Below are 116,327 nucleotides of genomic sequence, written 5' to 3' on the forward strand. Positions count from 1 at the left end.
TCTTTACCTTCACCACACAAACATTTTTTAGTCTCTCCCATCTAACATCCCCCCCTCATCCCCTTGTCTCTCCAACCACCGCTCTTCCCTGTTGCTGGACACTGTTAAATTGGGACTGGGGGCAGACACTTCAGACCTTTTAGACCCAGGTCAGTGCACACCTCCTCAGGCTAGCACACCTCAGCTTTGTGTATCATCAGCGGTAAAAGAGGCATTAGAGTTAGGGAAGGGGGAGAGAGGAAGGTTTTGGGCAGCAGTAGGGAAAGGGTTCCATTGTTTTGCTGCTGAATTTCCTTAAGTCCCCCTTACACTTGCCTAATTATTTTTAATATATATAAATGGTTTCAGAACTCTGTGCAATTGGGATTTTGTGTCAGGGGCTGTTGGATTCACATAAGCACAAGGGGCATACTACGGTAAGACATATACCAGCCCCTGAGCTCAGTGCTGAGAAGGGAGGGGGGGATTGGTACAACTGTTAGCAGTGTCAGGAATTTCACACTTTCAGCATGACCTGTCTCGGATCCTCCTCTTTCCCTCTCATCCCCACCAGTTTTCTGTGGGGGTTCCTCAGGGCTTTGTTCTTGTCCTCTCTCTCTCTCTATAGAGCTTCTGGGGATAATCTCATTGGCAAACACAAATTCAACTATCATTGGTATGCAGATGATTGACAGGGCTACTTCTCTACTCCAAACCTATCTTCTTCTGTCCAAACTAAACATTGAGCCTGTCTCGGCTATCTCTTTGTGGATGTCCAGACTTTAATTCAAGTACAACGTGTCTGACACAGAGCTCAATCTCCCATTCATACGTATCTCCTTCCTGTTACCTCCTTTCTCCATCACAGCGGACAATACCACCAGGCAGGATGTGCTCAGGCCTGTAACCTGGGTCATCTTTGACTTGCACCTCTTGCTAGGACTTCACATCCAGACTGTCTAAATCTTGCAGATTCTTTTTGTATAAGATCTAAGATACAGCCTTTCCTATGCTCCCAAACAGCTAAAACTCCCATCCAGGCTTTCATTATCTTGCATCTCAATTACTTGCATAAATGATTACACATGATAAATGAGGGAGAGTGGCTGAGAGCTGCACCCAGCACCATAATGCCAAACAGTAAGCCTTGGTCATGTAGGATACCTGTCTCCTCCCTCCAAGGAGGAGCTAGGTACACTACCCCCATCTGTAGGGAGAAGCACCTGAACTACTTTGAATATTTTTGGTAGGTTGGGGTTGTGTAGCATTTTTTCTGGCTTTGTGAATGTCACCATAAACAAGCATACTTTCTAAACCTAAAAATAATCTGAAATAGGAGTAGAATTTGTGTAGGAATAAAACCTTTAAATAGGTCACAGTTACATAAAGGACTGTATAGAATAAACATTGTGAAGAAAAGGACACATTTACAAACAGTGAGTATATTTTATTCTTTACAAAACTGTACAGACTCAATAAATGGTTAAAATATCTAGTGCATTTAAAACCCTTGGTACAACTCATTAAGATTTGGTTAGCTACTATTTAATAAATATACACCATATTCTTTTGCTTGAAATGCTGCACTAATGAAGACTGAGCCACACGCAGCAATCTCAAGCTAACAATTTATTTTATCGTCAACATGTTCAGAAGTGAGCTATAACTGAAGGAGGCCAGGAAAATGTAGGGTGAGAAAGCAGCTACAGAGTGTGCTAATACGACTGGTCTCCCCAAAAGTTACAGGAATGTCTAAAGAATTGATGTGCACTTTTGTGTCCCTAAACTGAACTTTACATATTAGCGTTTAGAGCAACAGTCCAAACGTGATAGTGCCTGTGAAAAGAGCATATTTAAATAAATTTCTCATTTAGAAAAAAAATATGTTCAGGTGATAAAGGTAGAGGTTTAGATCATCCCATTTTAAATCTTACCTTTCATACCGCCAGAATATTAAGAGTTATACCAAGGTCTCACCTACAAATTTATTTCCATTCAGATATAAAATAGATTTTAACCTCAGGTAACTGGTCTGAAGTCTTTCAAATAGAAAATACAATATAAAAAAATAAACACAATATACAAGACTACCAGAAGTTAGATGTTACTAAATAATTCAGAAATAAATGCAGATATAGAAGTGTTATTTACAAAATCTTGCCTAAATCTGTTTGGTCCCAACTAGAACTACAGTAAACATTTTCTCACCATTTAAGATAAACATACTGGCCTGGCAACTGTAAATAAAATGCATGGAATAAAATGATGTATACAATATGCACATTATGTACTTTAATTTCTTTAGTTAAGCATTTTTTACTCAATTTTCTCCTAATTTATTACTGTGATTAGTTAGAGGCTTATAGTTTTAGGTTTTTACAAAAATCTTGCATCAGGCAAGTTATTTGGCAACTCTTTTGAAGATCAAGAGTGAAACTACTGCCTACTCCAATGAAGCAGTCTTCTCATGGAAAAAACAGTTTCTTTGTGTGGAAATTGTGGCAATGGCTCATTACTCAAGCACCTCTTTCTACCTAATACATGGATTAAGTCTCCTTCATGGAAAGTGCACCTTTAGGGCAGCAATCAGAGGAAGGGACTATAAAGTGGTCCTGATACGTGCACAGACAGACTAAAAGGTTTTGAACACACTTGAAGTAGATAGAAGCACCAAAAGAACCCACATTTGGATTGTGGAAAGCAATACTATCACAGCAGAAATACACAGTTTGCATTTTTAAATACTCATAAAGATTTAATATACAAATGTCTCTGAATATACAATAAAAACTAAAGAATATGGTAAAATCAAAGTACCATATAGACCCATCTGTACAAGGCACTATTGGTATCAAATATTTTAAGGGAAGTCAGCTGCCAGACTGTAAACAGTTTGTTTGGGTATTTCAAGATGAATCCCTTCAAGATAATGCAGGAACCTGACAAAAAAAATCAGAGTAAACAGAAGAGGATTGATAATGTTCATTTTCAAAAATTGGGCAATGATTTTGAATGCAGCAGATTTAAGAGACAAACACTTCATGTATTCATTTGATGAAGTTACTTGATAAACGTTTCTAGAGTTTAATAAACACTATCTCATGCTGAAATGTAGCAAAGATTAGGATAAACCTAAACCTACCTTCTTTTTGTCTTCCCTTGTTCTTTAAGTTTCTCTGACCTACAAATGCTCCGGAGGGTGGGCAGGTATTCAATTATGCCAGCTTGCCTGTTAACCAGGTTTAAAGAAGTTCTAGTGGAAAATACAGTTTTGATGATTTCCAGCCTCTTCTGTGATTTTCCCTGAATGCTGAAAAGAAGTAGAATAAACTGTCATTGTTTCTTGTTTAAGAACAAAGATGGCAATATAACTCCATGAGGATGAAAACACTGCCATAAAACCCCACAGAAAGTGTAACTATCCAAAAATGCCCCATCTAATGCACACACTAGGAATATCACACAGTACTACATCATTTATGACTCCAAGAATCTTAGGATCAAAATCGGACTTGTAGGCTTTGTGTAGACCCCCAAAAAACCACAGCCAGAGGAGGGAACACAAGTCAGAATCTGTCTCCTCTGCTGATTCTCCAAATTCAGCTGTGAAAATAAGTTTTGGTGGAGGTTTTTATAGGTGTGGTCCTCATGTGTATGTGTAGCACATACATAAAAAAAAAAAAATGGTGTACTCCAGAACATCTGGCCTTGGCAGCAAAGTGCCGTGTGCTGGGACTAACCAGAATACTAGCTTCATGCTGCATCACGCTATAATTTGTTATGTCACAATGTGTGCCCATTTTAGGCCTTTGAGTCATTTTGATACCATCTAAATACATCTCAACTGTAAAAATATGTTGACCTCAGTCAGGCAGAGTGACTTGTTTTAAAACAATTTGGAATGGCAGCTAAAAGATTTCTTTCTCCATTCATCTATTTTTACAGCAATTAGATATGGTAAAGAATACTTAACTAATAGAAGTTGGTAAAACAGGAGATTACTCTGTTTTAGACTAAAATCAGACCTTTATATTAATAATTGCTAACATTAACAACAATTTGCTATAATGCCATATGCAAAGTTGTTCTTCTCTTGATTTTAAAGACATACTACTACAAAAATGTCTACATTTGACCTAGTTTTAATGTTCTCAGACCCCAGTCTTGCAAAAGCGATGCATGTCATTCAGACTCTCAATTACACTATTCACATGAGTAAAGTTATTCACGTGCATAAGAACTTGCAGGATTAGCCCTGCAGGCAGCATCAGTTTGCCTACTCCACTTCATTCTCTAAAACGTGGCCTTTTCCAGGCAAAAACATTTAATTTCTATAGCAGACTAGAATAGTGCTAACACTCATGAGCAAGCCTACTATAGCCAGTTGATTTAAAATGATGGAGGACTTTAAAAAAAACAAACAAAACCCAAAACCTCAATTACTATAAGAAAAAATATTTTTAAAAATTAAAAATACCTTGCCAGTGTCTCTTCTGAAGCGTATAGAAATTAACAAGACCATACTGTGCCATCTGTTTTTAAGCACAAGTGAAACAGTACAGATACTAGTGGGATGAAGGGAGGTGAATCCTTCCCTTCCACAACTGATATTTGTCCTGCATTGCAGAGTGTGGTAGGGAGGTTTTAGTCTTACCTTAGATCAGCTGATTGACCAAAGTATACATCATTTCTGTCTTTTGAAATATGCAGAGTAATTTCCTCAATTTGATCTCTTCCTAGTGTTTTACAGGGGTTCAAGGAGGTTTCCATGTTTTGTGAAATACTAACAGAGCACTTATTAAAACTGAGTGCTTCTACAACTGCCTTTAGTTCACTACAGCTTTGGGAACTCCACCAATCAGTATTTTCTGTACTAAACTCATCAGAAAGACCATTTTTAATCTTGCCACTTGTCCAATTAAACCCATCGTTTTTACAAAACTCTTTTGGTTTCCTTACATTAGTGTTTAGGCAGCAATCTAAGAAAGACATGTTCTCCATAAATTCGGTTAGTGAATTTAGACAATGAGAAGCAAGAGCAGAGCTTTTTTTCTTTGCTGGGATTTTAGTGTTCAATTGTTCTTTTTTATTCATCGTAAATTTTAATCCATCTTTGTTTTCTTCCAAGCATGAGTCAGCAACGTCTGATGGCAAAGTTATAAATCCAGCAGAGTAGTTCAATTCAGTATCAAATAAATCACTATCATTCAATAAAGCAATCTTTCTCTGGTGCTTCATCCTTTTAGACTTTTTGACAGGGGTAGATTTTTCAGAGTAATCATTATGAAGAGGTATGTCATTTGAAGAATTTGCTGTAATCTTTTTAAATGAAGGATTAGAATTTTGTGTTGGCTCTGGAAGTACGTGAACTGGTAAAGGCAGAATAAATTCAAGGTTACTATATATAAAATCCACTCTCTTCATTTGGAACTCTGTGAGCAGCTGAATCAGTTTACTCCATTCATCTGTTGTTGTGATTTTATGCTGTAAAAACAATGTAAACAAAACAAAAATGTATTTACCATCAATGTTTTAATCAATGAAATATGAAGTACACTGTTATTACAACAAAGCTGCCTATTCACATACACCTCAGTAGTCATCAGCCAAGGATTGTGTATTATTGACTTTAATGAGGATTTCCCAATTTGGGTTTTATTTAATTCCTGATGCAGACTTTATAAAGATTGTGGCTAAACATTTTTGTAAGATAATGGTGTTTACTATAAATGCTACAGAAAATTATCAGAACATATAATGAGGTACAGCAAACCCACACATCATGTTTCAGATAAGATTCATTCAGAATATTAGCTACCAGACCTAATCATGAAGATACCTTAAGAAATGAAAACAAATCTTCTGAAGGCAAAAAGATGTTCTTAAGGCCAAGCAAAGTCTCTATGAAGCCAGCATCACATTTTGGAAGCTCCAAATCAGTTTGAGGAAGATCATTCTTGGAACCAGTGTTTTCAGTGCAAGTTATCTGATCCGTTCCTTCTATCTCCCCGCCTCCTACTACACAAAAGATCATAGATTTTACTTAAAGTAAACACAAGTTGTGCATGAAAATTCAATGCTTAATTTATCTCCATTTTGTCTCAGCACATTCTTTGCATGCTACAAAAAAAATCATATTCAAAATATCAGTAAGAAGTCAAGATAAGAATATTAGTGACTTTCCAATTACTACTGTTCCTTTACCCATGTTTGTTCACTCTCCCACTCACAAAGTTCTCCCTTCCCTTCTTCCGCCTTTGCTACCTCTCCCTTGTAAGCAATCAACTCAATCTCTGCCTCCTGCTCCTTCTATCCCCCTCTAGGGTACGTCTACATGGAATTAGACACCCAAGGCTGGCCTGTGCCAGCTGACTTGTGCTGCCAGCTCGGGCTAAGGGGCTGTTTAACTGCGATGTAGATGTTTGAGCTGGGACCCTCCCACGTCTCAAGTCCTAGAGCCCAAAGGGCTACAATGCAACTAAGTAGCCCCTTAGCCTAAGCCAGCTGCCATGGGCCAGCCATGAGATTTTAATTGCAGTGCAGACACACCCAGAGTCTTTTCCTCATCTGCCGAAAATCTTCCTTTTGGGACAGGTTCTGCCTTTTCCCCTTCTCCATCTCCCAGTTTGTTTTCTTATCCATACTTCCCACTGTCCCCACCCCATCCTGCCCCTCTCCTTCTTCTTTCCTTCTCTCATTCTATAGTTCCGCTTTGCATCTCCAAGAGCACAAGAGGCACTCTTGTGTTGAGCTAATTGCAGCCTGAGATGCCTGTAATTATAGCTGCCTAATTTCCCATGCTGGGGGGAACTGGGTTGGTTCTCTGCTCTGCCCATTCTTGTTGCTCATAAGAAGAATGAGAAGGGATCATAACCATGAAAAGCCTTAATCTCAGACACAATGGTGAGGAGCAATAAACAAATGCAATAAATGCAGAAGTCAAAACTTCCAGTCCCTTAATTATTGTAAATATAGTGTGAGAAATAAGAGACTGAAGTAAAATTGTTAATTTTCTGTCAGAAGTCTAGACAATCATCACCTAATTCAAAGGTATTTAACTGTTCCATAAAAACCAAAAGATTCTTCAACTTAGAATGTATCTTAATTTAAGATGTTATATTATGGCTGTTCTTTAAAATTAGATCAACTTACCATGAAGTGCTAAACTTTTTTCTTTCAAGCATCCACCTCCACTCCTAACCCAAAATTGTAGGTAAAGAATACTTTGTCTGATATCACAGTTATTTGTGGTTAACAAAGTGGCAAAGTCTTTTAAATCCGTTCGTAAATTCTCAGCCAAACAGAGCACTTGTAGATAACTAGCAACATTTGCCTAGAATAAAACATGAGGAAAAAACCATTAAAAGACAACACACTTACCCATTCAGACCTGGCAAGTCACACTAGAAGAAAATTACTTTTATATACTGTAACATGCCAAGAAATTACTTCCTATCTAATATTATCTCTAGTGAAGAAGACTAAAATGACTGGTAGACAGAATGGTGATTCCCCAAACCCAATTCTAATTCCTACTGTGTGTACACAGGAGTCATCACCGTACTGGACTTCACAGCAAATGTGAAGGTAAATCCTTCTGTCTGGGTTCTCCAAACCTTAACTGTGGCCTCTTTCATGACCATGGAGGGCATCAGGATCAGCAATATTTACAGAGCAATATTTGCCCTAAAGGATTTTCTTTCTTTTAACTCTTATCAGCAGGTGGCCTACGAGATTTAAAATCCAAAGACTGGAAAGTGAAGGGAAGAGAACAAAAATATTTTATTTTTCAAAATTAGCTTCCTTTAAGTTTGATTTTAAATTTTTATTGAAGTTTTTTAAAAAAATGTTTTTAATTTACATTTGGCCTTAACTAAAGCTATTTACCAATATACAATATCATCATATTGGGCTATTTCTTTCATATAAATACGGGTTCTTTCAGCGACTGATACTAATTTTGGCAAAATCAAGTCTTTAAAGGGGAACTTCTACATATATAAAATCTTCTGCACCTTGTATGAAATTGTTTACTTTAGTCTGAAAATAAATCCTTGTGCAGAAGTGAAAAGTAATCCATTTTCTGTAGTAATATACTGGATTACATATAATTTTTTAAACCTACAAATTGAAAAGTTACAAACTCAAATCTGAGGTTTTCAATTATGCTAATTAAATCTTAAGCTACAAAATATTAACATTCTGTGTTCCAAAAACAAAAAGACTTACCGAAGAGGGTGTTTTAAAGTTGATTTCTTCAAAGTAACCATCAAACATTAAACTAAAAGTTGGATCTACATGAAAGATACAAAATTAAGCCTTGTGAAACTTTATCTTCAGAACTATTTTTCTCCTTATTTCTTAAAGTACCATCAAGAGAACAACAATGTATTTACCGTAATATTCAAATATATCCTTTGTAAAATACCACAGATTTAATATAAAAATACAGCTACTGTTTAGACAGAAAACACCAGATTCATTAACTCTGCCTTATTGTGTTGCATCCTACTCTCTGACCCTGATCCCATAAGTAGATTTATCCAGGTGGACCCTTACATCTGTAAAGTCCCATTACTGAAACAAGCATTACGCACCATTTGTAGTAAGAATTACAGGCCTCTTTGCAGTGGCCATGAATGTCTTTATTGCACTTAGAAATCCAGCATCTTCATCAAATATTACATCAACCTACAGAAAGTACAAATCAAGTATAAAATGTTTAGTAACAGTTTCATAATTATGGAAAGTCATGTAGTTTATTTTAACTTTAATAATTCAGCTTTTCCTGTTAATATAATTATGCAGTGAAGCGAAGGAAATATAGTTGCTACAAATAAAACCCCCTAGTTAATACCTAGACCTTTTAGGACAAAGTCTTATATGTTCAAGTTTGGGAATATTTTATAGCATAGTAGTAATGATGTCATTATTAAGGGAAAAATAACACTAACTTTCTCTAAATTACATTTTGGGCTGTCATTTCCAACACTTATTCTATACTAAAATGCATTTGTATTTGGGGTGAAGGGGCAGAGGTGGAGGAAGTGTCATATAAGCCATCCATCTATTTATGTTCAAGAGAGAAAAAAATCTTTTCAGTGCCTGCTTAGAAATGTTTTAAACATTATCTGGTACTTGGATAATTTAAAAAATTTAAAACTTCACACATGGCATCTATATGCAGTTCTAAATAAGAAACTAATAGCTCTGACTGAATTACAGAAATTTAGTTTAGAACAGCCTGGCAAAATTTTATTTGTCAACTTGCTTACTCTAACCTTTTGATGGGTGAGTAAATATATAAGTAGGGTTTCTTCACTCTTAATCATCATGGTACAAAATAAGTAGATTTTTTTTATCTGGGATAATTTTTGCAAGTCTGGTTTATAAATTCCTACATGGGTGAAATGACTTCTAGTTGAATTAGTTTAAAGGTTGATAATAATCCTTATACTTAAATAAATATGACTGGAATATTTGTTTTTCACATCTGTAACATATTTAAGTTTTACCTCTTCAAAGAGTATCAGAGATGTTGCATTTTTTCTGTTGGATTCCTCTCCTTCCACTTCCTTGTTTGTTGACTTAGTTTGAATATCCATTTTTTCTTTAGATGAATTCTGAATATTTGCTGCATAGAGACAAAGAATGAGCCATATGTTTAACGTAAAGTTAAAAGATGATTCAAGCAGTTTAATAAGCAACTGCACAATGCATTAGTTCACTAGCAACGCCCTGTATGTATGACGTGGAAAAAAAAACTGCATCAACTTAAATACTTCAAACACACTTATTTTCTTTTCTGATGTCTCTATATGATAATGATTGGCACAGTTTCCTGGGGATTACTGACTATTTGGGAAATGCTGACTGCTCAAGGTGCATTATACTAAGACTATGTCTACACACATCTTATGTCGGCATAATTTATGTTGCTTCGGGGGGTGAATAAATCACCCACCTGAGCAACATAAGTTACACCAACATAAGCGCCGGTATGGATGGCGCTATGTCACTGGGATAGCTTCTCCCACTGACAGAACTACTCCAGCTCCCACGAGCAGAAGAAGCTAAACCAATGGGAGAGTTGCACCATTATAATCTCTCTAAATGTAAACATGCCCTAAGTGTTTGCAGTAACTGGGCCTTTCCAGGGAAAGGACCCTCTCTTACTATATTTTCATACAGCACCTAACAAAGGGGGTCCCAATTTTGGTTGGGGCCTCTAGGAACTACGGTAATACAAATAATAGTGTATTTTCTAGCGCTTTCTCTAGTCCTCAGTATTTTGCGTAATCTATTTCTATACATGCTAGCCTATAATCAGGATGCCAGAAGGCCTGCAAACAGTTAAGTTATAGATATGCATTTGTTATCATTAGCAGTAAGATTTTGTCATCGTTATTTTTAAGTAAAAAATCATGGACAGGTTGTGGGCAATAAAGAAAAATTCCAGAAGCCCACAACCTGTCTGTGACTTTAGAAATAATGGGGGTGCACGCCTGAACGGGGTATGACCAAAACCTGAGGGGTGGGGATTAGACTTGGTGCAGAAGCAGAAAATGTCACAAAGTCATGGAATCTGTGAGTTCTGTGACATAATCTTATCCTTATTTATCACTCTGTTGCACTACATTGTCTCTGAAGATGTTTGCACAGAATGATTAATAAATTCCAGGGAGAGAAGTGATCATTGTGATCCTCTCATCTGACCTCCTGTGTAACACAGGCCATACAATTTCCCTCAACTAATTCCTTTTGAACTATAGCATCTCTTAAAATTGATATGTTTTTCCAATCGCAAACAGAGTAACCCCATTATAAAGAGTAATACCTACCTTTGGGTTTTTTTTGAGATTTTACTGTTTCTTCATTACTCTCAGGCTTAGAAGCTATTTTGAAATAATTTGCTAACGTTTTAGGGGGTAAACTTCGTTTTAATCCTGTTGCTTTGGGCGAAAGTGGAGGTTTCCTTGGTGAAATCGCTTTCCTGGGAGAATTTATTTTTTCTGAAAGACAAAGTTACAGTAGCCTTCAACTTAAAATATATTTTCAAACACTTTTCAGGTAAATTGACAACTGGGTTTAGTTCAACTATTTTGTATATAGTACAAGATAGTCTACCGTAAGCAGCAAAACAGAGTTACTTTTCTCCTTGTTTTTGTTAATTCACCTATGGCTAACAACCCATACAAGCACTGCAGCACTTCTACAATGCAGAAATAATTATTGGGGATAATCAAATTAAAAATTACTATAAAAACAGTGTAATTCAGTAAATAGGGTGAGGGTTTTTGCCTGAACCAATGAAACAAAAGCACCGAGAGTCTGACAAAATTGAATTTAACCACATTTTATATGAATGTCTTTTAGCTTCCTTCTGCTGGCCTCCCAAAGGAAAAGGTAAGATAAATGCCAAACTTACTCGGGGACTTAGTGCTGCTACAACTGTTAAAGAAGCAAGGTTTATGTGCATTTACACCTTGTTTGTCCACTTGATGAGACTGAGTAGCCTCCTTCAGCTGAGATAGGATCTGTCTACCACTTCGCTGGCAAGAGGCATTAACTTCAAATATCTGCAAGAATAATGTATGAAAAGGGAATTCAGCTGCCCTTAATTCAAAAAGTTATTTTTATACTACTAGGTACAAATTAGAGAAGCAGCCTAAAAACAAACCTTAAAACCAAGCTCCTGAGCACAAGCATACACTGCAGCAGTCTTTCCCACCCCTGATGGGCCAGTAATCAGCACAGTATTGCAGAGAGTATTCTCTTCCTCACGGTCAGATTTGTCATCTTTAAAATCCATGCTGTCCAAAGAATCTACACAATTATTTCAACCAAAGGAAATAATTTGAATAATCATTTTAACCATTATCAATTCTAGCCATTTCACATAAGAGGAAATACGACAACGTAAACATAGAATACTTTCCATATTTAGAAAAACAGTCATTTTAAATATTTTTCAAACATACAGATTGTATATCTTTTAAAATCAATATTTTGCAAAATGTGGAAAAAATTCCAGCACCTTGCTGCCTGTCTGTGTCATCTTTTTCACTCTTCTGATTTCTTTTTTCTTCCCAATCAGCTCTTTTTTTCCATTCTTTCAGCCAACTATGGAAAAAAACCCAGGAGAGAGATTAAGTATTATTCAAACTGACCCAAGTTCAGATGGAATAGCTCAGAACTCTTTTCAAGGATTCCTTCTCCACACTCCATTTATCCTAGCTAATTGTAGAAACAATTACATTCATTTTTTTCCTGGAGGAATTTGAAATAAACCACAGAGAATAGAGAGACTGGTCAAACCAATCAATTAGTAGTTTATTATTCTATTGTAAATGGCTTTTAGTAAAATAGTTAATGTGTGTCTGTTAGGGTTTTGTTGAGTTCACAATTTGAATTATTCACTCCCCAGAAACATTCCATTTTACTTTAAGGCACAATTGATGCTATTACTAATACTGACAAACTGCCATGATTACAGAGGATGGTCTAAATATTAGATAAACATGCACTTTAAAGGTAAGTTCTCTTCACAAAGATTGCTGCTAGTCACGGTGACGTTGAGTCAGGGATACCTATCCAGGGGTATGATGAAGATCAATTCACTTTACTATAGGTCTCCAAAACCCCTGTCGGATAACATCTTTCAGTCCCCACCAATGTGGGCTGAAATTAGTTACCATTTGGCTGAAATACAGAGCCTTTCATTTCTATCATAAACGAAAAGCTCTGGTACAGCACAGACGGTTGAGACCAAAATCATTACCATAAAACAACTCTTTGATGGCCTCTGAGACATGAATTGTGGTGGACGTTTCTCATTAGAGACAAGTTCTGGGAAACAGTAGTGATAGATGTGACATAGAAACCGCCCTCCCCCAAAAAATTAGGTGTCCCTATCAGAAGAGCCACCACAATAACTAGCACTCATCTTGGCAGTCTCAAAAGAAGAGCAAAAAGGAGTGGATGATTATGAGGACTAAATTATCCTCCATCCTGAAAATAATCTCCATTTTACAATGTATCTATCAGATTGAGGCATATGTGTAGGAAAGCATGGGAGAGCGCTGACTCCTGTTCCACACTCTGTGCCTATTGTGTATAAATAAGAGATTCCAGTTCCCACTGCTGTCAATCTGACAAAATCAAGTTTACTGAAATACTAGCAAGCCTGAATATTGGAAACATTTCACTCCATCGCCTCCATATTCACTCCACTTCAATTGAGTGTCCATTGTGCTTGCATTTAGTGCCACAAGGCTCCAATCCAGATTGAGACTCCAAGACACTACCATAAAATAACTTATGGAGAGCAGATCATTTTATATCCATTGGCATTAAACTTGTTTCCACAATAATGCAAAAATCCTATTGCAGCACAATACCAAACACTGCAGACCTTAGATTCCAAGTATTGTGATGCTCAGAGTTATTTTGTTAAGTCAAGTCAACAGACTCACAGAAATGTAAGGCTGGAAGAGACTTCTGCAAGTCATCTAGTCCAGCAACCTGCACCCAGCCAGGACCAAGTATACCTAGACCACCCCAACAGGCGTCTGTCTAACTTGTTCTTAAATCTCCAATGACAGGGATTCCACAACCTCCATTGGAAGACTATTCCAGTGCTTAACTATCCTTAGAGTTAGAATCTTTTCCCAATATCAAACCTAAAATCTCCCTTGCTGCAGGTTAAGCCCATTGCTTCTTGTCCTACCTTCAGTAGACATGGAGAACAATTGATCCCTATCCTTTTTATAACAGCCCTTCACATACTTGAAGACTAATTATTAGGTCCCCCCTCAGTCATCTTTTCTCAAGACTAAACAGACCCAGTTTCTTTAACCTATCCTTGTAGATCAGGTTTTCTAACCCTTTTATCATTTTTATTGCTTTCCTCGGGACTTCCTCCAAGTTGTTCACTTCTTCAGTGGTGCCCAGAACTGAACACAGTACTCCAGCTGAGGCCTCACCATTGCTAAGGACAATTACCTACCATGTCTTACATACAATGCTCCTGTTAATATACATACAAAAGAATGATATTAGCCTTTTTTGCAACTACATCACTTTGTCGACTCAGGGCTTACCTTCATGTACAGCGCTGCAGCTTCACCGCTGTAGCATTTAGTGAAGACACTACTATGCTGACAGGAGAGCTTCTCCCGTTGGCGTAGTTAATCCACCTTCCTGAAAAGCGGTAGCTATGTCAACTGGAGAAGCTCTCCTGTCAAGATAGCACTGTCTATATGGGGGATTAGGTCAATAGAACTATGTCGCTCAGGGGCGTGGATTTTTCACACCCCTGAGTGATGTAGTTATACCGGTATAGGTCTATTGTAGATCCAGCCTCATTCAATTTGTGATAAACTAAACCTCCCAGATCCTTTTCAAAAGTACTTCTGCCTGCCTAGTTATTCCCCATTTTGCAGTTGTGCATTTGACTTTTTCTGCTTAAGTACAGTACTTTGCTTGTCTGTATTAAATTTCATCTTGTTGATTTCAGACCAATTCTGTTTTTTTAAGGTCATTTTGAATTCTAATTATGTACTCCAAAGTGCTTGCAACCTGTCCCCCTTTTATATTATCTGCAAATTTTATAAGCATACTTTCTACTCCATTATTTAAGTCTTTAATGAAAATATTGAATTGTACTGGACCCAGGACAAACCCTTGTGGGACCTCCCCAGATACATCCTCCCTTTTTGACAGTGAACCATTGATAACTACTCTGAGTTTGGCCTTTCAACCAGTTCTGCATCCACCTTATAATAATTTAGTATAGGCCACAGTTCCCTGGCTTGGTTATGAGAATGCCATGTGGGAATATGTCAAAAATCCTTATTAAAAATCAAGGATACATTTACAATAGGATACATTTTCTCATTCTGACCTGTGTAACTTTTTTATTTCTGTTGAGTTCCCTATAAGTTCACTGGAGTCCTGAGGTTGATATTTTTCTGTCCAGAGCACATCTTCCTTTTCACCACCTATAGCAAAGAAAATAGAAATTGTCCATTTTAAACATTTCTACATCTAGAAAAACGGAGCAAGCTGAGTTCAATCTTATGATTATTTTATAGCAGGCTTTTTGGAGAAGCACTGGAATCAAGAGAATAAGAAGGGGAAAAGAGAAACTCACACAACAAAAGAGCAAAGACAGTTCTCAACAAGTGCTTACAGCCAAATGCTGAGTAAGTGGGCTGTGTGCAGGGGACTACATGAAAGTTGGAGGTAGAGGCAAAGAAAAAGAAAGAACAGAATTCACCCTGCTGGAGAATAATGCACACAAACACATCCACGTTTATGACAGCCTCTATGCATAGATTCATAAAGTTCAGACCAGATGATCTAATGTCCTTTCTGGCTCCAACTTCCACCATATCAGAGACCATTAAATTTCACAGAGTTACCCCTATATTGGGCCTAATAATTTGTGTGTGTATATATACACATATATATACACACATATATGGGGTTAAGCAGGATTTTTTTTTTAAAGTTATTTAAAAAAAAAAAAAAATCTGTATTTCACAGAATTTTTTAAATTTAAAATCAGCTATTTTATCTGCTATTTCTTTACTTTTTTCCCATTTTATATAGTCTTAAATTGCTAGTGGTGCTACATATTTTGCTTCTTTGCTTAGTTTCCTAGTTGTCAGTAGAATTTCAGATTTTACATAAAGTTTTTTTTCTACAAAAGTTGCACATTTAAAATGCTCATTTACAGCGAAAAAGACACGTCTAGGACCTCATTAACATCCTTGCTGTGGGAACAGCACAAACACACACAAAATTGATAAGCAAATAGCCTCCGCTACACTTGCAACTGACACCACCTGCTTGATGTACTGAACTTCCACATGCCAAGACAACCCCTCCATCAGGATCTGCAATTAAGTTAGCGGGACTATTCATCTGAGTAAAGTTACAAACCTATCTAAAGGATGAGGGCCTTAATTTTCAACAGTTTGGTTTCTGACTATAGCAGTTTTGTAAAATTCAAGTAAGATGCCACTACGGTGATACTAGGATATTTGTAAAAAAAACCCAACAAACAGCATTTATAATTTCGTTCATTACAAATTTTAATCTAACATTGCAATAGTACAAATTTTCAAATTAGTTTTACAAAGTTGCAACCTGATCAAAGTCAATATTTAACAAAAAAAAGTAATTTAAATCATGATTTATATTGCCTAGATTTTAATTGCATAATTTTGGGGTTAAAGCATTATCTCCTAAGTGGCTTATCCACTTCACCACATTCCCGACTCTCCTACATGCTCCCTCTGTGGATCTGCCAGAGACCATTTGGATCTGTGGGGATTCCATGAGCCCCATCTAGGTCCATTCACTTAATAATATGAAAGCATTTTCTAATAACTTAAGTAGCAAATGTAAAAAGTTACCAGAGACAGGGTTTAATTTTGATCCAAATTCAGTGTCTTCTATTGTTTTAACATCAGATTCCTGGGGTTTGTTTGCTTCCATATGGGTTACTTTTTCCGTGTCTGTTTGCTTTATGCAGGATACTTGGGTAGCTCTGCGCTTGGAAGTTTTGGATTTTAGTTCAGTCTCTGCATTATTAATTTGTTTTCTTCTTTTTGATTTGTGGTCTTCAATTTTTTTTCTTTTCCTCTTGGTTTCTTTCTGATTTTCAGAACTTATTTGATTTAATTCAGAATTTGTAGTTTCATGTTGTTTCATGCATTCTAAACAGCAAAGAATAAAATGCATTACATAATTTCAAAACTTCAAATCATATAATTAACATAACAGTACATTTCTCACTGTTTTCTGGAATTATAGAAATACTTTAGTCATAATGACCAAGATTATTGAAATTTTATTCAGATCATGATGTTTCTATTTATATATTTTAAAAAACATTTACATTATCCTGAAATTTACTTGTTTCTACATTATCAATTGTTTTAGTTATATACATTACTAACCTTGTTTTTTATTTTCGAAAAATAGGTGTTCAGTTTGCTTTTTCAGACACTGGTTAAAAACTTTTCTCACGGGAAACTGTGAGTTAAAAGATCGGATCTCATCCAACAAATACTTCCTTAGTATTTCAGAAAACACTGGTCTCTGTCCAGACAACTGCAATATATAAAATAAATAGCCATTCAAAATACCCAAAAGCTTTACACCAAATAAACCTACATGAAAAATTTCACTATTAAAAGAGAATTGTTTAACTAGTTTATTAAGCACAATGACCACTATAAAGTATCTGGAACTACATACTCTTTGACATGCTATAACAAGGAGCAAGCTACATTAACCAACTTTGAGTTAAATAAATTAATCATGGGCTGATGCCTTGATTAAGGCCACAATTTTTTTTTTTAAAACAAAAGTCCTGAAAACATAAAAAAAATGTTGATTGACCCTTAGTTATCATAGCAATAAAAGACTAAAAATACTAACCACAACTGAAAAACTGTTGCCACTGGGTTTTGAATTTATAACTGAGAATTCACCAAGTGAAAGAGTGAGTTTTGTGACATCAGTGACTTCATTGTTTAGTTCTCTTAGCTTGGTTAGAAGAGGACATGATGGTGATGTCAATCTCCACATCACACAACCTATTTAAGAATGGAAACATGGTTAAGAAAAAAGTATTTAATCCACAGATTAAGCCTCCTAGACCAAGTGAGAAGTAACTGCACTGCAACCCCAACCTGGCTATACTTCAAGCCTATTTAATTTACATTGCAACATCTTCACGTCCCTATCAACTTCACCTTCCCACCAGCTAAGCAATTCTGCACACTCTCCCATATATTCCCTCCTCCCACATAGTGATCCTGGGCTCTCACCACTCCTATTAATAAATTCTGGGCTCCTTTAGTTCTCTGCAAGGTTGTCACTCCTCCAGTCCTATCCCCTCCAGGAGGGACTCAGTCATACTCCCTTCCTCTTCGAGACAAGCAGCAGCTGCTCCAGCTTTGGTTCCTCTCTCTCATCTTCTTAAAAAGAAAGCATAGAGCACAATCCCTCATCTCTTGAGGAAAGAGCAACCAGCTCAGGGGTTGCTTTTCCTCCAAGCTTCTTTCAGTGTTAGAGAAGTAAGCCGCACCTGGGCTGCTCTGATTCTTCTTATCCCATTCCCTTTTGGGAAAGTCAGCTGTTTCCATGCCCTGGCTGGCCAAAGCAAGATTTTTACTCTCTTGTAAATAAGTATTTTTTTCAAGCCCTATTTTATTATGTATTATATCTTTTAAATATGCTATTTATCTACTTATGAATTTATATGGCCCCATATTACTGAAGTATCTGAGCTCTGTTTTAAAATTTGTACTTGACAAGACTTCTTTTTACGCCAATAAACATATTTGGTTTTGTTATCACAACACAAAGAAAACGTAAGACCTGTCAATTATTCCATCATAGTTGTAGTAAAAAGCTTTGTCTTTGAGCCTTTAATTTTCAACATAGATCTCCTAAAGGCTCTCAGACAAAAAACAAAAGCAAAACTTACGGTCATCCCTCTGCTGTACATGGACAACTGCCTGAAAACAGCAACTTGCCACAGAGTATGCTTCCAATACTGCTGCTTTCTTTGCAATGTGTCTTTTTAGAGACTCTGGCAAACCACTCATCAAAAATTCACGTTTTGCTTTGAATTGTTCATCGTCTTGAGAATTTTCAGATGTATCTTGGCTTTAAATAAAATAAGTGACAATGAAAAGCATTCAAGCTACCAAGCATGCAGAGTTCACAACAGTGTATAACATGGATTAAGTTTACTTACTCCTAACGGCAATTTGACTCATTCCAGACTGACAGATATGCAATAATCCTGGATAAACCTTACTGAATTAAGTTAAACCTTACTACATTAAGTTTAATATCTGTGAGGTCCATTGCATTACAAATGAAATTCTTTGTGTTATTTTGAAAGTGCACATAACTTTTCTAGAAGAAGGGGGATATTCTAACATAATTCTTCCAGTTATCAGCCCTTTGAAGCTTCATCTTGGGGAGGGCACTTATTGTCTGGCTGTTTACCTATTCCTGGTCTCTTCAAAGGGTCACCATGGATTCTCTTGAGACCAACAACAAAGAAAGGACATAGGGATAAATAACTTGGTGATGAACTGACTCAGGGCTTTTGTTCTGATCCAGCTAAAAGGACAGGACCGCTGATCCATGGAGGTCCCCAATACTTAGAGAAGGGTTGGAAAGACTTTGGTGTACTGAGGCCTCATAAGACTGGGTGCTTGTTCTGAGCTAAAGCTGTGATGAACACGAAACACAAGAAAACCCTAAGTGGGGTTTTGAAGGACTACTTCTCCCTTGTTTTTATGAGGGGTTGAACTCTGGTAAGCTTGCATCTAGGTTCTTTATTCTTTTTAATATATATTCTCTGCCGTGCTTTTACCTTAAGAACAAGATAGGCTTGCTTAGTGAGAACTGTATGGTAATTTACAGCTGTGGGCAATTATACTGTTGTTAGTCTTGGAAAAGAAGGCAAAAAGAAGCCTGCTTAAACAGAAAGCTGTTCAGCCTGGAATACCTCTATCAGAAGGAGAGAGCTATGCATGTCTCCTCCCAAGACAGGCACATGTGCCTCCTCCCAAGAGAGAAAGCGGACAAGGGAGCCAAAACTCTGAGTGGGTGTCATTGCTGGACCGCTGAGGGGAAAATATAGGTATATCTGCTCTGCACAGTAACAGATAATTTACAAATTACAATCTCTACAAGCACTAAGGTTTAGTAGGAGTAGCAAACTTCAAAATGGAATGTACACTCATCTTCCTGGATCCTATATTTCTAAGGTTAAGAAGTTTCATATTATAGTCATTATTAACTAACTGCAGGCTTTGATTTTGAGCAACATAAAAGGACTCAATAACAGTACAAAAATCAACCTGTAGCATTAATTTAACATACCAATTGATTTTCAAACCCAAAACATTTTTAGTGCACTTTGATGTGTACCTTGAATTTTATAGAACATGACAGGATCACAAAGAAACCTGGATATTTCAATATGACCACGAAAGAATTAAATAAATTTCTCATAAATAGTATAGTGATCTCCACAATTTGTACTGGACTGACCTGCTTTCATCAAAAATTACGATTGGTTCATCTGCAATGTTTTGAGCTTTTCTGCCCAGGAATGAAGGCGGGACTGTCACTTTTCCTTTAAAAAGAAAGCAGATCTGGATTAACATGAACATCCAAATAATTGCTACAGTTATGTTTTCATCCTAATTTCAGCTCCCTATTAGATATTTTGTGTTATGTATAGCGATAGTCCTAAAATCTAATATACTTTTCCTCATAAAAGACTTATTCTGTAATTTAATTCCCTTAAAGTTTTCTCGCTCTAGAGACACTATAAACTTAAAAACTTCTGTCTAAAAATATTTTATTAAGTATCGTTAAATATTTTTCTCTGGTTTCGCTTTTACCTTCTGAGTCAAACAGTACTTTGTACATAGTCAGCTTCTTCTTTGGTACAAGCATATAAAACGCGTGATTACAAAACCACATAAATTAGCAGGAGGACTAAGAGGAATGGTGGAGTACCAGAAACTACTTTAATTTCTTTAAATTAGAGATTTCCAAATTGTCCTATTCTATTTAAAGGATACTGTCAAGAAGGCCCAGACAAATAGATTCCTTGTTGTTAATTAAGGTAGAATAAGAACAATATTATATATTGGTGTAGCACACAAATCAAAAGTCAAAGTAGGTTGTGGTGGTCGAGATTGGCACTTTATACACTGAAATAAAAATGAAATGTGTTTATTTAAATCCAATTACCGTGTGAGCTCTTAGTAACCTTCATATTTCTAGATTTTCTCCCCAATACATCATTTAAACTTCGAAGTTTCTTTTGCTTCTTCTCCACACTCTGTGTAGAACTAGTGGTACTACTTAGGCTTGAATCTAAAATTATCACTGAATCCTGGACAGGACACAAAAAGAAAATTAAAAAAAATGAAATACAACCTCCTCCCCCAAATTATTCCTTTTAGGGTTTCCAATTGTGAACACAACCAATTAGTGATAGGTATTGACGGAGCTGATAGTTTTGCAACGGTGTTTCTAATTTATGTAATAGCTCTATTTGTGTTACCTACAAAAGATTATATGGAGTAAGTTACAGAAAAAAATCTGCCCAGGCAGCAAGTACAAGTGAGCTTTTTTCCTACAAAAAGGATTTAAGGAACACTGAGAAAGTTAGTGTGATTTTAGAACTTTTAAAAAAATTGTCCATGAGATGTCATTCTGCTTAGGAACAGTTACGCTTGTAGGTCATATATTTTTGGTCTGCCCCACCCCTTTTGGTTGTAACTACTAGGGACATTAAAGAAACCAAGATCCTGAATCTTCTGGGTCAACTTGACCAGTTTCCTATTGATAAAATTGACATTTTTACTTAAACTAAAAACCTCAATCAGAACACTATAGTAAGCTATGTCCATTACCTGTTAGAGTCTGATTCCACAGCCCAAGTGGTTGTAGGAATAATCTCTTCAGACCCAACTCATTCATACTAGTTAATAGTGTAAAACCAAAACTATGCCGCCACCATGTCACATGATCCCATAACAGAAATTTATACATGGGGCAAAAAACAAACAAAATTGCTTAAATGAGATTATTTAAGCTTAGAAAGCAATATGGATTTTATAAGTACTCAAAATTTGCAAACTTACTTCATTTTCTTGTAATTTTTTCTTTTCAGCAAGAGCTTGCTGTCGAGAAGAGCATCTTATAGGTGTTGGGGTGTCTTCATTAGTCTTTGATCTATTATGTTGTATGGCCTTTGCTTTTTCAATCAACTTTTTAGCTTTCGATATATTTTTAGAAGTACAGCTCATCTATCAACAAAGTACAGAATAACCTAAACGCTTGACCATTATAGCCCTATATTCTACATTTAAATAAAAATCAGTCTACATAAGTTACACAATCCTTAAAACACATGTAGCATGCACTTTAAAAGGAAATAAAATGGGTTGTGGGAATCACTGTTTCTCCTTCAGGGAATTCTTATTTGGCATCATCCTACATGAACTCACTAACAGGAGAGTCATAGATTCCAAGGCCAGAAGGGACCACTGTCACCATCTAATCTGACCTTCTGTATAATACAGGCCATAGCATGTCCCAAAAATAGAGACTATTGGCTAACCAGTGATCATCATCAGGACCATAACTCTTATAAGTCTACTACTACCACTGGATACCACTTTCACAAAGATACTGCTTAAGTTATCAGTTCAGAAGGGAAGGAAGTGCCATTACAATTTAAAAAAAAATCAATAGAGAAAATTAAGTGTGGAGCAGCAGCAGACAGTATGGAGCAGACAAGATATAAACATTCAATTAAAAATAATTTACGGCCTATGAAAGGTGCCTAACTGACAGCCCTACAAAGAGATTTTGTCATTTATTCAAGGAACAAACAAGTAGGTTTTAGGCAGTGATAATCTATGCTTTCTTGTACTGCCCCTAATATGATCAACCGTGTTCTGGAGGCACTTCAGTCTCCATGAATAATTTTTGCTCCTGCTGCTGAAACTGCCAACTAGAATGCCAGGTAGTGCAAAGTCTAAGATGGCTTGTTTCTGCCATATAACTTTACAACAATGTCACTCTGATAAAGATTTGAGGTACGCTGTGGAAAGCAGCTTCGCACCTATTGAAACATGTTCAAGACCTAAGGTCTGCATCATCACACAATTGTATTCTGGCTATCTATCCACTTGAAATCAGACTGAGTCCACCATGCTGGAGGCATAAACCTATGAGCCAGAAGTAGAGATGAAAGAAGCCGGGAAATTCCATCAGTGAGGTCTGGTTGGTAACAAAATGCCCTTTGCCTATTAGGAGCAAGGGTGCTGAGTTTTTGCCAGGATGCTGTCCCTTGACCCTGATCGGAGACTCTGTATTTTGTATCAGCCTCTGGTCAGAACATGCCTTATAATTTAAGCTCCACTCCCTTCCTCAGGGCAGCTAGAGATGGAGCTTTCTGGCTCTTCACATCCCTGCAGTCTCCTGAGTGATGTCCGTCAGAGAGAGATGTCAACAACTCTATCCTTCTCCCCAGACTCTAGTATTTGGATCTTTTTCTCTAATTAAGAATTCCATTGCATCCTTCAGCTGCTGCTTCTGACTTTCCCAAGCTACAGCAGAAAACTGACAGGATTTTTGATAGTTTTACTGTTGCCCACAGTATCATCAGTGAAACAGAGAAGTCCCATTCACTCGGGGACCATCTTCACTACTGCGCTAAATCGACACTGCTGCCATTGATGCAGCAGGATCAATTTAGCAGGTCTGAGGATGATGAACTAAGTCGATGGGAGAGCACTCTGCTGTCGACATTTGTAATCCATCTCAACAAGAGGCAGAAGCTATTGTGACAGGAGAGTATCTCTCATCAACATAGTATAGTGTGGATACTGCTGCAAGTCGATCTAAGATACATTGACTTAAGTTACGTCACTTACGTAACTGAACTAGCGTAACTTAGATCAACTTAGCACAGTAGTGAAGACGTACCTTCAGCTACATCTTGATAAAGCTAATGCCACTCGACCCATCTTCCTGCAGACAGACATTACATCTGATTACACTCATCTTCCAAATATGTTTTATTTTTATTTTTTAAAATTTTAACTTAAGTTCTGTAATAATTCATGACATAGGTCCCCAATTTACCAGTGCACCTGAGATAAGTAGATTTTTTCAAGTCTGAGTTGATTAACATTATACTATACACAATTGGAAACAAGAAGGTGCTACACTGATTTAGTTTAATATTCAACAAGTGACTTCTGAAACACAAAAACTAAAAAACATGTAACAGTCTTGGTTATTTAAGCTACCTTTATATTTCTTGGAGTAAATTCTTCATTTTCCATTGCTTCAGCTTTGTCAGATTTTTTAGATGCACTAATTCGAGTAAACCTCATTCTAAACAAGGAAAAACATTATACAATTATTTTTTTTAAAAAAAAGAAGCCTCAGTCTCCACCTTAAGATTCATTAGAATTTAAGACTAATTGCTGTCAACAGATGCAAAAATCTTAACGAATAAAGGAGCAAAATGTATTTTTCCTTCAAGTACAGACATACATCCAAATGATACTAATCTTCATGTCAGAGACAGAGAATATATTTCTGAGTGTGTCAAATTACTGTAGTTCATTTATTTTTAAAGCTCTCAGACACAGAATAGGAACTTTTTCTTCTCTACCCCATTCCACTGATTTAAAAACAAAATCTGAAAAGACTTCAGAATTTTGACTTGGATAAAGATAGGAGGGAATTCTTAGCTGTTTGCTGATACTTAATCCTGCATACCATTTTCTACGCTTCTACTGTAATCTTCTTTCCAACAGATTAGCAGAAATTAGGACATCTTCCCATATCCAAAATTGCAAAAATCCTCCAGAATGTAACAATATTCTTTCATCCATGGAAAAACTGAATCTCCAGTCTTGGACTAAGGACCCGATGCTGCCAAGTTCCAGGCATATATAGCAGCTGCAGCATAGAGCTCTACAAGTTCTAAGACCAGTCAATCAGTTCTTCCATGTTGCTGTTCAACTCTTGCAGGAAACCTAGGAATGCTTCTCAATTCACTTACCATCTCTTGCCTTTAATGCTGCAATTTAATAAATAAGCAACCATTCTAGTAGATAAAAATTATTTACCGAAGCAATATACCAGATATTCTAAAAATGCAAACTTTTACCTTATTGGGCTCTTTGCATCAAAAGGTACTGTAATCACCTCAGCCTTATACATGTTTCTTTTCCTCAAGAATCTATTGCTTGATTTTGGCGTGGAAGCCTGTAGAGGACTATCACCTAGTGCGTTTTCAGAAATAGTATTACTAAGCCTAGTTTTCTCAGGTGTAATGTTTTTAAAAGTTTCAATTTTCTTTTGCCTTAGGCTCCTCCTTAATTCATTCTGTTTTCGATGTGATAGGATTCCTATGTTATCTAAGGCGTTTTCCTTAATATGAGCAGCCCCAGTATTTTCGTTATTTTCACTATTATTTGGAACATTTGTTTCTTCAGTCTCCAAAACCTTCTTTCCTTTCTTTTTAAGCATATTAGTTCTCTGCTTAGTAGTACTACTTTTTTCAGTACTACAATGTGAATGTTTGTCAATAAAATCTTTTAGTATTTCACATTCATGTATTTTATTTGAGGCTGCTTCACCTTCTTCCATTCTCTCATTTTGTTTTGAAGGTTTTTCACTGACTTCCTTCAGTTTTCCAGGTATCTTTTTAACTCCACTTTTTACTATATCAGATGTTGGTTGTCTAAAAGCTTTCATAAACTGGTGTCTTTCTGCTACAGTACATTTTGGCTTCACAGCTTCAGGACCTACAGCTTCTAGTACAGCTAACTCCAATTCTTCCTCCTCTATAACTACATTCGATTTTCTTTTTTGAGTCATTTGTTCAGTCTGTTCAATCTCTAAAACAGATGGACTGCTTTCTCTTTCTATTTCAAACCCTTTTTGCTTCAAAAAGATAGAAGCTATTTTCCTAGAAACCTTTTGCTCCTTTAGTAGAGAAGGAGATTTTGGGGGAATGGGATGAATCTGTGCAAGCACAGTTACTGTCCTAAGCGGTAGTTGCTGAGACTCCTCGCCATTTTCAGGATCACTGGTACTACTACTTTTGTCCACTTCAGTAGCTATCACAAAATTGTTTAGTGTTGGCATGCTGGTTTCTGGAATTTGATCCACTTTATTTTCTTCTTGACTTTTCAAAAAGTCCTCAAATGACACTGTGACTGTACTATCATTTAATTGTGATGTCTTATCCACATTAACTTCAAGGCTTGAATTACTTACAGTACTCTTACTTTCAATTATTTTAGTAGGTGTGATTTGTTTTTTATCTTTTTGTTCCTTTTCATTCAGCTGGTTTTCGGAGGAGAAACTTTCAGACAAATCAGTATCATCTTTGTGCTTCCTCTTCCTTGATTTTTTTAGGTAATTTTTTGATCCAGTTTTCTTAGCATCTTTTCTACAGATGATAGTGTTTGAAGAGTTTTTGCTGTGTTGATTATCTGCTGCTAATTCTTCTACATATTTTTGGCCAAGTAAAGCAGAAGCACTGCTAGCAATAAAACTAGTATTTAAACACTGTTCTTTTGGTTTCATCGTGTCTGTACTGTCATTGCTATTAATTTTTATCACACATTCATTCTTGGGTGTTTTAATATCTTTTAAATTACTATTTAAATTAACTCTCTTCCCTCTCCTTTTCAGCTTTGAAAAAGATTTAGAAGAAGGTCTCAAAGGTGATTTGCAATCTTTGCCATCATCAACACACAGCTGGTAAGACTGGTTTACTTTATTTTCTCCAATTCCAATGGGTAAAGTGGTCTTCTCATTTGTAGAAGTCTTTTTAAAATAATCCAATATGTTGTTAGATTTTGGTGGTGACAAAACTTTATCCACTGATCTTGCTAATGGTGCAAAATATTTTGTAATGGTTTTCATAGGGGGATCTTCCTCTCTTTGCTTCTTGCATGGCTACAAGTAAGAAAAAGTCGCCATTAAATATTAACAATGAGTTACTCAGACTAATGAGGTATGTAAGTTGATAACACTAAATAGCACTTTGCCAAACTACTTGAGAGAATAAAAGAAAAAATCAAGTCTTTCTCTAAGGAAAACTTTGATGCATTTCAACATTAGTATTCTCTTTCCAACAGATGTTTCAACTTTATATAAGGCTATCCAACAACTTTGGTAGGGAATTTAAAGCCCCTATCCTGAAATACACTCCGCACAGTAGATACCCACACCTCTGCACTGCCACAATGACTTCAGTTTGGCTTTGTACAGAAGTCTGACTGCAGAAAGCTAATTACATGATAAGGGCCTAAAACAGCTCTGAAAGGATCCTGGACTACAGCACCTAGTCCAACCTGATATTGATTGGGGCTTAAAGGGAGTACTGAAATGCAAATATTAATATTAAATATATCTCAAGGAAAAGAAAAACTACACATCCTAAATTTCTTCAAGAAACAGAAAATCTGTTACATCTTTCTCCTATATGAGCAGTACCACTTATTTGTCATACTACCAATGAAGCAGCTTCACAATGTACAAATTATGTTGTAATAATTTACTATGCTTCTTGCACCTAATTTATTAATCAATCTAAAAAGAATCTGAAATATCATGATGTTGTGAAGCAATAACTTTGCAATGGAGGACAAAGGTGGCTATGAATTTGATAGCAAGGGCTGATCTACACACAGTTTTTGTACTACTTAACTATATTGGTTGAAAACAAGTATAATTAAAGCGGTACAACCCCTTAGACTGGATGCAGTTGTATTGGTATAAAGGTCCTTACCCCAGTACAAATCATTACCATAAAATATGGGGAATAAGCTATACTAGAATAAGGAACCATCTTTATACTGGTATAGCTGTTTCTATAGTAGGGGTTGTACAAATTAACTAGTTCAGTAAAAATCAACCAATCACACCCCTAACCAAAATAGCTAAAATCAGTAGCGTGTAGACCAGGCCTTAAACATCAACAACAGACTACACTACACTCTTTGTTGTAGGAGATAAATTGAGCAGACTCCTTTCTAAGCCTTCAAAGAATCTACAAACATTATGAAAATAAAGACTCAGCCATAACTTTGGCAGCATTAGTGAGGTATAAATGTTATGACAGTTACCATTGGGATATTAGGTTGGTGCGAAGCAACAGGGCATTTTCATGTTGAGTCTTCATGTCTTAGCTCAGTAACAGTCATCATTTAGAGATGTTTTATACACAGTAAAAAAACCCAGCAACACCCCCCTCCATGAACCACAGTACCTATTTATGCAGCACCACCATGACCCATATATCCCACAGAACCTGGACATCTGTAAACTGCAGTATCATACCACGGGAAACCCACACTGCCGCATGCTAGAACTGCCCCACACACATCAGACGAGAAAACCAAGATATCACATTATCAGTCTTACCAAAGTGCCCAGGGGCCCCAGTCAGGGACCAGGAGCCGGGGGGGGAGGGGGACTAGGTGCTGTACGCACAATAAGACCGTCCCTGCCCCATCACCTCACTGCCTTGTCCCAACACACGACCCCGCATCAGCCCCCAGGCTGGGGCGCCACAGTCCCTGTCCCAGAAGGCCCCACCTCCCAGCACCGCACCAGTGGGACCGGCACCAGGACCCCCGCCCGCACAGCGCTCTCACCCAGCCCCGCACTGCAACGCCAGGACCCTGCCCCATAGCCCTCCCCCCGCAAGGGCCATGACCCCCCCTCCCCCTTCCCCTTCCACAGCCGGGCTCCCGCTCCCGAGCCCTCCCGCTCCCCCGGCACGGAGCCCCGTGGGGGTGGGGGGAGGGAGCGGGTGTCTCACCGGGGCGTCACTGTCCTTCCCCGGGTCAGAAGCCGCCGCCGCCATGGTCACTCTCCCCACCATCCCCCCCGCGGCAGGGGGGAAGCAGGATCCCTCAGTCTCGGGGAGACCCCGGCCCCCGAGCCATGGAGCAAGCGCGCCCGGCCCGGCAGGCCGGAGCCGCCTCACAGGAATTAACGCGCGACGGACGGAAGCACCAGATCCCAGCACCAGCAAAAGCGCGCGCGGGACAGTTCGGACTCTCGGAGGCGGAGCCCAGCGCGATAGGGGGCGGGGCCAGTAGGCCCACGTGACCCTCAGGCGGGCCTACACATCAAGCCTTTCCAGTCTCACGTGATCCCGGCCCGGCTCGGGCGGCCCCATGAACTCGCCTGTCTAAGGTCACCTGATTTCAGCGCCAACTGATCACGCCCCCCTCCTGTCGCGAGGGTCACGTGGTCTCGCGGCCAAGCTTGGGGCTTGTCGCTGTCAGTTGGATTTTCGCGCCGCTCGCCCGGCAATGAGAAGGAGTGGTGTGGGGCGCGTATAGCGTCATGACGTCAAATGGGAGGCCGTACAGGTCAAATCTCTTGCAAATGCAGACGCTTCAACTGGGCGGGGCGAGACTCTCGGTCTCACAAAGCGGATGGTCACAACTGGAGGATTCCCTTTAGCAGGCCCTCTTGTTGTGCCCCTGGTGCCTCCTGGGCCTGAAATCGCCGTGGGGGGCGGGGTGTCTGCCTGTACACCGTCAGAGCGAGCTGGCCCTCTAAGAAGAGTGGGGGTCAGCCTCACCCGTGCCAGGTGTGGGGGAAAGTAAGGAAGGATGTAAGGGTCACATAGCAGAAGGTGAGAAAGGACTGTCTGGCGTCTAAGAGGGTAGAAGCTAAGCCCAAGAGACGGGCTAAAGGCTGTTGAAGAAGAGGTCTGCCTGGCAAGACTCTTGGGCAGTGGGTGTGCCTGCTGCCTTCCCAAAATCATGTTGCATTCAAACAAAAAAGAATGTAAAAATATGCTTTGAGTCTTTTGATTAGCGGGGGGCTCTGAAGCATTGCTGCCCCTGTACCTAGTGCAATAAAGCTTCAATCCTCATCAGTGCTTTTGGGCACTTGCAATTTAAGAGTGTGATTGTGCAAAGACTTATGTGTTTGCTTAACTTATTGCACTGTGAGACTTCAGTGAACTGCTCATGATGCGTTCAAATCAAGCATGTGTAAGTCTTTGTAAGTGTGGGGCCTAAATAAATAATATACACTGTGTGTGTGAGGGAGAGAGAGAGACAGAGAAGAGGCAGCATGGGATAGTGGGTAATGCACTGGACTGAGGCTAGGTTTATACTACAGACTTAGGTCAACATAAGGCTGTCAGCACCCAGCAGTGGGGCTCCATGTGGAGCTGACTGCCAGGGTTGTCAGTGCCTGGCAGCAGGGCTTTCAGCTGAGGGCTCTGCGTGGAGCTGACAGCCTGAGCTGTCAGCACCTACACTGCCCCACTTAAGTCAGTGCAAGTGCTGCTGGTGAGGCCATGCACCACTGGCAGAAGAAGAGTATTGTGGACATGCAAAACCACAGTCATTGTGGCAGTGGCTGTACATCAACCTAACATAGGTCGTCTTAATTGTATAGTGTAGACAAGGCCTGAGACTCAGGAGATCTGATTCTGTTCCCTATTCTGCTACTAACCTGCTGTGTGATGATGGGCAAGTCATTTCACCTGTCTGTGCCTCACTTTCTCTCTCACCCTTTGTTTGCCTAGTCTTTTTAGAGTGCCATCTCATTAGGGCAAGGTCTGCTTCTTATGTATTTGTACAGTGCCAAGCATAATGGGAGCTATTATAATATAATATGAGAGGGCCTGGCTCAGTATAGATGTAGGGGGTCTACCCAGATGGGGCCATACTTGCATGAGAAAAAAATTACTTGCCCCCTCATGATTGAACAAGTTGATTTTTTCAAGGCCAGATACATCTTCAGTGGTATTTATCTTCACAACAGCCCTGTGAGGAAAAAACACTCTCATTTTCTAGTTGGAGAACTGGGGCACAGAGCGGCTGAATCCCAGATCTGCAAAGGTATTTAAGCTCCAAGTTTCCATTGAGACGTTAAGTGACTTGCCCAAGGCCATGCAGGACATATAACCTTATTCCCCCAAGCCCCTGGCTAGCACCCTAACTCCAGACAATCCTTTCTTCTGTGATACAGTGTGACTTTTTAATTTGAAATTAGAAATAGTTTCCTTTTAATGCAATGACCGCATTTTCATTGCTATAATGAATTATTAGTAGACTAGCGTGTAGATGTGTGCTGTAAGATGGTAATTAATTGTATTGTTTATATAATCAATGTAGTTGTCTAGTGCAAGGTAAATATAATTGTGTGTGTACTTTCAGTGATGGGCATGAACATCGATATCCTGCAATGCTGACTGGGGATTTTGGTGCCAGTGCTGGCTTGTGTGCCAATTCTATGTACATGTGTGGGGGTATCAATAAAGTTTTTTTCCTTGATTCAAAAAAAAAAAAAAACCCTAACTGCTGCCCCGCCTCCTGTAGCTCTCATTACCCGGATGTGGGTCGCTTCCGGGTCTGAGGCCAGCCCGGGCGGCTGTTGCCAGGAGCAGCGCGGGCCCCGTAGCCGGGGCGGGGAGTGGGATGGATCCGGAGGCTGAGGCGCAGCTGCTGCTGCTGGAGGCTCGGGAGAGCATCGAGGCGGCGAGGAGCTACCGGCGGGAGCTGCAGCAGAGGCTGCGGGGGCTGCAGCAGGCGCGCCAGCAGGTGGGGAGCGTTGAGCGTGCAGGCGGGGGGCGGGCCGTGAGGTGAGGGGAGCTGGGCACGGAGCTGGGCGGGTGGGTGCCGGCCAGGTCGGTGGTGCTGGCGGGGGAGGGGGACAGGGTGAGCCAGGGTGACTGGGTGCAGGCTATGGCAAGGCGGGAACAACCCAGCCAGCCCCTTTCCTGAGACAGACTCGGATTACGTGGAGCCCACGGTTCCATCTAAAACAATCAGTCTCTGGCCCTTTGGGCAGGGGTGGGGACGCCTCTTCCGGACATGACCTGCGTGTCACTGGTGCAGGTAAGTTGCCTTTCTGGCAGACCGAGCAGCTCTGAGACGAGAACTTCTGTCCTGCCCGCTCCAAGCATCACAAAGTCAAGAGTCCACTCCCCCTGCCCGGCTCAGTCGCACTCCGAGATCATGAGATTGATTAAAAAGAAAACCCCCAAGTTTTACAACCTGCTGCTGTGGGGGCTTTTAGAGTTCACATTTCCAATTTTGCCTCTGTGACCCTGAAAGCTGGAAATCCGCTTTTAAGAAAAAACCCAAAGCGAAGATTCTCATATTATCACCTGACTCCATGCTCAGGGATTCAAACCCAGGTACCCATTATCTGATTTAACATTTCACTGACGACATGCCCTGAATGTCTTTGCTTTTTGTAGACCTGAGACACAACCTTGGTGTTAGTTCATCTTGTGGAGTGATCTTTCATATATTTTAATTCTTACAGAATTTTTCTGTTGTGATCAGATAATTTCCTTGAAACGAATCCCATCGCCATAGAAATCTATTGGCTAGTGCCCTGCTGTTCTGAACAAGTGGGAGATTAATGTTCATTAATCACAGTGATTTTCAAAGTTCTTGTTATTGCAAACTGCTAAAGGTAATGAGCCTTTCATAGATGACTCTAGTCCAAACTTTGCCATCCCAGCAGCAATGGTAGTGTTGCTTAGTAACATGAAATATAATGGGACAGATGAAAGTAAATTTGTATTAGCATGGTGAGTATAACTGCTCAGTTACTTTGGTGGGTGTGACTGCTTAGTTACCTTCACCTCTTTTTGTGCTGTTTTCTTCTTCTCCCTGGGTACAGCACTTTGCATTCATTAGCACTGAATCTCTTCTTGTTCCTATGACTTCCGTTGATCTCTTTGCTGTATGGTTCTGTGCTTGTGTGCATTTGTTTCTGTTCTCCTGGACCCACTTCCCAACTTTGGGGGTCATTTGCTGAGTTGACCACAACAGAGTTTGGCATGTGGGGACAAGAGACTCTGGAAATCTCAAGAGGCCTAGACTGGCTACAGCTAGCAGGAAATGTTTGCTCAATGGACCACTTAGCATTGCAGTATCAACTTCCATTTTAGGACCATTTTACTGCAGTATTCAAATCCATTCTCAAGCCTCTGTATTTTTACATTCCAGCATTTTCCTCCTCTCTTCTGTTTGCACAACCCTAGCTCTAGCATTGAGATTCTGATACTGATTGAGTTTGTATACACATCTAAAACAGTGATGGGCTTAGGGGAATAACCATTCTCTTCTGTTGTCCTCCACCCCCACCCCATATGTACACTGCCAAACACTTCCTTTTTTCTGAAATACTAAAATAACAAGTGAGGGGAAGCCAAGCTGTGAGGCAGCTGCAGAAGCTCATGAATATTACTTGAGAGGAAATTTACTTTACCTAACCAAAGAGCTTCCTGTGTTTGGTTATCAGTACTTCTAAAGATCTAGAAAGTACATCTAGGGGTTGGCTTATATTGCAGCATTTCCTTGTGTGTGTAAATTATAAAAGCACTTCATAGGGGAGTGTTTTAATTCTGACTTTTAGCTTGTGATTAATTTTTCATGTATTCAAATGTTTCCTTCCTAAAAAAAATCAGATGCAGTGAGTTCCTAATAGACTTAGTAAACCTTTTTTAACAACTTTTTTGTAATAAAGATTCTAAGGATACCTACAAAATCAAAATGGCTATGGTGGCACATTCACTATTCACCATGACTCCTAATAAAAGAACAAGAGAAACATTAGCGGAATTCAAAGGAGATCTGTTCAGAGCCAATTTAAAAACAAAGCAAAATCCTCTTTCCCACAATGTGCAGTTGGCCCATGGAACTCCTTTCAGTGCCCTAAGATTGAGGCAAAAAGCTTAGCAGGGTTCAAACAAATGATTGGTCACTTATATGAATAACAAGATTATTCAGAATTGTAATAGTAAATAAAAAAAGAAAAGTTTTGGAAGGGATTCAAATCCTCATGCTTCTGCAGTTAAGCCTCTAAATATAGGAGGAAAGGAGAGAATTTTCACTAGGGACAGTATTTCATAACCACTGAATGCAGGGTTTCTTACTGTCTTCTGGAGCATCTGGTACTGGCCATAACAGGATACATGTCTGATCTGATTTGAGACTATGTGACAGTCTTCATGTAATTTAGGAATTGCCTGTTAAATTAGTGTCTCAAACACACAGAATAAACATTGTAACCATTCTCTTTCCACTCTGTGAAGCTGAATTGTTATAGGTTTGTCCAAATACTGGCTGATCATGTTCATGACAGGCCTGATCCAAAGCACGCTGAAGTCAGTGAAGTCTTTCCACCAACTTCAGTAGGCTTTGGATAAGGCTTTCAGTACTTTAATATTTCAGCATATAATGTGGGGAGCTAACAATGAAGATCTTTGATGTGCTAAAATACTCACAATTATATCTCTGTTCTAATATTGTGTGCTGCAGTGCCATTCTCATTACTAAAGTGAGTCCGCTGTGTGGGAAGGACCAGCTGCACAAGAAGTGGGTATTTCATTGTCTTAGTGCTCTGGATGGATGGGAAATGCCACACTGCTAGTTAATGTATTAATGACATGACAGGTCCTGGACAATTGCATAAGTCACTTTCAAGACACTCTCTCTCTCTCTAACTTTCAGTACAGAGCCATAATATCTATTAACTTAAATAGTTAACAAAGTTTCTCTCCCGTGTTTATAGAATATAGTAGAGGGAGGATTGTCCAGTGGGTAGGGCACTGACCAAGAACTTGAGATGTGGGTTCAAGTCTCTGCTCTACTACAAACTTCCTTCTGAGCCTCAGTTCCTCATCTGTACAGTGGGGATAATGGTACTTTTCTATCTCCCTAGGGTGTTGTGAGGATAAATACCTTTCAAGATAGGTGCGCTCAGATACTACAGTAACAAGGGCCATATTTGGATATTCTAATAGTCCTAGAATAAATTGATTTATGTAATGTGTTCTGGTTTGATTTGAATTGGTTAAATTTTCAATCTCTCATTTGCATTTGGCTATTTTGGTTATAGCATACATGGCTTAGCTCCTAGTTGGTCTAAGGCATCCTGTTGTCCACATGATTTGTGTGACCCTGTTACTAAAGGCTTATCATTCTTAAGTGTGTCTTTAGTTTGTGTATGGGGGAGATAATTGTTATAAAGGACACTCTCCTCTTTTCCAGTTTCCTCATTATTTATAATCCTTTTCTAGAAAATTACAAGTCTTGCTTTGCTGTCCTCTCTTGTCTTTCCGTTTGGGTAGCCTCACTTCCTCTTTTCTCCCCTGCTTTGTACCCTTAATAAAATGAGTATTCTAAAATGACAGCATCCTGGCAGGTTTGTTAATTGTCTGAGAGCCTTCGTAAAAGTTGGCCTAGCACATAGCTTTCCACCAGCAAATGCAGGCACTGTGATTCGCAATGATAAAAGCTATGTTTCTTTTCAGCTGTTTACCCTGAATCCTTCTCTTTTCTGTTGTCTTGAGTCAGATCAGAGAGAGTGCAGCTCTGACAAGGGACGTACTTGAGCAGCATTTTAATGATTTAAAAGGGACCCTGAGGAAGCTGCTGGATGAGCGACTGGTATCGTTGCTGCAGGAAGTGGATGTCATAGAACAAGAGAGCATCAAGCCATTGGATGAATGCCAGAAACTAATAGAACAAGGAGTCAGTACAGCTGATGACCTGCTCCAGGAAGGTAGGGGGCTATTTAAAATATACTTATATCCTATAAGTCTTCTCTTAAATATTAGTGTAGATCGTAGTACATATGACAAACAGCATCTTTTGACTGAAATGGACTTCTACTAAACCTACACTAGTAAAGATTTAAAGAGCTTTTTGCAGAATTAGTGGTTGGGTGGACGGAAACAAATCAGTGTTTGCTCATGAGGCTCCATTTTTTAGCATTTCAGCATATAATCCAAGGTTGAAGTATAAATGGGCTGAAGTATGGAATGTCAAAAGGGGGGAGTACCTACTTTCAGAGGTATATATTACTACGAAGTTACCTTCCAGGCCACCAAAATAGAAGCAAGGGATTGTGTTTGGCTTCTTAAAAATAAATGTCTCAGATGCTCTAATAAATAAATAAATACATTTAAAAAAAAAATCTGTTTTGTTTTTAGTACTCTTAAATTGGCAGCTTAGTTTAACCTTAAGTGGCACTTCAGTGGTTCATAGGTCTTATGTTAGTCTTTTGCATAGGGGTGAATTTCACCCAATGTGGTCTAATTGCTTTTGGTCTAGGAAAAAATAATTTTGGGTTTGAATTTATTTTATATTGGAAAATGAGTCCCTGCCAAAATACAGTGAATGTTTGTTCCAGTGTTGGGACTGGAAGGAAGTTATTTTGAGTCTGTGGAGTAAAAACATGCTGTCCAGAAGTTCAAGGATTATATTGCCTATCATTGACCTTTCCCTCCCTCACATCCCATTTTATCTGAAAGGAAAGTCAGGCTTTTCTCCAGAAGATTTGTGATTGGAATAGAAAACAATAGAAGTGTGGAAATGTACCATTAAGCGTGAACTATTCCATATCATTTCCAAATATCTAGTCACAAAGGAATGTAGCTATTGACTGTTTCCCTGCTCTGGAGAACCACTCTTTAGTATGTTTCAGCCATGGCTGTGCTGGTTATTTCCTTGCATTGTTCTTGTCTGTCTGTTTCAACTTTAACTTTCTTCCACCCTGCTCTCTGGTGTGCACCAAAGTCCTGTATGCACTCAAGTGGTTGTAATTAAGTAGCAATTTGTCATTTTCCAAATAGTTTCACCTACTCCTGTGAAGCTGATATTAACACCATCTCCAGAAGAGGTGACATAACTTGCCTAAGTCTAATAAGATCTTGTATCAAAGCTTCTCTATTTCTACCACAGCTGCCTATGTGGACAGTGGCACTAAGAGTTTTGCTATACCTTAGCTCTATTCTGAACTAGAGGGGCCACCTCTGAGCAAGAAGGGAATTCACTATTCATGCACATTAAATCTTTTGCTGCCAAACATGGTGTGCATTTTTTTCTTTTTTTTTTTTTTAAATGTTGGCAACTGTCCACTTGGAACTGGACTGAGCTCACATATCTCCCACAGATCACCGCACAGTCATCAAATGATACATTTGGGAAGATTCCAAGCTGGATTTAAGCAGAAGTCTCTGCAGATCTTCCTGTAACTTCACAGGGTTTCCATGTAAATATAGTGGATTAGAAATGATGTGTTTGAAAAGATTTCTATTTATCTATCCCTACCCAGCACTGCACAGAATATCACCAAATGTTACATTTGAAAAAAAATAATTGTTACATTAATAATGATGAGCAGGGCCTGATTCTATGCACTGTTGAGCTTCTTATAATTTCTTTGCCAGTTTTAGCTTTTTGAGGTTCTGATCAATAAAGATGCTCTGCACATTCTGAGATGATGATTCCATTTTAAAGTAGTCAGACAGCTGGAGCCAGAGGATTAGGAGCCATGATTCTAGGCATCTGGTACTGGCTCTGTTATTGTGTGAAGCCTCGGGCAAATCACCTAACTCTCTCATGGGAGTTCCTACAAAGCTCTTTGAGATCATCAACAGCAGATAATTCTGTGATGTGAAGAATGGTTTTTCTTGGGCAATTTTCACACCAGGAACATTTTTTACTCTTTCATTCCAGGAGAGAGTGTCATACATGGGGTCGTGGGAGAACCGAATGAAAAACTCTGCAGCTTTACAAAAAAGGCTTTGCACATTCAGCTAGATAGGTAAGAGACATTGATCTGTGGTGGAGGTGGGAATTGAGAATTCAGCATGGATCATGAATGATATGTCTCTTCACAGGTTTTTTTCCCCTATTAAGGCAATAGAATTAAGGGCTTTTCTTTCAAAGGTTTATTTCGGGCTTTGCTGTGACAGGGGTTGGCCTTGATAATTCAAGTATTGTTCGTTCCTCAGCTGGTCCCTCTTGAAATATGGACTGTCTGTTTGCAATTGTTTTCCTCAATCCCAGTGAAACAGAAGAGATTACTGAGACACAGACAACATCATTAGGCCTAAAATATTAACTACTTCCCAAGTCTTTTAAGTCTGAAATCTGGAATTCCTTTAATGTTCTAATTTTTAAAACCAGTCCCTTGAAGTATAGAGTTAAAAAAAAAAAAAAATCAAACCCACATGTCTTTTAGGTCTATGACTGAAATAGAATTGTATACAAGCTGTTCCCTTACATGGTAGCAATTTTTCTTTCCTTAGCTTGCCAGAAGTGCCCTCACTGGTTGATGTGCCTTGTTTATCTGCCCAGCTGGATGACTGTCTTCTTACTATAGTGAAAAATCAAATCTTCAACCATGGGACTGTAGCATCTCGACCTCCGGTACAGATAGAAGAACTTACTGAGAAGCCTGGAGGTATCCTAGTCAGATGGTGTAAGGTGGGTAAAATCTTTTGAATGAATGTAGCTCAGACTCTCTTTTAGACCCCGTCTCAGAAAAAGAAGGTATTCTTTCTTAAAAGAAACTGAATGTTACTTTGGCTCTGTATTTCTCCATCAAGGGAATCATCTGCTTCTGACGTGTGATTTAAAATTTTCCAGAAGAATTGTATGTTTATGGTTTGATCCAGATGCAAGATACCCACGTGCACATAATGGTAGATTTTGAGACACGTGTGTGTGTATGGAGGAAGACTTTCACTTGAGAATCCAGCCCATAGTCTGAGGCTGGGCTACCTGTTTGCTGCTTGGAAGTACCTGCTGTCTCCCAGCATCTGCCAATTAGTGCAGTAGGCCTGTCTACAATCTGTTGTGTGGAAAAGCAAGCAGAGGTAGCTGGGAGAAAAAAAGCCCACCCTTGTCCCTTTTTGGGCCAAACTATTGTCCCCAGTAAATGCCAAACTGTCAGAAATGGAAGAGGCAGGAGGTTACGCCCCTAACCCTACTCTCCCAAAAACTCCAAAACAGCTTAAATCACTTCCCCCTAAACAGATGATTGATACAGAAATATTAATTCTGTGACACTATCATCTAAACACAATTGCACAAATAGGCCCTAGCGTTATGTATTTGTCAGAAGCACAGATTGACACAGAAATAAACTGTTTGTAAAATCCATACTTGGCGGTGATATTTATTACAGTGGATAACTGTGGTTAAGGACTCGTGCTAGGTGCTGTACAAACAATGGCAAAACTTTCATTGATTTCAGTGAGGCCAGGATTTCACTCAGAGGGAGAAATTGTCCCTACCCCATTAAACTATGCACCCTTAAATATTTGGGTACTCTGGTAGGTACAGTGCATGAGAATAAAGATTAAAGAACCTCAATTTTGTATCAGACACTTGGCTAATTGATTTCTTCAGTATTCAGAAGGCATTCCTCTTTTATTCCATAAATCTAAGCTGTGGTTGTTAAAACCATACATATTTAAGTTGCTGTTGGATGGCTCTCTTTCTTGCCATTCCTCTCGAAGTATGAAAGACAAATGTTGCCAACTTGCAGTGGCACTGTGATACATTGTAGTTCAAAGAAATCCAGGGAAGAAATGGTTAGGATCCCTTATTAAAGGAATAAATGTCTGTTTAGGTGGATGATGACTTTATACCACAAGACTACAGGCTTCAGTATCGCAAGAGTACTGCCAATCACTTTGAAGATGTGTATGTTGGCTCAGAGATGGAATTCATAGTACTACATATCGACCCCAATGTTGATTACCAGTTCAGAGTCTGTGCCCGAGGTGACGGACGGCAGGAATGGAGTCCATGGAGTATTCCTCAAACTGGCCGTTCTACATTAGTTCCTCATGGTATGAACTTCTTTGTGGTTAATCATCTGAAGCTTGTAGTGTGTATGCAAAACCCGTAGCGTGCAGTTGATTTTGTAGAGCCATTTGCAGTCTGAAGACAATGGAGTTTCCTGTCTTGGAATATATGGAATTAAATGTGTATCTAAATAATACATGGTAATTAGATACGTACCCTTCTGTTGTTGGAATCTTTGCTTAATTTTAACTGCAACGAGTTCTGTAGCACACATGGTAGCTATTAGCCTTATGCTTGGGCTGGAGCAATGCCTGCACTTGGAAAATGCCAGTGTGAAATTCTGTTCTGTGTTTCATGAAGAATTTCCCTTTTGTTTTGGTTGTATTGAGAAATGGAGCGTTAACTATTGTTTTGGCTTTCCTAAAGGATTTCTGGTTTCTGTAATAGCCTGGAGCTTTGCTTTTCTTGAGGGAGGAGGGTTAGGCTTCCATTGAGAAATGAGCTCCTATCCCATTGTGATATTATTTAGACAGGTAGTTGAGGAGTTAACTAAATTCACTGAATGACAAAACTGAAGATCTTTCCTATTTTTTTCTCTTTATTGTAGAAGATCTACACTTAACAAGTTTGTAAATGTCTGTAAGGCTAGTTCTTAAACTGGTAGGCAATAAGAGAAACTCTAGTTTATCTTTACTCCCAATTAATTTTATGGGGAACCTGTGCACTGTACATTTTTGTCACTTTGTGATTATAGCCAAGAGTCAAATGCAGGTTAATCTTTTTGGCAACAATCACAATATTGCAAAAAAATGCCTCATTTCTCTCTAAATCCTTTTGCTCATCAGTGAGAGGTTAGGCCCAGAGCTTCAGTAACATGACTAACTTGCACGTGAAGTAAAAATACTGGATGCAGCTGATTGAAGCTCTTTCCCCATGATAGCCATTTCAGTTATTCATGTTTTTGTTTTCTTTGAAGAATGGACAGCTGGTTTGGAGGGTTACAGCCTGAGCAGTCGAAGAAACATAGCACTTCGAAATGATTCTCAGTCATGTGGTGTTCTCTACTCCAAAGCTCCTACTTACTTCTGTGGGCAGACGTTAACATTCAGGCAAGTACATGTTGCATTCCCATTGCATGAGGCACTTGCGCAAACAGAATTTCCTGTTTCTCTTTTTGTTACCTCAAAGTTGCACAGAAAACTCAAGCCTTACTGTGTGTCTGAGTTGTAAACTCCCAAATCATTGACACAGAGGCATGTACATGATACACAGTCCCCTGAACTTTTATCTTCGCTTCCACCTTGTAGTTCCTCAGGACAAAGCCCAAGATCCTCTTGTAGGATCCAGCCTAACCTAGAACAGGAGCTGAAGTACTATATTCCTTCCTCAATGAGGTCCCCAAATTAGCCTATACTGAGTGGACCTGTGGGAGGTGTAGAGTTTTTTTTTTTTTTTTTTTTTGGTGCTTGTCAGCAACTACTACAGCCTGAACTAAAGCCCCCTGGTTCTTCCACTGACTCCAGTGGGTTTTGGATTATGGCCCCTAATCAGTAATCTTTCCTCCCCTCCTCCCCCTCTTCAATTCTTCTGGGACTATAGGAGCCTTGTTTTCATGTGACAGTGTAAGAATAGCTGATTGGCACTGGTGTAAGTACTCAAAGGCACCACCTCCAGCATAATTATAGCTCTGGTAAGATGGCTGTTGGTTGCCATCCATAGAAATTCCTGAGGGGAGAAGGTAGCTTGGAGAACTTCCTTTCAGAGTTAAGCTTTTAATTCAGCACAACAGTGTGTTTAGAAACTTTGGCAGCTTTTCTGCATCCAGCCCTTCTCTTGAGATGATGCTGTTTGGCTGGGTAAGAGGAGAGTCCCTGTGGAGATGACTCATCTGGCAGGCAGTGCCAGTTGTGATTAGAGATCTGAGAGACTTCGCCATAGCTTTCCCCCACCTTTCTCCGATTATGCAGACACACAGACTGGCAGTTTTTGCTTAATAGGCTTGACAAGCCTGCAGCAAACTCCACTGGTAGTTTAGGGGGTGTTTTTCCATGTAGCTTTCTAGGTGATGTTACATTTTCCCCTTCCTGAAACTTGGATTCTGTTGGCTTTGGATGGTCATGGGGCAAGGGCATATTCAGCTGCCCATTGTCTGTTATGGATACAAAGAGCTCTACAGCTTCCATCTCAGATAAAACACTAGGCTTAATAGCACTTGGCACAGAAACATCTGTTCTATTAAATGCAGAGCTTTGAGGTATCTCCTGGTTTCCTTTCATACCAGTGTGACTTCCCTTTTTGTATTAGTAACAGAGATGAAAATCCTTTTGATGCGCAGTTTTTTGGTTGTGTGAATTTTGCTCCTCCTCTGAGATCTTTTTTTTGTATCAGAGCACTAGCCCCCAGGTCTGCAAAAGATGTGATGGAACCTGTTGTTAAAGAGAACCTCGAAAGTTAGAAAATAGGTTGTATTACTTTCCCCAATCCCCACAAGAGCTTCCCATTTCAAAGCATATGTTAGATTCTGCTTGTTTATGAGATGCAATACTTGGCATTTGGCTTTATCCATCTGTTTCAATAGTACATTCACAAAGGGATAACCAGCCTCCTGGGTAGAAACAGGCAAGGTTCATATTACAGATATTTGTGATGCAGCTTTATAATCTTGTCACACATTCAGGAAGCATCATAGCCTCTCCAGTGAGTAGCAAAGCTGTCATAAAAACACTATTTCATATGTCCTTTTCTCAGAACGAGAACTCTTTGGTTGGTGCCACTCTGATCAAGACAGTTAGAGAAGTCTATGATTGGGCGTATGAGGTAATTAGATTGTGCCCCAGCCTGGGGGATTGTGTCAACTCAAAAGCCTGACTAAAATAAAGATATCACATCTACTACTTCCTCACCATCACTTCGGTCTCTACACCTGTCAAAGAAGGGAATTAGATTGGTTTGGCATGATTTGTTCTTGACAAATCTATGCTGGCTATTCCTTATAACCTTATTATCCTCCTGCTACTTACTGCATCAGATTTTTAATCAATTTGTATCTTTCCAGGTGTCAAAGTTAGGCTGACTAGTATATAATTCCCTGGACCCTCTTTGTTCCCCTTTTTAAAGATAGAGACTGTTTGTTCTTCTCCAGTCCTCTGGGACTTCACTTATCTGTTGTGAGTTCTCAAAGATGAATGCTAACAGTTCCAAGATTGCTTCAGCTAGTTCCTTAAGTACCCTAGGACGTATTTCATCAGGCCCTGACACCTTTGATCCATCTAACTTATCTAAATATTATTTAACCTGTTCTTTTGTTTGTCTTGTTTCTTCCCCCTTGATGTTAAATTGTGTCAAGTATCTGGTTTATTCTTTTTAATGAAGACTGAAGCAAAATAGGCATTAAACACCTCCACCTTCTTGCTATCATAAGTTATTAGCTGAATCAGCCCCAATGTAAATCAGTCCCTACCAAAGCAGGACAGGTTATGTTTCCAAGAGCACTTAAAGGATTTAGAAGCTTAATTCTCATTGTTTTTAAAGTGGTTTTGCCACTTTGAAGTCTGTTTCTTTGAAAATCAAATGAACATAGCATTCTAAGGCACTTGGGCTTTCAAAAAAATTATACCCAGCATTTTTAAGCAACAGCAAAGAGTCATGGAGGTAAATGTATGATTCATAGGACAGAAGAAAACAGACCCATTTATAGAAGTGTCCTTAAACATATATTTGACATCCCTCCTCTTTATAGGCCTGATTGGCCTGGGCTAGGATGTGAGCGTTCTGTTTCAAGGGTTAGTCCACTCACACAACTCTGTTTGCTTTGATACTTAGAAAAGCCTCATGGTCACTTTTCCAAAATCATAAGCCAGGCTTGCAAATTACTTTTACTCAGTTACTTGTTTTAAGATTCTGCCCCCACCTTCTCCACCAAAGGTGGGGTGTCTTTATACAAAGAAAGTTAAAGAAGAGAGATGACTGCTCAAATAGCAGCATGAGTTAAGGCTTAGGTACCCACAATCGTTAATGTAAGCAGCTAATCTTTATAATAAAAGCTAGAGAAACAGCCTGCAATTTTCAGTACTTTCCCAGCCTGAGGGATCTATTCATGACCTAATACTGGGCTTTTTATTAATTGGGCTCTATGGCTGGTCTTGTAAATAGTCTGTTCCTTAGTGACAGTCACTGTACATTAACAGCTTCTAATAAAGATTTGAACAAAAAAGGCATATAGCAGAAGTACAGCAAGCTCAAAAATTATGTAGTGGCAAAAGGCTGAGTTTACTTTCAATACATTAACACAAGTGACATTTGCCAGTACCAGGTATGATTCTATTTGCATTAACAAATTCCTATTTCAAGCCTCTACAGTGACTTACCCCTTGTAGTTGACTTGCACCACCCCTACTACTTTTCCATTCAAATAGATGAATAGCAACTCCTTAGAACAGACATTAATTGGATAGAGCTTTGCACCTTGTCCTCCTGCATGATTTCTTCCTTTTATCCTGGATTTCATCTCTATTAAACCCCCTTTTGATCTCATTATTAACAACTTAAATCAGGATCATGTTCAGAGTCCCTTTTAAGGAGTTTCTGCTGCACACAGGGCCCTTAGTATGTGCCAGAAGTGGAGCATTTTGCCCTAAATGTGACCCTTTGGTAGACAATGACTAAATTTGTGATTCTGCCAGGATTGGGCCAATGCTAATAGTGGGGACAGCCACCCTAAAGCCATGATCCAAAACTATTGAAAGCAGCTTGCCATAGGCCGCACCCCTAAGGGGGATATTTAACAAAAACACACCAGTGAAAATGTGAGGGTTGTTAGAAGAGATACAGACGTAACTTCTCTGCCAGATGAATATCTGCTGCACATTTTAAGGACCTACATGATCCATACTCAGCAGAGACAGTTTTAAAGTTTGGATAAAATGGTGGTGGAGATCTTGGGGTCATTGTAAAGAGGTCCTTTACGATAGGAAAGCACTGATTAGAGATGAGCATTAGTGCCGTTTTTGTTGTATATTTTTATTTAAAGCTTCAAAATTTAACAAAACTTTCTTCTTCATAGAATCGAAACTGTTGGTCAGCCAGATAAACGAGACAGTATAGGAGTCTGTGTAGAACAGCAGAATGGCTATGATTCTTTACAGCGAGATAAAGCAGTATGCATTAGTACAAATGGTGAGTTTGTTTATTTTGCACTGTTGAATATAATCTACTTGTACTTGAAGACAGTGACCATGTTCCATGTGTACATAGAGCACACAAACATCTAATTTACCCCAGTAGCAAAAACATCCAGCACTTGAAGTGTTGTTACAACTTCCAGTAACCTCAGCAGTCTCATTCTGTATTTTTGGAAGTGTACAGGTGCATCTTTAACACTCAAAGGTTCACTTAATTCTGTACGCTGCAGTAACTTGCATGTGTTGCTCTGAGACTTCAGAAAAAACCCATAAGTCCAGAGACTAGAGTCCATTGAGGAAAACCTGGTTGGAGCTGGGCTTTCCTCTTACTGACTCCTACTATTGAAGCCTGCATTATGGCTTGTGTATTAAATAAATCCATGGAGGATAGATCAACAGTTCTTAGCCAAGATGGTCAGAGATGCCAAGTTTCCCTCAACCTCTGACTACCAGAAGCTGGGACTGGATGGCAGGCGGACCACACAACAAACAACCCTGTTCCATTCATTCCATCTGAAGCATTTGGTAGTGGCCACTGTCAGAAGACAGCATACTGGGCTAGATAGACTGAAGCCATATGGCCATTCTTATGCTCTTAAAAAAATAGTTGATTTTTACATAAAGCTGCACTGCTAAAAGGGAACAGCACAACTGTAAGCTTCCATTTTATTCACTGAGTGCCTAAACGCTTGCAAAGCACCACTCAGACCTCTAAAAAGGCAGTCCCTGCTCTGAGGCACTTACAATGAAAGAATGAGTGGTACTGACAGCATTCCTACCTTTATGTCATAGTCAGTCTATGATAAGCGAATGCACTAGAGATGGGAAGAAGGATTCATGTTTTAAAACCATTTATTTGATCTATGCTTTATTGGCAAGCCATTGTTGCTTGATTAAACAGGTAGCTTGCCACAGCCTTAATTTTTTTTATAGTGGATTAACATAGCACATTGTCGTGTCTGTAATAATTAATCCTTGCCTTTGTTTAATGCTTGTGTAACTCTGTATTTAATTTATTGAATATTTAAGAGCTATTTTGAACCCTAGTTTTTATTCTCTCAAAAATCAATGGTTAATAGTTTGAGATAGGATAAGTGAAGTTTTTTTAAGTTGATTATTTCCTCACTGATGTGTATAAGGACTTTAATAGTGGAGCTCTAATGCACTTATGATAGTGCTTCAGAGTGCATTTACTTATTATGCCACTGCAGTGTGTCACAAGCACAGGTTAAAATACTTTATCAATACCACATATTGATTGTGGAAAGAGCTAAGAGTTGTAAAGAATTAGTATAGCTGTTATGAAATTCCAGCATGATTTTACATGTTCGTTTCCTGTAGTTTGAGTAAGCGAATCAGGCAAGATGACATGCATTCTTTTTGTGGGGGAAGGGGCTTCATCTATGGTGCAGCTAACTCCTGCCCCTAACCCTTATGTGCTGTAGGAAATAACGTTTAAATATTTTAACTGTTACAGGGGCAGTGTTTGTAAATGGCAAAGAGATGACAAACCAATTGCCTGCTGTTACCTGTGGATCAACTGTGACATTTGACATGGAAGTTGTGCATTTAGGTCCCAACAACAATGAGGGAGGAAACTTCAAACTCAGAGTAACCATTAGTTCTAACAACAGGGAAGTAGTCTTTGACTGGGTACTTGATCATTCGTGTGGTTCTTTATATTTTGGATGTTCATTCTCCTACCCAGGCTGGAAGGTGTTAGTGTTCTAGCCTCTCTAATTGTTTGCTGTAAATTTTAAAGTTAAAGATACCAACAGCTGGAAAAATTAGATTAACCTTGGTTAACAACTGTCTTTACATCACTTAAATGTCAGTGTTGTACTTAGGTTTATTTCAGAATAATGGAAAACATGATCTATTCTGTAAAAAGCTAAACAGGAAATGAATTTCATACATCCTTAGAATAAAAACTGGAAAAACCTCAGGGTACACATATTGAATGGAATGAGCTGTGCTTACTGCTGCTGTTTTCTGTGAAACAAGCCTGTAACACCTTTAGCTTAGGGTTAATTGCCCAAAGTTTTAGTTTGCTCTTATTGTTGGTGGTGTAACTATCTTAATAGTAAATTTCAGATACCTAGTTACAGAATGCTGCAACTTAATCTTTTTTAAAAAGTCAGAACTGTTGTACTTCTGCTCAACACATTTTCTTCTAGGTGTGCTATTACGTCATCATTCCCCCAAAAAAGAATGTCTGAGCCTAAATATGTTCAAATATGTAGTCAGGCTGTTAAATGTCATTTCTTTACCAATGTGCCTTACCTTCAAGTACTGAACAGCTTGTTTTTTTGTCTTGAAATAAGTTTGATAACCACATGGACCATGCTTAAGACTCCAACTTTAGTACCATGAACTATGGGACTTAAGTCAAACCATAAAGCAAAGATTGGTAACTTATTTTCTTGCTCAGTTATAATAAAATGAAGTAGGAGAGTGATTTACTATGAATTTGCACAGGGTAGTTATAAATGAATGGGTACCAGTATTAAACTAGACCTATTTCTAGTTCAGAGACTAGTAGTGTTACTTGGTTTACATGAGCATGTTAAACAAAAGTGTGTTAGAGCTCTAGTATATAAAAAGCTTTGCTTACCTCAAAAGCAACTATTGTGTATATAAAGCAATTGTGGTGGTTTTTTAAAGACAGGTAGCAATATTTTGAAAAGCTTTTTTTTTTTTTATATAAAACATACAATCCTAAAATTGTGCCCTATTCTTTTTCATTTAAATTTGGCTGTGGTAGCTACTGTTATGGCGAAACTTCACTTTATGTGCATTTTTCCTGTCTTCACTTAACCCTAAAAGATATAGGAGAAGCCAGGTGATTTTAAAACAGGTAACAATTAGGGGCCTGGATTCAATTCAGAGGGAAGGGATTATTCACAATAGAGAACATGTTAAAAGTGGGGAGAAGCTAAAGTAGGTACTTCAATTCTTTGTTACACAAAGATATTCAATGTAAGTGAAAAGTAGAAATTTCAAGCAGATACCAAAAATCTCCTCAGCCACCACAGAACTAGATTAACATTTACTGTGAAAAACTGGTGAGAATATAAAAATTCCCACTACACTTGAGGATTTTGGGGTCCTCAAACTTCATCATATAAACTGTTCATTGGGGATTAGGAGGAAACTGTGTGGCAACAGGGAAAGGATTTCTTCCTTTGAAGCAGCTGATAGAACATTTAGTATACTGGATTCAATGGACCACTGATTTGATTTTTTTTTTTTTTTTTTACCTAATATAGTTCATCTATTCCTAGGGAAGTGCTTTTGAAGATTATTCAAATAGCATCCCTATTTACAGCAGAAGAGGGGTTACAGCTTGCCAAAAGTCAAGTTAGTACTGAAGCTGGCAGCAGAACATAGGTCTGTTTCATATGTCCATGCCTTATCTACTGGATATTACTGATCCCTTTGCCTGAGAGTCCAGATGTTAGGTAATCATACACACTAGTAGCTTCCATAAAACTTGACTTCCAACAGGCTAGAACTAGATTGCGGTCTTTAAAAAAGGACACTTGCTCTAAGAGGCAAATATATGCCTCCCTCTTCTTGTGAAAGGACTGGTAAGAATATGGATTCCACACTATCTAGCCACAATTCTACATTCATTGGGAAGAACAAGAATTGGTATCTATCAAAACATAAAATGGAGATACATTATATAGGGCATTGTTCATACAGTACAGTGTACTCCTGCCTTGATGTAGTTCTGTAAGCTTGTTCATAGTACATACTACAAACCAGATTAAAAAAATTAATTTGTAGTAAGGGCTGGTAGATACTTACAAAGACTGAGAAAGGGCTGGCATGGTAAACTAGCCCCTGCACTACTGCAAAACTTTCTAGCTTTTAGAGAGTATATAATGGAGGTCAGTCTTAGTGTAAATCAAGAAGTAGATAAATCACTTACTGTTAAAAACCCATCTTTCGCTATTATCCAAAATGTCAGTTTTCAGTTGTTTCTAAAGACAACTTTGTTGTAGATAATCACTAAAGTTAGCAGCATGAATTACAACTAGGTAGGTACTGTTCAAACATCAAAGTACTCACCAGTACTGGTGATCCTTCTAAAGAACCTTTTTACTGTAGCAGGAGTTTCAGTAGACTGAAGGCTTGACAGTTGAAACTGCTTCAAAACATGTTCACATCTAAATACCAGTCATGCAAACAGCTTGTTATAAATACAAAACCGCTTATGAAACTTTGAAAGTACATTCCCTGAAGCTGTAATAGTCACTTACCTCAATGACAGATGTGTGTCTTATGTGAACTTTTTAAAAAATAAAAAGTTAATCCCTGAACACTGTGGCTGTCTAGTAATTGTTAGCATTGTGCCCCTCCCCTCATGGAATAAACCTCAACATCTGTTCAAACTAAGTATAGATGAGCCCTATACCAGCAAGTCCACAGAGATGACCAGCATAACCAGGTCTGTCTATAAACATGTTTACTCACACCACGTGCAGCTTTACTATTAGTATCCTTTCTGTATGGAGTTGAACAAGCTCATCTTAGTTCTTTTTTAGTTATTTTCACAACACCTGGTTCTGAAGTGTATATTAACACTGTTGGTGATTCCTCCTTCTGACACAGCTAGCTCATTTGCCACAAGACCAAAGGGTATACTTGAAACTTGCTTTGTTCATTATGTAGGTCTGCAAATCTTGCCACAACCCCTGTAATTGTTATTGACGTACATTGCTAACATACCTATGCCTTAATTTCCTCTCACTGTAACGCCTTTCTGTGGTTTCCCACTCAGTTTAGCCTCTGCTAGTCCCTCCTTTCATAAAGTAACCACATCCTCACACAACTCCACTGGTTCCATGGCCAATAGTAGGCAAGCAAAGGTGTGGGTATAGTAAAGCAATGTCTGAAGTAGGCTGCATCAAGTCCATGGAGTGCTTAAATGAGCCGTTTAGAAATGGATCTTGAAACCAAGTCTTCCCAGTAGCAGGCTTCAGTCTCCCCATCTCTTCTGAAAACTTTCATATTGACTCCATTTGACCATTACTATTGTTATTTGCCTATTCTAACGGTTGAAGAAGCAGCTTTGCTGAATTCTTTTTGTGTAAGAGTCCACCTCCTTTTGCTGGCATGTTGATTAACATGCATCTTTAGTTCACTGCTGTGTTTGGAGAGCAACAGCTTGATGCTTCTGCAGTGCTTTGAGAAATTTTTGCTTACAATCAGTTCCACTTATTTCCCCTTTTATAATTCTTTTAGAGGAAGTCTTCACATCTTCTCTAGAAGAATCCAACCTAGTCCAGGAAGCTTTTCCTGCAGCAATGTCCCCAAATATCCTTGCTTATCTGATCTGACAAATGTAACCTCTGAGCCGCTAAAACAAAACAGGACTCACTAAAGATTAAAAAAAGGAATACACCACTTTATTCTACCAGCATTAATTTGGAAAATATTCTGAATGTTCCCCTCAGATCTGGCTGTCTTCATCAGCCTCAGGGGTCTGCTCATGCTGCCCTTTCCTTAACTCAGCCATTTGTCCAGGCTTAGGAGTGGAAGGAAAGGCAATTCTAAGTTTGTCAAGAGTTCAGATGTGCCCTGTAATGTTGCCAGGTTTTCAGGTCCTGGCATCATACCACATCGGGGGCACCTACATTCAACCTCCATTTGAAAGCATTACATGCCTTAAGGAAAGCACCCAGTCACATCAGCACCAAACAAATTACATCCTGACTGCCTTCTTCAAGGACCCAAGCCAATTAGGACATGTTTTCAATCCAGATTGCAGTTGACAAATTCTCTTCTTGTTACACTAGTGCCAAGAAACAGTTCTCCAATCACTCATTCTCTGGGAGAAATTTCAGACAATAAATCCTTGCCAGCTCCAAACCTGTAAGGCTGAGGGTTCTGCACTATGATCAGAATACCCCAAGCACCATCACTCTACAGCTGGAGCCTTCATAACTTGCAGTGTACTCCTGGAAAAGCAGAACGCTCTATAACCTGTCAAATAGTTTTTCCTTTGTCTGAAATCTTAAATCATCACTAAGGGCCTGGAAGTCAGCATGTAATATTTTACATGGATTGTGGAGCGTACCAATACACAGATGAATACATGACAGTGTGCTTTAGGTATGATTGAAGGATCATGTCTGACTCAAATGTCATTTTGCCTCAAATCATTGGCATTACCTCACAACATTGACACCATCTACCCCAAACACTCAACCTAAAAATGACAAATAAAACCTATACATGAAACAAAAAAATCGCCAGCAGATTTTTTTATCCCTCAAAAGAGCAGAACCAGATACTTCCTGAAGTCCATTAGGAAATTCACTACTGATTTTATGGAGAAGGCACTCAGATACCACAACAATGGGTAACAGTATACAACTCTAATGTAGAAAGGAGATTCATAACTTAACAGATGGAGACTGTAGATTATCCAAATTTGGTCAAAGGAAAAAAAGTTTTGTTCAAACTAGGTACTATTTGTGGCGTTTTTGCGCACACAAAAAATGACTGGACAACCATGGTGGCAGATTTTATATTACTGAACTTTATGTACAAAATCTGATTTCAAATAAACATTTAATGTAAAAACAAAGGTTCATTTAAACAACTGAACTTGCTTCTTTACATCTACTGTACCATTCAAATGCTTTTTAACCAGTTTACATGATTTCTTCAAAATCTCTCATTAAGGGTACATATAGAAAAGGCATCTTTATTATAAATAGAAAACAAAGGGATTTTTTCAGCTTTTATTATAAATTGACGTGACATACAAAGTTTTCTGGACAGAAGTAATTTCATTACTTTTTTGGGGATCACCAACTTTTTGTGCAAACAATGCTAACCTTCTTTTAAGCATTAAGAGCATAACTGCTTAAGAAATGACATACGCAATAATTCTAGAACTACATCTCCCCTAAAATATTTTTTTTTACATATGTGCACAGCTTTAGCAAATTAAAGCCAGAGAGAAATGCTTGATGTACTACCCAGAGGCATAATTAGAGTTTGCTATAACTCAGAGCTGACAAATCAAAGAGTTTGTAATGAAAGCTGCAGTTTCCCTCTTTCCTATTTTTTTTTTTTTTAAAACACAAAAATCAGTGACTAGGAACTTAATACTGGATGACAAATCACATCCACACCATTAGTTAAATAGTCTCACAGTTAAACACATCTTAAGGACCATCAAAATCAGTATTTACATTTTATAAATTTCTGAAGACACCATTAGAAAGCTTATATATCCCGTAAACAAAATAGGGAAATGCATCTTATGGTGATGGAATGAAATAAAAAATTAATAATACCTGTATTTACAGCAGCATTGTTCCTTTATAAATAAAGAATATGAAAATGCAATATCTTAAGGATAATAAAAAATTGAGGTGATGTCACTCAACCACAGTGCTTGCTTGAATAAACCCTTCGGTGCTGATACTGTACCAGTAGTGAAACCACTTTCCATTGGAAAAAATCTGTAAACATATGCATAAAATGTGTTAACAGCAGTGCAAAACTGCTCAAATATATTTTAGTCAGCATCTTAGTATCTGTATTGAATACAATACATCACAGAATACTTGCATAAGAAGTGCAACACATTTTCTGGTCCAATTTTACAGTGCATTTTTCCTGAAGAGTGGTATCTCAAAAGCTAAATCTATGGCCTGATCCTGCAGTCTGTGCAGGCAAAACAGTAGGCATAACTCCAACTGGAGTATCAGAGTAATGACTACATACTGACTGTAGACTCTGGGCCTTAGCATGGCACACTATGATGCAACCCTAATAAAAAGAGTTAGACACCAGATAGTTCTTGTGTAGCTGTGTAAATGTGTAATAAAAATAGAAAGTAGCTAAATGTTCAAGTTTAAAATGGTGCACCGGGCGATCAATACATCAGAATTATCCACAAAAAACAAACTGCCAGTAACCTCAAAAACCCAGGATGGTACTTCACTGTGTCTGTAATGTGAAAAGCCAAGGTCTTTCCAAACAGGCACAAGACAAAGAAGTGCTATGTTAATTTGCAAACTTTTAGAATTTTAGTGTAAAAAAAAAAAAAAAAAAAAAAAAAAAAATCAATTTGTAGTTTGTGATGTTCATAAATTGATAAACGATTCCAAAAAACAAGGATCAAGGTTAAACTTTAAATAATGATGCATATTTTCACAAAAAGCTAACTGGAGAATTTCTAAATAAAAAAAAAGAAAAACTATATCCCAATCCCCTTCCCTAATGTTTCACAAGTTCATGGTAGGAAAAACAGCCAGGTACAGATGCAAAATCCTTAATATAAAAAACTGTTTTACATATACTTAAATTATGTAAATTCAGTAGAGTTCATAAGACACTAATTACTAAAATTACAAAAAGATTTTTGTATTGCTCTTCATGCTCAAACTCTTAGAATATTGTCATTACATCACTAAAACTGATATACATGTAGTACTTGCATAATTAACCGAATAGGAACCTGTTGTAACAATATCCTTGTTGAAATCATTTATTTCAATCCAACAGTGCCTGTTTGGAACCTGTGTGATTTTTTGTTTAATTCTTTATAGAGCTCATGCACCCTAGAATGTCACTTCAATGTTTGTCCATTGAATGGCATTTGCCTTTTCCTTCAGAGCTTTTGTTTTTTGCTCTGTTTTGTGACCCCTGAGACACTATCTGTTTCTGAAACTCTCTCTCTTGTATTAGTTTCGCTATATCCATTTGTTGTCCCACTTTGTTCTTCAGAAAACTCCTCATTTGTTGGGGTAGTTGATTCTCCTTTTTCTAACTTCTGCTGCATTTCTCGAAGCTTAGTAACTGCTTTGTCTATTGACATTATGCTAATGAGGTTAAAGTCATGCATGCTGACCAGATGAAGCATAAAATTTCTACATAAATTCTTCTTAATTATTTTCTGTCCATAATTTTCAACAAACAGCATACAGGCATGATTCATTTGATTGTCAGCAATAAACCTGTCAAATTAAAAAAATGGTCAGTATGGAAATAAAATATTTTGGAAATTAAAAGCAATACGACACACTGGTATAATTACAGCAGTTATGTAGTTCACATCACTAACAGTAATGTCACTATCAGTACCTGGTAGTTTCTAGGTACAAAAGTTTTCAAAATTTCCAAAGATTAATATAAAATAGTAAGAAAATACAAAAACTGCAGCACATTCCTCTTTTAAACTAATATCCCTTGAATAACTAAGCTAACCTTGGATTGTACGTGTTCTGTATCTGTTTAGTGAGTTACATTACAAACCACAATTAAGTCATGGTGTAGACTTGTTGGATCAATCTGTTTCGGAAGATGATGGGATCCTTAGTATAAGTATGTAGAGGTAGTACTAAAGGAATTTATTTATGGAACTTATATATGTTAGATTGCATCAAACCACAGGTGAGTGTCATGATTCCTGGGTCATCACTGATGCAATACAGCTGCGGTTTCAGGGTATGCCTTCAATGACAGCAGCGATTTATCCGGATTGACTGAGCTGAAGTAAAGACTCGCTCAATCGATCCAGCAGTCAATTCAGTAAAACCACTTCCACAAAAGGCGTAGTGCTGTATTGATGGGTATGCATTTCCCATCAGTGCAGCATAGTGGAGACGACGCGCAGAAGAGGATTTAGGAAGTCAATTTAAGTTAGGCAAGCTAAGTAGAGTTGACTGCCGCCGATAGGGCAGGCCTTAGCTACAGAAGGTATCTGACTTGCTGGATTTAAGTTTATATCACATTAGGTGTTTGGTTATCCTTTTCACCTTGGCTTTGAAAAATTAAGTCTAGAAAATAAACAATGTGCAGAGAAAAATTCCTACACTATTTAGCAGAAGTGATCTTTTAGATTTATGTCTCATCCAAGATCCTGAGCAGCTGTGGCTATTGAAGATTCTACTGGACTTTTTGCAAGAGAAGGGCGTGTTAGCATAGACATTCTGGGAAATCCCAATTCTAGCAATAGGAATCTGCCTATCTAAACTACCTCTCCCAGTTTCCTCCGAATACAGTGGTATTTTTACTTCCTATCTATCCTAACTGATGTAATAGGTCTGTGCTCTATTTCTCCCCAGCGTTGGCTGTATGTGAAGCATTTCATGCAGTTTTAAAGTACTTTGTGATCCCTTCAGGATCAAAGGCATCATTAGAAATAGCATCCCAAATGCACCAGCTTCCAGGAATTGCAATCAAAATTCAGGGTTTAAATATTCTCTGAGAAGGTACGATTCAAGATTATGTATACTGAGTAAAAAGGAAGGGAGAATCCACTACTTTTAAAATGTTAACAGAAATAATTGTGTATTTTAAGTCAACTTTGATTCAGCAAAGAAGGGTATAAAGTAAGTCTATTCTAGTAAAAGTTGTAAGTAGCTAACATACCCGTGCTTCATAACATGTAGATTCCACAATTTCATCACTTCTTTCTCTCCTTCGTTAACATCAGAAAATTCTTCAATTTGCTGCAGTGAAAATATCAAACAAACATTAAAATTCCAAGGTTAGCAAATACAGTACTTGTTCACTTTGAATTTCCTTTCCTGGTTTTCAAATCACCTATATTTCACAGAAACAACTGCTCCTGTAAATTCATCAAAATACTCTTCAGACAGGGTAGATCATAGTGTAGAATGCAAAACACAAATGTGATGTAAACATATTAGGCTCACATTTCCACGTTTCCTGTAATCAGCTGGTCTTCCTGCACTAAATAATAGCAACATATGAAAATGAAGGGAGCCTGTAAGATCATATGAGCTGCACTGGATTAGCAACTGAAGACAGACTTCTTCATATTCACTTTTACGTCAGCAGTTCAAACGGATAAACATTAAATGTTAGTGGTGCAACTCTAATGAATTTGGGGCTTAATTCCAAAGGGTAAGTGCCATTTGCTCTTGTCTAATAAGAGAAGGTATATGTATATTATACACTATTTGGATTTCTGACTGACGGAAGACTAACTGCTTAGCAAAACTGACAAGTTGCTTGTTATAATTTTAATAAAACATATGCAAGGAAAATCTAAATACAGCTTTGTATATATATGTAGAATAATTTACTGTAATAGTTTTCTCTCTCAACCATTCTGGATCTTTTTCATCTTCACTGTCTACTTCCATTTCTTGTGGGCGGAGAGGTAAACAGGTATCACTGTGGAAATATAACCGATTGTGTCCACTGCTGTACGTTCTTTGCTGTTCCACTTCTCCATCTTCTGATTCAAGAAATTCTGACATACTTGCTTTTGTACGCTTTGGCCTAATGAAAAAAAAAAACAAAACTAACTAAGCATGCTTTACATATTAGTTTTCAGTTCTGACTATTAAGACTTCAGCTGTGCAAACACTAGTCAATAACGGGACTGATTACTAATACTTGTCATTTTATTAGGTTGTGTATATTGTAGTTTGCAAATCTAATACAAAGGATTAAGCATAAAACAATAGTAGAATGCAGAGAATAAGTTTTTGTGCAAGTATCTGCATAATATAACTTGAGAGCACAGTTATGGTCACTGGTGAAGATATGCCACTTTACAGGGTCACTTTTCAAAAGCACAACTATGTTTTAAACAGAGGAACAAATTCCACCTTCAAACCATGTACAACTTTACAGAAACCAATGGGTATGTAAAGGCAATTTGGTCCATGCACTATTCATAGACCACTACTTCACTTTTTATTCACCTACCTGCATACAAGGATGTGCGTGATAGGAGTTCTTTTGACTGGTCCATTGCGACTGAAGGCAAATCCAGGCTGACGATGAATATCTTGAGGATTTCCTGCATAGGAGCCATCATAACACTCATTGATAGAAACATCTATCCTAGCACCTTTTGGATGATACTGTAACAAATAATGGTAAATATATTTAGCATAATAAAGGAAAGTCATTATTGCAACTACTTCTCAATCACTCAAAGAGTTTTAGAAAAGTGACTGTTCAAACTCAAAATGCCTTACGCAATCATTCATCCATAGTATCAAGTCTCACATGGTTCTAGTTTCCTCTTCCTTCCCCAGAGATAGTCAGAGAACTTAAGTAATCATTTTTCCTTTAGAAGCAAACTACTAAAGCCTTTTCTTTTTCCTGAATACTTCATTGTCACCCATTTCATCAAAGGATTTCAATACAAAACCATGAGTTTGGTTTGAAAAACTCAGAATGAAACAAGTTTAAAATCAATATTCAAAAGCTCATAAATACAAAAGTGATTCAGTGTCTCAAAAGTTTTATGAATCCTTTAGGAAACCCAGCAGTCCTTTCCCTATATTCTAACCAGATCTTCAAGTGCTGAAGCTACAATATGGACACCATATAGACAAAGAGGAAATAGGAACCTTAGAAGAGCTTAAAACAAAGGAAACCAGAATTAAATTTAGTGATTTGAAAACCACTAAAACAATGCATTGGAAAGGAAACATTTCTTAAGTAATCTCTTGGTAAGGGACTATGTGCAAAAGAACTAAAATTAACAGGACTTGAAATGTTTAATTGCTTCCTAAAATCTCAAGAAATTCCTGATTTTAAATCTAAATTAAATTGCTGACATCATACAAACAAATACGATACGAATAGTATCAAAAGATGCAATTATGGTGAGAAGAATCACTTCAGTTTACAATTTTTAACGTAATGTCAAAGATTAAAAGTTAAATTGGTTTTTCTTTTGATAATCTTAGGGCTCAATTTTGGCTTCACACACTTAAAGAGGGAGCTGATACTTACTGTGTAATTTACAAAAGAATGGCAATGATGTCACTGCACTATATAATATATTTAACAGATTGTGTTTCATAATGACAACTGTCAAGAAAAATTACTTACAACATAATTAAAGATAAATCGGCTGTGACAAAGCTTAAGATGTTTGAGTAAACTATAAAGTTTGCGGCAGTTCAATGTGCACCATGGGCAATGCAAGTCATCTCGGGCTTCAGTCTGCTGTCTTGTGTTGTTGTTATACAGGAACTGGTGCAAACAAAAAAAAGCAGGTATTAGCATTATCTGAAATATTTAATTTATTAGCTTCAAAACCTAGTTAAGAATTCACTACATCCATTCATGCACCCCTCGTCCCAAGGAATGGTTTAGGGCAGTGATTCTTAAACTGTGGGTTGGGACCCACATTTTAATGTTGTCACCAGGGCTGGTGTTAAGACTTGCTGGGGTCTGGGGTTGAAGAGCTCAGGCTTTGGCTTCAGTCCTGAGCAGCAGGTCTTAAGTTATAGCCCCCCTGCCCAGGATGGCGGGGCTTGGGCTTTGGTCCAGCTTCCCGGAGTCATGTAGTAATTTTTGTTGTCAGAAGGGGATCACGGTGCAATCAAGTTTGAGATCCGCAGATCATGGGGAAGGGCAATGCCTCCCCTGTGTGGATCTGAGACCCCACGGGGAATCCACTGAGGTAGCAAGAAGGACAGCGTTGCAGATATAGCTAAAAATCCCTCCTCTTTCACACAGATGAGAAAATCTGCATGACAATCAGGCCTGGACACTTAAATTCTATAATACTTACGTACTCCTCCATTCTTATTGTATTAAACTTTAAATACCTGGTAAAATATTCGTAACTTTTGTCGAGGTTCATTTAAAACATCTCTCTCTTTTCTTGTTTGTAGGTCTGTTGGCAAGGATTCTTTCACAGCTAAAAAAGAACACATGTATAAAGACATGCACTTCTGTTTAGTGTGATGGAAAAAGGACATTGTTTCTTACCTGAATATGGCAGCTCTGCGAAGAGTTTCCTCATTCTGGAGAGAATGAGCTACTCCCATGTACTCTGAGTTGGATAGCTCACCAAATCAGCAATATGGAGTCTTGGTGCTCAGCTTCCTTCTCAAATCTATAGTTACAAATGCCACTTAAACACCAAGTGGCTTTCCAGAATGAGGGAACCCTTCAGATTACCTGAACATTTCATGTTAAGAACAATGTTCTCTTTTCTTGTCAATGCTTCTCCATTTAAGTTAGTAGACCATTCTTTAGTAATAGCCAAAACAGACTTGGGTGGGAAATACTGAAAAATCTAGTTTCAGATGACTGCACTCAGAACACATTGCCTACATTCAAATTCAAAGATTTCTTAAGTCAGACAAGTGACTACAGAGTATCAAATGAAGCTATAATGTAAAAAACAAGTATTTAATTTTCCTTGTACCACACCTGAATTAGCAGCCCTTATTTCCAAATATAATAAAGTAACTCCTATCCCATCTCCAATCCCTAGTTTGGATGGAGGATTAATCCAAAGGATCTGGCACCAGGAAGGCCTTATTGAGGAAAGCATCATTCTTGTGCTTTATTCTGAACAGTGTCTCAGATTCCTGGAAGGTGCAGCCGCCATTCTGAGTATGACTGAGGAAGTGAAGGCTCATGCTGTGAAGCTTGTGCAAGGGATTTCGGAGAGCTGGGCAAAGATGCTGTTGTGGATTAGCTTCTGCATTCTTATACAGAATATCTGAAGCAGTTAAATGAACTCCCATCCCCTGGAAGCAGCTGTATAGACAGGGGCCACTTGTGACCCCTGTAGTTTACTACTGTATAATGCAATAGCTGGGCAAATTATTAAAACGTGCACCTATTAGAAACAAATGGCCTCAAAAACAGACTTTTCTCCTGTTATTACCTCCAGCCACAGACAGGTACCCATCCAATGGACCAAAATCAGCAAACAAGACAGATTAAATTAATGCATCTTGCACTACCATCCTAAATGCATCAGACTTAACTGAACTAGAAGAAGAAACTCCAGAACAGAGGACTCTCTAAAGAGAACAACTGTCCCCTACAACCTCTAGGAATTAAATCCTGGAGGACAGAACAACTGTATTCTAGCTAACACCTATGAGGGGCACTGAAAATTTCCAAGCCAGTTAGGGTTTTATAAATAACGTACACCTTCAAGTGAATCAGGTGCCAGTGTAGAGACTAGATATTGTGGCTGGGCCAGCCCAAGCAACCTAAAATACAGACTGCTGAATTCTGTATATCTTAAAGCTGAGTGGCCTTTAAATCTCACCTTAACCTAAGCACATGACAATATTCCAACCTAGAGGTTGCAGAGGCATGAATAACTGTGTTGAGGTCTGAATCAAAGGAAAAAATACAATATCTGGGCTACCCACTGCTGTCACCTGGGGATCCAAGCACTGGATTCAATGAAATCTTGAAACTGCAAACCATTAAGACAAAGGCAAGAAACCAACACCCAGTCATTTTGAAATGCTCTCCCTATCTACCATCAAAAACTGTATGTCTCACGTGGACTGAATTTACATCAATTAGATTTCATCCTGTAACTTTTGAGATACGTTATTGGAAACCAAGGGAATGGCTTCCTGATCCAGCTGAAAACAACAAGCACACTAACAACACTACACGCCTTTAAATAACAAAAATCAGGGATGTACCAGTCTACATCTGCAGGAGAAAAGACTCTTGTTCAGCTTTTGCTTTTTTCATTTTTTTTTTTTTTTTAAAGATTCCTCTTTGTATTGCTGCCAAATTGTATACTACCTGCTGAATATGTACTTTAAGTCATGAAGTTTCTTCAGTTGTCAGCATTGCAAGCAACAGGCAATTCAAATAAGAATTTAGTTGCTTGGTAGGACAAACTGAACTCCAAGAGCAGGAACTAGTTAGTAATCTGTATATCTGACTTATCTACTCCAATACATATATTTCATGGACACTATAATCACTTATAACTGCTACATCTTTCACACTAAGGATATTTGTGTTTCTACCACACACACTTAAGGTTGATCAGCGTCTCAGTAACTCAGGGTATGTCTATCTTACAAGCACTGTAGCTATGCTGCTGTAGCACTGTAGACACTTACTGCAGCAACAGAAGGAGTTTTTCTGTGGCTATTGTAAGATACCCTCCCTCCCCCAAGAGGTGGTAGCTAGATCAATGGGAGAATTCCTTCCTTGACCTAGCAGTGTCTATATCAGGGCTTAGATCATCTTAACTGTCTCTCAGGGGGTCTTAATTTTTCCACACATCCGAGTGACGTAGCTAGGTCAACCTATGTTTTAGGTGTAGACCAGACCTCAGTTTTCAAAGAATGCTTAACACTAGTGTAAAATACACTTCTTGTAAGTAATCTACCAATTTAACTGATATCATCTTGAAAATGTGAATAGATTTGCAAGATTTCAACAGTGATGCTTACAAATAAGGCTTATTACATGAGTAAAAGGTACATTTATAAATTTTATTACCTTTAACTGTTGTCTTTTTGAAAAAAGAGCTAACACTTTCATACCTTATCTCCAATACTATAGCTATGACAGATACCAATTTTAATCCCTTTCACAAGGGATTCCTAATATAGTCACTATAATTCCCAATACAATTCCAGTCTAGGTATAATTTTATATGCAACAAAAACATTGTCAAAAATGACTCACTTACAAATTTAGGTGACTGCTTTTAAAAAGGACTGAAGGCAGTTCTTTAGGCTTGTCTCTCTTTTGCTGTATTATTTTAATGTATAGGCATTTCAATAGTGCTTATCAAAGTATTAATTCATAAATTAAACCAATTTAACTACACCAGATAACTGAAAAAAAGGCTATTTTCAGATATGTAGTGAATATCAATAGGTTACGATAAAAAAGGTCTCTGAAGAAGTAGTGGGCCAGATTATATTAAAACAAGTGACTTTTTTTTTCCACAAGAGCACCAACATGTATGTAAAAGCCACTTGGTTCCATTAACACTGCATTGAGTACAGAAGATTCAAGTTTAAGTAAAATGCAAAAATATAAATTAACACTATCTTAAAAAAATTAGCTACAGTAATCCAGTAAAGTCCTCAATTCTATTATAAATTAAAATGAGAATAGTGAACATTGCAACAAGTAATTTTCCTAACTGAAGCATTCTGAACTAAGATTAAACTAACGAATTTGAAAAGAGCACTCTATCTTGTCTTTAATGAAATGAACATTTAATGCAGTGATGAGGTAAACATTTTAAACACTGATATTGTTACAGTTTGAATCTCGACTCCCAATCCGTTACGGGAAGACCTTACAGTAAACGCTAACAGGTTGCTGAGGGGGGAAAAAGAGAAAGTGTCAAGAGAAAATTCGTTTAAACAAAATGGAAAGAGAACAAAGTTTGAAAGATTTTTAGTATCTAGAGCTCTGATCCTTAGTGGAAGATCTGAATATTAATGCTTTACATATATTCTATGAATACTAATTTACCTCAGACAATTACAAATGATTAAATCAGCTTTGTTCTAATTTACCAACAAGACACCACTATACTTTTATCGCTGAGCATAGTGGGTAGAAATTGGAGTGACTGCAGCTTTCTTGAAGGCTGAGAGTTATGACAATTTTCAGAACTCCTATTTCATGGAGACAGAATATCCTGCTTGTACTTTCCAAGAATAAGTCAGAATCTGAATTTCCTTCAGCTAGTCACAGGCAGACTATCAAGAACAAAAAGGGCAAAAACTTGACAAGTGTCTAAGAAATTCACCTTAGTTTTTCTACAATTCAAACAAAGTAATAAAATCTGAAGAGTAAATATATTTCAGGTTTACAATACACTATAACAATTACACGACAAGGAGATCATTACTAGTTCAATACCATTCCCAGACAATATAAAAATCAGATCTAATTACAAATCTCTATATTCTAATTAATGCTAACTGACAAACATCTGTCCCTTAAACTTTTATCAAAATGTATTCTGATTTAAAGCCCCAACTATGTCAGAGAGTGTTTTTCCACTATGTTAGGAACAACTGTGTGTTAAATGTTACACAATTGTCATATGACTGCCAAGTTTTGGACTAATGGGTACATTTTTCACCAAAGCACAAGTTGGATGAAACTTCCATTAATAAATTAGAAAAATTAAAGTAATCTAAGAAAGCAGAAAATCCTAGAAAAATCCTACCACTATCTTTCCAAAGACTTAAAAGTTTATCTTAAACACGGATATTATGCATCTGTGTATAAACATTTAAACTGATTTCACCTGCTAGTTTTAAAATAAATTTATGAGGACAGCCTAATTCCATGTTCTGCTTATCTTAAAATTCCATTTTAAAAATCTTCAGTAAAGCAATTAAAATATAATAATCCTACAAAAAAATTAATTAGGAAAACCAGTATATACACCATTTATTTCAGTTGCAGTGGTTTTACATAATCTGTTATATCCACTAGTGTGACAAGACACCTCAGATTTTTTTTTTTAAATTTAGTAATGCAGCAATGAGTAATTCTTAAAAGTGGACATTTCAGCATGGAAGAGCTCAAGAGATTAATGTTCAAGACCAAAAAAATCAGTGTCCCTAGAATATGAGAAATCTGGTGTTCACTTACCTATAGTCTGAGCAGGTTTAAGAGAACTAGGCTTGTTTTCCTGAGGGAGACTTTCTGAATTTCGTGTTGCAAGAGGCTTGGCTATAGGAGCTGTAGATTTATCATTTGTATCTCCTGTCCAACGAAGAGTAAACTGAAGTGTAGGTCCCTGAGAAAATGTTTCAAATGGAGGTAACCTCTGGAGAAAAAAAAAAAAATGTTTTTACTTGGGAAAACACTGAAATTATTTGTATGAAAAATATAAACAGGTTTTATGGGGTAAAATTACACCTTTTTTTTTAAAAAAAAATTAAAATGTGTAAGTGGATTTTGATCAAAATTGTAGTATTTTCTAAATTAAGATAAGCATTTTGAAAAAGTTTAAATTTAAAAATGCTAACACTAAGGGACAAATTGTGACTCTCCCTCCCTGTCTCCCTACACACTGATGAGCAGCTACTCACATGAAAAGTCCTAAACCTCAATGGGCCTGCTTGTGTGAATAACTGCTCACCATCATGAGTGAAGGCCCAAAAGTCCACGATCACCAATTTTCTAATGATTGCGTTTTATGCTCCAGGTTGTTTTTCTAGGTTCTCTTTTGGTCTTTTTTTAATGTATTGTTTACAATTTTACTTCTAGACCTTTTTCTTGTAGGTTTGTCTGAATCAAATGCATTTATAAGTGATTGTAAAATTAATGCAGCACTGAGATGAAAAAACAAGTGTCATAAATGAAGAATTTCTAAATAAGTTTAGTTTGTGTAGTGACCTCAATTTTACTGCAGTTAAAATATTACTTTTTTGTATTGTGGCAGTTTTTAGGAGCATTAGGCATAGACCCGGACCCCACTGTGTGTGGAGCTGTACAAACAGAAATAGGGTCCCTACCCCAATCTAAGTACAAGACAAGAGACAACAGACGATAAAGTCAGAGGAATACAAAGGAACAATAAAACAATACTGGTCAGTGACGCAGGCAGTGGTCTCAGCAGCTTAACTGTTAAGCATTGTGTAGATTAATGAGACAGTGGTCCATACCTTCCCATCGAGTATAGTTTCCCATGTTGCTCTTTTCTTGCTAATTGGACACTCTTCCATTTCCTGCATTGCTACTTCATATTCGCCATCCAGAAGCTGCAAGCGCCTATATACACACAACATTTTACTCACTGTCTGCTGAAAAATCTTGACTCATTTTGTGTTAAAAATGTCAAATATATTTCAATGAAACTTACGCAAACATCTCTCAAAGTAGTTCATTCACATGAAAGTAATGCAAATACCCGTAGAAGTGTATTTGACAACATAGTTTGCATCTTAGATAAAACAAAAACCATGATGAAAATGGGACTCCTAGTGCTAAAATATATGAATGCAAAAAAAATCCTACACGAGCAACAAAATACCATGTGATGAGAGAAAATAAGTGTTAAATACAAAATTAATGCAATGATATTCTTCCTGTAAATAAAAAACCTACAGACCAAATGGCATCAAAAATGCCCAAATTACCCATTTCTAATATGAGAAGTTCCAGTCAGACAAACCAGTACAGCAGGACATCAGATCAGGACTCTTAAAACTGAACAATTTGTCCCACTCACCACCACTGCCATTTTCAGAAGCCATCTTTTAAAGACATGATTGGTTTAATGAATGAAGGTCTCAAAAAACACGCCACAAAAGACTCTTGCATCCACTGGAACAGACAAATCAAGCATCATGATACTGTGCTTTATCACTTCTGTCCAGAAATTGATAATGTAAATAAGCACAATGCCAAAGCATGTGCATTAGATAACCTGTATAAGCATTTAATCTCAAACACAATTATTCTCAAGTCAGCTGCAAAAGCTCAGCTGCTGTCTAAGATTTCTACAGAAAAATATTTTATTAAGTTCACTGCTGTCACTCATGTTGAACAGCACGGAGACGCAACAGAGCAGCAATCAGTAAATTGAAGTCATATACTAGAAATGTTTAATAGCAGCACAAGTTTCTATGATACTTCTGAGTGTATACAGAAACACCAACTAAGGGCTTGTCAGCATGGGACGTTACTGCACAGCAAGCCACAGAGTGAATCTACTGCACAGTAAAGTCCCATATTAAAATCCCAGAGTCCACTCTGACATACTACACTTTGCAAGTAGTAGCCAAAGTACAGTAACGCCCCATGTAGAAAAGCCCTAAGTATTCTGCAATGTCAAAGTACAATCCCATGAACTCACTTCATACCAAGTTGTTATATTTTGCTTTTCACAGCACTGTTGTTCCACTAGCCACATTGCAACTTTATGAGCTGTTGATAGGAATTGGAAATGTATAATCTATGTCTGAAAGAAACAAATGTAAAAAATTGCTTGCTAAATAGTTATGTGCTACTTGAGTTTATCCAAACCACTTAATCGGTATTCAATATAAGACTTATGCCTTGCAAGAAAACAGTACTGCTTGTATTTTTAGATATCTCAGCCTTCTACAGTATGTGATACTGTAATAGTTGCCTATTGACTTGGAATAGCCTTACCTTTTGCCTTTAGATATGAAACATGTTTACCATAGTAAAAGAATCTCAGCAGACTAAAGTTATAAACAGAGCAAGTAAACCGTCAAAGACCAGTTCGTTTTACTTCTTGATAGAATTTGGTAAACTGCTAAATGATCCATCATTTACTCCATTCAGAAAATGTTAAGTGCTTAGAAAAAGAGAAAATACGCACAGAAAGAGAAAAGAAGGAGACTAAGAAACAGGGACTACATTTAAGACCTCAATTGGAAGTATGAGTCTTAAATATTGGCGTATTCTGGATACTGTACCCCAAACAGTGATTAAAACGCTTGCTTCAAACGATTAATATAAATTGTGTTTTAATGGAAAATTTAAAAGGAAGTTGCTATAACTGGCAATTCTAGCAATTACAACTCCCCAAATTAATATACCATTTTTAAAATATGATTTGCTTTGAGGGTTTTAAAAAAAATAACTCACTTATGTGTGACTCTACAATAGCTCTGCCGCAAGACAGAACCTACCCCTTTTAGAGTAGGCCAAATTTGCAGATGTTGATATTAGTGAAACAAAGTATATCTGGGAAAAAGTTGGCAAACATGTTTGTTTTCATAATTTCAATTTGCTGAATCTGAAAAAGATGTTTACACCAAGTTGAATTTTGAACTTTACGGTAAATAAAAACAAAAGAAAATAGCTACCATTTGTAACTTAGAAAAATAAGTAGAAAGTAAAAAAATACTAAATATGAAATATGTTCCTAATTTGGAATACTGTGCTATCAGAAAACGTAGGGAGTGATCTCTGCTGAGGTTCATACTCTCTGCTTCCTCAGGTCACATTATATGTATGTGCTTGAATTTTGTTGGTTTTGCAATAAGGATGACATTTAAGATTAAGTAAATTAACTACATTTCAGGCATTTTTAATATGTAATGGAATTAAATGCACTGCTATGCATTACACTAGGGGTGCCCAACCTATGGCTCACCAGAGTATTTCATAAGGTCCACAGCCTGCTTCAACACAATATACTTACTATCAGCTGATTCATTAGTGTTTTGTCATGTTTACATTTTAGATTTTTGCCCCGTTTTCTATCATTCTGATCCACATTTTATGCACTGATTTCTTTCAGTATACTGTTTCAAGCTGAACTTAATATTAAATCAATACAGGTGGCTTTAAATCTTATTAAAATATTTAGAATCTGTTTGGCCCACATAAGGTTGTGCTTAGGTTTATGTGGTCCTCCTGTATAAAGTTGGGCACCACTGCGTTACACAAGGTATTTCACACAACACAGTATATACTGTTAATTTATATTTTTGAAAGAACTTATGGAAATAATTAGCAGCTAACTGTTATCCCTGACCACTAACAACCTAAAGGTGACCTCTGTTTGCAGTATAAGTGAGTTGAATATTGATCTGAATACCTATGTCATGATATAACCTACACATTGGTAAAGATTTATTCAATATTCATATATTAGTTAATTTTACTTATCATCAGATATTCCACAGACAAAACGTGGAAGCAATCTTGAACCTGAAGTGTCCCTCAGCAGTATCTTATGATTATTTGGTGACAATATAAAAAGGACAGTTTTTGCTTCCAATGGAGAGGAACTGGCCTCAATACAAGAGGCAACCAATGTAACACAAACTCAAATTTCCAAAACAGGGATGCAACTAATAGAATTCTAACAACCTGAATGCAGCAGGCAATCGTTACTTTGGCATAAAAACTATTATGCAACATACACAGACAAAGGTAAAATTAGACTTCATAAATCCACTGAAGCTAATTCATCAACCAGTAAGGGTAAACAGCAAAAAATCTGGTGTAAAAAATCACCAAAACCTTGACAATGCTTTGGAGCAAGGTCCCCCACAGTGAACTCCAGTTCTTTGTATTTTTCTGCCAGGATGGATGTTCCAAACAAAAACTTTCTGTAAAAACATTCAAAATGAGCAAATACCTGAGGCAGCAGAATATGAACATGAGCTCAGTAAATGAGTAACCAGTGTCAGAGACATCATAGCCCCAGAAAGGAAGAACCATCCTAATTGCTATAAGCATCTCTTGAGAAAAGTAACAAATTAAGCATGAAACCACTAATAGTGGTACTGACTTGGCAATGGTCTGGCTTAGTAATAAGTTAAAACTTCAGAAAAAGCCATATTTTGGAACTTTCATAGGTACGGACTCGTTACTGTTTTCTCTCAAATGAAGCAGGTAGAGAGGACTCACATTCATTTGCAAGTTTTATGTCAACCTTAAAAGAAAAACTTATTCTACATCTTAATAAAGGGGAAGATGAAGGAGGTGGTGATGATGAAGAGTACACAGAAGGTAACATTGCAGAAATACAAGAAGAATAGAAACAGGAATCATAAGCAGTCCAAGGTGTTAAATATTGCACAAGATTTCTTCTACAGTGTAAGTGAAGGTAAGAAGTGGACACCCAAACATGTTGGCTTCGGAAGCACCCTTCACCATGCCATCAAAAGATCAGAAAAACTTGTCCAGATGTTTGATCATGCTGGGCACTATCAAATACAAGAATGTACTTCGAGTTGACATAGAACTACCCAAATCAGAAAATTGTCATCTTTGACTTGATGACGAGATGACTTGCAATGAATCCACACAAGCACAGAAGCAGTGTGATCACGTTGATGAAAAAGTGTTAACACTTCAAAAGATTAAATTATTCACTAGTGAGCCCAGCCTCCAACATACTGGAAGACACTGGAATGAAGGATTTGGCTACAGAAGTGATTCAGGAGGCTCATGATGCTAAAGGAAGGACAAGACCATACCAAATTCATGACTCACTGAAAAAGCCAAGGGCTCTGATGTGTTCCTCCCTCTGTACTGTTGGAAAAGACAAGATAAGCAAAGACAAGGTAGTCACCACAAAGGCTGATCATCTCATATATAACACAGGAAGAAGGAAGGATCTGAGCAAAATATTGCATCACAAGCTAATGCCAGTTCCACTTGCTCTGCTGAGGTAAACGAGCATCCTGGAGTTGGAAATTAGTCTGTTATGACGGACATTTTAACCAGACATCCCTACCCTTCTGAAATAACATGGATGGTACATCCTCTCTGGTGATTGATGATCAAGCACATGTAATGGCACTGGGAAAACCTCTTCCATGTATAATCTGTAGTGACCTTGCAAACTTTTTTTTGGAGTTACTTTTTCATTCTGGACAGCATTTCAGCAGGACTGGTAAATTTTGACAGATACAGATAGGATTCTGTTAAAAGAAATGATATGACAGAAGCACTCAAAAGCTTCTAGGCCAATTCAGAAAATCATTGAGGACAGATCTGTTCCACTTCCCAACAGCTGGCCATATTTCTTGGCCCATCCTGAACATACGACTGATCTGGCTTGGTTCTTCTCCAAAGAACTACTAGTTAACGCCCCACAAAACAACAAAATTGTCATATCCAGAACTTTCAAAGACAGTATGTTAAAATCAAACCCAACTCGGGACATAAGTGAGTTCCACGCGGAACATGAAAAAGGCAGCCACCAGGACTGTACTGCATTGCATGGATACAGATGCAGACTGTGTTGTTGTGTCAACAAGAGACAATGATGTTCTTCTGTTAGCTGCACAATATGATAAAATGCTTGCAGAAAATTGTGGATGAAGGCTGGAAAATCCAAAAATCCACATACATTCTTGTCCATACTAGTCAAGATAAGTTTTTGCCTGTATTTCCTCAAGCAGACACAAACAATACCCTCCTTCCATGCCTCTCAGACTGCGATACTGTTTCCCACACTGCTGGGTACTGCAAGAAAACTGCTTGGATAATATCCATGGAGAAACACTGCCTTCTAAAAAACTTGGGGAAGGATGATCTACACAGTGAAAATAATTTCAGCAGAAAAGTTCACCTTGTACAACATGTACAATTTACCTGATTAGAAAAGCTGCAACAATTTATAGACGTTACTGTTCTCCAAGTGTCAATCACCAGAGGCACTTCCCCCTAACAAGTGATGCATTGTGTTCTCACACCCGAAGAGCTCTTTCAATTCATGGTGTGGAAGGAGGCAAACTGCAACCATCCCACACTACCCTCACCAGAGAATATGGGTTGGACCAAAAAACAACAGAGAACTGGTACTCCAGCTAATGTCAATGGAGCCAATCCCTCAATAGCTGTGCAGAAATCATCATCTATGGGAGTATCAGAGGGTGCATATCACAATGCTATAGTTGCAGAAATGCCACTGGGGGGCTGAAAATGCAAGGAGTGTGTCAGCACATGTATGAATTGTTGAATTATGCTTGTCTAAACAATGTGTAGACTATATAGCAACTACAGTGGAATAAAAGCCATAGAAATGTACCTATTTTTCAACTATTACTTAAATTTTCAGCTCCAATTTACAAGGTGAAATATTTGAAATTCAGCTTAGTAAACTTTTTTATTCAGATTCAACAAATTCAAGCCATGGCAGACAACTTGTTTAACCAAAAACTCCCCCCCGCCAAAAGTGCCTCAACATCTCATTTCACAGAAAACGTACCCAGCCTATTTAGCAGAGTGTCTATTATGACAATATCCTTGTTTATCTATGATCATCAATATTGAAGTAATAAGTAAGATTATTAGTTTAAACTTCATTAAGAAGCTTTAATATTTAATAAAAAACAAAATATTGACATGCTTCTAAGAGGATATAGGTTAAAGAACTAGTGCTTGGCACTGTTCTTTAAAAATCCTTCATTTGAAAAACTTGTTGAGATAGATATGTACGTGGACAGAATTACTGAAAGGAATAGACAAAAATAACTAAGGGACATATTCTATTTTAGGCAAATAATTTGTACAAGTTAATTTTAAATAACATTTAATGATTGATCTAGATGCCCAGCAGAACGACCATTTGATCCAACTGCAACAAAGGGAATTCTATATTAATAAACTATACTTACATCCATTTGTTTCTCATCCCAGACTCCAATTTTTAAGGCTGTGCTCAAGCAGATCTCATCCTTTGCTATCACTGGCATTTGTTATCTGACCTTCCCCAAAATAAACACTGAATATCGGAGTATCCACTTACCATTGCTTTGTGTAATAGGTATCTTCTGAAGCATCTGTATTGCTTTAAGTTGTAACTAAGTGCAAACTGCCTTTTTAAAAAAAGGCTTTTTAAAAAAAGACTAAGTACACTAACTAGTGCCATGTTATCTTAATAAAAACAAAAACATTTAATAAACTTTTTATGATAACCTAAATAAAGTAAATCAATAAAAATAAAAATATGCAAGTTTGTTTAAATAAAACTGGTTCATAATCAATGGTAACGGATATTTACAATGATGCAGTGCACACTCTTGCTGTTATTCAGATAAACAACATGCTACTGATAGGACAAATCTGCAATGACTGTGGTCTTATTGAAGTAGTGGGTAACTAATCTATCCTTGAGATGATCATGGAATAGGTATGTGGCTGCATCAGAAGCGTAAGGAGAAAGTTTATTTCAACAAATTAAATATTAGTCGCTGTACTTAGGAGCTATTTTTCCAATTATGCAGTCACTGGTCTATAAGACTACAGAAGTTACATCTATCTTTAACTGACGAGGCACATACATTTTATGCTGGATTATCCGCAGGATGATCTTAAAACTTGTTTTAGCAGGAAGTATGTTTTCTACATTGGTTGTAAAAGAATGCTATTTTTTTTTAAGTGTCTGAAATCTGAAAACAAGTTTTTCAAGGAGCATACTTTCATAGCAAAGTCCAAGCTAATAATACGTTTCAGCCACCAACTGAACTACCAATTCAAAATGTAAAATACAAAATTGAGAACAATGAAATTCAAAAGTTGATTTTAGTTTAACATCAAAGTGCATGAATAACAAAATAAAACCATTTGATTTGCATACTATTACCTGTTTTTATCAAATACAGTCATTTGTGCTACAAAAGTCTTTTCTCCATCTTCACGATTTGAAGAATTACGTTTTCTTCTAGCTGGAAGCTCCTCATTGACATCTGCATTTGACAAATATGGTATACAATTGTTAAAAATACAGGCAATTCCAGCAAGTTGGGAAGTCAATGTGAATAAAGACTCAACTATATATTTTAAGTTATAACATCTGTGTGATTTTTAACTAGTAACAGAGGGAAGGATTAATGTAATATAATATGATCAATGTTTTTGGAAGTTTATGATTAATTGAATATTAGTAATATTTTAGGATACCCCATTTTTATAGCGTTAATCACTTATTTTAACTTGGTGTTAGGTAAACTGGCTTGCAGAATTTGAGCCTTGTTCACTGTATTTTAACAGTTAAAAGCAAAAAAAATGGATTATCTTGCTCTAAACTACTATTAAAACGATGTTTGTGGAATACTATAATTCCCTGATAAAATTAAGGTATTAGATTTAAATCAATTTTATTTTAACACACGTTTACTTTGCTAATGAAAGCCACAGCAGCATCTGTGGAATTCATTTAGTTCAGTCACTAGTAACCTTCCAGGGCTGTTTTGGCAGAACAATGAATCAACAGCAGGAATGAAGAGATTCCAGAGTTCTGTTTTGTATCATCAACTCCATGCCAGAACTAGCTTTTGCTATTTTATGTACATCACCATATATATATCTTGATAGAAGTTAGCTATTACATGTATATAAAATAACTTCTATTCCAAAAGGCATCGTATATGGTATGTATCTAAAGGCATGCTATTTTTCTAATACTGTCTTGTAGCAGACATCTTTACAAACTGATGAAAGCCAATTGAGTCACCCGTATTTGATTCTGGATCCTACTGAGCATGACTAATCATGCCTGAAGTTCTGAAAGACGACATACATACAAAATAAACCTGGCAAACGCACATTCAAAAACCGAACTTACCTATGTTTTCATTAGTCTCACCATTGATCATTCCATTAAATTCTCTTCTTCCTGGACGAGTTACTCTGAATAATAATGAGTAAGACTTCACCATATGGCTGTTGCTGGGTTCAAACTCGTTGCTGGAAACTGCAAGTGATGGGAAGTTGCCTGGCTTTATTTGGTTGAGGTCTGGGTTCAAAGGCACCTGCTTTTTGCCTGTAGGAACTTGCCTTATTGGACAACTGACGTCCTGCAAGCATAAAACAAGGAAGTTTTTATGGTTTGGGTTTTTTTGTTAAATAAAAATTCTTCATTATCTTGAAAGTACATAAAATGTAATTGTACTTGCCCCACCATCATTTTGGAAATAATAGTGCTGCCTAAAATAATGCATCCTCTTAGTATGATTAGATTCAAATTTCAAGAAACCATCAATCCGGAACAGCAATCTCAGATTTTGTATGCATAAACAGAAATTTGAAAGTATAGTTAAAAATGGCATTTTATAATCGCCTCTGGGAACAGCCATCTTTTTGGAAAAGTGATTAGTTTGTTACACTAACATGCAGCATTCAATAAGACTGTAAAGTAGTTCTTAGTCCCAATTTAATTCCATTTACTTACCAGAAGATTAAATATTTTCATTTTATATATATATTAATGAAATGTTTGGGAGATAAAGAACTACTTACCTTGGGATTGCCACATTCAGTATCTCCCAAACAAATCATGAAGCACTTTGCCAAATTGGAAATACAAGGCAGGAAACCTTTAGAATTATTAAACTCCCAACAAGATTTATATTTAAAATAAAAATCAACAGCAGCTCCCATCATTCTGCTTGTCCACCCCTAAACAGTAAAAAGCACTGTTGAATTACATGACAGATCTTAAAAGCAGGTCTGAATGTCTGGCATCTAAGAATGTTCAGCCAAAGGTACTTTCCCTAATTTTAAACCAAAATGGAAACAGATTTATAACTAGCTTCAGTTGGCTTCCACAGTCATGAGGGATTTAAGGGTATATAAGGAAATGTCTGGCTAGAATTAGTCTGGTTTGATCCTGGAGATCAATTATCCGGATGGTTAATTTCAAGAAGTCAAATTTGTTGGTAGCTGGCATGTAGCATTAAGTATAATAAAGTAGCAAACTAATTCAGAGAGGCTGCTGCAAATTACTGTAGTACACTACATTAGTCAGTCAAATAAAAATATTTCAGAGAAACAATGTAAAAAAAATGAACATTGAACAGAGCAAGGAAAGGGAGAGAGGAGGTGACAGATAATTGGGGAATACAAAAAATGAAGAGAATATTTAAGGTTTTATACTCTATGACAGGGACTATCCTATGACTTTATACTATGCCTTGTTTTTTTAGCCCCTGGACATCACCACAATGCAAACAAAATAAATGGAGATTGAATCCATATTTCTAATTTGATTGGTGACAGGACAAAAAATTCAAAGTGTCTTTACATAAAGGTGGTTGAAAAACAGCAAATTAAATGTGATGTACAAGGACGCTAAATTATATGAAATAAAGCTGAAATGTCTTTGAAATTTGAGACTCTCCACTTGGACCATTATGCTCTAAAGTAGGTTTCATCCAAGAGAAAAAAGCTTGTAACGTTTTAGATGACTTACACTAGTCAGAGGCAGATACAAATGCATGTGGTGTAGTTAAAACCAATACAAGTGCTGGTGGGGTTAGCAGCTAGGCCCAAGGCAGTCCCCTGGTGAGAAGCAGCTTCTGAGGTGGCAAGAGAAGGTGCTAAGATTATACCAGACTCCGGTCTCTGGGCTCAATTTGGGACACCAGCTTTTATACTGGACTCCAGTTGATAGGTATCTGGAAATCTGAATCTTTAGAACTTCTCTACACGTTGATAGGAACATATCTCCACTAATCTACTCCTTTTCAGCCTAACTGCTGATAAAGAAAAATCTGCATTTCTCCACTCTTCATCCAGTTTTCTTTTTTGGAGGGGCCCCATCCCCTGTAAATCATTTGAGTACCTCTGACATTGTTCATACCTATATGCAAACTCAGGAAGACAAGCTACATTTGGTAAGTTATCGTCATAATACAAGCTAGTAACCATGTTTTAAATGCAAACTATTTTTTCAATTGAAATCTTAGCCCACCCACATTCATGAGGGAAAGCTCATCAGATTTTTCGAGATCTGCAAAAAACCATCATAAGAACTACCACTTTAGTCGAATGAATAAAAATTAGACCTCCTAACTCAAATATATTCAAAAATGTCTTGGCAGGTAAAAATGGAAAGTGAAAAGTTAATATCCTTCCAAACACACTTCTAGATTAAGGACAACATCCATAAGTAGAACAGCAGGCAACAAGTTAAGCAGCTTTTCCGACAAGACTATTTTCAACAGTGCTCAGCAGTGGTCAATTCAGCTCCTGCTGAAATAAGTGGTAAAACTCCCAGTGACTTCAGTGGGAGCAGAATAAAGCCAATATTTAATGATTCTGAAATTTCCACCCATAATCAACAGAAAGTATACTGTTATTAGCCTCCAGTTTGATAATGCTAGTTAAAGAGATGTTCCAGAATCAATTAAGCTTTGCACTTTAATATTTATGAGAAGTTTCTCAAGTCATATTATTACCTTTCTTTTCTTGTGGCAAACTTTCACAAGCAGTACTTCCAGGGTTACAGAATTTTGTTCATTCTCTGAGTTTTGTGATGGCTTATCTAAACAGAAAAATATTTTAAGTCTTGATAAAGTAACAACTGTATTCAGTGCTGCAAGTTTACCTGAGATGATTACTTTTCAATCGCTGGCATTTTCAGGTATAAGGACTTTCTGCCAAGTTTGGAAGTTTCACAATACCACTGAAATTTCAGTGCTCCCCATCTTGAGAAAGAACCTTACTTTGTAAGTGTTCCATTATTAGCAGATTAAAAATGTAAGTAGAGTTGATCTGTAATGTCTGAAAGTTTAACAGAACAAGCCAAACTCACTTCCATTGATCTTTTTTTAAGCTCTTGGTTGTTAGTAAAGTACAACTCTAGTTTTAACTCCCCTTTTAAATAAAGAAAACAGCCAGCAAAAAACTGAATCATTTACTTATAACTGGGGTTAGCCTAATAGGTCTCCTCCACATGTCAAAATGCAATTTACACCATAAATGTGTACTCAGTATTGCTATAGCTAAAAATTGTATCTGAGGGTTCTGTGCAGGTTCATAGTACAGCCGAGTCAGGGACATCCACCAGCCACAAACTTCTGAAGCAATAGGGGAGAAAGGGCGAATGTGGATTTGTTAAGAAAAGTCAGAAAATTCCAGCTTCAGGTGAGTGGCCTAAATTACTTCCCATAAAAATTCTTCTTTACTATTCCCAAATCTACAATGTACTTTGAACCATTGCCAAGGATCCAAATACCATCAGTTAGAAATCACAACTCCCAAGCCTATGAAATATCAGAGATTCTGGAGAAAACTGAAAAAAAATGCAGTTTAAAATAAAAATTAGTTTTACAATCCCTGTGCTACAGATTTTCCAATTTATGTAATCTTCAAGATGGCTACTATCAGCAGTATGATCAGCAATGCCAATAAAAATCTATGTTAAAACAGGGCCTCGCACCATGTGAACTTAAGATACGCTCTAACAAAAGAAAACATTAATTTAGAAAGTGTTTTGCATAGGAAACCTATGCTTCAAATTTTACTTTTTACGTGATCTAAAGATTAACTTTCTGGAAAACAAGTTCAGACCCTAGCAACAAAGACTGACTACTCCAGAATTGAACAGATCTCTTCAGCTCTAACACTGTTCTCTTAAAATTGAAATTTAGAATCACCGCAAAGTAAAATACAACTATTGCAGACAATCTGAGTGTAGTGGAAACTGGTCCATTGTACTGATCTGCCACTTAAGTAAATTAACCCCGGCATTATATCAAATCCCTAGTAAGTTAACTGGCAACATTCCTGCAGTCCAATTCTTTTCTTCCTTGCTCAGCTGAATTATTTTATTTTTTCAAATGTATTTAATAGTACTTTTCATGGCTCTAGGTGCTTGTGTAAATACTAACTAAAAATATCAAGAAATCCAAAACATAGTAATTTACTTATCCAAGCCAACTCCAGCCAAAATAAACTGCACAAAGCATCTACTATAAAGTAAGTACATATATCTCAAACCACGGCTCAAAGCAGTGAAAAAGATGCAACCATATTCTTAACTTAGTTTCTAAAGAGTTATGGTGTAGCCCAAGAGAACATCACAATAGTATGATGACAACAAAGGTAGATAATCATAACATGGTCTCCATCCAAAAAAGAGGTTTTGCTTTTGATGAGCACAGATTTAACTGGCAGTCTTGGTCAAAGCTGCTACCTTGAACTATAAGTAACAGCTAGATGCTAACACCTAAAATTGCAGAAGTATATCCAGTTTGTTACTCAGTTTCACTATCAAAGGAGTTTGATAACCTGCCATTCCTTCCAGTTGCTACCCTATTACCTCAAGGTACACTCAGTTTTATTTGTTGATCTTAAGGCAACTAGCCCTCATCCAAGCCAAAATCTCAGACATCAAGGAAAATGTTCAATTACACCTATCAGAACAGATGAGACAGCAAGGTGTCAGCATGGAGAAACCATATGCTGTGTCTCCTCACTAGCCTTCCTTTTGGCATTATATTGGAGATCTGTTTTTCATTTAGTAAAAATTTTGATAGCTCACATGCACATTTTAATTACTTATAGGCATTAAAGGGACATTAGTAATCTTAAGAATTGTAATGAATTTGCTTGCTTTTTAGCTTTAAGAGAAGCTTTCACTGTTAATCTGAAAATTAATCCTGTTTAGGTATATAAATGTTCACAGAAAGACAAAAAATACCTACCAGCAGATATACAAAAAACCATAGCCTTGTTCGATTTGCAAAATAAAAATACTTATTATTCTGAGAGCTTTTGGAATCATGTCAATGACTCAGTCTGTCATAACATTTTCTATATTTAATATTGACTACTGTGCATTCTGCTCATGAGAGATTTTTTTAGGATGAACATGCAACCACATTGTTCTCACTATGCATAGTCCTCTAATGATATAACAGAGCTAGCGTACAAGGATTTCATAGCTGACGAGTGCAGTCACATTACCAACAGCCACAGAACTTATAGCAATTATACTAACAGCTTGAAAAATCTGCTTGAACCTACTAACACAATGAGTCTAAGCCAGACACTGATATGAAAAACAGTCTGTCAGCAGGACCCACAGAGAGCACCCAGACATCCCCATGCTACATACCAACTATTTGAAGTTGTGTATAGTGTGCTTCACCCATTAGGTGTTGTCCAAGGACCACACCTGGGAGGAATGGATTATTAGGTAGTTGATGCTAGACTATAGCACTATCCATTCCTTCCCCTCCCTGCCCTCCACTGCCAGGCCGTGTGCTCCTTCATCTCCTTGTTGCTTCCATGATAAATTATTAAAGTGGAGGCAAAAAGCTGAAAAATTCCTGAGGGTAGAAACAGAAGATGCGTACTCCCCAATGGAAGGAAGGCAGCAGTTAGACACGCAATCCTTTTTGAATATTCCTCTTTAATCCCACAAAAGAAACACTCAGAAGAGAGCAGCATGCACTCTCCAAAACAAAATGTTTTGTCAGTGGCAAAATAAAGTTAGTTATTCAAATCCAGATACCAGTAACTAAAATGTAAGTGTATTTTGGAACAATTTTCAGGCCCAGTATACAAAATGTTCAGAAAACATAAATGCTTGCAAACACCGCTATACATACTAAAAATATAGATCCTTTAGTGACCTGAATACTAAAAAGATCAATCATTAACAGAATGTGTGTGTTCATATAAAAGTTAGATATAAATGTTTTAAAATAAAATATTTAAAAGTCACTTTCTTTTACTTATCTGCAAAGAACTGAGTTTGGGTATGTTTCTCCATTCAGAGTTAATAAATTACCACTATTTAAAGCAGCATAAAGGATGCAGCTTCCTGTTTTAACTGGAAGAGAACTAGAACCATGAACTCAGGTGTTGGTGGTCCAAGAATTATCTTAACTTTTTGTGATGTTAAGGCTGTACATATTATACATACAGTTAGGACTGTAAATCATTAGCAAAATACAAAATTATTTAAGTTCATCTTTAAAGATCTACATATGACATTTTCCCTGTCTCATTTCTAGACTCTATTTGAAATCAATGGAAATACGCTTCCAACTTTGTGGCATCTCAAAATATGAATTTAGCATTACTTGATTTTTTTTTGGTTCCACTTCAAATTCCCAAGAAAACCAAAAGAATTCTATATGGATGCTTGCTTAAAGAGAACAATTCAACTCTACTTTGATCTATTAATAAAAGTTTAAAAGCAACAAAGACTTTAAGCTTTTAACAGAATCTGCATGTACTGAGTGAAAGTTTGCAATATTTTATTGCTTAGTATAAACGTCACAAAGCACTTATCTAAAGTACACATGAGAAGGTACACATTTTTCTATTGTAAAAAAATAAAAATATATAAGTATTGTGCTAGTGGGATAGTTGAGATCAGAGCAATTGAGAAAAATACATCGTGCAAACATCTTGGATTGTAACATATGGCAAATCGATTCAGCTCAAGTGTACCCCTCCATATTGCACTTTAAAAAGGTTTATTTATTATACATTCTAATTTAGCATAAAGAATTTTAACAGACATACCATTTTTATGGAAGAAACCAGTAAAAGTGAGTTGCAGATGGGCAGACAAGCTAAACGGGGGAAAAAAAAGTTGTGTTAGAATAAAAATCACAGCTTATTCAGTAAATTATACCTCAGAATATGTCTACAACCAGAATCAGATCTATATCAATAAGTGAATGAACCTTCTCCTAAAGACTTAGTAACATATTTAATATGGTACTTGGATGCAAATATAAAGACGAATTTCCTCTTTGCATACAGAAAAGTACCCCTGTGTAGACCAGCATTTTCAGAAAGCAGTTAGGTAGTGGACTTCTCCACTACCTTAATGAATACTCAGTGCCTGAAGACAAGAGTTTGGGGGTAAATTTCGTAATATACTACACAAGGTCTATGCTAAAAGAACATTCTGATTGAAATGTCAAGCGCTCAGAAGTTAGAAAGTGATAGAATTAGGATTGCCAGTGCATACACTATAATACAGTCTTATGTTACATAATTACATACTTTTTAAAAAAAAAAACAAAACAGGGCCCCAGCATCAGTGTCAGGATGAACCTGCTCTAGGGATGAATCAGGGTTGTGTAAAAAGAGACACCTGTCTGTAGACCCCTACTTCATCTGTTGAGGAACTTGGAAGGTATATGGCAAATGAGGCAGGGGACTGCAGGAACAAAGGATTGTCTCATGGTTAAGGCAGTTGAAAGCTGTCAGTCCCAATGTTCCGTCACTCTGTCATCTTGCCCATCAAGTCCCAGCTGCCCTCACCCAAAGAGTCCCAGCCTCCCATTACCTCCCCAGACTCCTTGTCACAATCTACTCCATTCCTTCTTCCTAATCTGGGCTTTTGTCCCCCTCTGCATTCCAATCACACTGCTTCCTCCTCCACACTGCCCAGTTTCCAGTAAAGCAGTCAACTGAGAGAACACAACAGACAGGCTCACTGTTCACAGATCCACTGGCCAGCCCCAGCCCCCATTACAGAGGAAGTCTGGTTCTCTCACCTGTAGCCCTGGGCTTATGCATACTCAGTCACTCTGTGGCAATGACACATTCAGTCTGGTCAGCACAAGGAGCTGTGAGAGGCTCAAGTATGCACAGGGAGAATGAGATCTTTTGAGCTCCCAGCTGCTAAAATCCATGAAGTCTGTACAAAGCATATGTGAACTACAGTTTTTCAAAGGCTTATTATAACTTGGTGAAATCTGGATGTATTTTCATGGGATGGAAAAAGGCACAACTGACAGAAAGGCCACCTCCCATGCCAAATTTCAAGATCCTACTGCAAAGCAGGAAGTGTTAGAGTGGTTAAAATGAAAAGGTGCCCAGAAATTTTAAATGATAGGCAAAGTAACAATTTTCTCCCTACTCTCATTCTCTGAAGTGGCTGAACCATTCTGGCTAAAGTTTTCCAAAACAATTCAGGCAAAAAACCAACACTTAGCATGTGAAATTTCAGCCTAAATGATTGAAGTTGGGTAAAATTATTAGCAACTGACAACTGGATCTTATGACAACTGTTAGGCAACTTTAATAGGTGGGACTATACATACACCCCATACACACACACTCACGAAGCTCATGATTTAATTACTGTTTTTTATTTTATATTACTGTATATATTACTACACAGATCATCCTACTTTTCATATCATACTACTACTTAAAGATTTGGATAAAGTGGATTTACTAAATTCAGAATGAGGAGGTAATTTAATATATTTGGACAAGATTGAAAAATGAGCATGAAATTATTCTGGTAAAAGCTGTTATTCACTGTATGACCAACAGTTAAAAATTTGAATATGCTTAAGTCCTCTACATATAGAATCTATAATATCTGATGAAATATTGTCATATTGGATAGTGTTCCATGTAAGTCACAGCAGCATTCAGAACATTTAATTTGGGGCAGAAGCAGTTGGGCATCCTGACTAACATCACTCAGTTTTTTTTCAATACGGCCTCCAGAACCATTAATAAACACAGTAGAATAAATAAAAAATTATAAAATTATAAACATTTTTTAAAAATCAGAATTAAATTGGATTTTATTTAAATACATTTCCTTTTAAAAAAATATTTAAAGTTCAATTTGAAATTATGACAATCTATGGTAAGGTCTAAACTTAATACAATCTGTTAAAATCATTTAAATTACATATTAAGATGTACACACTCGCTGCTGAAGTTTTAATGAATGTCAAACGACTAAACTGGTGGAAGTTGTTTGCTAAGCAACTGGAACCAGAGTTTCCTGAAATGCTAAACCAGCTTCTGATAGCAGCAGCCTCTTCCGCAGGTGCAGAGGGAATATATTTTTCCTTTCAGTTTATTTAGCTAGTTCAGTTGGGTGACTATTTCATTCTAATTAAAAACTGACAGGGAGTTGAAAAAGCAGGAAATCTTGTTTTCCCCTCTTCCAATGTATGAATAAATCTAGTTGTAAGAGGAGATTTACTTGTCCTAAAATACTGAAGGACATGGTGACCAGAAACAATCACTTCAATTCACTAACTACAGATAATATTTCCATAGTTTTAAATGCAGAACGTATTTTTGATTAATATTTTTATTCTTATGCATATGGTTTACTTAAAGTAGTTTTATTTAATAAAAAGCTAGTTCTGGGCATTTTAAATTCTAATTTCCATCAAAGTATAGTTTGGTACAAATCACAAGTAAAAAATTAGTCTAGTAAATAAAAAAAATCCATCAATCATTTTCTAACAAAAACATGTAAAAATCAAGCAGCTAATATATGTTATGCTATACAATTTCTTAAATAAATGTATATATAGTGTATTCTCCAGGTTAGCAAAAAGTACCACCATATGTAGTGTAAAAGTTATATTTCACTGCAAATTAACATGTTTTAACTGTTAATCTCTCTTTAGGAAAATTAAAAAGTACAAGCGCAAAACAAAATTAAAATTTATTTAAATAAAATTTCCTGTTTGATTTAAATCATAATGGTGATTTAAATGGCTTTGAGTTAAAAGTCATTAACCCTGGAACACAGAGCTTCTTGGGGTGCTGTCAGTGCATGACAAGTATTTCCTGAAATCCTCAAACTATTGATGTTTTAATAAGTGCCCTAATTGCTTTAGTATTTAGAAGACAATGCTTGCACAAACTTGTATATTACATCAGAACAAAGGAATGTTAAAATGCCAGACTGTATTATCAGCAGGATGAGGACTTTATATTTTTAAAAGTAAAAGTTTAGTAGAAGTAGCAAAGCAAAACATTTTGGTGTTGGGTCAAACAGAAATGTATTTTAAACTTGAATATTTTACTTCAGTAAGGTCACAGAACAACCCTCGGAAACCAGAGATCCATCTGGCTCATTTCAAGCAAGCAATACCTATACAATACACAATTGTAAGCAAAATCAATTTAATTAGATTAGTGAATAAACTAACAGATTTAGAGTTTAGTAACCGATTTACACAATTCTCAAAACATGATAATTTCTACGTAGCACATGTGCTTCTTAACCAATTTTCAGCTAATATTTTGCAAAACTTTGCCAAGCATATTTTCCCGGAGAGGTCTATAAAGAAAACTGCAAAAATACATCTGAATGTTTCTTAGTTTGTAAAAAAAAGCTTCTCTAATGTTCTGGTTACTCACGTGTTAAAATCTTTCATTGTCTGCTTCTGTTCCATAATTTACAGAAAGCCTAAAGTTTCATAATCCATTAAACACAACCTATAGAAATGTGTTAGTTGATCATCAACCATCTTTGCATCAAAGGAGAATATAAAGCCAGCATGGAGGACTAAATATGACAGGCTCATCTGGATAAACCAGCTACAATATTGAAAGAATTACCGTGAAGGTTCATAAACAGAATTAATGAAATTCCACCATATTAACATTTTTGGACTGATAGAAAACGGTGAAGTTTTGTGTATTTATTATAGCAAATAAAGTTGTTAAGCCTCTATTACAAATGTTCATTTCTTGAGAGTGCACCAAATGCTATAGGGCTTGTCTACACTGGGGTTTATGCCTGCAAAACTTGTCACTCAGGGGCGTAAAACAAAAAAAACAAAACACCCCATTGAGCGACATAGGTTGCCTGTATAAGTGCTAGTGCAGTCACGTTATGCCAGCAGGAGAGCTCTCCTGCCACATAATAAAATCACCCAAACGAGGTGCAGTAACTACATCAGCATAAAAGCTCTCCTGCCGGCATAGTGCTGTCTACAGTAGCGCTGATGCCGGCAAAAAACTTATGTCGCTGAGCAGGGTGTTTTTTTCCACACCTGAGTGACAAGTTTTGCCTGCATAAGTACCAGTGTAGGCAAGCCCTAATAATAACAAAATGGTCACAATGTTTACCGATCTAGATTACTGCTGGAATCAAAAAGCATGACCACCAGCAAAATCTTTAGGGGTCTGCAAGTGAAACTATTCAGTGCAATTGCAATTACAGAAGCATCAAACACTTAGTGAAGGGAGCAGTATTCACTACATATGTTGGGTGTCTGCAATATTAACAGGTGAAAGGGAATCCAACCCTTCCAATCTGCTACTGGAAAGTAAATAGAGAAAACTATATTAAAATTCACATAGCATAAATTACTGATGTGGGGATTTTTCTTCCAGTTCACCTATATGTCAAATTCAAACAACACATTCAAATGTGCACATTCCAAAATGCAACAGTGCTGATAGTTAATAGGTCACAGACATCAACTTACTTCCAGAGCAAAGTGTGATTTGTTTTATCAGCTACTGTCAAAAACATCAATTGAGAGATTAGATATTTTTTAATTATTTTCTCTTTGCATTTGAGAGTTCAGCAGTCAGTTTCACTCTCTCTCCTGGTTGAGTCTTTCAGCACAGGGAAAAGCAGCTTTTTAAAACAGGAACATAGCTATAAAATTACAGTAATTTGCTCAAGATAGGTATATACCATGTGCAACTATTTAAGCTACACTTTCATTTTCTTAACATTTCCAATGTTTTATACCTAAACTGTTTAAAGTTGATCTGAACTGTAATTTGTTATAAAGAATGAGTTCAGACTGACTTTCAAAGAAGTGTATTTAACTATTAATTGGATATAGAAAAGCAAAACAGAATTATGTTTCAGAGACTTTTGGTTCATAAAACGTGCAAACAATTATTGATAAATTAGTGGAGACAAAATACTAGTTACCTGCATATCTGTTTTTCTGCAATCATCACAATGCCAAACTAGTGTAAAAATGAGCAGAAATTTGTCATTCCAGATTTTAGATTTTTCTGTTGAACTTGGAAGTTTGCCAATTATGATGTCAGACCTTGCCAAGTAAGCGCTGACATCTCAAATACTTATACTGTAGCAGGAAGATGCATACTTTACTCTATTTTAAATGTCTGCTGTATAAGTTCAAAATGGGAACAAAATAAAGCTTACTAATAAACTAAAGGATCCAAAGGTTTAAAGGTTCAAACCTTTAAACAGTTTAGAAACTTCTAGCCCTGGAAACATGAATCTACACAAATTCGCTTTTCATAACACCATATATTTTAATCTTAACTACTAAGACAATCATGCACCCGACGAAGTGGGTTTCTGCCCACGAAAGCTTATGCCCAAATAAATTTGTTAGTCTTTAAGGTGCCACAGAACTCTGGCTATTTTACTAACAGATAGAGCAATTATAGTGTTAGCTATCTTGTTTGCTTACTTCCACGACACTAACTGCAAAATTACTAATCTTAGCTGTGCATTCATTAAACCCATCATTTCATTTCTTAATACCATAAAGTTTTAATATTTTTTTCAAATGCACAGCAACAATCCCATTGAGCAACAGTCAAATGTAATGTGCATAGTTTAAGATCAGCCGCCTTACTTCTCTGCATAAAAACATTTAAAATGTTTATTTAAAGCAAAGTTTATTTCCCCCTCTGATTTGCTTCAACAGTTTAAACACAGCTGAGGGAAGCATACAATTTTTTTTTTTTTAAAGTACCTATGTGGGCTCAGATTAAACACAAAGTCTCAAACCAAAAGAGATTTTTTTTCAGCAAATGAGAATAGAGGTTTCTGATGGAAATCTTGTAATCTTTAATGAACAGCTTTCAATATGATGGGCACCAAATTACAGTAAGAAAAGGCCCTTAAAGGTAATGAAATTATGTTTCTTTTATTAAAAGCACTGTAAAAGTAAATTATACAGTTCTACAAAAAAAAAGCACTTCAATATTTAAAACCTGTTAAATTCATTCAGTGAAAAAATTAATTTCTTTATGTAAAGACCAGGAACAGAGGAACATGTGAAAGCAGCAAGCAGAGCAGAAACTAAACACATGAAAAATGAGAATATTTCAATCATGATCCTACTAAAGAAAGACCATGCAAATCTTCTCCGCTTCTTAAATATATTTTCATGGACCAGTTGCTGACACTGCAATTCAGTTAAGCATAAGTTAGCTCTCCCCGCCCCCCCTTAAGGGAGAAGACAGCTATTTTAGCTTCTTAAGGTGCTTTAAGTATGAACAGTATAAATATTGAAAAGTCTATCCCAACAGAAAGCCTGATCCTTTGTAACCTCATCTTATGCTCTCAATTTCTTATATTTTAAGAGCTCAAACTATTAGAGTGCATATACATCAAATATTAATTGGATGCTACACTGCACTCATGTGGCAGGTATCACACCTTGTAATAATCACTCCCTTTTATCCTGTACCTATAATGACAGCCATACATGACTTGTTTATAAAAATATGAGCAGATAATACCTGTGAGACTCTTGCTCTCCCTTCATTTTCTCTACTTTTGATAACATGTCATCTACTTTGAATGTTTTCCTGTGGAAAAATAAAATGCATGAAAAGTAGGTAATTTTCATTTTTAGAGGCATTTCCTTTATATACAATATTACTGAAATAAAAATTCTGATTCTATGAAAATTTCAGTATACATAGTTTTTTCAAATATTGGTTTAACCTGCTGTTCCAACTTTTCCCTCTTAAAAAGAGGCCAGAGAAGTCAGAAACAACTGCCTGAAAAGTTGCACCTCAGTAATTATTGGACTATCAGATATTAAAATTATAGAATGTTATAGAGCAACACAATTTAATGTTAAAACACTTAACAGTATCAGCAAGATTGCTAGATAGGAGCCCATTCAAACTTTGCTAAAAATATGTTTTACTAAAAATGACATTTAATATTGTTTACAAAAAACCAACCTCCTTATACTGATTGTCATGCCAACTATCAGCATACAAATTTGCGCTCAGGTTGGTCCCTACATTAACCATATACAAGGATTAAAAATATTTGGTTGCTATATGGCAGAAGCAAGTCTGTTTATATTTAATTCTTGAGAGATTTCTTTCTTCAAAAGGGTGCATTAATGGACATAATACAAGAGTGACATGCACTAACAGACCAGCTGCATGAATATTTTTCAGAGGAAAAAGGAGTTTACATCTTAACAAATAATCACATATCAAATTTTTTTCTGTAAGTAAGGTATTAACATCAACCCATTCCATTCTTTTCTATCTTATATAATACGCCATTCAGCAATGGGCATACATTCCTGGGCAGAGGTTATTCAAAATTTTCAGAAATAGTCTTCCAATTCTCTTTAGTCTTCCTATTAAAGTTCCATCTTGGATTTCAGCAAGGTTCTTTAGATTGACTAGTACTAGACTCTGATATCACAGGATAAATGCACTCACTAAATAGCAAGTGAAGTCCTGCTTTGCATTTCTCTTCCTACTCTAAGGAAGACAGGTGAAGAGAGGAAAAGAATACGGACTACAGGGAATGTTTCGCTGCCCAATACATGGTCTCTTACCATAAAACAGGCAGTGAACATGAAAGGTTTGTCTACACTAGGCTTCCCCACCCCCCAGAAATTTCCTTCAGCAGTAACAATGGTAGAATCACCAGTTCAGACAGGGCTCCCAGCAGGTACCATATTAAGTACCAAATTGTGTAACTCTGTTCAGAACAAGTATACGTGACAATAGTTAGAGCTCCAAGTAGCTGGTTTGTCTGCACTTGTGCTCTTCCATTGCTACAACCAAAGAAACTGAACTAGTGGTTATCAACAATGGAATGTTTTTGGCAAAAGCCTCGATAAGGCCTAAGCAACAAGAGATCAGGTACAAAACCAGAAAGTCATTTTAAAACAGTTAAATGAGCACTTTCTAGCTCTAAATTGATACACAAAGAGGACTTGATAAAAAGATTGGTGTGTAAACTGAATCCTCATCCCAAAAATCACAAACATTCCCTTCAATGGCATAGGTTACATCAATGGCAATAAGATTTTCCACTTTTAGATTTAGAAAAGACAATGTCTATATTTTTGGCAGTCTTGTTTTGCTAACATTTCACTGACTAAATGGTCACCAATATTAATTTAGATATTGGTATATTTAAAGTGTTGTGAAGAAGGGAGACCAAAACATTAATTAATAAGTAAGTGAGACTTGGCATCTTATCAAACTTATTTTGATTCTTAACTGCACTGTAACTACTTTATTCAAGTCTTACTCACATTCAAACAGCATTTCATAAATAAAAGCCAGCTTTTTAAAACGTACCACCAATTAGGTCAAATGCAATATTTATGATAAGGACAAGTGTACAACAGCCAAATACCCTGACTGAAAGTTGCCTTCATATCAATAATTTTTATTTTGATAACTTGCAAGTATGGTTAAATACTATAATCTCAATATAAACCTTGAATTAACTTTTTACATAGTTTAGCCTATTCCACTGCAAATTAAGGCAACTAGAATTCTACTTCTCATCTCATACTTCCTTTCTTTCTCCAGTTGCCTTATGAAACAGTTACTTTACAAAAGTTTTAAAGGTACATGATACCATATATCACTGCAGAACTGAATTTAAACAGAGTCCAGGATTACAACAATGATGGCAAAGGGAAGCACGGCAGAGAAACAACTGCACTGTACAGCTTTTATAGTAATTTAACACACTGAAGACATGGCCCTATTCATGAGTTTACACTTTAAAATTCTTGTTGAATTTGATAATTCCATAAGTATTTTTTACATCTTCATTTTGATCTTATGTTTCCAAGTAGCTACAAAGGCAGTGATATGTGTGGTTTATGAAAAAAGCTGGTCAGTTAGCTCTTGCACGTCCATAAAAACTTCACAACTAAAGGTTATTCATATTCTCTCTATCATGCATAAATACCCAGTTCAAAATTAAACATTTTAGCTAGCAAAAAAACAAAAGACTTTAAGCATTGGCATAATACATATTTGCATGTCCAGTTCCAGTAAGTTTCCATTGTATTAACAGTTCTTGGTGCTGAGAATACTCATCTTTCCTGTAAAGTTAGCAATATGTAGAAATAACTGAAATCTGGCTACTCACAAAAGTATAAAGGAAAGAAACTAAATGGAGACCTGTCATTTGTATAATGTCATTCCGACTTTTAAAAATATTTAAGAAACTTTCCTGTTTAAAACTAGTATTCTGGCTCTGCTAAGCAAGAAATACAAATTTAATTAAAATTTAATTAATTTATTAAGGCGCTCTACATTAATTGTCACACTTAACAATGTTGCCAAAAATAAAGCTATTTAAAACTTTATATGAAGCACAAGCTTGTTGTACAAAGTTTCAGTGGCTCATCATTCTTTATGTTAAACTGACCACTTATCTAAGTGACTCTTTAGCTAAAAATAGATTTATATTACTATCAAACCCACAACAAAGTCATAATATTGGTCAAGCAACTCTCCACACACAAACTGAATCTCTCTCATGCTGGTTACACTGGTTAGAAAAGCAAACTAGTGCTTTTCAGAACAATTAGTTCTAGATCATGAAACAGGAGATGCTCCACTCAAACTAGGGGTGAGTAACAAAAGGAACTGGTTTCAACAGAGTGGTTCAACTATACTTACTAAGTAATAGTGACCACATTCTTAGGTGAGGGATTACCAAAACTAGAATAGTAATATTAAGCTTTGGGGGAGGAGAATGGATTTTTAAAAAAGAGGAATTAACAAAAAAATTCTCTAAAACCAAAAGTGAAGAAATTAAAAATAATCATATCTGGCATCTGTCACACTTAAATATACCTTAACTCGCAATAATTAAGATCAGCTACTATTCTGGAGAATAGCACATGTTGTACAATCTCTAGAATGGTGCTAGGAATAATCTGGAATTACAATCCAATGAGCCTTACCTCATACCAGATAGAGAGGAAATAAAAATTAAAGTTACTGAACACCTACGTGAACATTTTAGGGAGAAGCCAGCATAGCTACTATAAAGGAAAATGGTCTCTCTCCAGTGTACTATAATTTTTTTGCATATCAAGAAAATACTGGATAAGGAGAGTTGGTAAATTTATTTTGACTTCCAACAAGCCTTTGACACCATCTATTAAGGAAACTAAGGCCTAAACAACACGTGGAAATAGTCCCCATTCAGCAATCAGTGAAGAAGCCCCATTACTAACTCAAATGTGGACAAGGACATTCAGGGTTTGCATAAATCAAGGTTAACCCCTACTTGTAATTGGGATAAAAGCAAATTAGTTCAAGCAGTGAAAACCTTGGCACGTCCACATTGGTACAGCCAATACCAATTGTTGAATGAAGGTTATTCCTCATCCTAGATAAAGCCCTAGCAATCATAGATCAAAAGCAAAGTTATGCCACAGGTTAGAAAATGGTTAAGAGACAAAGCAAAGGAATATAAATGGTCAATTTTCAAGACATCAGAAGGTTAATAATGGGATGTCCCAGGTAGCTGTACTAGGACTGATGTTTAATATATTTCTTATAGATAGGGAAAAAGAGTAAAGCAGCAACATTTGCAGATGACAAATATTAGTTAGTCAAAGCAAGAGAAAACTGGTAATTCCGAGGGACCCAACAAAGCTAGGTGAATGGGCAATATGAAAAATGAAATTCAGTGTTGACAAATGTAAGATAAGTGCATATTTGAAATTATTTCAACTCCATAGAACTCAGGAAAAAGATCAACAGGGTCACTGTAGGCATCCCAGTGAAAGTATCCACTCAATGCACAAAGACAGGAGGGGGGGGGGGGAAAAACCCACATCAGGATGCTTAAAAAATAGGGATAGAATGGAAATTTGAAATATGCCATATGCATATATCACTATTATATCTATTAACTTCACCTTAAATAATGTTGTGGTCATCTATCAAAGAGATAGCAAAAAAGAGAAGGGGTCCAGAGACAAAGATGACTACAGCCATCAGATACTTCCATAAAAGGAAAGTGAGAGAAGAGAAGAACTAGTTCTAAAAGACATGACATGAGAGAAGCATATTTTAAAAAGACCAAGATTGTAAATTAGGCACTTTGATTTTCTCATAATACAGAAAAGAGGAGACACTAAATTAAATAAGGCAACAGATCTGAAACTGCTAAGAAATGAGAATTACTTTATCTGTAGTCTTTAAAACCCCAAAATAGTTTTAGCTGAATGAGCTCCTCTATGCCTATGATGGACATTACATAACATGATATATAGCTGAAATATTTGAAGACTAAAATATAAGTCACACTGCCACTGCAATGATTTTTTCATAACATGCAAGATTTTCAGGGTACCACCATTTACTGATGATTCCAGTACAGGTATCTTAAGTGTCTCCCTGCCAGTCAAGCAACAAGGTAATAAGAATCAAACAGTAGTATGCTTCAAAATTAAAAATACAAACATCTTTAATATTAATATTTTCACAATAAGGATTGCTAGCCAAAACTGACTTAGCTGTCCCCTTATTTTACGAACTTGGTCACCTTTCTGCACTAAATATTTCACCATCACAAACACATAATACATATTTAATGATATATCAATATATCCTCAAATATATTAGATATACTCTGTTAGCTGTTGTGTGACTTTTTAGGTGAAAATTTACCTCTGAAAACAATTTAACACTGTCACCACAAAATTTAAAAGAGTTTGAGAACTAGAAAAACCCATGCTCCATCTAAACTACTGCCACAGAATGAACAAGGAAAGTCAGTTGTCCAAAAAAAAAAAAAAAAAAAAAAAAAACCACAACCAACAAACAAACAAACAAAACCTTAATTTTTGCTGGATTATAAGCACAGAATAAAAATTTATACCTGCCACTGTGTACTAAGAATGGAATGAAAATGTTAAGTTAAAAAAAAGATTCCAAAAAACCCAAAAAAATAAAATCCAAAATGGACTGATCCTTAATTACATCAAAGCGCAGCTTTACTGAAAGCTTCATTTCTGACATGACTGAGTTTCTCCTCCTGAATGACCTACAGTTACAGTGTAAGTGATTTAACTATAATTTGTCTGGCATTTTGAGATATTTGAGAGACCAGGGATATGATTATTATTGTGGTGTGTAAATAAATATATTATATGCAGTCACAGATGTTGTTTTATATTGATAATTTTACTTATATATTATTGTGAACACCCAGAGCAATGTGTAGACTTTTTAATTATAAAAACTGCTAAGCATTAAGAAACCACTGGAGAAAATTAAGTATTTACTATATATGCATTGTGATTTATAGTAGCTATTATATAAGGGCCAGGAGTTAGCTTTTTGATAACTACCATTTCTCAAGAACTAACGAATCCACTAAAACTTTCATCATGCTCAAGCTGTGCATACAAATTCCCCACACAGAAGCCTCAGTCAATGAGATTTCCCACTGCCCCATTCACAAAAAAATTCCTTTCAAGCTTCTTGCTCCCTGCAATCTCAGTGTCTGATATACTGGGTAGGTAGTACATAAAGCTTAGTAAAACGTTAATTGGTTGTATGGATTTCTGTTGAATAAACAGTGGCAATTAGGGTCTTGTCTATGGGTTTGCCAGTACAGATATACTGGCAGAGGTATACCAGCAATCCTCCCGTTGGAGATGCAGTTTATACCAGCAAAAGAGTTCTTTTAAACCAGTTCCCTGAATGGAGTAAGCTATACTGGCAAAAGGACTTTTTTGCTGATATAAAGTGCATGTACACTAGGGCTTCTGCCAGCATACCTATGTTGGTCAGGAAAGAGACATACTCCTGACAGACACTGGTACGCTGACAAAAGTTTAAGTTTAGATCTGATCTAACAACAGCCCCATCAGCAAGGTTTGGGTAAAATGCATTTGTGGATAACCATCTTTAGCAGTTTAGTTGAAAAAAACATTTCCCTTGAACATTCAGAAATACTGTGTTAATCTATTTCAACAGTTGTATCACATTTGTTTTCTTTATAAAGAAATGAGTTTTAAACAGCTTTGCTTCTCCATTTTTCCTACATCTAATTACAGGCTTGACTTCAATGGAGCAGATTATTTTCAGAAAACCTGAACTTTTAGGTATTATAAATGAAATGGCCACTAATCTGTTCACTACATATGGAAACATCAGCTCTAAAAGTAGATTTCTAGTTTTTAAAAACTGGTATATTTTACCCATTAATTAAGGTGAGCAAAGATAAATATTTGTTTCAAATAGAGAATCTGGGCATTACTTATCCAGCTGAGAAAAGAGAATTTTCCTAGTTTGGAACACTGCAGCAAATAATGGTTAATGTACATGCAAAACACCACTTGTGGTTGCTTGGCAACAAACAAGAGGCATCTGAAAAAAACAAAAAACAAGTTTCAGGTAATGGAGGGGAGACATTTTGACTACAAGTCAAGTGAATACAAGTGATAATTTTGACAACACAAATCTGTTCTTGCATATAGAGTACATAGTTTGCTTGGTATATCCAGCAGAGGCTGAGTCATGTCAGACTTTGGTACAGGACAGGTTGCTTGAACAGCCATTGGAGAACTTGATGGAAAAGGATGGCAGTTTGAAACTATGAGCTGGAACCCTAGCCCCAAAGCAATCTGAAGAAACAGTAAATATTTTTAAAATCTATCTTTGCCCCAGTTCAGAATAATTAAGAGGGAGGATCAATATAAACTATCCATGCCACTGCAGTAACTGTCATGAGAAATTAAAAACAGTAGCTCCAAGCTGATTTGTGATAGGAAGTCAGAACATGCTTCCAGCTCATCTCCTTTTGGTTTAAGAAGTGATAACAGGTATGTTGTAGGCACAGATTTTTTTTTTTAAATGGTCTTCCATCCACTGGCAATCAATGGAAATGACCCCTACAATCCTAATGGGCAAGGAAATTACATTAAATGCTCGTTTTTAAATAAAATAAAACATGAGAATGCAGAATACCATCTACTCACAATTTTAAAAGCACAAATTCTGTTTTTTGTTGGATCAAATAAAAGCCTGTCCTTACTGACTGCTAATTTTATTTATTTGAAAATTCTTAAAGTGCCTACACAACTACTTTTTATAACTGCTCCTTAAATATTCGCAAGTGTTTCATTCCATACTAATACTTTTTTCAAGCAATAAAAACTTTGTTCATTAAAACATAACCAGTATAATTAACCAGTATAATTTTTGGCTGCTAACTATCAAGAGAATAATGAATGATTTGCTGTTTGACTAAAGAAATAATTAAAAGAACTTGAAATTATCACACTAACAACCAAACATTTATAATACTCTGCCTTTCTTCCAGAAAGCTCTAAGCATTTTACAGGCTTCAACCATAGAACTGCAGATATCCTCCATCAACAGGGGCTATTAATTTTCCATACATTAAAACCAGAAACCCTGTATTGAATCCTATACAACTCAATGCAAACCTTTTAAAGAAAAGATACGACTCTAGATCCTTTATATTACCAAAATCTTTAAAAATAAAGCTAGAATGTTAATTTTTACTGACAGTTGCACTCAACATCTTTTTAAAAAATTACAGAAAAGTAATGCTAATTTAGTTTCCTATAAAAACAGCTTAAAGAGAATTCCCAACATGGTCATTTAGCTAACCTGGCAGTGTTCTTTAGAAAAATATACAGAATCTAGTCAGAACTTGTATCAGAACCACATAATAAAGCATAACTGTTTTTTTCATCCATCCGCCTCTTTTGTCAAAGGTTATTTCCATCAACAGAAGTTTAAAATTATTTTGAAGAGAATTTAGGCCCAGATACTACACATGCTTAACACTGCATATTTAATTATTCTCACGGAAGACAGTGGGAATATTCCCAGGCGTAAAGTTAAGCATGTGGTGAACTGTTGCGAGATGAGTTTCATAGTTACAAATACAATTCAATTTATAAACATGAACTTCTTCCCTGCAAACTAGATTTCAAAACTGAGTCTAAGTGTGAATCTTTTATAAACTTAAAAAATGCCTAATGCCTCACACTACATCTGAAAAGACCAATTTATTCTCTAATTGCTCTATTTCTATTTTGTTCTTTAATCAGTTCATATTAAAATATTAGGAATAGCTTTCAAACAGAATAAAATTACCTTTTGATATTTGTTCGGGAGTTTCTGTGGGACATGTAAGTGAGAGTTCTGTGCAAAAATATCGGCTGCAAAAGAAATGGAAAAAAATTAAAATGCTAACTGGAAATTCCTACAAATGAAAAGTGAAGAAATAGACTAAGATCAACAAGTACTCACTGCTATGAGATTCCGGGTACGTAGAAATCTATATATCTGTGTTGGTTCTATGGGAAAGAAATACACATGATCCAATGTATATTATACCCTCCATAAAAAAAACAAAAAAACACTAAGCTTACAAGAAAATATTGACAATATACAGACAATCCTACATATGTTTCACTCAATGTGTATTTATCTTTAACAGCACTTATTAAAAACTAAGTGACAACTATGATGTATTAATCAAAATTCAGATTAACAGCCTTTTAAGTATCTTATCCACTTATCTGTAACATGAGCAACATCTTATATGATCTAGTACACTACAGCATAAATCACAACTATTAGAACTTCAGCCAATTGAACTACCTTTGATTTTCCATCAAAAGATGTAACCCCTGTTCTATTTTAGATCCTTTGCAGACAGAAAACAGCTAATTACAAAAGTAATCCCAAAGCATTCTTTTACACTAAGCGAGTTTTCTCTCCACCCCCCCAAATCTATCATGTATCTGATATATAACTTTGTCTGCTATTCATGTATCAGACAACTTAGGATTTGTTTATTGTTTTACGGACACATCACTTATGACTATTACATATCAAAAGAATATCTTAATGTAAAGTGGCAATCATAATGTCCTATGAAACTTATACATGAAAAAATCTCTGATAAATGGTTTTAGGTCAGGATACAAATGTCTGAAAGGATGGGAAAATGTTAATTTTAATAAATTAACTGCTTCAACAGTAAGCTGGTTCTACCATAACTTAGTACTGATTGGGAACAGTGGATCTACGGTCTCTTATTGTATAATCATGCTGGATACTAACTTGTTTCTTTCTGATATAATGACTGGTACCCACCATTCTAGAGACTAAGCCTTATCTACATAAGAACAATACACTAGTCAAACTACAGATGTCATTTTAAACCAATTTAATTAAACCAGCTCAAGAGTCTACATAGAAAACTCTTCTTTCAGTTCAGGTTAAGTCAATTAAGAATCAGTTTAAAACAAATGGGGAAATACAGAACAAACTGGAGGGGATGAAACTAGTGGAAAATTCCAATACAACTCCTATGGCCCATTGTGTCCCCTACAAGACTTTTAAAAGTAGGGGAGCCACCCATTTCAATATTTTAATGTAAGATTTAGCTGCTTATTTTTATATTCCTGTGAAACTTAATTTGTTCTAGTGACTGGCAGTTATATTATGATTTAATGAATTTTGAAATTAGCAAGTGAACAAGGACAGTGCATTACAAAGAGTATTTTGTTCATTTATTTTGGCAACTATCAGTTTTATTTGTAAATACTGTGTTTTTAAAATGATCTGTTTCACATAAAACTAAGTAATCTCAATCCTGAATTCTGCATATCCTGGCTGAGAAACTGAAAGATTTCACTTTATGTTAATTATAAATCGGGATCACAATAAAGGTTTTTTACTATGCTTTAGATCAAGTTAAAAAACAGAAAAGAAAGGATGTATAGTATAAAATAAAAATGTCATGTGGTCACCATTCTTTTAAGAGAATCTTTAATGCCTCAGCAACCCAAAAGTAAAAAATGACTACCCCTGTAGAAAGACATGAGAAACCCAAGTGCTGCTGTCTCAGAGATTTAATATTTCATTTAAAAACAAACTATGACTTCCTGAGTTTAAACTCTGACTTCCTAAAGAAATGAGTGGGGAGTGAAAAAAAAAACACAGTAATACTTTATTACACGGTTTTTCGAGAGCACTTATTTAAACTACATATATTGCACAATCCTATCATACTGTCCAGTAAAAACCAAAAATAAAAGTTGTCCTCTTCAGTTAAATAACCTTAAATAAGACAAAATCCACCCAAGTGTTTATATGCATCTGCTGGCTTATTCGTAAATCATAACAATCATAATTTGTTTTCTTATTTATTGTATTCTTCTCATAGTATTAATACTGTAAAAATGAATTCAAGATTAAATATTAAAGTATACCTTATATAGCATTTCTATTCATTAGATGCCGAAACCTAAAGCCATCTTCTCAAGTTGTTAGAGCAGGGACTAGGAGCAAGTATCCTGGGGTTATATTCTCAGCCCTGCCACTGATGGCTTGTGACTGAACCAAGTCACTTAATCCTCTGTACATCACTTGACCTAAAGCAATATTTACTTTCCTCCCATCTGTATTGATGGGATTAATTTGCAGCCACAACGAATTTTCAGTTAAAGATCTCAAAACTCAAAAAAAACCCCAAACATTAAAATGTTAACTACTATGTATTACAACTATGTATTACAAATAACTGCAATGTTGACAGATTCATCCAAAACTGAATCTATGGATTTAATACTTTATTTTTCTTTCAAAACGTGTAGACTACAGGGTTTGGGATACTATCGCAGAATGTAAAAGTTAATTATTACACAGAGTATTCGTACCAAGCTTCTGTGAATAAATGAATCCTGCATCCAAAGGGGCTCTCTCTGTCTACCTGCAACCCACAGGGGAGGGGAAGGCGGAGGCAGGGGGCGACTTTAATTTCAATCTTAAAATAACCCAGGTATAATTCCTTTTCGCACACATGGGAGAAAATGCAGTTAGCTGACTACCACAGTCTTCCCTTTACAGCCTGAAACGCACAAACCTCCTAAAGGAGCAACAACCGAAGTGGCGCAAACACCCCATTCCCTCCCGTCCAAGGGCTGGTGAAAGGCAAAAGAATTCACCTTTGAAATCTTCCGACTACAACCATTTCCAAGAGGCCAAATTCACCGCCTGGAAAGCGCTTCAGTAGAGGAGGGGGGGGACAAACGCGCCCTCCGCCCCGAAAAGGGCCCCGAACCTGAGGGGAAACTTCGGCCACCTCGGGCTTGCCCACACTCCCGATCCCCGCTTCCGCTCCACGCGACGAACCTCGCTAGCCCCCGGACCGTCCTCCCCCTGCCAAGTCTGGCCCCAGGTTCACCCCCCACACGGGGAGATCTCGCTTCCTTCCCCCCCACATCCTCCTCTACCCGCCTCCCAGCGCCCGGTTCTCGCCCGTAGCCTCCTCCGCCTCCCCCCCGCTCCCTCCCGGAGGCCGCTCCCGGTGCTCACTTTCGAAGGCCTGCAGGAAGAGCTCGTGGTCGGCCTGGATCTGCTCCATCTTCGGCTTCTTCACGGGGGGCAGCGCGGCAGCCGCCGCAGCAGCCGCCGAAGAGGCCGAGGAGCCTCCCGAGTAACCGCTGCCTCCGCCGCCGCCGCCGCCTCCTGCGACGCTACCGGATTTACCGCCCGGAGCCGCGGCAGCCGCGGAGCCCCCAAACCCCCCGCCGCCACCTCCTCCTCCTCCACAGCCTCCTCCGGCGGCACCGCCAGCTGAGCCCGAGCTGGGCCCCGCACCTCCACCGTGCTTCTGAGGAGCCATGGGCCTCGCCCCGAAGCGGGTCCCGGCGGGCCGGAGACCGAGCGGGGAGGGAGGGAGGGAGGCGGCTGGGGCGGGCGGGGTAAGGAGGGGGGGAGGGGAAAGCACCGAGCTCTAACTCCTCTAAGTCTCCTCCGCTCCGTTCTCCTCTCTCTCAGGCTAGCTAGCTAGCTAGGCTCTACGAAAGACCACCCGAACCCGACGCCGACACTATTCCCGCCTCCCCCGCGTGCCCATTGGCTCCGAGGATGGCGCCGCACTAACTGATTGGTCGACTGTAGTCCCGCCCCCGTGTGACGCAGAGATGGTTCTGGAAGAGTTTGGTTGGTCGGTGCGCTTCGCTGCTCGGCGCTTTCCCCCTCCCCCTCCTTTGAACTGAATTCGCGGGAAAGGGCCGCTCGCTCTCCGAACCGCGGGGCATGGTGGGTAAGTAAAGCCTGGCAGTGCCTGGCTGCCCGCAGCTGGCCCGGGGCGCCTCAGTGGCGTCCCCGCGGTGTCCCACGCCCTCCCTGCTGGTCAGGTCAGCCAGTGACAGCCCCTCCTGCCCGCGAGCTGCCCCACAGAGCTGGCCTGGCCCGCTCCGCCCTACTGCAGCCCCATAGGCTCCCCACAGGGCCCCACTGCTGATCTCAGCCCTGCCCAATAGGCTCGTCCCCCATCCCCTCTAGCCCCAAACGTTCCCCAGCAGTTACCTCCCTGTCCCTCTCCAGCCTCATCCCACATGCTCCCCTCGCTCTCGCAAATGCCCTCCCGCAGCGCTTGCTGCCTCCGTCCCCCGTGCTGCCCCACCGCGCTCCCCCCTAGCATTGCCCCTTCCAGCTGGCTCCGCAGAGCCGCCCCGCAGCACGACCTGGACGTGCTTTTGATCGGATTCAGACCATTACAAAGTCCAGACGAGCCAAGTGAAGCTGAATTCGGTGCAAGAACCAAACAGGCGCTGGGCTGCACATAGCCATTGGTTTGAAGACAGGCACTGGGGCAGAGCTGTAGTCTACCTGGTCCAGCAGTGCTGGGGTGCCTCACGGGAAGGCGAGCCAGTAACCGTCCAATAACAGAATCATCTACTTGTCCACGAAGCAAAATATTTTACTTTGTTTTCTGTTTTATTTTTTTCTCCCCTCGCACCTTTCTTTGTCAAAAAAAAAAAAAGAGAGGGGAAATCATGGAAAAAACAATGTTGTTGTTGCACTTATTTCCAAATTCCTAGCTTCTATTGCAGGGAACAGTACCACATACCAGTATCCACTTATGGACATGGGTATAGTTAGGTGCATAAATTCAGGATCAGGGCCATAGAGACCCAATCTATAAAGTACACCCTCTTTATGTGATGAAATCTGATACTGTTCTAAAATGCATTAAGACAAATTCACTGAAATAAACAGATGCCATTCCACTTTCTTTATTTAATAGTGTTACTCCCACTTACCAGCAATGCAGTTGGCTCAGCACATAAAAGGTTTTCATGGTCATCCAACTCTCCTCCTTATCTCTTGAGAAATTAAATATACTGACACTGATAATATGAGAGAGAAAAGCCACCTGGATAAAAATGTACTTCCCCGGAAATATAACCTTGAATTTTGAGATAGCCAATAACTAGATCCTAAGCCGTTGCAGTCATAGGGTACTTTGATGTATTTTTTTATTTTTAATGTTTATGTAAATAAATAGAACAGGGTGAATAATAAACTTGTCAAATTACTGACTCCATGACATCAAGCCCAACTGTATTAAAACATGCAATAGAATGTCACAAGGGAGAAATCTAACCTTATATTGCAAATTGATTCTGTATGATGAACCTTAATTGTGTTCTAAGAATTTATTTATATTATATCCATTTGTATGAAAACCTGACAAGTGTAAAACAAAAACAAAAGCTACTGTCTTTCCTGCTTCACTTTGTAAAGTCCATGCAATCATTTCATATGTTTTTCTATAAAACCTTCATTTGTTAAAAACTTTCAAAAGCTTTCATTATGAATAACCCTACAATAAAATTAGTGAAGGAATTTTGTTCAATAAGGAGACATACCTTTTTAAAGAATCCAAGGAATGATTATAAAAATGAATTAAAAATACATTTTTAAATATTGTATTCCTTTTCACCTATTCTCATTTACTGCTTTTTATACAGCAACATAACGTATATTTCATCTTTTTTAATTTCTGTATGTTAAGATTTTTTTAATTACTCTCAGCGTTTTTTCTCCAGCATCATCCACCTTTCAAACTTTTTTTCTGCAAAATTGTTACCTTCATGATTGTTTAACTTCTTATTTATTTCCTTTCTTATATGCTCCCGTTTTGGTCATTTTAGGTAAACAGTCTTTGCCCCTCTGTATAATTTATGTTATTTAATTTTCATTTATCTTTATTCTTATTATCTCATTTTAAATTTTCTCCCATCTGTCAATGTCATGTGTTTGGTGTCTCTCTCTCTCCTTTTCTCTCTCTCTCTCGTCTTCCACCTCTCCCCCTTTGGCCTTGCGGTCTCTTTTCAAACAAAAATACTGGTACTTAAATAAAACATCCTTTGCATTTATATCATGCTCACCACCACAGTATCAGGACACCTAATCTTCCATTTCCCCTGATTATTCAATTTCCATGGAACTCTTAACTTTCCTTCTCTGCTTCTCACTCAGGATTATTGCTGATTATATCTTGTGTTTACTGAGCCAGTTGCATCACGAATGTTTGATGCACTGTAATCTCAAAGAGTGCAAGATAATCTAATAGGATGGTCTTCTCTTCCTTCCTAATATACTATGGAGTTTGTGCTGTCCTACATGAGCTGTCTATGTGCCACTCTTCTGATGATGCACAGACTGGAGCAGAGCTATCTCAGCAGATGTGGCAGAGGGTGGTTAACATATGAGAAACACATCTAAGAGTTCCAAATTTGGTCATGGGGTTTGTGGTACCCTCTGCCAAGTAATCCATAGTGCCTAATATGGGCTCCTCCCCTTTGCATCACGATACCCTTATGCCTAAAGGCCACCCATTGTCTGCCACCCTCCTACAATCTCCCATCTGCCTACATGTGAGTTCTGCTGCTTCTGGTGACTCACCTTTCTAATTAGGAAGTGGAGTCACAGGGCGACTTTCCAACAAGCAGGGGGAAGGAGGACAATTAGGGAATTAGACCTGGTCTACACTAGAGACTTTTGTTGACCAAAGTCAGCTTTTTATGCCAAAACAGTGGTGGTGTACATACTACAATCACCCCCCTGCTGACTCAACTCCCCTGATTTTGTGACAAAATAAAACCATCTCAATGAGAGGTGTAGAGTTTTTGCACCAAACTTTTAGTGACAAAGCGTCAGTGTAGACACTGCAGTTGGTTATGTCACAGTAAATGGGCTCCAGGACGTGTCCCACAATGCCCATCCTGACTGCTCTGGCCATTAGTTTGAACTCCGCTGCCCTGCAGCCATCTGTCCCTCCTCCTTTAAAGGCCCAAGAATTTTTGAAATTCCACTTCCTGCTTGGCCAGCATGGAGAGCTCACATCTCATCTTCTCAGCTGACCATGGTGCACCATGCTCCACTCTCCCACTTGAAGCACACCACAGCTTCTGGGTCTGATCAGCATTTGGGGAGAGGAGGCTGTGCAGTCCCAGTTCCGCTCCAGCTGAAGGAACTATGATACCTACAGTCACATTTCTCAGGGCATGGCGGAGAAGAGCTATGAATGGGACATGCTGCATTGCCATGCGAAAATCAAGGAGCTGCGGCAGGGGTACCAAAAGGCTAGGGAGTCAAACCTTCACTCTTGGTGCAGAGTCAAAGGCCTGCTGTTTCTATAAGGAGCTGGAAGCCATCATCCACAGAGATCCCATCTCCACCGTTGAGAGCTGTGGATACCTCCGCAGGCGCAGAGGCAGCAGATACCAGATTCAACCCTGGTGAAGAAGTTGTGGATGAGGAGGTCGATTTGGAGGATGATGCGGAGCAAGGGACCAGGTTGTTTACTGACATGAGGAGCTAGGACCTCTTCTCTACCCAGGAGGCTTTGAGCCAGTCCCAGCCCACCAGCTCTGGCATGCAGGATGCAGGAGAGTTGGGCTCGAGTAAGTGATTTTTTTGAGCTGATGTTGCTCAGTTACATGAGGTACAGCTGTCCTTTGCTTTGTTGCATTATACAGCTGGTTGAAGGGATAGAAATGCACAAGATTAGCTGTGTTTGCATGTGCTTCCCATTCCCCTGTTCAGCTAGGCAGTGCGGCAGAAAAGTGTGTTAATGTACACTGAGATTTCAATGGAATCCTCCAGAGAGATCTCTAGGAAACTTTCCTGGAGGTACTCCCCAGTCCTCTGTCAGAGATTCCTTGGCAAAGCTGCTTTGTTTCTTCCCCCGTTGTAGGAAACTTTCCTGTGCCAATCGGCAATCACTTGTGCAGGGACTAAAGCAGCACACAGGCGAGCAGCATAGGGACCCAGTCTGAACCTGCTTGCATGGAGGAGATGCACCCTAGTATCTTTGCTTACTCTCAGGAGTGCGATATTGGCTTTTGTAGCCCACACCTGTGGAAAATGGTGGCACAATTTGGAATTTTGTCCCTCTCTACCTGCATCAATACCCCAAACAAGCACCTAGAATCTTTTCCCCATCTTGAGTACCCTCTCTCCCCCAGGCACAGCTCACCATGCCCTGGTTGATTGTTGAGCTGTGAACTTGCCAGGGGACAGGAGGAAGAGGTGTATTTTACAGTATTGCGTCAATGCTGTTATTGCACTCACAGTAATGTTTCTGTTCATTGTTTATTGTGCTTCTACAGATGTGCCCTTGAAAGGGAACCCTCCCCCCCCACACCTGCCAAGTTCCTGAGGCGGAAAAAAAAGAAGACAGAGCATGGAGACATACCGTGACCGAAAATCAGAAAAGTGATAGAAAGGAGAGGAGGGAAAACCAGGAGTGAGTGATAGCAGGTCATGAGCACATGATAAAAGCCATGGAGGAGCAAACGGAGCTGCTAAAGTCACTCATAATGCTGCAGACTGAATTCATGTATGCCCATCCCCCCTGGCACTAATACAGAACTGCTTTCCATGCCCTCCCCAGATTTGACCCACACATTCCTACCTAACTCCCAGCCCATCTAGGTATCCCATTCACTCAACCCCTTCATACATTTACACCTACTTGTTATAACTCACACTGCTCCTCACTGATTTCTCCCCTCCAGCCCAGCTTTTCATGTGTGTTGTGAATAATTGTTATTTAATAAAAACATACTCTGTGTAGAAAAAGCAATATTTATTTATCTCTTACACATGGTGATTGCAACTCACATTGATACACAGTGCAAGCTGGATAGCAATCATAGCATGGCAAAATGCGGTTTACAAAGAAACATTAGTGCTTATTGTTAAAATAATTCCTCAAGGCCTCCCTGATTTGAGTGGCCCTCCACTGTGCCCCTCTAATAGCCCTGACATCTGGTTGTTCATATTCAGCCACAATGCAATCTGCCTCTGAGCTTCACCCAAGGTAAACTTTTCACTCTCAGTGTCACAGATATTATGGAGCACACAGCAGGCGGCTATAACCATGGGAATATTTTCCTCATTTAGGTCTAACCTGCAATAAAGGCATCCCCAGCAAGCTTTTAATCTTCCAAATGCACATTCAATGGTTGTTCGGCACCTGCCCAGCTTGTTATTGAAGCGCTCCTTGCTGCTATTCACGTTGCCCATATAAGGTTTCATGAACCATGGCAGTAAAGGGTCTCCCAGGATCACTATGGTCATTTCAACATCCTCCATTGGAATGCTTTGGTTTAAAAGAAAGTCGCTGCTTGCAGCTTTGTATACAGGTCTGTGTTCTTGAAGATGCATGCGTCATATACCTTCCCATACCAACCTGCATTGCTGTCAGTGAAACACCCACAGTGATCTACAAGCACCTGCATTACTATAGAGAAGTACCCCTTTCTATTGACGTACTCTGTTGCAAGATGGTCCGGGGCCAAAATTGGGATATGTGTGCATCTATCGCCCCACAACAGTTAGGGAATCCCAGTGCTGTGAAGCCATCCATTTCATTGCTATCTCCAAGACTCACAGTTCTTTGTAGCAGAATTCAATTAATGGCTCTGTAGACTTGCGATAACACAGTGGGGCTAGCATTCAATATCCAAAATGTCAGAATTTGCTTTTTGCCAATTAAAAACATATGCTTATTCCCAGATTCCTCTTATCCCAAACTCCTTACAATCTATACCGAGTTTGGAATTCCTCTGAACTTTTGAAGGATTGAATAGCAGTGATTTTGCACCCTCTAACCTGTACATGAAAAAAGAGAGACATTTTTATATATCATTTTGTCTTGAACTTTTCTCTACCCTTCACAATTAGATGCTTCTCTTGCTCCTTCACAGAGCTCATACAGTTGCCCTCTCCTGTTGCTCACAGTTCAGCTGCAGTGTTACCAGTCCTCCATATTATGGCTGCCTAGTGTTGAAATAACACCTCCAACTAGTTTAAGATGGAAACCAATTACCCCTTACAGTAGGAAGTCAGTCTAAATTGAAGTTCTGGCAGCCTAATTCTGATATTGGCTGATACCTTGTCTCCAAGCATGTCCAGGCCTGCCTATATATATTTAGGAGCTGTTAGTAAATATCAGAAATAAAGGCATTTCAATCAGTAGTGTTCATTAGCATGTGGCTTCACTAGCACAACTGTGCATGTTCTGGGTTATTTCTTTTTTCTTGTCTATCCTGTATTCTGACTTTTTTATTTTTAAATAAGAAATCTTAATAAAAATAATAACTGAGTACAGTGTAGTCCGATTGGCTAATCCACTGTTAAATTCCTGTGCTAATTCAGCCCTTCATGAAGGTAAGAATGGATTAACAGGGAATGCTACTTCAGCACATCTGGGGAAGGGTCAGTAGGAAGCTAGGCTCTGCTGCGCAGAATGTGGTAAAGAAGAAATGTAGTTATCAGACAGCTGGAATATCAAGGTCCTGATCCAATCCTGAAGGCATTCTGTGATATTTAAGGACCCTGCACCTCACTGAATCAGGTTTTATGTATTTGACACCCTCTAATTTTTCCAGGTATTACTTCTCTCTGCTAACATCTTTCAAGGTTCCATTTACCCTTTGTCATCCCACTTTCCACTTGATTTCTTCTTTCCAGGTGGAGAGTGTCATGTTCCTGTACCAGGTATGGACTGGCTACAGAGCTTGCTTATACACACCATATGTGTTCATCATAATATTCCTTAGTGCTCTGCCAGGTATGGCTGAGGTTCATTTAAATAAGGTATTTTACACACATCGCCACTTAGTGGCTGAACAGTATAATATAATTTAGCATTCCATTACATCTCCCCCTTTAAATTTTACATTCCTACCATTTACAATATTAACACTATCACATTATCTTTTAATTTCAGTACATATCAGTCTAAGTGTCTCTGAATCATATTAGTTTTCTAATTACATGAATGAGTAACAACTTGGTCATCTGGCTGTCCATTAGTTGCAACAACTGGCTGGTCTGTATGGAATTCTGTAGATATTGTCATCTTCTTGTTCTGCATCTTCCATGTTTAGCATTTGCTCTGTTAATTGTTCTTTCTGAGGAACAAATTAGATGTTGATGGTTTCTGTTGAACTTTCCACAGTTGCTCTCAATCACATATGATCCGGGCACTGAATTATTTTTCTTTATGACAGTTGGAGCTGTTCATGCTTTTTCTCCAATCAATTTGACATGAACACAGTCACCAGATTCTAGACCCAGCAGTTCTCTAATTGGGTGTTTTGTTGTAAAAGTGTTCATAGGTTTGTTTTGCCTTTTATCCAGTTTGGCTACTCTCTTCATGTCTGGCCACTTTGGAGATAGATTCTTTTCCAAAGTTGGAATCGTAGTTCTGAGTTGTCTTTCCATCAGGATTTGTGCTGGACTATATCCAGTAGCTGCTACTGGTGTTGATCTGTTACTCAGAAGAGCAAGGAACGGGGTCTTCCTGTTGCAGAATTTTCTTGGCTCACTTTACAGCTTTCTCAGCCTCTCCGTTTAATTGTGAGTAAGGTAGGCTGCTAGTAATATGATTAAAATCATATTTAGTCTGGAATTACTTAAATTCTTCTGCAGTGAATTGTGGTCTGTTAACTGTCACTAGTTGTTCTGAAATATCAAATGAGCAAAAGTGCACTTCAGTTTCTTGGTTTTAATTCACATCCTTTTGTTATTTTTATACAAGTCTGTGTGTGGACTTTCTTCTTAGGTATCCACGTGCCCTATTTCAATTTTGCTTAAATCAATACAAATTTGAGTCAAGTATTACATTGGTGAGTTTTAGATACCTTCTTCAACAAACCTAGTGGCAATGAATATTAGTATTATTTCCATTTGCTAAACTCACATGAAGAAAATGCCCAGTAGTAGAACCCAAAACCTTTGTTTAATGCTCTAATCACAAGATCTTGCTCTTTCCAAGTTGATGGCATCTTTGGAAGGTAAAAGAAGCCTTAAAACCCAGCAAAATTATGAAATTTATTCAATATTAGCAATAGGTTCAAAAGGTTCAAACACGCACTATCCATCTGTGCAATTAAGAGGGTTAGAAATGTTACACATTTTACAGGAGCTGCTATTCAGCAGCATTCAAAACAAAACGTGTGAGGAATGTTTTAGTGGTGGTACTCCTAGCAGAAGGAACATAGAAATACCACTACCTTTTATAGACAGACATGACAGTGCATGCAGGGGTATGCACGCAGGTGTGATACTTTCTTTAATGTGCACCTTTGTATCTCCTTCATTTGAGGGAATTTTGTCTGTCAGTTTGCAACAGGGCCTTTCATTTTGATGTTAATTCATTGAGGCACCAGGTGATTTTTAGGCTAACCGGGACAATCTAGCATGAGGATAGGAAGGCCTAATCCAGTAATTCACACCTTTATTCTATAGACTAATGTCAGATGTCTAGTTTTGCCAAGTATATTTTGTTTCGTGTAGTTGAATGTGCCATAAGAAAGTTTAGATCACACTAATCTCTAAAGGAAGAATACTACAGCTGTTTCATACATAAAACTCCCATTGACTTAAAAAGAGAATTGTTTGTTTTGAATGTTACTTAAGCAACAGACATTTCCTTGTTTTAAGCATTTATTCTTTCATTTTACATTTATTTCTAGATTCTCTTTTTAGGAAAAACCTTTTCCTCCATCCCTGTACACTTTGGCCCATTGGTAATCACTGGAGGTTGTACCTGCTCACACTTGGACTGAATTTACACCTTTCTCACAACCATTAATACATTATTCGAAGTATTTCCCTTACATGTACTTTAACAAACACATCCAAAAAACACAACCAACTGTGGCTTTCATTTCCAGTTGTCCCCATAGGTCTCTGGACATGTCAAATGATGCCTCTATTAATTTGTCTAGTCCATTTCCATTGTAATTAGGCTAATATCAATAGTAAATGTTAAGTGTCCCAGCTATAATGACCACATACCATCTGTTTGTTTTATATTGCACTTACTCATGCCTTTTAGGTTATAATCTCTTTGAGGGAGAGACTTTGTTATTTGTTCAGCACGCAGATCTGGCTTTGGTCCCATAGGCTACATATGGAGCCTTGCAATACATGCTCACAACTGACTGGCTAGTCACATTCCCAATTCCCCATTTTCAGTCCATTGTGACTCCAGCACCAATAGGCCATATAAATGATTGGATTAACTGCCCCCCGTTCCCGATTACATCTGGGAAGATGCAATTCAGTTCCTACTCCCACCTTTCTAGTTCATGTAGAGGGTGGTCAGCAGAAGCTATGAAATCTAGCAAACTGAAGAAGGGAGTCACCACAGCTTTAGGGGATGAAGCATTGTAGGAGTGGGTGGGTGAAAGGTCATGGGTACATTTTGGATGAAGGGGTCAGGTAACAGTGGGTTGGCAGCTCATAGTCTCAGTCCCATACTCTTCCCACCAGGGTTTAGTGTTGCTTTATTTGAATAGATAGAGAACTGAGAACATCTTAGACCCTGTCTACACTTACCTCTGAGATTCGGCGGCAGTCAACGGGAGTTACGTAAGCTACGCAAGAAACTTGCGTAACTCCCGTCAACTTCTCTGCTTCTCTTCTGCATGCCGTCTTCACTGCACTGTGCCAGTGGAAACCGCATTCCTGTTGACGCAGCACTACACCACTTGTGAAGGTGGTCTTAGTACGTCAATTTCTGGATCGACTGAGCGGGTCTTCACTGACCGCTCAGTCGATCCAGAGAAATCGATCTGACGGCGACGACTTTGCCACCGTCAGTGTAGCTGTAGCCCTAGTTTGTTGAGCCAGACTAGAGTATGGCAATGGGAAGAGCTTAGACAGTCAGCTCCATGTAGAACAAATAGTTCTTTGCGTGATAATGGATGCAATTTGTGTGTGGGAAGATTGACAGAGAACCCATCTGTGATTCTCAGTTTTGTGTTTAGGTTGGGACTGGCTTTTGTAGCAAGCTATTCAACTGTATTTCAGGAGCAGCCTTTTCTTTTCCTATGCCTCTCCAAAATGCATAATCTCTTGACACTGATATAAAGGACTTGTTTCTCAGATAATGCTAACCACAGCCCTTGGTGAGCAGATTACTCAGGTGGCTGACTAATTGAGTAGGAGAGAATGAAAGGTGCATACAAAGTATGTGTTGCATTTTCTGTATTGACTTGCTTGTCCTTTACTGTATTCAGTTGGAGATAGTGCTCAGCACAGTGAAATCTGCCACTTTTCTGGAATTTATTGGACACATCTTAGTGTTATTTTGAGACGTCTTTCCTGACTTTCTTATGGTGAATTTCCTTCTATGTTGTCCAGTTCACAATTTCTTTACTGGTGTGTTTTTTTAGCAGTTTTGTTTGTGATATTATCTAGACAACAGAACAGATATATCAGAATAGCAAATAAAGAATACAAAAGGCACACACAAGCTATTAGTCACCTAGTCAATGATCACTCCTTGGCCCCAGCAGGCTCACAGATCTCTTTCAGATCATTCTGATGTAAGACCCGAAATCCACACACCACTAATTTTAGCAACACTCAGTGGAAAAAACTACCTACCACACACTGAATTACATGTGGTAAGAAAACTTTGTAACATTTGAAAGAAAGAAAGAAAGAAAGAAAGAAAGAAAGAGAACTGAGGGCCAAATCCCAAAGTCATTACTCAGGCAAAATTATCATTGAAGTCAAAGGGATTTCTGTCTGTGTAGGAGTTCTGTAAAAATTGCCTAAAGAGTTCAGGGTTACGGGTGAAATTCATCCCTGAAATTCATGCTCCATGCCTCATGTAGGCCCCAACATAAGAACTTAAGTGGAATTTAAGTGGTGCATGGACCTTCTGTAGAGCCCTCTGCAATGAAATGAATTTCACTGTTAGTGCCCAATCCAGCTTCCAATGAAATCAATAAAAATCTCTCCATTGTCTTCACTGGGAGTTGGACTGAATGCTTGGTTCTGAATTTCTAAATCCAATTTGCAATTGTCTGAGCAAGGTGGTGGGGGCTATCTGAATAGACATTCCCTTCTCTCCAGTCTTCAGAGTGACTATAGGTTTTTGTCATGATTTTCACTGAGATGCCCCTTTTAATTTTACCTTTAAAAAACAAACAAACAGTAGGCTTTTGTGACTCTTAATCTAGTGTTGTTTTTAAAAGCAAACATGTTTTTTTCACTAGGAGGGTGGTGAAGCACTGGAATGGGTTACCTAGAGAGGTGGTGGAATCTCCATCCTTAGAGGTTTTTAAGGCCTGGCTTGACAAAGCCCTAATGGCTGGGATGATTTAGTTGGGGTTGGTCCTGCTTTGAGCAAGGGGTTGGATGAGATGACCTCCTGAGGTCCCTTCCAACCCTAATATTCTATGATTCTATGTAGAACTTCTGCATGTGATAAATTCACGAAGAAGAAAAAACAAGTAATGTACCTTGTTTAAAAATAATTCCTGTCTCTTAAAACATTGTTTATTCCAGGATATAGAAATAGGAATAACATTAGTTTAGAAAAAATCATTTAAAAAACCTAGGGCTTGTCGTTGTTGTAGATAATACTTATTACAGAATTCATTTAAAAATAAAATAGGTGACCTTTCGGGAGTGGGATTCAATTCATCAGGCCATGGAAACAGTGAACGGTAGGGCAAGTGAAATGCTGGGGCCTTTGAAACAGACTTAGTAATTAAACTCAGAGATGCAGAGATGAAAGGAGAACTGCATGGGAAGATGTGAAAATGATGTCTGTTACAGATGTGGACTGGAGTTTCTCTCCATTAGCTCTGTTCACAGTGCAACAACAGTAGGCTCTACCAGTCAGAAAAAAATACAGAGAGGAGGATCAAAGGAAAAGTCAATAAATAGATAGTAAAGAGGAAACCTCCCTAAATTAATTATCCAGCAACCTAATTCAATTTTTTTTTTCAAAATAAGAGATGAGTTTTAACATTCAGGGTAAAAAATCTTGTGAGTAAGGAGACTCCAGGAGTAAGTCAGGTGTGGAGAGTTTATCTCTTTATTGCTAGCAGTGACCTCAGTGATAAGTTCTGTGCAGAAACATTCTCTCCTCTACTCCACAGTTTGCTCAGCTGCATAAAATTCACAAGCATAAAAGCCTAACCAAAAATTCTCTGCAAAAGTCACCATGTGTCTTAGATTTTATAGAGTGCTATTGCCCTAGAAAGCATTTACAGGATTTTACTTCGTGTTCTAAGTGTTGACTTGGGTGCATCATCCTGTAAACCCTTACTCATTTGTGTAATCCTTACACATAAAAATAATCTCATTGATTTATAAGGTGCTTAGGTATCATGATTATGGTCACAGTGTTCTTGGTTAAATCATGGTTTTGCCACAAGGCAAAAAAGAGAGGAGCACACTGGAACGCAGATAGTGTCTGAGAATTACAATCTGCCTCCTGGGTTCCCTCTTCTCCGGAGGTATCCTACACTAAGTCTATCCTGCCACAACCTGTTTTCTTAGACAACTGCACTAGGAGGCACACTGGAGGATAGAGCCAAGGCTCAGCATCTGCCCATTCCTCATAAAATGTCACTCATATGCACAGTGGAGAGGGGATATACCAGCTTTGTGGAGGCATCTCCCCGCTTGGCTGCCCATGATCTGGATAGCCCACACGGAGGCCTAAGGGGGTGCCGTGTGCCTCCTAACTTCTTTGCAAAGCCATGGAAGCCAGGCCACGATTTTGACCACTCTGAGAACCTAGCCAAATTAAACAGAGAGTCACGTGAATAAGATTTTCCAAGATCATGCCTTAGGCACTTCTAGACAAACCCCTGAGTTAAGGCATGTCTGCAAGAAAGCATAATGAAAAGATACCTGCAGAAGTTGATCGTTTCTATAGTGTTATCAGTGTGGGAGTGATGTAGAAGATTACTGATTAAGTTTTAGATTGTGGCTCTTACATGGGCTCATATACAAATGATCCAATACAAAATTGTCATATACAAATGATCATAAAATAAAATATATATATATATTTTGACAAATGTCAACTAAATATTAACAGGCTGTGTCAAAAATCAAAGCAAAGGTATAAATACAGCTCCCACACTACTTAAGCAGAGAAGACTGAGTAATTAGATGGGTTTTGCATCACATCTCAAAGGTTAACCAATTGGGGAAACACATTCCAGAGCTGCCGCTCCCCCTCACTGAAACCTCCCTGCCTACAGATGTTCAAAAGTAGGGACGACAGCAGAGACATAGAACATCTGAAAGTGAGTAGGAGACAAATCTGACTCAAAGTTCAGGCTCAGAACCAATTTACAGCAATGGGTAAACATCTGCCTATGCTGAGGGACTGAGTGTGAGGGTGAGTCATCTGATATCACTTGTGTCCCAGCTGAGGGCAAAAGGCCACTTGTGCCCATTTTCCCTGCTGCTGGTTGAAAAGGTGGGTGGGGAGAATCACATTTTGGGAGGCGTAGGATGCCGCTGCTGTTGCTTCCAATCACAGCATCCACAAGGAATAAGAGACAAGCAGACAATCTGCAAGAGAGAACAGCTTCATTGACACAGACGAGCAGTTTTGCTATGAGAATTAAAATCCCACAGATCTAAGAAAAGTACATGTGTCAATTTCAATGTAGGTACAAAATCAGTCTGAGGGGCCCAAATCACAAGGCTGGCTTGAGGTTGGAGATGTTTGGAGATGAACATCACAGCTGGATCCTCGGCCTGCAGTGGGTCAAACCAACATTTACAGTCACTGCTTGCCTGTTTGGCAGATACAAAAAACAATTTTTAAGTGAACTAGAGGCTAGCTAACTATCTTTAACTAGAAAATGAGGAAAGCTTCACATATGTATTGAAGGCAGGACTATTCCACTCTCAAGCAAACTTTCAGTTGCTTCAATTAATAGGCACATCCACATCTTTTTTGCACACAAAAAATCCCACAATTTTGCAGGTCCTAGAGGAGGCCAGCAGAAATTGTAACCTTAAGGTGAACTCTTGTCCCCATTGAAGTCAATGGGAGTTTTCTGTTCTCTTTAACAAGGTCAGGATTTCACCCTAGATGTTTAGAAAGATGGTATTTAAAGTTCATGTTCTGTTACGTTCCATGGTGAGATGCCTAGGCTTGGTCTATCTTCAAAAACTTTAATCAATGTAAAATTTACTTAGTTACACTAGCTCAACTCCCTTGTACAGATGTGTTTCAACCAGTTTAAATTGTATTTAAATTTATTTTTTAAAATGCAAATTAAGCATACTGCATTTTATTACAGACAAGCCCTTAAAGAATTTTAAAAAAAAGTAAATCACCATGAGATTTTTTTTCCAGATCATGATGCTCTCTCTACTTTGCATCCGATGGTGTTTACAAACATTACACTGAGACAACTTGCTAGGCAAGTTTTTACCATAAACATTTTCTAAAGAGGCATTATAAAAGTAGTGGGAACATCATCAGCAACAGTGCATGTGAGCCCCACAGCATGTGAGCAGCACTAGGTATCTCTCAGATCTTCCCAGTAACATTTCGGAGACCCTCCAGACTCACCCTCCTTTATTTGTAATGGATCCCTTCTTCAATTTGCACTGATGCTTTTTGAATGTAAGCTTCCAAAACAAGGCACATGGGAGGCATTTAAAGTAGATTTTCTGAAAGGGAAAAGAACAAAGGGCATGTCAGGTTCCATTTTGATTTGCATGACAAATCCACTGTGCAGTGTTTTGGTGGGTTGGGCTGAGCTTGCCTGCCACGCACTGCATTTGTTACTTTGGTTTGAAAGCTTTTGACAGTCCACAATGTTAATTGTTCTAAGGATTGTTTTGTTCTGGTGGGGGTGCTTTTATTTGTATATTCAATCTATTTAGGGGAAGGGAGAGAGATCTGAGGAAATGAAAAAACTATTTTAAACTCTTTCTCAAAGTTTATGAAAATAGTCCTGTAAGGTCACCGTCAGCATTTTAAATCTCATTATTACTCTGTGTGTATGTGTTTTTGCAGGGAAATGTTAGGTCCCAAAACTAAAAACTTTGGGATTCTATTGTTTTGGTTCACACCATTCTTCCTTTCGTTGAGTCCCACACTGATGGGTCAGGCAGAGTTGTTTGTGCTTTGCCTGTGTGCTCCTCTCAGATGATATTGTGGTGCTTTGACAAGTTCTAATAAGGGCTTTAATGACCACAGGGACATTGCTGGCTACTTATTGTTACCCTTGTGTGCATAGGACATGAATAACTTTCACATATGTCAAAGACCTGTTGGTAAGATGTGTGATCTGGCCTCAGGAAGACTGAATCCTTCTGGAGACACACTTCATGGTAGAGACTGCAGTTAGCCCTGGAAACATATTTTCTTACTTTTAGGAGGCATATTGGTGTGCATCTGAAAATGACAGGCTAATAGCACTGACTCAACTCACTTGTGTAAGTGTTGGTAGGATTGTGGTACATATTAGTGTCTGAGCCAGGCTCATGATGCTCAGGAGCATCTGGCTTCCAAACCCATAATAAGACTTTTAGACTGCACCGTACCTCATTTAAAAAGGACTTTGCCAAGTATGAAGCACACTTATTGGCTCTATCAAGATTCAGAAAATACACAGCAATCAAAATGCTGTTTAACTATTAATAAATACAGAAACAAACATCTTTGCCAGCATCAACCAGTAATTCATAGCCTATTCGCTGGCATTTTTCTAATATTAACATCATTGAATGGTGAAGGTTTTAATTTATACTGGCAACCTGGCAGTAAATGTTGATCCACACAAATATTTTCAGGGCTCTTAGGATGGTCAGTGAAAAGGTTTCAAGAGATGACTCTGTTGTTTTCATGTGCATATCTGCTTCACTTTTATCACTGTATTTCAACCAATGGCAAGCTCAAGGTTTTAAGAAATGGGGGAACAGGGAGTCAAAAATAGAATTTTCATGAGGTTTCCAGGTAACAGTGGAGAACGGCTGCATTTTAAGCTTTGAACTCCCACACTGAGTGCAGGTCTGTTCTCATTTTCATGTTGCTTTCTGAGTGCACAGTAACAGATATGCTCTAAATTCAGATTGTTTTTATATTGTAAAGCCAGGCTATTGTGTGCACAATATAACAAAAAGAAACAATTGAGTGTAGTCATTCCAATCACTTATTGGTTTCGGGTTTCAGTTCGTATACTAATATTAGATCATTTTCTGTGCCAAATCCAGTCCTGATCTAAGGACAATTTCATTGAAGTCAATAGATTTATACCAGGGATAATTTGGTCCAATATCTTTCAAACACTTTACAAACAGGAATGAATGAATTCTCATCCACCATTAGAAGACAGGCATTATTACCCCAAACATGGACATTGAGGCAGAGGTGTTTAGGGCCTGCTTTACTGAGGTGCTGAGGACCTACAATTTCAGCTGAAGTCAGTGGAAGCTGCAGGTTCTCATGCCTCTGAAAATTCGTGATTTTCAGTGATTAAGTGGCTGTCCCAGACTACATTAGCAAAGCCAGGATTAGAATTCAGTGGTTTGTAATTTTCAATCCCATGATCAGATCACACTTCTCCCTAACACGTTCCCATTCCATCACTGTTTTTTAAAAATAAAGTGTCAATTTTCTGTGCCTCTCTCTCATTTAGAGGGACAAGTTTTGTCTGACTCTTTCCCGCTAAGAACACTTTTTTACCATCAAAATGCCTAATATTGAAAAAACTGTGAAACAAAGTTGTAACAGGCTTAAAAAACTAAAGTCGAAGAACTAAGGATCATCACAAACCTCACTCCCTTTTGCTCCAAGTGCAAAGCGCATTTCTTTGATATTGCCTTGTCTAACATAAATACATAGCAACAGGTATATTGGGGCAAAAAATCTACCAAACCAAGATACTCCATTGCACATGCTTCTCCCCCTGGGGAGAGGATAAGAAACCAAATATGTGACAGATGCTTTTTTCCATGCTGTTCCTCACTCTTGGGAGAAGCTCCCCGTAAACATCCACAAAACTAACTCATTATCCTCCTTCAAATCCTTCCTTAAAACTCTCCTTTGCCAAGATGCCTACAAAAAACTTGACAATAGGTAGGGCTGCTGGTGTGGTGGGGCTACTGCCTATCATGCTGACCAATATTGTCTCATTGTTTCTTTGTAATCCTCATTGGTCTGTCTGTATCCATCTGTTCTCTTTTGTCTTATACTTAGATTATAAACTCTTTGGGGCAGAAACTTTTTGCTCTGTGTTTGTACAGCACCTAGCGTTATTGGGGGTCATACGTGCTACCATAATAGGCGTAGCAGGATACAAGAACCTATACAGAATAGAATAGAAACATCCACTACTTTTTATAGTAGTTGTCATCTTTTGTTTTTCTGTACCCACTAATAACCCAGGGCCCAGTTCAGTCCCCCAGTTATAGCCCTTTTGAACACCCCAGTGGAATAAAAGAAGCAGATGGTCCCCTAGGGAAAACCCCTTGCATAAGGAGGTTCCCTGCCCAAATATGGTTTGCAGAGCACTGATGCTATCCATCTGTGCAGCTGTAAATATAGAGGCATCGGGGTGTGTAAAGGAAGGAGGGGATATAGCCAGAGCACCCGTAATTTGGGAGGCACAAAGGTGGCATAAGGTGTCTGCCTCCCAACATTTTGCATGCTTGAGCCTTCTGCTGACAAACAGTGATGCTGGTTCACACACAAGGAAGCAAAAGCAACAAGCAGTGGCACTGGGCTTAATGCCCTCAGGCATATCTGGCACACACAAAGATTCTGATCACCCAAACTGCAGGCATTTGAAACAGCTGCTGGGAGACTGCAGTTTAAATTCTCACTCACCGGTGGAAGAGTCCCTCATTTTTTATTAATTTTAAGGGAGTTTTTCTCTCTTCATATGGAAGCTGTTTTTGTTGTCCTTCTCTGTACCTTTGCAGTTCTAATATGTCTTTTTTGAGATGGGGCAACCAGAACGGCATACAACGTTCAAGGAGTGGGCATACAATGGATAGTGATATTAGATTAAGGAGTGTGTTTTACTCCCCCAAACGGCTGAGTAAGGGCTGTGACAATCTAGCCCTGAATGAGTACTGA

General features: G+C 37.9%; 3 protein-coding genes across 5 annotated transcripts; 1 reads left to right on the forward strand and 2 right to left on the reverse strand.

Moving 5' to 3' along the window:
* Positions 1-1,411: 1,411 nt before the first annotated feature.
* Positions 1,412-28,712, reverse strand: ATAD5 (ATPase family AAA domain containing 5). 2 transcript variants are annotated; one of them, XM_067547387.1, is made up of 23 exons: positions 28,406-28,712; positions 24,734-26,535; positions 23,862-23,949; positions 21,684-21,848; positions 20,785-20,929; positions 20,074-20,158; positions 18,488-18,669; positions 17,434-17,591; positions 16,950-17,103; positions 16,404-16,706; positions 14,885-14,981; positions 12,017-12,102; positions 11,660-11,805; positions 11,408-11,558; positions 10,821-10,991; positions 9,495-9,613; positions 8,577-8,670; positions 8,209-8,273; positions 7,132-7,312; positions 5,819-5,997; positions 4,634-5,463; positions 3,122-3,289; positions 1,412-2,918 (listed from the first exon to the last, which is right to left on the reverse strand). In XM_067547387.1, exons 1-23 carry the CDS (start codon positions 28,466-28,468, stop codon positions 2,840-2,842), a joined length of 5,511 nt encoding a protein of 1,836 aa, XP_067403488.1. In that variant the 5' UTR covers positions 28,469-28,712; the 3' UTR covers positions 1,412-2,839. The 2 variants fall into 2 exon arrangements, with proteins under 2 accessions (XP_067403488.1, XP_067403489.1); XM_067547388.1 differs by lacking the exons at positions 1,412-2,918; positions 3,122-3,289; positions 5,819-5,997 and having other exon boundaries at positions 5,342-5,463.
* Positions 28,713-30,949: 2,237 nt separating this feature from the next.
* CRLF3 (cytokine receptor like factor 3) lies at positions 30,950-46,461 on the forward strand. Its single transcript, XM_067547390.1, is given in 9 exon segments — positions 30,950-31,003; positions 31,005-31,157; positions 34,932-35,139; positions 37,098-37,185; positions 37,673-37,850; positions 39,001-39,223; positions 40,156-40,288; positions 44,242-44,354; positions 45,837-46,461. Coding segments are annotated over 9 exon segments (1,404 nt in total). The 3' UTR covers positions 46,091-46,461.
* A 4,428-nt stretch (positions 46,462-50,889) lies between these two features.
* On the reverse strand, positions 50,890-97,900 carry SUZ12 (SUZ12 polycomb repressive complex 2 subunit). Of its 2 annotated transcripts, none has more exons than XM_067547392.1 (16): positions 97,466-97,900; positions 94,388-94,434; positions 94,232-94,296; positions 85,589-85,657; positions 78,860-78,909; positions 74,776-74,861; positions 72,162-72,393; positions 71,181-71,283; positions 63,763-63,868; positions 62,744-62,921; positions 57,940-58,031; positions 57,215-57,358; positions 56,075-56,232; positions 55,444-55,642; positions 54,764-54,843; positions 50,890-53,346 (listed from the first exon to the last, which is right to left on the reverse strand). In XM_067547392.1, exons 1-16 carry the CDS (start codon positions 97,773-97,775, stop codon positions 53,001-53,003), a joined length of 2,265 nt encoding a protein of 754 aa, XP_067403493.1. In that variant the 5' UTR covers positions 97,776-97,900; the 3' UTR covers positions 50,890-53,000. The 2 variants fall into 2 exon arrangements, with proteins under 2 accessions (XP_067403493.1, XP_067403494.1); XM_067547393.1 differs by lacking the exon at positions 97,466-97,900 and adding an exon at positions 96,361-96,503.
* Between the last annotated feature and the right edge of the window lie 18,427 nt (positions 97,901-116,327).

Source organism: Emydura macquarii, unplaced genomic scaffold, assembly GCF_026122565.2.
Source record: "Emydura macquarii macquarii isolate MOO-44397 ecotype Brisbane River unplaced genomic scaffold, CSIRO-AGI_Emac_v2 contig_1230, whole genome shotgun sequence".
In the NCBI taxonomy this organism is placed as follows: domain Eukaryota; kingdom Metazoa; phylum Chordata; order Testudines; family Chelidae; genus Emydura; species Emydura macquarii.

Bases quoted from the DNA above. Each gene is read 5' to 3' on its own strand.
- SUZ12 (XM_067547392.1), bottom strand. From the start codon at position 97,775: ATGGCTCCTCAGAAGCACGGTGGAGGTGCGGGGCCCAGCTCGGGCTCA. The intron at 78,910-85,588 runs GTATTATCTGCT...TCCCCCGTTTAG, and splicing joins GGAGAGCAAGAGTCTCACAG to CTTGTCTGCCCATCTGCAAC. The intron at 56,233-57,214 runs GTAAGTAATTTT...TATTTGTTACAG, and splicing joins GATTTATCTTTAATTATGTT to TATCATCCAAAAGGTGCTAG.
- ATAD5 (XM_067547387.1), bottom strand. From the start codon at position 28,468: ATGGTGGGGAGAGTGACCATGGCGGCGGCGGCTTCTGACCCGGGGAAG. The intron at 18,670-20,073 runs GTCAGTCCAGTA...TTTTATTTAAAG, and splicing joins GTAATTTTTGATGAAAGCAG to CCAAGATACATCTGAAAATT. The intron at 7,313-8,208 runs GTAAGTCTTTTT...GTTTTATTCTAG, and splicing joins ACTTTAAAACACCCTCTTCG to GCAAATGTTGCTAGTTATCT.